At 41.7% G+C, this 112,265-nt stretch overlaps 2 protein-coding genes and 1 non-coding gene across 10 annotated transcripts; 2 read left to right on the forward strand and 1 right to left on the reverse strand.

Annotated features, from left to right (window-relative positions):
- Nucleotides 1–4,948: 4,948 nt before the first annotated feature.
- On the forward strand, nt 4,949–91,467 carry FANCI (FA complementation group I). 7 transcript variants are annotated; one of them, XM_059056581.2, is made up of 38 exons: nt 4,949–5,037; nt 7,823–7,925; nt 15,568–15,640; nt 33,890–34,020; nt 34,465–34,621; nt 34,701–34,758; nt 36,639–36,680; nt 37,007–37,130; nt 37,573–37,658; nt 39,247–39,373; nt 43,302–43,394; nt 44,040–44,176; nt 47,587–47,767; nt 49,166–49,253; nt 58,433–58,563; nt 59,025–59,095; nt 59,940–60,054; nt 61,600–61,722; nt 65,487–65,555; nt 69,355–69,456; nt 70,379–70,552; nt 70,625–70,746; nt 71,308–71,472; nt 72,488–72,667; nt 77,666–77,832; nt 78,165–78,241; nt 79,626–79,742; nt 81,904–81,955; nt 82,793–82,920; nt 83,020–83,088; nt 83,267–83,360; nt 83,639–83,826; nt 84,903–84,956; nt 85,040–85,099; nt 88,007–88,081; nt 89,995–90,090; nt 90,340–90,444; nt 91,387–91,467. In XM_059056581.2, exons 2-38 carry the CDS (start codon nt 7,842–7,844, stop codon nt 91,447–91,449), a joined length of 3,978 nt encoding a protein of 1,325 aa, XP_058912564.1. In that variant the 5' UTR covers nt 4,949–5,037; nt 7,823–7,841; the 3' UTR covers nt 91,450–91,467. The 7 variants fall into 7 exon arrangements, with proteins under 7 accessions (XP_058912564.1, XP_058912565.1, XP_066885980.1 ...); XM_059056582.2 differs by having other exon boundaries at nt 83,642–83,826; XM_067029877.1 differs by lacking the exon at nt 7,823–7,925 and having other exon boundaries at nt 4,965–5,037.
- On the reverse strand, nt 91,300–109,526 carry POLG (DNA polymerase gamma, catalytic subunit). Of its 2 annotated transcripts, XM_059056595.2 has the most exons (23): nt 109,303–109,526; nt 107,767–108,537; nt 104,688–104,883; nt 103,595–103,759; nt 103,356–103,502; nt 103,127–103,206; nt 102,127–102,309; nt 101,867–102,021; nt 101,573–101,699; nt 100,395–100,631; nt 99,332–99,452; nt 99,038–99,124; nt 98,620–98,727; nt 97,546–97,706; nt 96,773–96,826; nt 96,565–96,682; nt 95,997–96,132; nt 95,649–95,895; nt 94,148–94,270; nt 93,849–94,017; nt 93,513–93,721; nt 92,377–92,537; nt 91,300–91,803 (listed from the first exon to the last, which is right to left on the reverse strand). In XM_059056595.2, exons 2-23 carry the CDS (start codon nt 108,375–108,377, stop codon nt 91,745–91,747), a joined length of 3,654 nt encoding a protein of 1,217 aa, XP_058912578.1. In that variant the 5' UTR covers nt 108,378–108,537; nt 109,303–109,526; the 3' UTR covers nt 91,300–91,744. The 2 variants fall into 2 exon arrangements, with proteins under 2 accessions (XP_058912578.1, XP_066885984.1); XM_067029883.1 differs by lacking the exon at nt 98,620–98,727 and having other exon boundaries at nt 109,303–109,484.
- Nucleotides 109,527–109,700: 174 nt separating this feature from the next.
- TRNAR-UCG (transfer RNA arginine (anticodon UCG)) lies at nt 109,701–109,773 on the forward strand. The gene has a single exon. It is a non-coding gene; the product is annotated as a tRNA-Arg (tRNA).
- Nucleotides 109,774–112,265: the final 2,492 nt, after the last annotated feature.

Below are 112,265 nucleotides of genomic sequence, written 5' to 3' on the forward strand. Positions count from 1 at the left end.
ACCACCAGTGAAGTCCCCAAGGGGCCAGTTTTTAAGGATTACTTTCCACCCTGCTTCCCCTTTCCCAAGTCCTCTTCCTGTCTTCTAGGCAGGCCTCTGAGAACAAGAGACCAAGCAGGGTAATGGAACTAAATTTGTGTTTGTTTGTTTGTTGTTTTTAACTTTTTTTTTTTTGGAACGCGGGCCTCTCACTGCTGTGGCCTCTCGCGTTGCGGAGCACAGGCTCCGGATGCGCAGGCTCAGCGGCCATGGCTCACAGGCCCAGCCGCTCCGCGGCATGTGGGATCCTCCCGGACCAGGTCATGAACCCGTATCCCGTGCATCAGCAAGCGGACTCTCAACCACTGCGCCACTAGGGAAGCCCCTGTTTCGAACTTTTAATCTTCAAATGATTACCGATTCACAGGAAGCTTCAAAAGCACTAATGTATTAAGTCAAAATTTTCATTATGAAATTTAACATTTCATTGAAATAATTTAAAAACCTATTTTTCTAAGGATGTGTTCATAATTTTGCACCCATTTAACAAATATCTGAAGCACCCACTGTGTGCCACTTTTCCAGACCCTGGGATTACAAACGGTGAGCTGTTAAACCTCTACCTTAAACCCTACTAAATCGGAATTTCTTCAGGATGGAGTCAGATGGTTCTTCTTAACAATCCTGTGACCTGCCCAGGTAGTAGTGTCTTTTTTTAATCTTAACCATTTCTAAGTATACACTTCAGTAGCGTTAAGTACATTCACATCGTTGAGAAACAGATATACAGAACTTTTTCATCTTACAAAACTGAATCTCTATACCTATTAAACAAGAGCTCCCCAATTCACCTTCTCCCCAGCCCCTGGCAACCACCATTCTACTTTTTGTTTCCTGGAGTTTGAATCCTTTAGATACCTCATGTGAGTGGAATCATACAGTATTTGTCTTCTTGTGACTGGCTAATTTCACTAAACATAATGTCCTTTGGTATCATCTATGTTGTAGCATATGATGGGATTTCATTCCTTTTTGAGGCTGAATAGTATTACACTGCATGGATACACCACATTCTGTTTATCCATTCATCTGCCCATGGATGTTTGGGTTGTCTCCACCTTTTCACTATTATGAATAATGCTTCCCTGAATATGGGTGTACAGATATCTGATTAAGATCCTGATTTCAATTCTTTTGTATACACACTCTGAAGTGGGATTGCCGGAGGGAACTGACACTATTTTTTTTTAATTAAAAAAATACTTTATTGGTAAAAAATGCTAAACATCTGAAACTTCAGTGACTTGTAATCTTTTTTGCAATAGTAACATCAACACAGATCACCAGAACTACACTATTAAGTGCTCCTAAACACTAGGCTCCTTATACATGCTACCTTGATTATTCTCTCAAGCAATGCCGTCCTTAAACCCAGGCAACTGGAGTGCTTGGACTGGGTGGGTGCCTCAATAGCTCCCTTCCTAGATGATGAGGAGTCCAAGAAACTTGGAGTGTGTATGCACTGAAGCCCATGTGCCCTCCTTTAGACCATGCTCAGGGTACCTTCCCAAATATCCCCAAGCTCAGTTCCTCGGCCTATACAGGGTCCTTCCTAAGTCCACCCTCCCCAGAGTGGACCTGCTAGTGTGCACAGCCCTAGGCACAAAGGTAGTCAAGGGTAGCCAAGGGCAGCTTTAGAGGAGAGACATGGTGTGAATTTTCAGGCTGGGTGTCCACATGCAGGCATATGAAGCCCCTCACACTGCAGGATGGAGTGGGGAATGATAGGGGGCCTCCATTTGTACTTTTCTCTGGACTCCTGCAAATACCAGTAGCTATAATATTATTACCCAAACATGAGCTACTGACAAGGTCTGAAGAACCTTTGGTTCCAGTGTTACAAACCTGTTTTTAACTGGCTGTGTTTTCTAGAATCAGTGTATCACTAGCTGACCAGTGTATGGAGTCTAGTCGGTTGAAGCAGATTGGTAAGATTTGCTGCTTAGTAAGGAAGCCTGCACCAGGGTGAAAAACATTGTTATGAATCTAAGTCTGTTCTCTTCCTTTGCATATGTAACACCCATTAGCACTAATGGAAAATACAGATGATACATTCGTGCAACAAGGGGAGGCAAGACCCCCTGCCACAATTGTCAATGCCAGGGGATAGATGCTCACACAGGCAATGCAATAAGTGCACCTGGGATGCAAAAAAGGAAGTTCAAAAAGGCAAATGAGCCCGTTTGAGCTACACAGACAAGTTTATGGCTGCCTGGCCCAGTTCCAGAAGCAGCCTGGAAGGGTGGTTTTGTGGGGAGAAAGATGGGGTAAAGTTATCTGATTCCTTGGCAAGCTAAAGGATTCCTCTCAGGAATAATCTTCTAACCCAGCTGCTGTGTTTTAGCCAAATATCACAGCTTAATATTGGGCCAGAATTGTGGTAGAAGTAAAAAGTACTTAAGAAGTATCATAGGCTTCCCTGGTGGCACAGTGGTTGGGAGTCGGCCTGCCAGTGCAGGGAACGTGGGTTCAAAGTCCTGGTCCGGGAGCATCCCTCATGCAGTGGAGCAGCTGGGCCCGTGTGCCACAACTACTGAGCCTGCGCTCTAGAGCCTGCGAGCCACAACTACTGAGCCTGCGTGCCACAGCTGCTGAAGCCTGCATACCTAGAGCCTGTGCTCTGCAGGGAATGCGGGTTCAAGTCCTGGTCCGGGAGGATCCCTCATGCAGTGGAGCAGCTGGGCCCGTGTGCCACAACTACTGAGCCTGCGCTCTAGAGCCTGCGAGCCACAACTACTGAGCATGCGTGCCACAGCTGCTGAAGCCCGCATACCTAGAGCCTGTGCTCTGTGACGAGGGAAGCCACCACAGTGAGAGGCCTGCACATTGCGGCGAGGAGTGGCCTCCACCTGCTGCAGCTGGAGAGGCCTGTGTGCAGCAAGGAAGACCCAGCACAACCCAAAATAAATAAATAAATAAATAAATAAATAAATTTTTTTTTTTAAAAAAAGAAGTGTCATAAACAAGTAGCAGACCTCGGCAGCTGAGAGGCATCATTCTCTTCCAGCAGCTATGTTTCTTCCAGATCTGGCCAAATAGATCCATCCTACCCCTGGGAACTGTGAGACAGGCTCCAGACTGAATTCCCCTTGATCTTAGCATTCCTTCACATGCCATCCCATGGTCTCACATTTGGCAAGTCCAAATCTGAAGGCTTCACCATCAACTCAAACTTTCATCCTTCCCTGTGTGTCAGTCAACTGGCAGTATCACCAGGGTGCACCTCCATCCCAGTCACTCAAGCCTGAATATTCCTCAAACCCCTCCCACCTCTCCCCAAGGTTGGGCCACCACCATCTATGTCCAGGACAACTTAGAGCCTCCTAAGGGGTCTTGCCTTCAATTCTCCTCACCTCACCTCCATCATCTTTTTTTTTTTTTTTTTTTTTTGGCTGCATTGGGTCTTCGTTGCTGCGCATAGGCTTTCTCCTAGTTGCAGAGAGCGGGGGCTACTCTTTGTTGTGGTGGCCTCTCTTATTGTGGAGCACAGGCTCTAGGTGCACGGGCTTCAGTAGCTGCAGCACATGGGCTCAATAGTTGTGGCATGGGGCTCTAGGGCACAAGGGCTTCAGTATTTGTGGCTTGCAGGGTCTAGAGCGCAGGGTCAGTAGCTGTGGCGCATGAGTTTAGTTTCTCCGCAGCATGTGGGATCTTCCTGCACAAGGGATCGAACCTGTGTCCCCTGCATTGTCAGGCGGATTCTTAACCACTGCACCACCAGGGAAATCCCCATCATCTCTTTTAAATAACCTCTGCAGCACTCACCTGCAAGAAATATTTTTCTACAAAGTGAATACAATCACGCCCTTCCACTTCAGCTGTTCCCCACTTGCTCCTGATATGAAAAAGATTAACAAGCCCCTGCTTTTCCACCCCCACCCAAAGCACCTGCACCTCCCGAACCAGCCAGACGCTGTTTTGCTTGTTGCTGTCAGGCCCTTTGCACAAGCTGCCCCTTCAACGTAGTACAGGTTCTCGAACCTCCCCTCCATTGCTCTTTGCTCTACTATCAGTTGTTCATTTAACAAATATTTACTGAGCATTTACTGCTTTGCCAGGCTTTGTGCTAAATGCTGAGATTTTGTATGCAATAAGCCCCCTGGACACAGAAGGCTTACATTTTAGGGCTGGAGACTGAAAGAAAAATGCATAACCTAAAAGTTGTGAGTTAAGTTTTATCCAGGTACCTTACTGAGGACTATAGCCCAGGAGACAGCCTCTGAGATAACTTTGAGGACCTGCTCTGAAGAGTTAAGGGAGGAGCCAGGATATGTATGAGTTTTCGGGGGTTTTTTGGGGGGTGGGGGGGGGAGATCCATGTAATCAAAGATCAAGATTACTGATCACAAAAAACAGATATTTCAAGTTAATGACTTAAAGTGCTTTCCTATGTATGGGAAGATGCAAGAATCTGGGTTCACTGAAACTTTTCCTTAGATATGCATCTTAACTATCCAAGGATCCCTTACATCCAAAGCATAGAATGTCTGTTTTTCTCCATCCTGAGCTCCCCCTCAGTCACACTGAGGCCAACGACTGCGGTTGCTACAGACTTGATCCCTACAGAAATGGAATGGCAGGCAACACTTTTTTCCTTTACAGGAGTTACTGACACTTCCACTGGCACAAAGGAGTAGGACACCTTCCTCCGCCTTCCAGGCACTTCCAATGCGAAGACCTCTACAGCCATCCCTAGATTCATCCCCTCTCTCACTGACCCTTTCCCCAATAGTACACAAGAAGGCCTTAACTGGTCAAGGCACCATGGTGGCCACACCCAGGCCACACTGCCCTGGCTCACTCTGCGGTTCCGAATCCCCCCGATGAGTGGGATATTCCGTCCCAGGAGTTCCCCCCTCCCTTCTGCCTTAATGGTACGCCCCATGCGCGTGCTCCCGGGCGGCGGAAGTGAGCTGCGGGAGGCGGGACCTGCTGCTCCCGGTAACGGAAGTGCGGCCGCGTTGGGTTGAGCGGACTTTTTGGAAGCTTGAGGAGGAGGTGAGGCTGAGGTGACCGTCCGGAGTGGCTTCGCGCGTTGCAGGGGCGGTGGGATTCAGCCCCGGGGAGATAGCGGGTCTGGGAGGACAGGAGGACCCCACTTCCATTGTGACGTTCTGGCGTTTTCCTTGGCGTGGAAGCGTCGATGTGCCCCTCCGTCTCCCTCCGCGTCGGTTGGCTCTCCCTGCTCCCCGGGCGTGCTGCACTCTCTGCCCTCTTGTTAAATTCTTCCTCTTCGTCAGCGTTTAGCTCCTACGTCTGAGAAATTTCTCTAAACTTGTTTCGCCTTTGTAGCTCGGTCACAGCGCACATCACCAGCTGCCTCATTTTATAGTTTCTCTGTGTTTACTTCTTGCTCTCTGAGGAGCCCCGGCGCAAGACCCGCGGCGTTTCACTTCTGTGGTGCGTCACTAACCTCAGGGCCTCTTGAGAAAGAATCTGAAGCCACCTATGTGTTACTTATCTCTGGTTTTAGGAAGAATTTAGCAAATGTACTTGCTGATATAGAAAGAGTTCAGCATCTTCCCCTTAGGGCTGGACGTCTCTTTTAGTCGGTATGCCTTGTTTGCATCCTCTACTGCCACCCAGCCCCTAACAGAGGGTAGCAGGTAAAAAAGCATGGGATTTGGGATTTGGAGCTGGACAGATTTGGATTTCAGTTCTGCTTCTACCCTTACTAGCCTTCTATCTTTGGGGATTTGGGGAAATTCCTTAATCTCTCTGAATCCCAAAAGATCCTTATCTAAATTGGGAGTAATAACACAAACCTCATAGGGTTGGTGTGAGGATCAAATTAATGAGTGTAAAATGCTGGGCCCAGGGTCTTGCCCATTGTAGGGGTTCAGTCATTCATTTGTTCAACAGATATTTATTGGGCACCTTTTATGAGGTAGATACTGTGCTAAGTACTGGAGGTTCAGTGATAAACAAAACCAGACAGGTCCCCCTGCACTCCTGGAGTTTGTAGTGGAGTGGGAGGTGTAGCTCTTAATCTAATAATTATAAGTGTAATGTTAAAAGTGTGGTGATGGTGAGAGAGATTACAGTTGCCTTGAAAGGATGTAAAGGGGAGTGTTTAATCTAGACTGAGCTTCTAAGGAGGTGTGGATTGAGCTGAGATCTGAAGAATTTGTAGGAATTAACAATAAAAGATTGGCAAGCAGCAGATGAAAGGAGGGGTATTTGTATAAGTTCCAGACAGAAAATCATGTGTAAGGGTCTGTGGCGAGAAGAACTTGGGGGTTTGAAGGACTGAAAACAGTTCAGTGTGCCTGGAGAATAGAGTGAGGGAGGGACGTTAGCATGAACCAGACCTTTTTATCCTGAATTCAGGATTTTGGACTGATACGAGAGTAATGGAAAGCCATTTTAAGTTGAGGATGGAGATTGAGGGAGGATAAGTCACATAATCTGGTTTGTGTTTCAAAAACATTATTTTAGCTTTTGTGTGGGGGACAAGTTAGGAAACTATGCAGTAGTTCAGGTGAGAGATGATGGTGGCTTTAGAGTAATGTGGAGGTAGTGGATCTCAGAGAGAAGTAGACTTGAGAGATGTTTAGGGGGTTAACATCATCAGGACTTGGTAGTGGATGTGGAGGATAAAGGTGAAGTGGTTAAGAATGTTGTCCAGGTTTTTGGTTTCAGCAGCTGAGTGGATGATGGTACAATTTATGGAGATTGGAAACAGGCAGAAATGCAGGAGGAGGAGCCGGTCTTCTTTCCATCAGTCTGCATTTCCCCCTACCCATAATACTCCATAGCTACACACTAACTCCTATCTGTCTAATGTGCTTCCATTTCACCCTTTCCTTTCTACTCCGCAGAGTCACCACCCTAAGACAGGCCTTTGTCACTACCACTAAAATAGCTCCCAGTAGCCTCTTAGCCTCTGTTCTTCCTCCTTTCTGCCTCCCTACTTTGATCTGCACATTGATGCCAGATTCAGTTTCCACAAACACTGTTTCAATCTTGTCAGATTATCTTTTACTCCAGAGATTTTTGTTGCTATTTATTATTTACAGAATAAAATCTGAATTCCTTAACTTGGCTTTTAAGAGCTTGCACAGTTTAGTCCCACCCTTTCTTTCTAGCCTTCCTACTCAGTACTCCCCTACTTGAACTCTCTACTACTCATTTTCCCCAAATAAATTTTTCAGATTCTCTTATGAATGCCTTTGTTCATGATACTCTCCTTCCCAATAATGTATACTATGTGGTTATCTTGACTGTCTAAATTTAATCTTTAAGTTCCAGTTTAAGCTTTCCTCTGCTGGGAATCCTTCTTGATGTTTGAGCACACATTTATTTCTTAGCCTTGTTAACTTCTCATTTGTTTTTACACCATTTAATTGGTATAAATGCATTTACAGTGCTGTTGATTTATTCATTTATCAAGTGTTACTTTATTATATGTTATAATATTCTTGTGTATGTGTCAATAATAATTTATTATATATTTGCTATACTGTTAAATGTTAGCTTTGTTCTGGGCAGCAAACTGGGTAGATGCTTAAAAAAATGATAAAAATGTGACCTGGAATTAGGAAACCACTTGATTAGACTACAGCTTTCTAATAAGGAAATTCCAGGGAGTTCTCAAGATTATTTTGGTTTGGATAAGAATCACCTACTCATACTAGTTGGTAGTCCTTAGCCTGTTGAGTACCCACTGTATGTATTCTATAATATGTATGAAATACTCAGTTAACAGGTAGAGAAGGGAAAAAAAAATCAAACTTGTTTACTTCTGGAAGTTTCATCCAGCTCTGACATTTTCCCTTTCCAGTTCCTTGATATGTGCAACAATGGACCAGAAAATTTTATCTCTAGCAGCAGAAAAAACAGCAGACAGACTGCAAAAATTTCTTCAGACCCTGAAAGAAGATGATGTGAGTATTAGGAAGGATGTTCTGCCAAAAGCAAATGTCAAGCATGATAACATTCAAGGGACATGTTAGAAAAATTAATTCTGCCACTTCATCTATCCCCCACTCTCCTTAGGAGACAAGGATTTATTTGATAACAACTCATAGATACAAAGAAATGGGAGAGAGGAAGAGATATGGACAACTTAAGGGCATTTGTGTACATTTATACAACTGTATTTATTTGTTTGTTTATTGATTGATTGCTGCAATGTGCGTCATGCAGGATCTTAGTTCCCTGACCAGGGATCAAACCGATGTCCCCTGAAGTGGATGCGTGAAGTCTTAACTGCTGGACCACCAGGGAAATCCCTACAACTGTATAATATTTAAATGACATATATGCAACCGTATAAGCAAATTAGTACACTTTTTAGTTCTTAGAACAATCCTATTTGAAAGCAATATCCAGACTGTAGTTATTGATGTGAGACACTAGCTTTGCCTGTTGATGCTTCACTTCTGTTTTTCCCTAAAGAAGATAAGTTCATAAGTAGTAAGATATTTTGAAATTATTAGTAAAAGCGAAAGCCAACCAATTTACATTGTGTCTTCACTATAAGTATATGATTATAAAATGGGACAATAATTACCTTCTATGTTAGGCTTTCTTTGTAATCTTTCTCTCCTGATATACTTCTCCTTATTCCATTATAAATGATCTCAGCTTATTCAGATCCCTATGTGGAAAATAATCCCTCCTTAAAATTAACCTTAAACATTAGTATATATGTATAGACAAATTAAGACTTTGAGTATTATTTTTAAAAATTTCTTTAATGTTATATCTATTTTATTTATTTGTGGCTGCATTGAGTCTTTATTGCTGCGTTTGGGCTTTCTCTAGTTGTGGTGAGCAGGGGCTACTCTTTGTTGTGGTGCACAGGCTTCTCATTGCAGTGACTTCTCTTGTTGCGGAGCACGGGCTTTAGGCGCGTGGGCTCAGTAGCTGTGGCTCATGGCCTCTAGAGCACAGGCTCAGTAGTTGTGGCGCATGGATTTAGTTGCTCCACAGCATGTGGGATCTTCCCAGACCAGGGGTCAAACCCGTGTCCCCTGCATTGGCAGGCGGATTCTTAACCACCGCGCCACCAGGGAAGCCCCGAGTGTTATGTTTTTAAGGAACTTTTTATGTGCTAGCTTTTGTGGTCATTGAAGCTAGGTGCATCTTAATCTTTGTTATCTTATGCTAACTGGGAATTGATACAGGGATGTGCTTTGATTTTTGTTTTCTTTGAAATTATCCAGAAATTGCTTTTTGTGGCACTTTTTAAGACAGCCTTTGCATGAGTTGAGAGTTGAATCATCCTATAGACAGTTTAAAATTTGGTTGAAACCTGCTTTCTATTTATTTATTTACTTAGAATTTATATTTTACCTGCTTCCAAAAGGAATTTGAGGAGGCTTTAACATTACACTATTAAAAAAGTAAAAAATAAGAACTAGAGCAAAACCCATGATAGATGCTATGAATTACTTCTCTGATTCATGCTTATCACAAAAAGAATTCCTATCTTGGTTTTTGTGAGGATGAAATGAGATACTGTATGCATCTAACATCTAATAGACCCTCAATAGGCATCCAGTAGACGCTGAATAAATATTAGAAACGGTCCTTCAGCTCTTCCTGTTTTAAGTTCCTTTGCCAACATGAATACAGTCCTCTGAACATTTCTGTTTTGTTAACATTACGTTTAAAAATTTTGTACCTCAAATTGAACACAGGGCTCCACATGTGTTCTACCACTAGAGTAGAGGGGCACTAATATTTCCCTAATTCTTCCATTAATGCAGAGTCAACTTTTTTGGCAGCAATATCGTATTATTGTCTCATTGCTCTTACAAGCAGCTAAAAACCCTAAGTCATTTTTGCATATGGGTTAAATTTCCTTCATCTCTGAACTTCTATAGTTAGTTCTTAGAACCCACATTAAAATTTTTACTTTAAATCTGTTACTTATCTTTTTAGATTAATTTGATTTCACTCCATCAAGATCTTCTTGTTGTATCCTGATTCTGTTGACCATTGTATTAATCATTTTATATCCTCTATAAATTTGATAACACATTCCAGCAATATATGCTTTCAGTCCATTTGATAAAAATGTCCATAGAAGATGTGCTTAAGAGTAAAAAAATTATAAAACACATAAGCAAGTCCATGACAAGGAAGACTGACATATCCAGCTGTGGGAAAATTTACATTCAAAGATTTAGAATAGAGGAATCTAAAAGGGACTGCTAGAATAAAAGTGGAAGTTAATAAAGTAGAGAGCAGGAGATCAAATTAATACATAAAAATCCTGGTTCTTTGAAAAAATAGACAAAACTATTAACTAATCAAGAAAACAATGGAGTAAGCACAGATATACTAAATAAGCAATGACAGGGAGGAAATAACTATTCATATAGAGAAAAATCTCAAAAAATACTAAGAGACTACTCTGTATATATCTACTACAAATAAATTTGAAAATGTAGATGCAATGGATAATTTCTTAGGAACATACAGTTTAATTAAATTGACCCAATTTGAGATGGAAAGCTTAACCAGATCAATTTCTATAAAAGAAAAAAAGAGTTATCAAGCAATTACTTGACACAAAAATATCAGGCCCAGAAGTTTCATAGGAAACGTCTACCATATCTTTAGAGATCAGAGGTAAGAGATAGTCTTGATGCCACATAAATTGTTTTAGAGCATATATAATACATAAGGAAAAATGTGCATATATAAGGAAAACTTCCAAATGCTATTTATAAAGTATAACATTGATACCCCAAACCTGATAAAGACAGCTTGAAAGGGCTTCCGTTGGTCAAATTTGAACATTGAAATAATCAAGTTCAGTTATGAATTACAAACCACTGAAAAATATAGAAATTTGTGAGTCCATATTGATAATAAATGATGAGAAGGGCTCCTGCTTACCACAGAGTTAGAAAATCATCATTTGGCAGACATCATGATAAAGATTGGATCAGGCAGGAAGCATCAGTGTATGCTAAATCCAGGAAGAATTTTTTAACTCTTTATTTTGAACTGATTTTAGACTTACAGAAAAGTTGTAAAAATAATAGAGTTTCCATCTATCCCTCTTCCAAATGTTAGTATCATACATAATAACTTTAGTAAAAATTTAAGAACCAGGAAATTAACATTGGTACAATGCCATTAGTGAAAGTAAAGACCCTATTTGAACTCTACCTAGTAGTTTTTTTACTGATGTCCTTTTTTTATGTTCCAGAATCCCACTCAGGATCCTACACTGCACTTAATTGTTAGTTTTCCTTGATTTTCTGCAATCTGCAACCATTCCTTAGTCTTTCTTTGTCTCTTATGATCTTGATAACCCCTGAAGAGTACTAATCCGTTACTTTGCTGAATGTCTGGTGTGTGTCATGATTGGACTCAGGACATACATCCTTGGCAGAAGGACCACAGAAATGGTGCCATGCCCTTTTCACTGTGTGTCATATCATTGAGCTCATGATGTGAGTGTCATTTCTGGGGATACTGACTTTTGAGAACCTGATACCAGAGATTGCTGCTGGGCATTTTCATTATATGAGGGGAAAATTAGATGAGGAGCTAGATGCCTGCATGGTCTTAAAGTTTCTTCCTACGAACTGCATACTGGTTGCAAAGGGAGGGGAAAGAAGGAATCACAGAGTGGGAAAATCAGGCAACATATTTGGGTGATCAGACTCATACTACCAGTGAGTGATAGATGGATATCACATACCTGCATGTGTGATACTCCAAGAAGGACACAGTATCACCTGTGTCCTGGCCAAGAATGCCTAAACTCAATCTAATCATGAGGAAACATCAGCACAAAATGAGGAATGTTCTTTTTTAAAAAACAATCTGTATTTGGACTGTGCCATTAACTTGGTAGTTCCAGTCTGTCAATTAAAAGAAAAAATTTTAAGCCTTCCAAAATAACAAGGATAGGGCTTCCCTGGTGGTGCAGTCGTTGAAAGTCCACCTGCTGATGCAGGGGACGCGGGTTCGGGACGCGGGTTCGTGCCCCGGTCCAGGAGGATCCCACATGCCGTGGAGCGGCTGGACCCGTGAGCCATGGCCGCTGAGCCTGCGCGTCCGGAGCCTGTGCTCCGCAATGGGAGGGGCCACAGCGGTGAGAGGCCCACGTACCGCAAAAAAAAACCAAATTAACAAGGATACTTAATCTTACTTGGTTTACTTCTGCATTTTAAAATGCAGTATAAAGCATAACTGAATAAGGTCAAAAAAATAAAACCAAAGATCATGTAAGTAGGGGGAGTAGAGGACAGAGGGAGTGGAAGAGAACTAAATTTTGTTGAGTACCTGTTGTGTGCTAGGCCCTGTGCAAGGTCCTCTACCTGTCATCTAATTTAATCCTCATAACAGTCCTTTGAGGTAGGGAATAGACACCCATAACAGAGATTAAGTAACTTGAGGTTATAAAGCTAATAAATGGCAAAGCGAGGATTCATACCCAGCTCATCTGATTCTGGGTCCCATTTTTCTCTCCTATGCCACATTGCCTTCTGTTGAAACTGAATTTTTTTGAGAAGAGTTGGGGTTTCTCAGTCTTGGCACTGTGTGTATTTTGGACTGGATAATTCTTTGTTGAGGGATGTCTTCCTGTGTATTGTAGGTTGTTTAACAGCATCCCTGGCCTGTACCCATTAGGTGACAGCACCCTTCCAGTTATGACAACTAAAAATGTCTCCAGACATTGCCCTGTGTACCCTACCGGGGGTGGGGTGCAGATCACCCCTGGTTGAGAACCACTGCTCTAATGATTATGTCAAAGGCTGTTGGAGGTTCCAGGCAGAGCAATCAGGTACTTCCTTGTTATGTATTTAAGAAGGTAGAGATGGACTCCAGTTGGAAAGACCAGGCACGTGTAGAAGAGATCAAATTCACTGTTTTATTAGTTTTGGCCTCTGTGACAGCCCTTTGGATATTACCACCTCACCTTCTCCATTGTTTTTGCTGGCTCCTGCTTTTTTAATCGCTGAATGTTGGTGTCTCTTTTCTCTTTACATTTTCTCCCTGGATGATCTTACATGTTATCACTGAGCTCCACTTTGGCATATTCAGTTATTGATTTGACATCTCCACTTGGATATCTTAAGAGTAACAGTTCTGAGCGCCACATCAAATCTGCTGAATCAAAAACTGCAGGTGGAGTTCTCTGTTTTAACAGTCTGTTTTAACAAGCCCTCTGGATGCTTTAGATGCTTACTTAATCCGAAATTTTCACCATGTCTGTAAATGGTGCTACCATTTACCCAGTTAGTTGCTTAAGCCAGAAATTTGAGTCCTCCTTGATTTCTTCTTTTGCTTCATCACCACACCCATTTCACGTCTAAAGCATGAGGAAGTCTGTCTTAGTCCATTCAGGCTCCTATAACAAAATACGGTAGACTGGGTGACTTACAACAACAAACATTTATTTCTCATAGTTCTGGAGACTGGAAGTCCTAGATGATGGTGCCGGTGTGGTCGAGTGAGGGCTCTCTTCTGGGTTGCAGACCACATTATACCCTCATGTGGTAGAAGCAGCCTGGGGGCTCCATGGGATCTCTTATAAGAGCACTAATCCCATTCATGGGAGTTCCACCCTCATACCTAATCACCTCCCAAAGGCCCCACCTCCAAATACCATAACACCTGGGTATGAGGATTCTAACACCTGAATTTTGGGGGGACAAACATTCAGACCATAGCGAAGTGCTACTGATCAAGCTCTCAAATATATCTTCAGTCTACGGATCTTCCCCAAATTTTGATGGGGTTACATCCCAATAAACCCATTTTAAGTTGAAAATATTCTAAGTCGGAAATGCATTTAATACACCTAACCTACCAAACATCCTAGCTTAGCCTAGCCTTACCTTAAACATGCCAAGAATGCTTACATTAGCCTACAGTTGGGCAAAATCATCTAACACAAAGCCCATTTTCTAATAAAGTGTTGAATATCTCATGTAATTTATTGAATACTGTAGTGAAAGTGAAAAACAGAATGGTTGCGTGGGTACAGAATGATGTATTGGTTGTTTATCCTTGTGATCCTGCAGCTGATTGCTAGCCCAGGAAAAGATAAAAATTTGAAATACAGTATCTACTGAATGCCTATCACTTTCTCCCCATTGTAAAGTTGAAAAATCATAAGTTGAACTTTTATAAGTTCAGGGCCATCTGTACTTTTCTGCATCTTACAAAGTACTACAAACTGAGTACCTTAAACAATAGAAAGTTATTTTTAAAGTTCTAGGAACTAGAAGTCCAGGATCATGGTGTTGGCATTGTTGGTTCCTGCTGAGGGCTGTGATCATCTGTTCCTTGCCTCTTGCCTAGCTTCTGGTGGTTTGCTGACAATCTTTAGCATTCCTTGCCTTGTGTCACCCATGGTCTCTGCCGTCACTTTCACATGGCATTCTCGCTGTGTATGTGTCTCTGTCCCAACGTCCCCTTTTTCTAAGGACGTTAGTCATACTGGATTAGGGCCTACCCATATGACCTCAGCTTAACTAATTACACCTACAAAGATCCTATCTCCAAATAAGATGACATTCTGAGATGCTGGGGGTTAGAGCTTAAACATGATTTTTGGAGGGGGACACAGTTCAGCTTAGGACATCTCCCCTGCTATTACCTTGCTGTAGGCCACTGTCATCTCTCATTTGATCACTGATAACAGTCTCCTAACAGATGTCCCTATTTCACTCTTAAACCCTCCCACAACCTATTTTCTACAAAAGGAATAAGACTGATTTTAAAAAAAAAACTATCATATCACTCTCCTCTTTTCTCGTTAGTTACTTCTGTTGCACTTAGAGAAAATCTAAGCTTCCTATCATGGCCTACAAGATTCTTATTATCTGGTTCTTGCCCATCTCTCCAAATTCATCTTGTGCCACTCTTTTCTTACTACTCTTCAGCCAAATTGGTCTTTTTTTTTTTTTTTTTCAGGCCATCCAATATGCCAAACTCTTTGCTCCCACAGGGCCTTTGCACATAACAATACCTTTATCTGAAATGTTCTTCTTTCCTCCCTTTGCATAACTAGCTTTTTCTCATCCTCCAGGTCTCTATAGAAATGTCACCTACCTCAGAGAAGCTTTCTCCCTGACTGCTCTAGCTAAAGTTGCTTCCCTTTCCTCAATTATTGTCTTAGTCTTTTGTTTCTTTTACAAATTTTTTTTCTGATTTTTTTTTCTTGTCATCCTTTTCCCTCCTGCTCTACTGTAAACTGAGTCAGATTATCATGTTCATCCTTGTGTCCCTAATGCCTAGGAAGAAGAACATGTTCAAAGAGTATTCGCTGAATGAATGTGTATCCCCAAGAACATAGCTTGATACCTAGTGCTGATTAAATACTTAATAAACGTTTGTGGAATGAATGTATGAACAAATTTCAGTCTTGACAGCCCAGCATCATGTTAAGATCTACCCTGCTATATGTAAATAAATATGTTATTTGTGATACCTGGAGTCTCTGAAGGATATGAACTTGACAGATGTGTGTTTTTCATACCAGGAGTTCAGGTCATTCAGGTAGGGAAATTGTTGCCAGGGACTTGTAGTTTTTTCTTTTCTTTGCAGCTGGCTAATCTCCTTAAGAATCAGGCAGTGAAAGGAAAAGCTGCTGGAGCACTCCTGAGAGCCATCTTCAAAGGTAATAATAATGCCACTTCTATCTTTCTGGATTCATTGGTATGTTTGTTTAGTTTGGGCGCATATTGCTACTTTTCATACTCTTTGAAGCCCCACTGAGACTTTTCTGTTTTGGGGATTTTACAGAATCAACTAAAGCAGCAGTCTCTGGTCTTGTGGACTTAAATAACTTTGCTAAAGGGGGTTGAAGTGGCTAGTTGAGATTGTATTGCTGGTTTTGGAGCCTGTAAGGGATGCACATCATAAAATCCGCTTTGATTTATTTGTGCTTTTAAAATTGTGGAGAAGAGGACTTCCCTGGCGGTCCAGTGGTTAAGACTCTGTGCTTCCACTGCAGGGGGCATGGGTTCTATCCCTGGTCAGGGAAGTTCTGCATGCCCTGCAGCAACCAAAAAAAAAATTGTGGAGAAGAGAGCAGCAATGTTTAATAGTTAATCTGTGCTTAACAGAAGAGGCTGGGGTGCTCTGAGTTTTAATGAAATGGAGTATCTTAGGTGACTTATGTAGAGATTCTTAATTCCCAGTGGGACATATTTTTATTCCATATCTTGAACAAGGGCCAGTTCTACATTGTTGCTGGTTGTGACTCATAGTTGTTTTGTAAATTGTAGTAGAATAAAATTCTATAAGCAAAAATTAAAAGTCGCTTTATACTCTTAGCAGGTTATTTTAACTTGGTTTATTTTTCTTACCCCTTGGAGTAAATTGTGTCTCTCCTTGCAAGGGTTCAAACACACATCTTCCTATGCATGAAAAAAATTTTTTTAATTGGTTAAAAATTGGAAACTTGCTAAATGACTGTTTTGTAGAAATATCAGAGAAAGGGAAATAATGAAAGATCAAAAGCAGCTGTCTATACATGCTAAGTGACAGTAATAAGAATAAGTGAAAGAAATAAGAGTAATTTCTTTCTTGGGTAGACAAACCTGGAACAGATTATCATGGCTCCCACTTCTGTAAATAACCTTATTTTTACCTTATTTAAAAACATAGATTTGGAAATCCTAGTTTAAAAGTAGCGTGAATTACCAAGTGTATATGGAAACTACCTCAACCATTTTAATCTGTTAAATCAATGGTGTAAACAAATAGTTAGCTAATGATGACATTTTAGAAAATTGAGATATAATCCACATACTAAAAAATTCACCCTTTTAAAGTGTACTTTTTTTTTTTTTTTTTTTTTTTGTGGTACACGGGCCTCTCACTGTTGTAGCCTCTCCCCCGTTGCGGGAGCACAGGCACCGGGCGCACAGGCTCAGCGGCCATGGGTCACAGGCCCAGCCGCTCCGCATCATGTGGGATCCTCCTGGACCGGGGCATGAACCTGTGTCCCCTGCATCGGCAGGCGGATTCTCAACCACTGCGCCACTAGGGAAGCCCTAAAGTGTACATTTTTTGTTGAGATATAATTGACATCATACAATTCACCACTTAAAATAGTGCATTTCAGTGGCTTTTAGTATATTCACAGAGTTGCACACCTATCACCACAATTTTCAAGTATTTTTATTACCCCTAAAAGAAACTTTGCATCCCTTAGCTGTTGCTTCCCTAAACTTCGGATCCACGCCAGCCCTAAGAAACCATCTACTTCCTGTCTATAGGTGTGCCTATTCTGGTTATTTCATATAAGTGGAGTCATACAATATGTGGTCCTTTGTGACTGGCTTTCACTTACCATAAGGTTACTAAGATTCATCCATGTTGTAGCCTGTATCAGTATTTCATTCCTTTTTATTGGTGAATAATATTCCATTATATGAATATATCATACTTGTCCATTCATGAGTTGGTGGACAATTAGGTTGTCTACACTTTTTAGCAATTATGAATACTGCTACAAGTTTTTGTGTAGACATATTTTCATTTCTCTTTAGTAAATAAGAGTAGAATTGCTGGTTCATTTGGTAACTCCATGTTTAACTGTTTGGGGACTGCCAAACTGTTTTCCAAAGCTGCTACATCATTTTACATTCCTACCAGTACTGAAATAAGGATGCCCATTTCCCACATCCTCTGTCAACAGTTGTTATTGTCTTTTTCATTCTAGCCATTCTAGTGAGTGTGAAGTGGTGTCTCACTGTGGGTTTGATATTCATTTCCCTGATGGCTAATGATGTTGCATATCTTTTCTTGTGCTTACTGGCCATTTGTATATCTTCTTTGGAGAAATGTCGATTCAAATCCTTTGACCTTTTAAAAATTGGGTTGTCTTTTTATTACTGAGTTCTAATATTTCTTTAAATATTCTGGATACAAGTCCCTTATTAGATATATGATTCACAAAATTTTTCTCCCATTCTGGTTGTCTTTGCACTTTTTTTTTTTTTTTGGTGGTACGCGGGCCTCTCACTGTTGTGGCCTCTCCCGTTGCGGAGCACAGGCTCCAGACAAGCTGGCTCAGCGGCCATGGCTCACGGGCCCAGCCGCTCCGCAGCATGTGGGATCTTCCTGGACCAGGGCACGAACCTGTGTCCCCTGCATCAGCAGGCAGACTCTCAACCACTGCGCCACCAGGGAAGCCCTCTTTGCACTTTTTTGATGGTATCCTTTGATGCACAAAATTTAAATTTTGATGCCTACTTAATTTTTTTGAAGCTTGCACTTTTAGTTTTATATCTAAGAAGTCATTGCTTAATCCAAAGTCACAAAGATTTATACCTGTATTTTCTTTTCAAAGTTTTATAGCTTTAGCTTTTAAATTTAATTTTTGTTCCATTTTGAGTTAATTTTTGTATATGGTGTGAGGTAGGAGTCCAGCTTCATCTTTTCCCCATTTTCAGTAGCACCCTTATTGAAAATCAATTGCCCGTAAATGAATGTGACGGTTTGTTTTTGGACTCACAGTTGTATTCCCTTGATCTATGTGTCTCTCCTTATGTCAGTACTGCACTGTCCTGATTAGAATAGCTTTGTAGTAAGCTTTAAAATTGGGAAGTGTGAGTCCTCTTTTTTTTTTTTTTTTTTTTTTTTTAGGATTAGTTTGGATATTCTGGGTTCCTTGAGTTTCCATATGACAAGATTAGCTTGTCAATTTCTGCAAAAATGGAAGCTGGGGTTTTGGTAGTGATTGTGTTGTATCTGTATATGAATTTGAAAAGTATTGCTATTTTAATATGTCTTCCATTAATGAACATGGAATATCTTTCCATTTACTTAGGTCCTCTTTCATTTCTTTCGACAGTATTTTGTACTTTTCAGAGTACAAGTCTTGCACTACTTTTATTAATTTATTCCTGAGTATTTTATTCTTTTTGGTGTGATTGTAAATGGGATTGTTTTCCTTTTTTTTTTTCTTTTTTTTCTTTTTTTTTTTTTAGAGAGAGAGGGAGATAATGAGGAGAGAGAGGGAGATAATGAGGAGAGAGAGGGAGATAATGAGAGAGAGAAATTATGAGGAGAGAGAGAGATTATGAGGAGAGAGAGAAATAATGAGGAGAGAGAGAGATTATGAGGAGAGAGAGAGAGATAATGAGGAGAGAGATAAAGAGGAGAGAGAGAGATTATGAGGAAAGAGAGAGACTATGAGGAGAGAGAGAGATTATGAGGAGAGAGGGATTATGAGGAGAGAGAGATTATGAGGAGAGAGAGATTGTGAGGAGAGAGAGATTGTGAGGAGAGAGAGAGATTATGAAGAGAGAGAGAGATAATGAGGAGAGAGAGGGAGATAATGAGAGAGAGAAATTATGAGGAGAGAGAGAGATTATGAGGAGAGAGAGAAATAATGAGGAGAGAGAGAGATTATGAGGAGAGAGAGAGATAATGAGGAGAGAGATAAAGAGGAGAGAGAGAGATCATGAGGAGAGAGAGAGATTATGAGGAGAGAGAGAGTTTATGAAGAGAGAGATTATGAGGAGAGAGAGTTTATGAGGAGAGAGAGATTATGAGGAGAGAGAGATTATGAGGAGAGAGAGAGAGTTTATGAGGAGAGAGAGATTATGAGGAGAGAGATTATGAGGAGAGAGAGAGATTATGAGGAGAGAGAGAGAGATTATGAGGAGAGAGAGAGAGATTATGAGGAGAGAGAGAGATTATGAGGAGAGAGAGAAATTATGAGGAGAGAGATTATGAGGAGAAAGAGAGAGATTATGAGGAGAGAGACAGATTATGAGGAGAGAGAGGGAGATAATGAGGAGAGAGAGAGAGATTATGAGGAGAGAGACAGATTATGAGGAGAGAGAGGGAGATAATGAGGAGAGAGAGAGAGATTATGAGGAGAGAGAGAGAGATTATGAGGAGAGAGAGAGAGATTATGAGGAGAGAGAGAGAGATTGTGAGGAGAGTGAGAGAAATTATGAGGGGAGAGAGAGAAATTATGAGGAGAGAGATTATGAGGAGAGAGAGACTATGAGGAGAGAGATAATGAGGAGAGAGAGAGAAATTATGAGCAGAGAGAGAGATAATGAGGAGAGAGAGAAATAATGAGGAGAGAGATAAAGAGGAGAGAGAGAGATTATGAGGAGAGAGAGAGATTATGAGGAGAGAGAGAGTTTATGAGGAGAGAGAGAGATTATGAAGAGAGAGAGAGATTATGAGGAGAGAGAGAGATTATGAAGAGAGAGAGATGAGGAGAGAGAGAGATTATGAGGAGAGAGAGAGAAATTATGAGGAGAGAGAGAGATTATGAGGAAAGAGAGGGAGACAATGAGGAGAGAGAGAGAAATTATGAGGAGAGAGAGAGATTATGAGGAGAGAGAGAGAGATTATGAGGAGAGAGAGAGATTATGAGGAGAGAGAGAGAAATTATGAGGAGAGAGAGATTATGAGGAGAGAGATTATGAGGAGAAAGAGAGAGATTATGAGGAGAGAGACAGATTATGAGGAGAGAGAGGGAGATAATGAGGAGAGAGAGAGAGATTATGAGGAGAGAGAGAGATTGTGAGGAGAGTGAGAGAAATTATGAGGGGAGAGAGAGAGATTATGAGGCGAGAGATTATGAGGAGAGAGAGACTATGAGGAGAGAGATAATGAGGAGAGAGAGAGAAATTATGAGCAGAGAGAGAAATAATGAGGAGAGAGAGAAATAATGAGGAGAGAGATAATGAGGAGAGAGATAAAGAGGAGAGAGAGATTATGAGGAGAGAGAGATTATGAGGAGAGAGAGAGAGTTTATGAGGAGAGAGAGAGATTATGAGGAGAGAGAGGGAGATAATGAGGAGAGAGAGAGATTATGAGGAGAGAGAGATTATGAGGAGAGAGAGAGATTTTGAGGAGAGAGAGATTATGAGGAGAGAGAGAGACTGTGAGGAGAGAGAGAGATTATGAGGAGAGAGAGATTATGAGGAGAGAGAGATTATGAGGAGAGAGAGATTGTGAGGAGAGAGATTATGAGGAGAGAGATTATGAGGAGAGAGAGAGATTATGAGGAGAGAGAGAGAGAAATTATGAGGAGAGAGAGAGATGAGGAGAGAGAGGGAGACAATGAGGAGAGAGAGAGAAATTATGAGGAGAGAGAGAGATTATGAGGAGAGAGAGGGAGACAATGAGGAGAGAGAGATTATGAGGGGAGAGAGAGATTTTGAGGAGAGAGAGAGATTATGAGGAGAGAGAGAGATTATGAGGAGAGAGAGAGAGATTGTGAGGAGAGTGAGAGATTATGAGGGGAGAGAGAGAGATTATGAGGGGAGAGAGAGAGATTATGAGGAAAGAGAGAGACTATGAGGAGAGAGAGAGATTATGAGGAGAGAGGGATTATGAGGAGAGAGAGATTGTGAGGAGAGAGAGATTGTGAGGAGAGAGAGATTATGAAGAGAGAGAGAGATTATGAGGAGAGAGAGATTATGAGGAGAGAGAGATTATGAGGAGAGAGAGAGATTATGAGGAGAGAGAGAGAAATTATGAGGAGAGAGAGATTATGAGGAGAGAGAGAGATTATGAGGAGAGAGAGATTATGAGGAGAGAGAGAGATTATGAGGAGAGAGAGAGAGATTATGAGGAGAGAGAGAGAAATTATGAGGAGAGAGAGAGATTATGAGGAGAGAGAGAGATTATGAGGAGAGAGAGAGAGATTATGAGGAGAGAGAGAGAGATTATGAGGAGAGAGAGAGAGATTGTGAGGAGAGTGAGGGAAATTATGAGGGGAGAGAGAGATTATGAGGAGAGACTATGAGGAGAGAGATAATGAGGAGAGAGAGAGAAATTATGAGCAGAGAGAGAGATAATGAGGAGAGAGAGAAATAATGAGGAGAGAGATAAAGAGGAGAGAGAGAGATTATGAGGAGAGAGAGAGATTATGAGGAGAGAGAGAGAGTTTATGAGGAGAGAGAGATTATGAAGAGAGAGAGATTATGAGGAGAGAGAGAGAAATTATGAGGAGAGAGAGAGATTATGAGGAGAGAGAGGGAGACAATGAGGAGAGAGAGAGAAATTATGAGGAGAGAGAGAGATTATGAGGAGAGAGAGAGAGATTATGAGGAGAGAGAGAGAGAGATAATGAGGAGAGAGATAAAGAGGAGAGAGAGAGATCATGAGGAGAGAGAGATCATGAGGAGAGAGAGAGTTTATGAGGAGAGAGATTATGAGGAGAGAGAGTTTATGAGGAGAGAGAGATTATGAGGAGAGAGAGATTATGAGGAGAGAGAGAGAGTTTATGAGGAGAGAGAGATTATGAGGAGAGAGATTATGAGGAGAGAGAGAGATTATGAGGAGAGAGAGAGATTATGAGGAGAGAGAGAGAGATTATGAGGAGAGAGAGAGATTATGAGGAGAGAGAGATTATGAGGAGAGAGAGTGTTTATGAGGAGAAAGAGAGATTTTGAGGAGAGAGATTATGAGGAGAGAGAGATTATGAGGAGAGAGAGATTATGAGGAGAAAGAGAGATTTTGAGGAGAGAGATTATGAGGAGAGAGAGATTATGAGGAGAGAGAGATTTTGAGGAGAGAGAGAGATTATGAGTAGAGAGAGATTATGAGGAGAGAGAGAGAGATTTTGAGGAGAGAGAGAGATTATGAGGAGAGAGAGAAATTATGAGGAGAGAGAGAGAGATGAGGAGAGAGGGATTATGAGGAGAGAGATTGTGAGGAGAGAGAGATTGTGAGGAGAGAGAGATTGTGAGGAGAGAGAGATTATGAAGAGAGAGAGAGATTATGAGGAGAGAGAGATTATGAGGAGAGAGAGAGAAATTATGAGGAGAGAGAGAGATTATGAGGAGAGAGAGGGAGACAATGAGGAGAGAGAGAGAAATTATGAGGAGAGAGAGAGATGAGGAGAGAGAGAGATTATGAGGAGAGAGAGAAATTATGAGGAGAGAGAGAGATTATGAGGAGAGAGATTATGAGGAGAAAGAGAGATTATGAAGAGAGAGACAGATTATGAGGAGAGAGAGGGAGATAATGAGGAGAGAGAGAGATTATGAGGAGAGAGAGAGTTTATGAGGAGAGAGAGAGATTATGAGGAGAGAGAGGGAGATAATGAGGAGAGGGAGAGATTATGAGGAGAGAGAGATTATGAGTAGAGAGAGATTATGAGGAGAGAGAGAGAGATTTTGAGGAGAGAGAGATTATGAGGAGAGAGAGAGACTATGAGGAGAGAGAGAGAGATTATGAGGAGAGAGGGATTATGAGGAGAGAGATTATGAGGAGAGAGAGATTGTGAGGAGAGAGATTATGAAGAGAGAGAGAGATTATGAGGAGAGAGAGAGATTATGAGGAGAGAGAGAGAGAAATTATGAGGAGAGAGAGAGATTATGAGGAGAGAGAGGGAGACAATGAGGAGAGAGAGAAATTATGAGGAGAGAGAGAGATTATGAGGAGAGAGAGGGAGACAATGAGGAGAGAGAGAGAAATTATGAGGAGAGAGAGATTATGAGGGGAGAGAGAGATTATGAGGAGAGAGATTATGAGGAGAGAGAGAGAGATTATGAGGAGAGAGAGAGATTATGAGGAGAGAGAGAGATTATGAGGAGAGTGAGAGAGATTATGAGGAGAGAGGGATTATGAGGAGAGAGAGAGATTATGAGGAGAGAGAGAAATTGAGGAGAGAGAGAGATTATGAGGGGAGAGAGTGAGACAATGAGGAGAGAGAGAGAAATTATGAGGAGAGAGAGAGATTATGAGGAGAGAGAGATTATGAGGGGAGAGAGATTATGAGGAGAGAGAGAGATTATGAGGAGAGAGAGAGAAATTATGAGGAGAGAGATTATGAGGAGAGAGAGGGAGACAATGAGGAGAGAGAGAGAAATTATGAGGAGAGAGAGAGATTATGAGGAGAGAGAGATTATGAGGAGAGAGAGAGAGATTATGAGGAGAGAGAGAAATTATGAGGAGAGAGATTATGAGGAGAGAGAGAGATTATGAGGAGAGAGAGATTATGAGGAGAGAGAGAGATTATGAGGAGAGAGAGAGAGATTGTGAGGAGAGTGAGAGAGATTATGAGGGGAGAGAGACATTATGAGGAGAGAGGTTATGAGGAGAGACTATGAGGAGAGATAATGAGGAGAGAGAAATTATGAGGAGAGAGAGATTATGAGGAGAGAGAGAGATTATGAGGAGAGAGAGAGAGATTATGAGGAGAGAGAGAGATTATGAGGAGAGAGATAATGAGGAGAGAGATAATGAGGAGAGAGAGAGATTATGAGGAGAGAGAGAGATTATGAGGAGAGAGAGAGAGTTTATGAGGAGAGAGAGAGATTATGAGGAGAGAGAGATTATGAGGAGAGAGAGATTATGAGGAGAGAAAGAGAGTTTATGAGGAGAGAGAGAGATTATGAGGAGAGAGAGATTATGAGGAGAGAGAGATTATGAGGAGAGAGAGAGAGTTTATGAGGAGAAAGAGAGATTTTGAGCAGAGAGATTATGAGGAGAGAGAGATTATGAGGAGAGAGAGATTTTGAGGAGAGAGAGAGATTATGAGTAGAGAGAGATTATGAGGAGAGAGAGAGAGATTTTGAGGAGAGAGAGATTATGAGGAGAGAGAGAAATTATGAGGAGAGAGAGAGAGATGAGGAGAGAGGGATTATGAGGAGAGAGATTATGAGGAGAGAGATTGTGAGGAGAGAGAGATTATGAAGAGAGAGAGAGATTATGAGGAGAGAGAGATTATGAGGAGAGAGAGAGAAATTATGAGGAGAGAGAGAGATTATGAGGAGAGAGAGGGAGACAATGAGGAGAGAGAGAGAAATTATGAGGAGAGAGAGAGATGAGGAGAGAGAAATTATGAGGAGAGAGAGAGATTATGAGGAGAGAGATTATGAGGAGAAAGAGAGATTATGAGGAGAGAGACAGATTATGAGGAGAGAGAGGGAGATAATGAGGAGAGAGAGAGATTATGAGGAGAGTGAGAGAGATTATGAGGGGAGAGAGAGAGATTATGAGGAGAGAGATTATGAGGAGAGAGAGACTGAGGAGAGAGAGAGAAATTATGAGGAGAGAGATAATGAGGATAGAGAGATTATGAGGAGAGAGATAATGAGGAGAGATAAAGAGGAGAGAGAGAGAGATTATGAGGAGAGAGAGAGATTATGAGGAGAGAGAGAGTTTATGAGGAGAGAGAGAGATTATGAGGAGAGAGAGGGAGATAATGAGGAGAGGGAGAGATTATGAGGAGAGAGAGATTATGAGTAGAGAGAGATTATGAGGAGAGAGATTATGAGGAGAGAGAGAGAGATTATGAGGAGAGAGAGAGATTATGAGGAGAGAGAGATTATGAGGAGAGTGAGAGAGATTATGAGGAGAGAGGGATTATGAGGAGAGAGAGAGATTATGAGGAGAGAGAGAAATTGAGGAGAGAGAGAGATTATGAGGGGAGAGAGTGAGACAATGAGGAGAGAGAGAAATTATGAGGAGAGAGAGAGATTATGAGGAGAGAGAGATTATGAGGGGAGAGAGATTATGAGGAGAGAGAGAGATTATGAGGAGAGAGAGAGAAATTATGAGGAGAGAGATTATGAGGAGAGAGAGGGAGACAATGAGGAGAGAGAGAGAAATTATGAGGAGAGAGAGAGATTATGAGGAGAGAGAGATTATGAGGAGAGAGAGAAATTATGAGGAGAGAGATTATGAGGAGAGAGAGAGATTATGAGGAGAGAGAGATTATGAGGAGAGAGAGAGATTATGAGGAGAGAGAGAGAGATTGTGAGGAGAGTGAGAGAGATTATGAGGGGAGAGAGACATTATGAGGAGAGAGGTTATGAGGAGAGACTATGAGGAGAGATAATGAGGAGAGAGAAATTATGAGGAGAGAGAGATTATGAGGAGAGAGAGAGATTATGAGGAGAGAGAGAGAGATTATGAGGAGAGAGAGAGATTATGAGGAGAGAGATAATGAGGAGAGAGATAATGAGGAGAGAGAGAGATTATGAGGAGAGAGAGAGATTATGAGGAGAGAGAGAGAGTTTATGAGGAGAGAGAGAGATTATGAGGAGAGAGAGATTATGAGGAGAGAGAGATTATGAGGAGAGAAAGAGAGTTTATGAGGAGAGAGAGAGATTATGAGGAGAGAGAGATTATGAGGAGAGAGAGATTATGAGGAGAGAGAGAGAGTTTATGAGGAGAAAGAGAGATTTTGAGCAGAGAGATTATGAGGAGAGAGAGATTATGAGGAGAGAGAGATTTTGAGGAGAGAGAGAGATTATGAGTAGAGAGAGATTATGAGGAGAGAGAGAGAGATTTTGAGGAGAGAGAGAGATTATGAGGAGAGAGAGAAATTATGAGGAGAGAGAGAGAGATGAGGAGAGAGGGATTATGAGGAGAGAGATTATGAGGAGAGAGATTGTGAGGAGAGAGAGATTATGAAGAGAGAGAGAGATTATGAGGAGAGAGAGATTATGAGGAGAGAGAGAGAAATTATGAGGAGAGAGAGAGATTATGAGGAGAGAGAGGGAGACAATGAGGAGAGAGAGAGAAATTATGAGGAGAGAGAGAGATGAGGAGAGAGAAATTATGAGGAGAGAGAGAGATTATGAGGAGAGAGATTATGAGGAGAAAGAGAGATTATGAGGAGAGAGACAGATTATGAGGAGAGAGAGGGAGATAATGAGGAGAGAGAGAGATTATGAGGAGAGTGAGAGAGATTATGAGGGGAGAGAGAGAGATTATGAGGAGAGAGATTATGAGGAGAGAGAGACTGAGGAGAGAGAGAGAAATTATGAGGAGAGAGATAATGAGGATAGAGAGATTATGAGGAGAGAGATAATGAGGAGAGATAAAGAGGAGAGAGAGAGAGATTATGAGGAGAGAGAGAGATTATGAGGAGAGAGAGAGTTTATGAGGAGAGAGAGAGATTATGAGGAGAGAGAGGGAGATAATGAGGAGAGGGAGAGATTATGAGGAGAGAGAGATTATGAGTAGAGAGAGATTATGAGGAGAGAGAGAGATTTTGAGGAGAGAGAGATTATGAGGAGAGAGAGAGACTATGAGGAGAGAGAGAGATTATGAGGAGAGAGGGATTATGAGGAGAGAGATTATGAGGAGAGAGAGATTGTGAGGAGAGAGATTATGAAGAGAGAGAGATTATGAGGAGAGAGAGAGATTATGAGGAGAGAGAGAGAGAAATTATGAGGAGAGAGAGAGATTATGAGGAGAGAGAGGGAGACAATGAGGAGAGAGAGAAATTATGAGGAGAGAGAGAGATTATGAGGAGAGAGAGGGAGACAATGAGGAGAGAGAGAGAAATTATGAGGAGAGAGAGATTATGAGGGGAGAGAGAAATTATGAGGAGAGAGATTATGAGGAGAGAGAGAGAGATTATGAGGAGAGAGAGAGATTATGAGGAGAGAGATAATGAGGAAAGAGATTATGAGGAGAGAGAGAGAGATTATGAGGAGAGAGAGAGATTATGAGGAGAGAGAGAGATTATGAGGAGAGAGAGAGATTATGAGGAGAGAGAGAGAGATTGTGAGGAGAGTGAGAGAGATTATGAGGAGAGAGAGAGAGATTATGAGGAGAGAGAGAGAGAGATTATCGGGATTGTTTTCTTAATTTAATGTTCTCAGTGTTCATTGCTAGTGTATAGAAATGCAATAGACTTTTGTATATTTATCTCATATCTTGCTACCTTCCTGTACTTGTTTATTAGCTCTAGTAGTTTCTTCTTGGTGGATTCCTTGTAAACAAGATTATGTCATCTGTGAATAGGTACAACTTTATTTCTGTTTCAATCTAGATGCCTTTTGTTATTTTTCTTAACTAATTACCCCAGTTGGAACCTCCAGTAGAATAGAATTGGTGAGAGTAAACATTCTTCTCTTGTTCCTGATCTCAGGGAAATCTTTCAGTTTTTTATTATTGAGTGTGATGTTAGCTGTGGGTTTTTCATGGATGTCCTTTATCAGGTTAAGGAAGTTCCCTTCCAATCTTAGTTTGTTGAGTGTTTTTTTATCATGAAAAGAGTATTGGAATTTTCAAATGCTTTTTCTGTGTCTACTGAGGTGATCATGTGGTTTTTATCCTTTATTTCTATGGTATATTACATTGATTTTCATACATTGAACCACTCTTGTATTCTTGGGTTAAATCCAATTTGGTTATAGAGTATACTCCTTTTAAAAATGTTGCTGGATTCAGTTTGCTAGTATTTTGTTGAGGATTTTTGCATCTGTAGTCACAAGGGATACCGTTCATAGTTTTCTTAGGATGTCTGTGTCTGGTTTAGGTATGAAGATAAAAGTGGCCTTGTAGAACGAGTTGGGGAATGTTTCCTCCTCTTCTTTTTTTTGGAAGAGTTTGTGAAGGGTTGCAGTTAATTCTTTAAATGTTTCGTGAATTCACCAGGGAAGCCATCTGGTTCTGGGCTTTTCTTTGTAGAAGAGTTTTGATTGCTAATTCACTTTCTTTATTTATAGGTCTGTTGTGGTTTTCTATTATCTTTTTTAGTCAGTTTTGATACTTTGTGTCTTTATAACAACTTATCCGTTTCATGTAAGTTTCGTAATTTATTGGTATACAGTTATTCATTGTATTACCTTGTTTTTGTTTCTGCAAGATTGGTAGTAATTCCCCTCTTTCATTCCTGATTTTAGTAATTTGATTCTTCTCCCTTTATTTTCTTTGTCAGTCTGAAGGTTTTTCAATTTTGTTGATCTTTTCAAAGAATAAGCTTTGGTTTTCTTGATTTTTCTCTATTCTTCTATTCTCTGTTTCATTTATGTCTGATTTTACTTTTATATTCTTTCACTTGCTTTGAGTTTAGTTTCCTCTTTTTATAATTTCTTATGGTGGAAGATTGTGTTATTGATTTGAGATCTTTTTTAATATAGGTATTTACAACTGTAGATTTCGTTCTAAGCACTACTTTAGCTGTATCCAATAACTTTTGGAATGTTGTGTTTTTGTTTTCATTCATCTCAAGGTATTTTTCTAATTTCTCTGTGCTTTCCTCTTTGACCCATTGGTATCTAAGATTATGTTAATTTCCACATGTTTGTGAATTTTCCAGATTTCCATCTGTTATTGATTTCTAGTTTCATTCCACTGTGGTTACAGAACATAAATGATATGATTATAATCCTTTTAAATTTATTGAGACTTTTTTTATGGCCTAATGTGTGGTTTATCCTGGAGAATGCTCCATGTGTACTTGTGAAGAATGTCTTCTGTTGTTGTGTGTAGTGTTCTATATAGATGTTTGTTAGACCTGGTGTGTTCAAGTCTGTTTCCTTGTTGATCTTCTAATTGTTGTTCTATTGATTATTGAAAGTGGCCTGTTGAAGTCTCCAACTATTGTTGAATTGTCTGTTTCACCCTTCAGTTCTGTTAGTTTTTGCTTTGTGTATTTTGTTAGGTGCTTATATGTTTATAATTGTTATACCTTGATTCTTTTATCATTATAAAGTGCCCTTTTTTGTCTTTTATAGTAATTTTTGTCTTAAAGTCTACTTTTTTCTGTTATTTTTAGAGCTACTTCAGCCCTCTTTGGTTACTGTTTTCATGGTATATCTTTTCTAAACAATTTGTATCTTTGAATCTAAATTGTGTCTCTGATTGACAGCACATATTGGATTATTAAAAATCTGTTCTGCCAATCTTTGCCCTTTTTTTAATCTATTTTATTTTATTTATTTTTGGCTGTGTTGGGTCTTCGTTGCTGTGCACGGGCTTTCTCTAGTTGCAGTGAGCAGGGGCTACTCTTAGTTTTGTGCGAGTTTCTCATTGTGGTGGCTTCTCTTGTTGCGGAGCATGGGCCTTAGGCTCACGGGCTTCAGTAGTTGTGGCTCATGGGCTCTAGAGCACAGGCTCAGTAGTTGTGGCACACGGGCTTGGTTGCTCTGCAGCATGTGGGATCTTCCCGGACCGGGGATTGAACCCGTGTCCCCTGCACTGGCAAGCAGATTCTTAACCACTGCTCCACCAGAGAAGTCCCAATCTTTGCCTTTTGATTGGAGTATCTAATCCCTTTACATTTACCATAATTGCTAAGAAAAAGTAAGATTGATATCTGCCGTTTTGCTGTTTGTTTTCTTTACGTCGTGTCTTTTTGTTCCTCTGTTACTACCTTATGTGTTATATGTTAAGTAGGTGTTTTCTAGTGTACCATTTTAATTCCTTTGTAATCTTTTTCACTATTTTTTTTCAGTTACTTTCTTAGTGCTTGCCTTGGCAATTAGAACTGACATCTTAACACATTATTGACCAGAGACATATCAATACATTTTTAGAGAGTGCTACAATTAACATCACCATGAGAAGTTATTAGAGCTTGAAATTGATCAGGGGTTCATTATACAACTTATGATTGTCATTATCATTCACATTTTGCTCCTTTTGGTTTTTGCTTCAATCTTGTGTATATTATAAATGTAAAATTTTTTAAAATGACACATCGTAAAATTTTGAGTGAAAAATTTTTTGGTGAATTTTATGCAGATACTTTCTCTGATTGTCCAAGTGACATATATACTAGTGTCTCAGAAGATGATAGTTCTTCAAAATATAATTCTGATTCAGACGATGTGAATATTAGACCAACAAAAAGACAAAAAACCTTAGTGATTGATTCCAATACAGAAAGTAAAAATGAAATGCATGGTGCAGGAGAATGCTCCTTTGCTTCTACAGAAGAGTGGCTTGAAGACAACATTTTACAAAAATTAGAAGACTTTATAGGTGTGTCAGGTCTAACTATTGAATGTAATAATCCACAAAGTGTTAGTAAAATAACATAATTAATTTTTTGGCCAGCCAAAATAAAAATCGCTGGCCACAGGCATTAGTTTCTGAAAAAATTCCCCCAGGCCATAATGAGTTAATTTATAACAATTTAGTTCAGATTAATACCAGCTTAGATTTAATAGTTATAAAACTTTGCTCTACATATAGCTTCATTCTTCTCCTTCCTCCTTTGTGTTATTATTGTCCTGTAATTACATCTTCACACATTTATTCCCACCAGTGCAGATTAATAATTGTTGTTTTATGCAGGTGTCTTATAAATCAGATAGGAGAAGAAATAATTACAAAGTACATTTATACTGTCTTTCATATTTTCCTATGTAGTTACCTTTACTGATATTCTGTATTTCATGTAGATTCAAATTACTGTCTGGTGTCCTTTCATTCCAGCCTGAAAGACTCCCTTTAGCATTAGGGCAGGTCTTCTGGCAGCAAATTATTTTTTGTTTATCTGGGAATGTCTTAATTTCTCCATTTTTGGAGGGATAGTTTTTCTGGCTATAGAGTTCTTGGTTGACAGTTTTGGAGGGATAGTTTTTCTGTCTGTTGAGTTCTTTCAGTACTTTGACTATGTTATTCCCATTTCCTTCTGCCCTTCAATGAGTTTTTTAAATGAGAAATCAGCTGTTAATTGTATTGAGTACTCCTTTTACCAGATGAGTTGCTTCTCTCTTGTTGCTTTCAGTATTCTCTTCTTGTCTTTAACTTTTTTATTTAACTGTACAGTTCAGTGGCACTAAATGCAATAATTGCTCTATCTAGAACTTCCGGTATTATGTTGAATAGAAATGGCAAAAGTGGGCATCCTTGTATTTTTCCTATCTTACGGAAAAGTTTTCAATCTTTACTTATTGAGTATGATGTTAAGTGTGGGTTTTTCACATTTTTTTTATGATGAGGCATCTTTGATTTTGATAGTTTGCTATGTGGTATGTCTAAATGTGGATCTCTTGGGTTTATCCTGTTTGGAGTTCTTTGAGCTTCTTGAATGTGGGTTTTGTTTGTTTGCTTTGTTTTTTGTTTTTTTGGCTGCACTGTGCAGCTTGTGGGATATTAGTTCCCCAACCAGGGATTGAACCTGGGCCCTTGGCAGTGAAAGCACAGAGTCCTAACCTCTGGACTGCCAGGGAATTCACTGAATGTTTAGATTAGTGTTCTCATTAAAATTGGGAAGTTTTTGGCCATTACTTCTTTTTTTACTTTTCTCTCTTTCCTTGCCTTCTCGGACTTTCATTATGTCTATGTTGGTATATATGACGGGATCCCGCAGGTCTATGAAGCTCTGATCATTTTTCTTCTTTTTCTTTCTTTCCCTGAGACTGGATAATCTCAATTGCTCTCTCTTCAAGTTCTCTGATTCTTTCTTCTACCAGATCAGATCTCCTGTTGCGTCCCTCTAGTGGATTCTTCAGTTCAATAATTGCACTTTTTAATTCCAGAATTTTTATTTGGTTCTTTTTTATAATTTCTATCTCTTTATTGATATTCCCTATTTGGTGAGACATCATTCTTATATGTTCCTTTAGTTCTTTAGACATGGTTTCCTTTTGTTCTTTGAACATATTTAAAATAGCTGATTTCTGTCTTTGTCTAGTAAATCTAATATCTGGGTGCTCTCAGGGACAGTTTCTATTGATTCCTTTTTTTCCTGTGTATGGACCATACTCTTGTTTCCCTGTATGTTTTTTATTTTTTGTTGCTGAAAACTGACATTTTAAATGATATTTTGTGGGAATTCTGGAAATCAGATACCACCCCCCTCCCCCAGATCTGTTGTTGCTGTTGTGGTGTTGCTTTTGTTTTTATAGTTGTTCTTCTGAACTAATTTTGTAAAATATGTATTTGTTGTCTATGGGCACTGTTCCATGTGGCCACTGAAGTCTCTGTTTGGTTAGCTTTGTGGTCAGCTAATGATTTGGCATAGATTTCCTTTAAAATGCCTGGAACCAGTGAGTTTCCCAGCCTTTGCTGAGGGATCCTGTGCATGTCAGGTGCACACCTTCAGTTCTCAGGCAGGTAGCTTATAACTCCTCCTTAGCCCTTCTGCTTGTACAGAGCCTCAGGATCAGCCAGAGGTGAGAGATTAGGGTCCTCTTGGGTGTTGCCTGGCCATACACACAGCCCTTGCCATGTGCACAACCCTAAGTATTTTCATGGTTTTCTAGGTTCCCAGGAATATGTCAGAATGTTTCAAAGTCCCCAATGCACCTTTCTCCAGCTTATATTTTAAGTTCTTTGGTCAGCTTGTTGTGTGCCCAACTGTTATTGCTCATCCAGGCAGCTGAAAAAGTAATCACTTGCAACTGGTTTAGACAAATGCCCCTGGTAAAAGATTGCACTGGGTGAGTTCTAAGTCAGGTCAAGTAAAGACAAGTCTTGCGAGTGAAAATTTCTAGGGAATAGCCAGACAGATCAGATAATGACAGTTATCTGGGAATTGGGCTTTGGTGGAGCTCCAATCATATTCTGTCCCCTCCAGAGGCTGCTAGACTTATGGCTTGTACCATGAGTGTGAACTGTTGGTTTTAAAGACTACTGGACTGGTGGGGGTAGGGGTTAGGAGGTTGAATGAGGGCATGTTGAAACACAACAGAACTTGTAATTCTCACTTAGATTCAGCTGTTTATCTTAAATAAACTCTCCCTGGATTGTTGCAAGTCTGGTTAATTTCCAGAATTCTGAACAAGTTGGTTTTCACTATTTTGGGTAGTGTTATAGTTGCTTTTATGGAGGAGAGCATTTTCCAAGGTCTTTATTACTCTACATTCCTGCTGACACCCATCAGTGATGATGTTTTGAAGTGAAGTATGTTAAAGGCACTTAAAATTTGGGTTACTGGATCCCAGAAAAGCTCTAAAGTATATTAGAAGGTGTTCCCTCTTCTGAACTATAAAATTATTTTTAAAATTAATGACATAGGTGGAAGTAGAAAAGGTAATGTTTCAGTTTTCTGTCTAAATTAAATACTTTTTCAAAGCTCCTAAATATTGCTGTTCTAAACACCGTAGTAATAAGTAGTTTGATAATTCTGTTTCTGTATTCAACTACAAAGCTGTTGGTTTTTCCTGTTTACCCTTCAACCTTGTAAGAATTCTGCCCTTTTTCTTTCTTTGTTTCTGTACCACCTGTTTAAAACAATAAGGTTCCCCCTGCTCTGAGGAAGCTGGAGCTCTTAGGAGACTTAAGATATACAGTTGTTGTGTCCAATTGTTGGAATCAGGGGATTTGCAGAAAGAAGTAGCATCTGAAATCATAGGATTCCTAATGCTGGAGGTGAGATGGAAAACAAAAACTTTTTTGGTTTTGGGTGGATTTTGGGGGGTTTGTAATTTGTTGAGGGAGGGAAAACTTAAGTGTGCCAAACCTACCATAGCTCCTATTTGTGAATAAGAACTACTGTTATAAAACAAAATAGTTGATGGATGAGCCATAAACCATTTAGATGTTTACGTTACATTTCTGGTATCATGGACATGTATCTCTTTGAAGAGTTGGCATATTTGAAAACATCAGGGAACTTGGTGGAAGATCCTGATCTATGAAATCCTTTACAATTATAAGTTTATACCAAAGCAGAATGATTCCCTGAATCACTTACAGGACCGGTTCTAGGTTTCAATGCCAGTTCTATTAATTCAGCAAAAGAGTATTTCTTAGAAAGAGATAGCAAACATGTAGATTTCTGCTTAACATTTTTTTAATCCCATGAACTTTTAGGTTCACAATTTTCCAGGAGCATTATTGGTTGAATTAGCCAATGAGTTTGTTGATGCTATCAAAGAGGGCAACCTAATGAATGGAAAATCTTTGGAGCTATTACCCATCATTTTCACTGCGCTTGCTACCAAAAAGGAAAATCTAGCTTATGGAAAAGGTAATTTTCTTCCAATCTTAGTGGCTTTTACTCTCTTCACTGAATTAAATTTATTCCTCAGTGTATTTTGCATTTCTAGGTGAACTAAGTGGAGAAGAATATAAGAAGCAGTTGATTAACACCCTCTGTTCTGGCAGGTGAGTCTTCCTTATTAATATGTAGAACTTTCTCAGGACTACAAGTGACCAAAAAAAGAATTATCATTTATTTTAGGAATTTATACCACTCAAGTTTTTAGTCCATTTTGGTTTATGGTCTACCACTATAAAACCATTTAGTCTGTGATGAATTTTTGAGAGAGGTTATTTACTGTATTCTCTATTCTAAGACTATACATACAGTTTCTACTTACTTGACTCTCCATCTTTTTTTTTCCTCTTGGTACGCGGGCCTCTCACTGTTGTGGCCTCTTCTGTTGCGGAGCACAGGCTCCAGACGCGCAGGCTCAGTGGCCATGGCTCACGGGCCTAGCCGCCCCACGGCATGTGGGATCTTCCTGGACTGGGGCACGAACCCGTGTCCCCTGCATCGGCAGGTGGACTCTCAACTACTGCACCACCAGGGAAGCCTGACTCTCCATCTTAACACAGCAGTTTATCCCTATAGCAATATTTGGAGTCCCAAGGTCCTTAAGGCTGGAAAGTCACCCTATCACTATCTTTTATATTTTTTTGAGGGAGTGAGATGTATAAGTGATGTTTGTATCTTTAAACCAGAAATATGAGAATCTACCCTAAGGAGAAATTGCAACATATAAGAAAATCTTCATACATGAACATTTCAACACAGAAATTTGTGACCAACTTAAGCATACAATAATAGAGATATGTTAGTTATGGTATGTAAGCTGTGTATCAATAAGTTAAGGTAGAGCCGCTCCATGTAACTTATACCCATTAAAATTAAGTATTTAAAGACATACATCAAAGATGAAAAATTCTTACACTATATATAATATATATATCTGTGTGTATATATTTATAGTAAGAAATCCTTAATATATATTTTTTTTAATTAATTATTTTTGGCTACATTGGGTCTTTGTTGCTGTGTGTGGGCTTTCTCTAGTTGCGGTGAGCAGGGGCTACTCTTTGTTGTGGTGTGCAGACTTCTCGTTGTGGTGGCTTCTCTTGTTGCGGAGCAAGGGCTCTAGGCACCCAGGCTTCAGTAGTTGTGGCTCGTGGGCTCTAGAGCACAGGCTCAGGAGTTGTGGCACACGGGCTTAGTTGCTCTGCAGCATGTGGGATCTTCCCGGACCAGGGCTCGAACCCATATCCCCTGCATTGGCGAGCAGATTCCTAACCTCTACCCCACCAGGGAAGTCCCTTACAGAAATTATTTTAGGCATGAATCAGCACATGTATATTTATCCATTTATTTGTTTGTTTTTAATTATACAAAAGAGTTTATTCATTACATTGTAACATACCTTTCATTTTTCATTTAACACATCTGTTCATGTCAGCATATACTTTACATCATTCTTTTTAACAGTTCCATAGTATTCTGTTATATTTGGCTAGTGTCCAGTTGTTAGATTATTTGTTTTTTGCTGATAAATAATATTTGGCTATTTCGTTTTTTGCTATTATGAAAAGTGTTGGAATTAATATCCTTATATGTCTAGGTGACCTTTTATAAGCATGTACATGGGATATATTTCTAATAGTAAGTTGGGTGGGTCTTTGGTTATGTACATTTTTAAAGTTGATAAGTAGTATTGCCAACTTGTCTTCCCAGAAGGATTATATCAGTGTACATCCCCTAAAGCAGTATGTGAAGTACTTGTTTCCCAAAATCTCACCAGCACTGAATGTCATCAGTTTGATTTTGCCAGTCTGATAGGTTAAAAGCTGTTATTTCATTGTTTTAAATGTCATTTCTTTGATCTTATTTCCCAGTGGTACCAAGTCACACTTGAAATGGCTCTAATTGTTTCCTCCTTACTAATTTTACAAAGTAATATGTAAATAAGTTTAAATGACATAAACTTTCTTTGTCTAATTTCTTTAATCAGATGGGATCATCAATTTGTAATCCAACTTACCTCCATGTTCAAGTAAGCATCATCATTACCTTTTCTTTTTATATCCTGCTATGAGAACTTACCTACCAGAAACAAATGTAGCAAGCTCAAATACCACTGTTCCCCAAATAAGAGTATCGGTACCTCTGTTTTCTGTTACAGAATTTCCCCTCACTCTTTTTTGCTTTGATTTCTTATTTAAAGTATAACTTTATGATTTTTTTTTCCAAGATAACTTTGCTTAATTAAGGTTATTGGTCCCCTTTAAGGTTCTGCATTAGAGAAAAATCAAAAGAGGTAGTTATAGTATTCTAATACTTCCAAATTAGGCTCTGATCTTTAGAATCTTTGATCCACAGGGATGTCCCTCTGACTGCAGAAGAGGTGGAAATTGTGGTGGAAAAAGTGTTGACGATGTTCTCCAAATTGAATCTTCAAGAAATACCACCCTTGGTCTGTCAGCTTCTGGTTCTCTCCTCAAAGGTATAAATGAAAAATTTGCTTTTTTTTTTTTAACTCTGGTGAAATGACCAGTTAATACCATTCAGCTTGTTCATACTCTTGTTTTATATACTAGGGCATAGATGCTTTTATTTCATGTATGATGATTTGGTCTAGTAAAAAGGTCATGGTCCTCAGCCAAAGTAAACATACATTATCTCTTGTAGTACCACATTTTGTGTGTGTGTGGTAGTAAAACAGATAAAGATCTCAGAAAGGGTGGACTATAGGCCCCTTAAAATCTGATATTAAGATGTATTTCAAACTCAATTTCAACATGAAAGTGTTCTATAAATTCTTAGTGTGACTCTAGGTTATAATTTATCTATTTAAATTCATACTTGAAAATCCTTCAAGCTGAAAAGAACTTTAAGTTCAACTTGCCTTTTATGGGGAGACGTTACTTATTTTGTATTTTTTTCAGGGAAGCCGGAAGAGGGTTTTGGAAGGAATCATAGCTTTCTTCAACAAGCTGGATAAGCAACACAGTGAGGAACAGAGTGGTGATGAGTGAGTAATACAGTATAGAATAAAATCATTTTTCCAAATTCATCTTATTGTTATCTGACTGTTCAGTCCATACCTTCACCTCAGCACAGAATTTCCCTAGTCCCCTTAGCTGCTCAGTAATAAAATTAAAAGAATAATGCAGTCTCTTCAACTCTTTCATTTTAATCTTTCCAGGAAAACAGCAATAATTGTTCTGTAAGTTTCCAGCTTAAAAGCTATTAAATGTTTACTCTATGCCAGAAACTATTTGGCCCTAGGACTACAGTGATGAACCAGTCAGACAAGGTTCCTGCTCTCATGGAGATATTTCAACAAGAAGAGAAAATAAAATAAATTAAATAAATAACAAAAATATTAGAGTGAAAAGTGTTATGCATATATTTCAAATGGATGATGTGCTAGTGACAGTGTAGCTACTTTAGGTTGAGTGGTCAGGGAAAACTTCTCTGAGAAGGTGCTATTTTAACTGAAGCCTAAATGATAAGAACCACAATATATAGATCAGGAAAAAGCACATTCTCAGCTGGTGGAACAGTTAGTGCAAAGGCAGAACACAGCATGATGTGACTGAAAAAGAGGATTTTTTTTTAAACATATTTACAGAGTGCTTGCTCTGTGCCAAGTGCTGTTCTAAGCACTTTAAACCTTACAGCAACTCTATTTTGCCTCTGTTTTATGCATGTAGAAACCAAGGCACGGAGATATTGAGGAATTTCCAAGGGTTATGTAGCCATAACTTGGTGGACCTGGGATTTGAATTCAAGCAGTTTGGCTGCAGAATTCGTGCTTTTAATCCTGTTGCAGCCTACTGCTTCTAATCTGGAATAACTTTTAGTTATTTGGCTTGAGAAATTGATTAGAAGGTGGTCTTGTATACTGAGTTAGGAAAGACTGACAAAAAGCGGGTTTAGGGGGAAATAAACGCAGTTTTGACCATGTAAGTTTGAGATGTGTATTAGTATCCCATATGGAGGTGTTGTGCAGGCAGTCTGGGGTTTTAGGGAGAGGTCAGGACAGGAAATACAGATTGGAAAGGACTAAAGCCTTCAGACTGGATAGGGTCACCTAGGGAAATCGTAAAGAGAAGAGAAAGAAACCCAAGAATTGAGCTCAGAGGCATTCACCATTTAAAGGGAGGATGAGCCAGCACAAATAATTAAGAGGCCAGTGACAATGCCCCAGAAGCTAAGAGAAGAAAATGTTTCAAGAAAGAAGGGGTCAACTGTGTCAGATCTGCTGAGGCTTTAATTAAGATGAGACTTGGTTATTGGTTTTGACAGTGTAGAGGTCAGTTGCTTGTTCTTGCAAGGGCTACAAATAGCATTGGAAGGGAGGTTAGGGAGGGGACAGAAGCCTAATTGAATTGAATTGAACTGGGAAGAGGTAAAGAAGTGGAAATAATGACTATAGACAGTTCTTTTAAGAAGTTTTGTATAAAGCAGAGAATGAGACAGTAGATTTTGTACTTTGTGCCTGCCTCCAGTGATCATATTAGTTCCGCTTGAGTTTTTCTGTTTGTTCATATGAGCATATGCACTGTTGTCTCTTTCCCAAACTATAGCTCATACCATTTTGTTGAATCTTTTAGGCTGTTGGATTTTGTTACTGTACCATCAGGTGAACTTCGTCATGTGGAAGGCACTATTATTCTACACATGGTGTTTGCCATCAAGTTGGACTGTGAACTAGGCAGAGAACTACTGAAACTCTTAAAGGTAGCCCCACACTCTTAAGGAGATCCAGGATCTCTTTATGAAACAGGGATGTTTGAACTCAAGCCTCTTTTATGCTGGTTAATGACAGGAAACAAATACATAGAAATATTGTAGAACGACCCTGGGTCTAGAGGATCTCTTTTTTTTTTTTTACTTTGAAAGTAGAAGATACATGATATCACTACATTCTTAAGCAAGTTCCATTTTAAAACCATACCTTTAGTGTTTTAGTGTTTAAAAAGAAAAAAAAGGTGAAGACTGTTCAGCAGGAAACTCAAAATTTAACCTTAACTCCATTATTCTGTGAGCTTCAGTCTTGACCTCTATTTCCGTATTTGTGAATTGGGGAAATTGCCTATTTCTAGTAATATATTGTGGGGCTTTGTGAAGCTAAGTCATTCATCATTAAATATTTGTGAAGTAGTAAGATAAAAATTAGAAATGTTTTTAACTCTTTTTAAGTATTTTGCTACATTTACCTTATCTCACTTTCTCACAAGTATAGATTTTTTTCTGAACCATTTAAAAGAAGAAATCATGACACTTCAATGCCTGAATACTTCCACAGATGTCTCCTAAGAATAAGGATTAATACCTTTTCACTGAGGTTTTTGAAGCATCCAGCCCAGTTTTCTTGTGTCTCTCATTGTCAGATTTGTCTGTTTCCTTATGATTAGATTCAAGTTAAACATTTTTGGCAAGAATATGTCATAAGGGATGTTGTATACTTTCTCTTGTTGGGGTCAGCATACTTCCTCTAAAGGGACAGACACTAACTATTTTAGGCTTTACAGGTGATACGGTCTCTGTCAGTGCTACTCAGCCCTACTGTTGTAGCAAGAAGGCAGCCAGAAACAACACATAAATGAATGACTGGCTGTGTGCCAATGAAACTACGTGGGCACTGCAAGTTGACTTTTATTTAATTTTCATGCGTCACAGAATATTATTCTTCCTTTGATGTTTTTTTCTCCTCAACAGTTAAAAAAGTGAAAATCAGTCTTAGCTCATGGGCTGTACAAGAATAGGTGATGGGCTAGATTTGTCCCACAGGCTGTAGTTTGCCAACCACTATTCTGTTGCATTATGTCAAAAGGCTCATAGTATCAGGCAGTCTTAGCCAAATCATTTGATCAAGACAGTGACCATCAGTTTTCTTCATTTGCAAAGATATATGTTTCCCTTTGTAATTAGAAAGTAATCCATGGGATCATAATTCAAGGCATGCAAAAATTCTTTTCCTCAGCAACCTTTCACACAGTGGATTTTGTTTTCCTGTCTACTGATGATTCTTGGCCTAAATCACTAATTATACTGGGAGTTGCAAAATGGTAGAATTAAGATTAGAAATTTTTAATTCTGTCATTCCTTTTACATTATTAGCTGGTTTTCTTCTGTGAAAAGAGCCACCCCCCCCCCATTTTGGGGGATATTGTTTTGCAGCCATGAACCTTTTAAAATTCAATCTCATATGCAGTACCCAAAGTGACCCATATTTGGCTAATTGGATCCTTGAGGTAGGTTTATGTGTCCTTCTGACATGGCCCCATTAGTCTTTGAGCACTTCTGTGGCATAAGCTGTACAAGACACACTTGTGCTTTCCTTACCCCATCCTGATTTCTCTAAGGAGCCTTGGGTCCCTTTTGTAGGAAAGGATATTTAAAGACCATGATGTGGAAACTAGCCTTTAAACCTCCTTTGTCTTCTCTGTATCTGTTCACTCTTCTTTTTATTTAGGTTTACAGTAACTATATTATTGATCTTTTCAAAGAACCAGCTTTGTTTATCGACTGTTTTATATTTGTTTGTTGGTTTTCTGTTTATTCATCTTTGATTTTATATTTTTTCCTTTTTTTTCTTTTTTTAAAATTAATTTATTTGTTTTTATTTTTGGCTGTGTTGGGTCTTCGTTGCTATGCACAGGCTTTCTCTAGTCGGCGAGCCAAGGCCACTCTTCATAGCAGCGCATGGGCTTCCCATTGTCCTGGCTTCTCTTGCTGTGGAGCACAGGCTCTAGGCCCGCGAGCTTCAGTATTTGTGGCACGCAGACTCAGTAGTTGTGGTGCACGGGTTTAGTTGCTCTGCAGCATGTGGGATCTTCCCGGGCCAGGGATCAAACCCATGTCCCCTGCATTGGCAGGAGGATTCTTAACCACTGCTCCACCAGGGAACCTGTATTCCTTTTTTTCTTTTGTTTCTTGTCTATCATTTCTTTCAGGACTCGAAGACCTATTTTTTAAGCTTTATTGAGGTACAATTTACATAACATAAAATACACCCATTTGGGGCTTCCCTGGTGGCACAGTGGTTAAGAATCTGCCTGCCAATGCAAGGGACACGGGTTCGAGCCCTGGCCCAGGAAGATCCCACATGCCATGGAGCAACTAAGCCCGTGCGCCACAACTACTGAGCCAGAGCTCTAGAGCCCGCAAGCCACAACTACTGAGCCCACGTGCCACAACTACTGATGTCTTTGCGCTTAGAGCCCGTGCTCCACAACAAGAGAAGCCAGGACAGTGAGAAGCCCATGCACCACAACGAAGAGTAGCCCCCACTCACTGCAACTAGAGAAAGCCCACACACAGCAACGAAGACCCAACACAGCCAAAAAAAAAAAAAAAAAAAAAAAAAAAGAAAAAATACACCCATTTTAAGTGTGTAATTCATTGATTTTTCATAAGTTTATCCAGTTGTGCAACCATCATCATAATTCAGTTTTAGAACATTTTCATCACCTCGTAAGATCCTTCATGCCTGTTTCTATAGATTTACCTTTCCTGATTTCATATAAATAGAATCATACAGTATGTAATCTTTTGTGTATGGCTTCTTTCATTTAGCATAATTTTCGAGGCTTATCCATGTTGTAGCACTTACAAGTATTTCATTCCTTTTTATTGTTGAATAGTATTCTATTGTATAGACATATCCATTGTTTAGCTGTTCACCAGTTGATGGACATTCGAGTTTTTACTTTTTGGCTATTATGAATAATGCTGTTGTGAACATTCACATGCATGTCTTTGTGTGGACATATGTTTTCATTTCTCTTGGGTAGATACTACAAGTGGAATTTCTGGGTTATGCAGTACATTTCCCTCTCCCTCTCTTTCCCTCTCCCTCTCTCTCTTTATATATAATGTTTTTCTTGGCCATGCCATGTGGCATGTGGGATCATAGTTCCCCAACCAGGGATCGAACCTGTGCCCCCTGCAGTGGAAGCATGGAGTCTTAATCACTGGACCACCGGGGAAGTCCCATATGTTTATAATTTAAAGAAACTACCAAATTGTTCTCCAAAGTGGCTACATCATTTTACATATCTATCAGCACTATATGAGGGCTCCTGTTTATCCACATCCTGGCCAACATTTGTTATGTCTTTTTTTTTTTTTTAATATACCTATTCTAATAGCTGTGAAACAGTATCTCATACAGGTTTTACTTTGCAGTTCCTTATGATAACGGAACATCTTTTCATGTGCTTATTTAGCTGTTCTAATATCTTTGATGAAATGTCTATTCAGATCTTTTGCCCATTTTTTGATTGTGACTTAAAGAGTTTTAAGAATACTTTGTGTATCATGGGTACAAGTCCTTTATCATGTATGTAATTAGCAAATATTTTTTTCAGTCTGTGGCTTGTTTCATTTTCTTAATGGTGTCTTTTGAAGCGCAAAAGTTTTGATTTTTAATGAGATCCAATTTATCAGTTTTTTTCTTACATAAATTTTGTTTTTGTTATTTGTATCTAAGAAATCTTTAATCCAAAGTCTTGAAGATTTCCTGCTGTTTCCTTTTAAAAGTTTTATAGTTTTAGCTCTTGTATTTAGGTTTCTGATCCATCTAAGGACTTGTTTTTAAGTAGGATATGTTATACTTTTTAAGATGTTAAGTTATGACTCCTTTTTGGTTTATCTGTTCTAGGCAGGACAGCAAGGAGATTTCAGTAGTAATATATGTCCTTTCAGCATTGCCCTCTTCCTCTCTGTAACAAGAATACAAAGATTTGAGGAACAGGTATTTATGAATGACTTTTTGGTTCTTTCTGTAGTTGATAAAGTGTACAATAGCCTATTTTTTAAATTATCTTTTCCTAAACAATTCCACTCCCACCCTGCCAGCAGCATATTCCCCTATAAGAATGTAGGCCCACACTGTTCTCTGCAGGCTGCTTGAAGACTTCTTCAGATACTTGGTTTATACCTCCATTTCCTATTGTGTGGTAAGCCAGGTGGTGAGATGGGAATAAGAGTGGAAACATCACACAGTCCAAGTAGCAAGAATGGGAAGTTTAGCTGGGTATTCATTGCAGTTGTATTATGTTGTAGCTTTCTAAGAAACTGTCCCTGATCAACTTGAAATTAATGAGAATCTGTTATTTGAAAGAATGAAAATATAAAATCCTTTACCCTTTTTTCTCATATGTGTTTCTCTGGCTGTGGGTAATACTGATTTTTAGCCCTTTTTCTCTCAAGGAAGGCCTGTCTTCAGCTCTTTTAAGTTCCCACTGGAAGTCATAAGTTTTGTATCATACTCATCAGTGAAACAGTTGTCATAGGGGTATGAGTGTATGGCAACAAGTAGGAAGAGTTACAGGGTTAAGATTCTATAGTATGGGCTATCATTTTTTGCTTCATTTTCCTATTTCTTTCATTATATTAGGTATTTGACCTTTTAAAGTCTTTGGTTATAAAAAGCTTTAAGGATCTTCAGCTTCTCCAAGGCTCAAAATTTCTTCAGAATCTAGTTCCTCATAGATGTTGTGTTTCAACCATGATCTTGGAAGTGGTAAAGAATAGGTAAGTTCATGAACCATAAGGTTCTTAGGGTATTTAGTATTAAGATCAGAAGATCCTTGAATCCCAAGGGCTGAGTTCTTGGCTACCTTGATAGCAAGGATACAAAACAGAAGTGTAGGTACCTTTGCTTCTTTCATGCTATTACTACTCTGTTGGCCTGAGTCTTCATTGGCTTTTTAGGTGAGTAGAAAACCGAGTTTTATTTACTTTAACTTTTGGAGTTTGGGACTGATGGATGGAATTGAATTAGCAGTTTTAGACAATTAAATTAGCAGTTTTAGGCAAATCCATTTTAAATCAAATTGAAAAAACTGGTAACCATCCTGGTTGTTATTTTCATGTTTAATGTTGTATTTCAGAGTATGCATTAGCTGTTACAACAGTCTTTACTGTGTCATGCTTTGTCTGTGGTTTGTCTCCATGGTTTGCTATATTTAGCTCTATTGATACTGTGTTTACCTGCAGATACTTAGAGGTGCAGAACATTAATGTACTAGGAAAAAAAACCACCTATGAACCAATACAACTTCCAGATTATACTTACTCCCCTATTTACCAATCATGTATGAGCTCTTACATGTTACAGATAAACATTTTGTAGCAAACCAACTACAACTGTCTCCTCCCTCCAAGATGGGAACTTTAGCCCATAGCACACACTATTTCTCCACTTCATTCTTGTTAAGATTATTAACAGACTATACTTATTTAGACTTCATAATTTTACTGGTTTCTTTGTTTACATCTATCTTTTGAACTTCATACTTTTCACTTGGAAATATGCCATAACATGGCATAATATGCCAAATATGCCATATATATTTTTTGCAGTAATCCTTTCTGATATGGTTTGTGGATAGTAAACTTTTCATATCTGAAAATGTCTTTATTTTGCTCTTCCACTTGAACAGTAATAGTTGGACGAGGTTTAAAATTCTGAGTTTATAATCAGTTTTACAGTCTTTTTGCATCTAGAATTGCTGATGAAAAGTCTGATGGTTATCTGATTCTTGTATTATTTTAGATAATCTGTTATTTTTCTTCATGGGAACTTTTAAGACTTTATTTTTATCCTTGATCTTCTGAAATTTAACACAGTTTGTGTTTATGTAAGTTCCTTTTTAATTCATTTCTGCTTGGTAATTGGTGTGCCCTCTCATTCTAAGGAGTCATGTCTTTCCTAAACTCTGTGATGATTTTCTTTGAGTACTGTCTCCCCTTTTTCTTTCTGTTGTCTCCTATTTTTTTTTTTTGCGGTATGCGGGCCTCTCACTGCTGTGGCCTCTCCCTCTGCGGAGCACAGGCTCCGGACGCACAGGCTCAGTGGCCATGGCTCATGGGCCTACCCGCTCCGTGGCATGTGGGATCCTCCCAGACCAGGGCACAAACCCGTATCCCGCACATCGGCAGGTGGACTCTCGACCACTGCGCCACCAGGGAAGCCCTCGTTGATTTTTTTGTTTGTTTTTGTTGGAATTTCTTGATCTCTGTGCTGTCTCTTAATTTTTCTTTCACGCTTTTCATATTTTTGTTTTTTTGTGTCAAGTTCAACAAAAATTCCTTAGCTCACTCTTCAAAATAATTATTTCTTCAGCTCTGCCCATTTTATTCTTAGGTCCATTTATTGAATTTTTCACTCTTTCCATCATGTTTTTTATTTCCAAAATTTCTAATTGCTTCTTTTTTCATAAGTTCATTTTTTGTTTCATGCTATAATGTTCTTTCTTATTTCTCTGAAGATATTCATTAGACTTTTAAAATCTTCTGTTTGTTCCATTAACCTTTTCCCTTAGCGATTAGTTCTCTTTGTTGAGTTTGGTGCTTCTCTTTCATGATGATAGTGTTTTCTTGTATTTGGTGGTTATTACTTATCTCCTTATTATTGTTTTTGATATTCCCCATTAGTTTGTCTGAGAGTGCTGTATCTTTTAACACATTCTACCTTTGTGACTTGAGGATAGTGGTAGGATGTACCAAGGGCTAATCTTCTAGGTGTGGCATCGCCCTAATCCTCCAGCATGTTGTCATCCTCTCAGAGTGCTGCTCTGCCTCTCAGGCCCAAGCTCCTCTAGGCACAGATCCCATCTAAGGACAGGCCTCATGGTTGCTTATTTCTTGGCATAAACTGTGGGTGCAGTGGGGTCTTGGAGAAAAAGGTAGAGAAGGCTGCTGTGTACCAAACTGTTCATGCACAAAAATTGCTTCAGGGTTCCTTCCATTTCCCAGTATATCTGCCTTTGGTATCTGCTTTTGGAGGCACCCCTTCATTTCACACTGTGTGTTCTGTGGCTTCCTTCTTATATTATGTTCACTTTTTAAGGATTCTTCATAATTTCTAGAGAGTCAAAAACACCTCTTATTTTTCCACATTATTATGGATTGTATATATACACCACATACAGACATTCGCACACAGGTATATGTATCTTTTCTGTCATTTGTAGGTATTTGAGGTCGGAAGAATGGAGCATGTGCTCAGTCTATTATCTTGATCCCAGATCTCCAGAGTGTGACTATTATTAAAATCTGTCAAAATGTTATGAGAATCTGTTCACAACTATCTTCTTTATTCTTTAATGCTGCGTTATAATTTGTTGCTGTTTAGCAGGTAGATATAATGATACAAAGGTTATTATAAACATACCATTTCCACTATAGTGGGTAACATTAAGTGGTATAAAATCACCAAGGATTCTGCTGCTTTACAAAGGCTATTTGTAGTTTCAGCTCATGCTTTTGAAACCCAGTCATTCATCAATTCATACTGTAGATATGAATGATATAAATATGAATATAAATATTCCTACTGTAATTATTTACTTAGTGCCTTCTATATGCCAGCCTTTTTGCTAGGCTATATAGGTAAAAATATGACTACAGTGTACTCCCCATTGTAGAGAGTCTCAGTTTAGAGAGGGAGGCAAACTTGTAAGCATGTGTATAGTGTAAGTGTTGTTATTGGCATGAGGGGAATAGAAGAAGCAACAGTTAACTTCTAGTTATGAAATCTTGAATAGAAATCTCTAATGGTCAGTACGTTGAGTTATTCCAGTTTCTTCCATATGTTTTTTTTTTTTTTTACATCTTTATTGGAGTATAATTGCTTTACAATGGTGTGTTAGTTTCTGCTTTACAACAAAGTGAATCAGTTATACATATACATATGTTCACATATTTCTTCCTCTTCCATATGTTTTTTAATGTTCTGTAGTTTTTGGATTTTTTCGGTGTTCTGTCGGTAGAGATTGCTCGCCTACCATTCCCATTACTGTTCATTAAGAAATTCAGAAATCATGTGGAGTGTTGGTTATCCAGGTCAAGTTTGGGAAATATGTAACATGGCAAAGAATATAGAGGTGTAAGGTATTTTACTAAGTTTTTCTTCTTAACTAAACTTTGTTTTCTTGCAGTGTTCATAGTTGGGATCATGTTACTCAGGGCCTGGTAGAACTTGGCTTCATTTTAATGGATTCCTATGGGCCAAAGAAGATTCCTGATGGAAAGACTAATGAAGCCAGCTCAGGTCTTTCTAGAATGCCAAACCAGCATGCATGTAAGCTGGGAGCTAATATCCTGTTGGAAACTTTCAAGGTGAGAGTCTAGTTTAGCAACCATTCCCTAATTTTGTTAAATTATATTATAAATAGGGCATTAACTTGGGAGTTTGGGGGACAGGGCAATTTGAGTATGTAGCAGTTTCCCAGAACAGAGATTGGGATAGTAATTGAAACATTATAGACCCAGTTTGATGGAATACTTACTTTCTCACTCTTTATTTATATGAGGTTTTCATTTATTCTAATTTCTGTTCTTCCTGACCATTTCTTAGAAGTTTGAATATAAGTTAACCTCCTCATGATTTCCTCTTCTTCCTCTAGCAATAAATCATTTCTGGGTTTTTTTAATTCCCTTATACAAAAAATAATCTTTTAGGTTGCTGTAGAACATCAAGCTTGAAGAATCATGCTTATTGGTTCATTGTTTTTGAAGAACCAAAAATGGGGAATTTATACTCTTAAATTCATTACCATATTATGACTATCATCTCAATCTTAATTTCTGAAATAGCTTTCAAAAATTCAAATTTAAAAAAAATATCTGAGACTAAACAAATTTGCTTTGCTAGTGATTTCTCTAAGACATCTTCTTTACATTCAATTGTTCATTGTATCTACACACCAAAAGTATCTGCTGAAAATGTTATTTGGAAGGCAATTTAAATGTAAATCTGATGTTCTGATCCAGAACTATGAAGTGAATGCCATATAATAGTCCTTGAGAGTTGTGTATTAGATACATATGACTCTCCTTAACCAGAATCTGATTAAAAACATTCTTAGAATAAAAAAATGGTTTTTTTTAAATTAATCTTTTTTAAAACTAAGAAGGTTCCACTTGATTTCACACAGATGTTGGCTTTGTCAAGGTATCTATAGAACATAGAATTTACTAATAATCAAATTATTAGTCCAAGGTCTGAAAGAAATTAGTCTGTACCCCAAAGTTAACAAGTTCAGGTATGAAATTTAACTAAAATTCAAGTAAAAATTCAAAACAGGTCATTTTTTAGGCAATTGCTCTCCTTGTAGAAACTGAGGAAGGGCGTGGTGAAGATTTTCTGGGTTTTCAGAAATTTTCGTGGGCTTTTAAATTTTAAAATAAAAGTTGTGCATACTGTGAGGAATACGTTGGCATGTAAACCTAGGCAGAATTATTCCTGTTTGATGTTGGACGTTATATGTAGCAGTACTTTCATATGATCTCTCTTTTAGGCTAATAAAAGTTTGCTGTGCTAGTGAATTGTTTGAGCACAGAATGAGGGTAGAATTGAGTGATTCTTTCCAGATGATTCACATCATATTTGTCTTTAGAATACAGTCCAGTTTTACCCATATGCAAACTGTTCTTTAATCTGCTTAACATGCATTGATACAGTTGTAAGCTGAAGGTCACCAAGGAATATTTTATTGGTTCTTCTGTTCTTTTTAGATCCATGAGATGATCAGACAAGAAATTCTGGAACAAGTCCTCAACAGGGTTGTTACCAGAGGATCCTCCCCCATCACTCATTTCATAGGTATTGAACTTTGGAAGGGTGGATAAAGTTGTCAGGAACATTTTAATTTAAATGTCATAATGCTTTTGGTCCTGGAAAAAAAAAAATTAATGATACAGTAGATTGACATCTTTAATGAAATCTTTGATTATGATGCCAGTAAAACATAAATGCATTTATCTTGTCTATGGTTGTCAAGAAGGAAAGGAGCATATAACTAATGAGTGAAACCTCTGTCTTGCATCAACTTTCTCTCTTTTTTGTTTGAATACGTCTCAGGTGAGTGCTGTCCTTCTGCTATCACTCATTGACCTCCCGTTCTTAACTCTGGACATTCTGACTTCAGTACTAGTCTCTTTGGTGACCTCTGAATGTTTTGCTCTTTTAATACATATATCCTAATGCCTAAATCCACTGGTCTTATCCTAATCACCAACTTTCGTAATTTCTCTATCATTCTACAGTTTACAACTCCCCTGAAGTTGATAACTGTAATAATTTGCATCTTATCCTGCCTATGATCAGTTTTTCTTTCTTTAGTGATTCCTTTTCTTTCTTCTATCCTTAAATGTCAGGGTTCTCCAAAGCTCTGTACTAGACACTTCGTTCTACTTTTTTTTCTTTCTTTACAGCTTTATTGAAGTATAATTGAGGTACAACAATGTCCACATATTTAAAGTATAACAGTTTGATAACTTTTGACATATGTATACACCTGTGAAACAGTATCACCACAGTCAAGATGAACATAACTATCACCCACAAATGTTTCCTGGTGCCTCTTTGTAATTTGTTCCTGCATCCCTCTCCCTTCCCACCTCTGATCTCTAGTTTGGTCTGCTTTCTGTCACTATAAATTTAAAAAATTTTATGTAAATGGAATCCAACAGTGTGTACTCCTTTTTTCTTTCCTTTCTTTTTGGTCTGGCTTCTTTCACTTAGCATAATTCTTTTGAGATTTTTCTGTAGTTGTCACATGTATCAATAATTGATTCCTTTTTATTGTTAGTAGTATTCCCTGATATGGATACAACCACAATTTATTTATCCATTCACCTGTGTGCAGGTTTTAGGTTGTTTCTGGTTTGGGGCTATCACGAATAAAGCTGCTATGAACATTAATGTATAAGTCTTTCTGAGGATGTATGCTTTCATTTCTGTATGGAAACATGTTATAGTGGAATTGGGTACACCGTATGGTAGGTGTAGGCTTTATAGTTTAAGAAACTGCCAGACGATTTTCCACAGTCGTTGTACCATTTTACATTCCTATAAGCAGTGTTTCTAGTTGCTCCACATTGTGACCAACTCTTGGTATGATCAGTCTTTTTAATTTTACTCATTCTAATAGCTATGTAATAGCATCTGATTGTGTTTTTGTTTGCATTTCCTCAATGCCTAATGATATGTTGAACATTTGCCATGCTTATTTGTCATTTCTGTATTTTCTTTGGTTAAATGTCTGTTCAAGTCTTTTGTCCATTGTTAAAAAATTGAGTTGTTTCCCTTTTTATTACTGAGTTGTAGGAGTTGTTTATATATTCTAAATACAAGTCCTTTGTCTGATATATGTTTTTTTGTTGTTTTGTTTTGTTTTTGCGGTATGCGGGCCTCCCACTGCCGTGGCCTCTCCTGCTGCGGAGCACAGGCTCCAGACGCGCAGGATCAGCGGCCATGGCTCACGGGCCCAGCCACTCCGCGGCATGTGGGATCCTTCCGGACCAGGGCACGAACCTGCGTCCCCCGCATCGACAGGTGGTCTCCCAACCACTGCGCCACCAGGGAAACCCCAGATATATGTTTTGCTGCAGATATTTTCTCCTGGTCTGTGGTTTGACTTTTAATTTTTGTAACAGTGTCATTTGAAGGACCAACATTTTTAATTTTATCAGTTACCAGTTCATCAGTGTCTTTGTATAGTTCCTGCTTTTTATGTCATGTATTAAAAAAAATCTTTGCCAAACCCAAGGTCACTAAGATTTTCTCCTATATTTTCTACTAGAAGCTTTATAGTTTTAGCTCTTATACTTAGATCTATGATCCATTTTTGTTAAATTTTGTATAGGGTGTGACATAACAGTGTTCATCTTTTTGCTTAAGGCTATCCAGTTGTTTCAACACAATGTTTTGAAAAGTTTATCTTTTCTTCATTGAGGTACCTTGACATCTTTATTGAAATCAACTAACCATACATGTGTGGGTCTATTTTAGGAATCTGTTCTATTCCAGTGAGCTATGTGTGTGTTACATCTTAATTGCTGTAGTGTCATAATGTGTCTTAAAAGCAATAGTGTAAGTCTTCTAACTTTGTTCTTTTTCAAAATGATTTTGTCTATTCTAGGTCCTTTGCATTTCCAAATAAATATTCTAATCAGTTTGTCAATTTTTATAAAAGGTCTGCTCATGTTATGATGGAGATTGCCTCAAATATATGGATTAATGGGGGAGAGAATTGGCATCTTAACAATATTGAGTCTTCTAACACATGAACAGTGTATCTCTCCATTTATTTAGGTCTTCAGTTTCTTTCGGCAATGTTTTGTAGTTTTCAATGCATGGATCTTGCATATCTTTTGTCAATTGATCCCTATTTCATTTTTTTGACACTGTTGTAAATAGTATCTTTTAAATTTTCAATTTCTGATTGTTTATTGCTGTTGTGTAGAAATAGTTGCTTTTTTAATATTGACCTTATATCCTGCAACCATGCTAAATCCCCTCATTAGTTCTAGTCGGTTTTTGGCAATTCCTTAGGATTTTCTACATAGAAATCACGTCATCTCCAAATCTAGACATTCTTGATATCAGTGATACGTCTTTTTTCTTTTTTTCTTTATCAGTCTGGCTTAGAAGCTTGCCAGTTTTACTAATCTTTGAAAGAATGAGATTTTAGTTTTAATTTTCTCTGTTTTTTTTTGTTTTGTTTTCAATTTCACCAAATTCTGCTTTTTATTATTTCCTTCCTTTTGCTTGCTTTGGGTTAATTTTGCTCTTTTAAGTTATTGAAAAACATCAAAAGAAGAATATATCATGGTACATGAAAATTTTAGACTTCAGAGTTCATAAAATATAGTATTATTGGAATACAGACATGCTCAATCATTTTATGTATTGTCTATCTTGCTTTTATACTTTACCAGCAGAGTTGAGTTGGTGTGTGTGTGTGTGTGTATATATATATATATATATATATATATATATATATATATACACACACACACACACACACACACACACACACCATCTAGTGATATATATATATATATATATATATATATATATATATATATATATATCACATGACCCATTAAGCCTAAAATAGTTATTGTCTGGCCCTTTACAGAAAAAGTGTGCCAACTTCTGGTCTGTTATATTTACCTAGATATTGATATTGCTATTTTTTCCTTCCTGATGATTGAAGTTTCCTTTTGTTTGTGTGAAAGGTTTTAACTACAAAATCCATTCTTTTAATAGAAGTAGGGCTAGTCAGGTTATCTAAATCTTCTGGGTGAACTTTGGTAGTTTGTGTCTTTCAAGGAATTTGACCATTTCATCTTAAGTTATCAAATTTATTGTCATGAAGTTGTTCCACATATTCCATTTAATGTCTGTAGGATCTATATTGATTTGCCCTTTCTTACTCCTGAAAGCCATAATTTGCATCTTTTCTCTTTTTCCTGATTAGTCTAGCAAGAGATTTATCAATTTTATTGATTTTTCTCCAAGAACCAGCTTTTGGTTTCATTGAGTTTCTCTGTTTTCAGTTTTATTCATATGTGCTCTTTTTTGTTTTGTTTCTACTGCTACTTTGGGTTAGTCTGTGCATCTTTTGATTAAAAGCTTATGTCATTAATTTGAGACCTTTCTCTTTTTTTTCAATATAAGCATTAAACTATAAATTTCCTTCTAAACGTTGCTTTAGCTGCATCCCATAAATTTTGATTTTTATTTTCATTCTGTTCCAAATACTTTTAATTTCTTTGTGATTTGTTCTTTAACCTGTGGGTTATTCAGAAGTGTGTTGTTTAGTTTTCAAGTATTTGTCGATTTCTTTGATGCAAATTTTAAAAAAATTATTGAGACTTGTTTTATTCTCAGAATATGGTCCATTTTGATAAATGTTCTGCATGCTATTGAAAATAATATGTATTCTGTTATTAGATAGTTTTCTATAAATCACTGAAGTCAGATTATTCAAGTCTCCTGTGTCCTTACTGATTTTCTATCTACTTATTCTGTTAACTATTAAGAGAGGGGTGTTGAAATCTCTGACTTTGTATTTATAGAAATGACTGTGCCTTTCAGTTCTATCAGTTTTTGCTTCAGGAATTTTAAAACTCTATTATAGGGCATAAACATTGAGGATTGTTATGTCCTCTTGGTTAATGGATCCATTAATTGTTATGAAATGACCTTTTTGTTCCTGGCAATATTATTTACTCAGAAGTCTACTTTGATATTAATATAACCTCTGCAGCTTTCTTTTTATCAGTGTTAACATGGTATATTTTTTCCATCTTTTTAGATTTAACTTATTTTTGTCTTTATAGTTAACTTGGGTTTTATTATAGACAACATACAATTGTGTTTTACTTTTTTAATCCAATTTGACAATCTCTTGACTTTTTTTTTTTTTTTTTTTTTTGCGGTACGCGGGCCTCTCACTGTTGTGGCCTCTCCTCTTGCGGAGCACAGGCTCCGGATGCGCAGGCTCAGCGGCCATGGCTCACGGGCCTAGCTGCTCCGCGGCATGTGGGATCTTCCCAGACCGGGGCACAAACCCGTGTCCCCCTGCATCAGCAGGAGGACTCTCAACCACTGCGCCACCACGGAAGCCTGACAATCTCTGACTTTTAATCAGGGCAGGCCATCTACATTTAATGTGATTATCATGCAGCTATTGGTTTTCTACTTTGTCTGTCTGGTTTTTGTTCCCTTTTTTCTCTTCTCCCTTCTCTTGAATTGAGTTTTTTTGGTTTTTAATGATTGTTTTATCTTGCTAATTTGATTAGTTATATCTCTTGTTTTATTTTCTTTTGGATTGCTTTAGGGTTTATGATTTCCATCGTTAACTTATTATAGTCTACCTTCAAGTAGTAGCATACCTCTTTACATGTAGTATAAGAGCATTACAACAGTATACTTCCATTTTTTTACCCCTACTCCAGTAGCTTTTGTGCATTCTCATGCATTTTACTTCTGTCAGAATATTGAATTATATCTACATTGTTGTTAATTTAGCTTGTTTTTATCTTTGGCTGCGTTGAGTCTTCGTTGCTGCGCACAGGCTTTCTCTAGTTGCGGCGAGTGGGGGCTACTCGCACTTGTGGTGCTTGGGCTTATTGCGGTGGCTTCTCATTGCAGAGCATGGGCTCTAGGGCTTGCGGGCTTCAGTTGTTGTGGCACACGGGCTCAGTAGTTACGGCTCACAGGCTCTAGAGTGCAGGCTCTGTAGTTGTGGTACGTGGGCTTACTTGCTCTGCAGCATGGGGGATCTTCCTGGACCAGGGCTCGAACCCATGTACCCTGCATGGGCAGGCAGATTCTTAACCACTATGCCACCAGGGAAGCCCCAGTTTAGCTTTAAACATTTATCTTTTTAAGAAATTTTAAAAATAAGTCTTTTAATTTTTACCCATGTGTTTACCATTTCTGGTGCTTTTTCCTTTGTGTAAATCCAGATTTCTATCTAGTATCAACTTTCTTTCTGTCTGAAGGACTGCCTTTAAATTTTCTTATACTGCTCATCTGCTGACGATGAATTCTTTTGTGTATCAGAAAGTCTTCATTTCACGTTACTTCTTAAAAGACATTTTCATTGGGTATAAAATTCTAGATTGACTTTTTTTCTTTTAGTGCTTCAAAGATATTGCTCTAATGCGTTTGGGCTTTCATCATTTCCAGTGAAAAGTCTGCTTTCATTCTTCTCTTTTTTCTTCTCTTTATAATGTCTTTTTTCTTTTTAGATTTCTTCTTTATCGGTGGCTTTAAGCGATTTAATTATGATGTGCTTTAGTGTTGTTTCCTTCATGTTTCTTGTGGTTGAGGTTTATTAAGCTTACTTAGATCTGTAAGATTATGGTTTTCATCAAGTTTGAAAGCTCTTCAGGTATTATCTCTTCAAAAAATTTTTTCTGTCATCTTCTTCCTCACTGGTGCATGCGCGCGCATGCACAGACACACACACACAGACACACACACACATGGTCTTCTGCGACTCCAGTTACACATATGTTAAGTGGCTTTAAGTTGTTACACAGCTCACGGTTATCCTTTCTTTAGTCTTTTTTACTTTGTGTTTCATTTTAGATAGTTTTTATTGCTGTTAATTCAAATTCCCATATCTTCTGCAGTGATCTTATCCTTTAAAATTTTCATTTTTAGACATTTGATTTATGTCTTCCTTATCTTCGCTGTCTTTTTTTTTTAAACATGCTTCCCTTACCTATTTTTTTTTTGCTGTGCCACATCTTGCAGGATCTTAGTTCCCCAACCAGGGATTGAACCTGTGCCCCTGGCAGTGAGAGCACCAAGTCCTAACCACTCGACCACCAGGGAATTCCCTTCCCTTACCTTCTTGAACATATATTTATTTTAGTTCTTTTAATGTCCTTGTCTACTAACTCTATCATGGTGTAATTTCTGATCTGTTTTTATTGATTTATTTCCTCTTCGTCATGAGTTGTGTTTTCCTGCTTCTTTGCATGATGAATAATTTTTTTTTTTTTTTTTTTGCGGTACACGGGCCTCTCACTGTTGTGGCCTCTCCCATTGCGGAACACAGGTTCCAGATGTGCAGGCCCAGCGGCCATGGCTCACGGGCCCAGCCGCTCCACGGCATGTGGGATCTTCCTGGACCGGGGCATGAACCCATGTCCCCTGCATTGGCAGGCGGACTCTCAACCACTGGGCCACCAGGGAAGCCCGATTAATAATTTTGATTGGATGGTAGACACTGTGAATTTCACATTGTTAATTTGCTGGATTTTTTTTCCTTCAAATATTATTGAGCTTTAAGTTTCTTGGAAAGCATTTAATCCTTTTTATGATTATTTTTATGTTGTGTTATGTAAGACCAGACAGCCTTTAATTTAGGGTCAACTTGGTGCTACAATTAAAGCAATGCTCCTTGTGTATTATGAGGTGTCTCCACTGTGGATGTTGTGAATATAAACTATTTCCTGTCCTTTATGACCTCTGAGAATGGATTTGCCTACTGCTTGCCTGTGATTTTTTCCCTGACTTCAGGTTGTTTTTTCATACAGATGCACTGACTAGCATGCAGCTAACATACAAGGGGGGCTACCTGCACATCTCCAGGGCTCTCTTTCCATGCAGCTCTTTCCTTTCTGGTACTCTGCCCTATGAATGCTAGCTGCCTTGGCTTTCCTGAATTGTCAACTCTGTCTCTCTAACTCAGGAAGACCACTGGATTCTGAGTTTCCCCTCTCTGTGCTACTGCCTAGAAACTCTCCAAGCAGTAAGATGGGGCAATTATAAGCCTCTCCTCATTTATTTCCCTTCTCTCAGGGATCATTGTCTGTACTGCTTCTTGTCTGGTGTCTGAAATTTGTTGTTTCATGTAATTTGGCTTATTTTGTTGTAGATGTTTAAAGTGGGAAGATAAATCTGGTTACTCTTACTCCATCCTGGTGGGCAGTGTCTGCCCCTCTTTTTACACATTCCCTTACTTGCAGATATCATACCCCTTCTCATGATTTCAGTTATTTTGGTGGGGTCTTTTGTGGGCATGCCTCCCAAATCTTTATGTCAAGACTCTCCTCTTTCCTTAGTTCACTGTTTCACTGACTTCATTCCTGCTGGATATTTCCATTTAGTATTTTTTTTCCTTTTATTTCAAATGCAATACTGTTTCCTTCAAACAAATTCCCCTTTCCGTTGTCCCTATTTCTGTTATCTGAAACACGACTCTGAGTCTCAGAGACTAGAATTCCTTTTAATCTTCTCAAATACACCTGGTACCTAAGTTCTTTCATTCTTTCCCTCATACCGTTACCTCTTTCTTCTTTTTTATACCCTCCCCCCACAGACAGACACCCATTGCCTAATTCCCAGTTTTAACAACCTTGCATTTAGACTACTACCACAGCTTCCTAACTGGTTTCCCTGCTTCTGCAGCGATTCTCCCTGCAAATTGCCGCCAGATCAGTATTCCTAAAATACCACTGTCATTCAAAACTCACCAATACCTTTTTTCATAAATTACCAGCTCTTTATTCTGGTATTTAAAGTCCTTGATGGAATTCCCTGGCGTCCAGTGGTTAGCACTCAGTGCTTTCACTGCCATGGGCCTGGGTTTGATCCCTGGTCGCAGAACTAAGATCCCAGAAACCACGTGCCATGACCAAAAAAAAAAAAGTCCATGACAATTTGATCCAATCTACCTTTCTAACATTAACTTCCATTATTTACTTTTCTGAACGCTTCACCCTATCTCCACAGATTTCCCCACCATCCTCTGAATATGTCTTACACTTGATTTTCCTGTACTTTTACTCGTACTTTTCCCTTTAAATATAATAGTTCTTTCCAGTTCTTTGTGCATCTAAATGTTACCCATCTTTTAGAATCCAGCTTAAATTCCTCCTTCTCTTTGCTCTCCTAAAGCACACCATCTCATAATCTCTTCCTTTGCGCTCCTGTTTAAACTCTTCTTTATCATTTGCTAGACGATAAGCAATGTTTGGAATTATTAAATTTTTGATATCATTCTATTACTTCTTTCATTCTTATAAAATATTTTTTTCGTGACTTCCAGCTAAATTAACATTCTTGAAGGAAGAGAGACCAGGTTTTGTGCTTTTGAATATTCCGTATAGGACCATATGATTAAGGTTGCACATAATAGAAATTCATAAATATTTATTGATTTATTTCAGTTTGGAAATATGAAGACAGAGTGTGCTACTTATTCAGGCAGTATAATGGGTTTCTTCCTTTCTTTTAGACAGTTTAATTTTTGTAGTCTTACACTATCACCAGAAGAAATTTTACAAGTATCCTGGTTACATTTTAAAGTATTAATATATAGAATCAGTAGAAATCTATGTTGCAGTGTACTTGACTTATTTGAGAAAGAAACAAAAAACTTTTTACCATTTCTTTCTCCATTTTATGTTCCTTTTATTTGAAACGTTTTTAGTTATGTGAGGCAACTGATTATAGATTCTGTTTTTCAGACCTGCTTTCAGATATCATCATGTATTCACCCTTAGTTCTTCAAAGTTGCTCTTCTAAAGTCACAGAAACTTTTGACTATTTGTCCTTTCTGCCCCTTCAAACCGTACAAGGGCTGCTGAAGGCAGTGCAGGTAAGTCTTGACTCCTAAGGAGCTTACCACAACTGAGGTTGAACTGCCGAGTAGAGGTCTGATGTATTTCTTACACATATGTACGTGTAAGAAATACTGTTTCCCTTGATTCTAGAACATAAAGCTTTCTATTAAAATAGAGTCTATTTCCCAAGTTTACCCCCTCTTCATAGTGCTAGTCTCTCTCCTTTGATTCAGTTTCAAGTTAGTGAAGTAATTGAAAGGCTCTTAGGAAATTATTAATTGAGGACAGTAGGTTTAAAGGTATTCACAACTAGTTTCAATTCAGCATTTCAAAATATAAAATTGTCCTTATTACTAAGTGTAATAAACAATGCAACTTGTTTATAAAACAGAGCCAAACTTTCTTATAAAAGCCAAATGGTAACAGTATTGAGTAGAAGTGTGCTAAGGCAAATAAACAAATTGCTGTTTTTACCTACTGATTCTTCCTTTTTCAGCCCCTTCTAAAAGTCAGCTTGTCAGTAAGAGACTCCTTGATACTTGTCCTTCGGAAAGCTATGTTTGCCAGGTATGTAGCCTCCCTTGAGATCTGAGAAAGTGATGCTTTCTAATGTTAACTTAGAGTCCTCTCTGCAGTCATCTCTAGTACAGCCTGTTCACAGCAGTCATGCAAATTCCTAACCCAAGCTAGAGATGATAATACCATCTCCTAAAGATATTATGAGATGGGTAATATGTGGGAAGCATTTGTTACTTTAAGGATAAGATACCAAATTAATATCACATTGGCCATATTATAAACTCATGGATATTCAGAGGAGCAACTAGTAAGTAGCCATATGCTGTTTATCCCTATTCTAGAATTGACAGTTTGTTGTTACTCCTTACCCAAAAGCATGTCTGATAGGCCAAGGTTGTATACTGTAGCATCTATAACATGAATTAATCATTGAGCCTCAGTAAGATGAGTGTATCATTTTTCTGGATGGAGGGTTTATAAGGCACCAAGCACTGCACTCCTCTATGAAGAAAGGAAGTGCTCCTTTAAACTCAGAGAAAATTAATGATTTCCTTTGCTATATTTAGTACTTATATTTGAGTTATCAACGCATTGTACAGCCTTTCAGCACTCTTGTTCTCATAGACTTGTCAGCAGGATAGAGGAGAGTATAGATAGTGTCATGAGGTTAAGTAGATAATGCAAAATTCAGCCAAATTCTTATACTACTAATTGCTGTGAACAGCCGATGCCTTATTTTGAGTATATAAATTCAGCTTATTTTGCTCTGTGCTTCATTGTTTATACATATTCCTTTCCTGTACAGAACTAACTGAATTTTTCTGACCCAGAAGCCTATTCCTGTGAAATCAGTACTGTTTGGTAACTTCTTCTCTGTCTATTCCTGAGCTAGCCAGCTTGATGCCCGAAAATCTGCAGTTGCTGGATTTTTGCTGCTCCTGAAGAACTTTAAAGTTTTAGGCAGCTTGTCATCTTCTCAGTGCAGTCAGTCTATTGGTATTAGCCAGGTAAGGATTTTTTTTTCACACCAGCTTATAGTGTGTGCACTGATGCAGGAGCTGATGATGTGCAGACTCTTTTCTTTTACTCCTGTTCTGGTTGTACAAATGATCCTGAAACTGAGAGTCTGATGATGATGATAATATCAGCCAACACTTTTTGATGGAAAATGGAAAATTTGCTGTGTGTTAACTGTGCTTTTCAATATGGTAGTCCCTAGCCTCAAGGTGGCTGTTGAACTGAATACTGATTGAAATGTAGCTAGTTCAAATTGAGTGTTGCTCTATGTGTAAAACACAAACTGGATTTTGAAGACTCTGTGTGAGATAAAAGAATGTAAACTATCTCAATAATTTTTTATTTTGATTATGTGTTGAGATAATATTTTGGCTGTGTTGGGTTAAATAAAATATTAAAATTAATTTCACCAGTTTCTTTTTACTTTTTTGATTTGGCTACTAGAAAATTTAATATATATGTGGCTTGCATTTGTGATTTGTATTGTGTTTCTACTGGACAGCACTGTGCTACACTCTAGGCTAAGTGCTTTACATTTATTTTCTCATTTAATCTTCACGGCAATTCTCTGAGGCTAAATACTGTTATTGTCCCCAATTTTAATAGTGTATTTACTTTGTACATCTGTTAAAACCTGTAACCTGAGAAAAGCAAAACTTTTTACAGTAATTTTGATAATCTAGGTTTTGCAGCAATAAAATTGTCTTTGTCATTTAAATTCAGTAATATACGACTTGTAAATAAGGGACGTATCTGTTTACCAGTTTCATTAAGAATCCTTTATTGCTCTGGTGTAACTATATAAAACTTTTGTTTATAACATGGCATAGATTAAATATTAGGAACACTGGGTATCATTTATGTATTGTTATTATCCCCAATTTAAGGGTAAGAAAACTGAGACAGAGAGGTTAAATAACTTGCCCAAGGTGATATGGCCAGTAATGGGTAGAACTGGGATTTGACCTCAGTCAGTATTAACTTCCTCACTAAGATGGCTGAAGTAAGGATTAGGAGTTCTTGGTCTATAATGGCTGAATTTATTATGTGAATCAAACAAGCAGTATTATTCTTTGTCAAGTCCATATCTAAACAAAACAACTACCTACCTCTAAACCTCTCAGGAGTTCACGGAACCAAAAAGTTCTCAATTCTACTAGCTATTGAAGATGTTTAAGGAAGTCTTTTAGACCTTTTATGTAAAATCAAGTTTATTATGACTACTGAATTCTACACGCATAAAATAATCTGTGTGCCTTCCTAAGCAGGTGACATTGCCAAGGAAAATCTTAAGGAATAAGGAAGAGTTAATTTTTTTTAAGTGTTTGAAAATTCTCTTAGTCCAAGCTAGAATAAGAGTGATAACTTATCATGGCCTAATAATGATTATAATGACTGCTTCAGTCCTGGGTTTTGGCATATGGGGAAAGCTAAATGTAAGGTTCTTTGACCAAGTACATCAGCTCATTTTACCCCCTTAATAGAAACTACTTACTCTGGTAAGATAGACATGAACTGGCCTCTCTTCTTTTCAGGTCCATGTGGATGTCCATAGCCGTTACAATTCTGTCGCCAATGAAACCTTTTGCCTTGAGATCATGGACAGTTTGAGGAGATGCTTAGGCCAGCAGGCTGATGTTCGACTCATGCTTTATGAGGTAAATCAGCAGAGTGAAGAAATGTAGTACTTTCCTCCCCAACTCCACTAATAATCCTTTTAATTTTAATCATTTTTTTCTGATTATCAAGGTACAGTAGATAACGCTTTTATTTAATGCAGTTAGGACCACTAGTTAGGTGATGCTTAGCCAAAAAGTCGTTTAAGGTGAGGAATCATAAAGAATATTTTAAATATCTTAAATGTTTTATTTTAATTTGAAATATTTAAATGTACTGTTAATTTACCAGTCTTTTTTTTTTTTTTTTTTTCGGTACACGGGCTTCTCACTGTCGTGGCATCTCCCGTTGTGGAGCACAGGCTCCGGACGAGCAGGCTCAGTGGCCATGGCTCACGGGCCTAGCCGCTCCGCGGCATGTGGGATCTTCCCAGACAGGGGCATGAACCCATGTCCCCTGCATCGGCAGGCGGACTCTCAACCACTGCGCCACCAGGGAAGCCCTCCAGTCTTTTGTTTTAAGGCCGAGTTCTTTCGGTTTTGAGTATGAGTCTGCCATTTGGAACTTCCTGTCTCTCAGACAAAACATAACTTTAAGGTATTGCCTGTAATTGCAAGTTTTTGCTTACGTAAAGTAGGATAAAAACTTTAAGACACTTCAGATACAGTCTTAGTATAGAAATCTTCTAGATATGTTCAGTTTTTCCCCTAAGTTTTTAGAATTGTCTTACCCCTAATTCATCAGAAGTTGGTTTTAGAGATTTACTTTTTATTTAGTCTTTCCAGAACATTCAACTTAGTTTTTATGAAAACAACTTCTCGTTTTTTGTTGTTGTTGTTTTTGGCCATGCCACATGGCTTTTGGGATCTTAGTTCCCCAACCAGGGGTTGAACCTGTGCCCTCGGCAGTGGAAGTGCAGAGTCCCAACCACTGAACAGCCAGGGAATTCCCAGAAACAACTTCTTTTTCGTTTTGCACTTGGTTTCCAACAGTTTACAGAATGTCTGATTAGATCACATAATTAACAATGATGGTACAATTAGCAAAAACTGAGTGGAACAAATATTACTACTGACTTGTGATTAGGATATAATTCAGCCAGTGGGAATAAAAGTTTGCAGTCATGAGGGATTGCACTACGATTGCTAGCATTTAGTATGATGTGTACTTCAGCATACATATTTCATAGGATGGAGAGCATTAGATAATCTAGCAAGTAGATTTAAGTGGAAGTCATTTCAGAGAACAGCTATTGTAATACTTTTATTTGCCCTTTAAAAAATAACATTTATGGGCTTCTCTGGTGGCGCAGTGGTTGAGAGTCTGCCTGCCGACGCAAGGAACGCGGGTTCATGCCCCGGTCCAAGAAGATCCCACATGCTGCGGAGCGGCTGGACCTGTGAGCCATGGCCGCTGAGGCTGCGCGTCCGGAGCCTGTGCTCCGCAACGGGAGAGGCCACAACAGTGAGAGGCCCGCGTACTGCAAAAAACATTTATTGAGCTACAGTGGTTGCCAGGCACTGTACCAGACGTCGGATTTTTCAGGTTTATTGTAGAAAATATAGAAAATACAGGAAAATGTTTTTTAAAATATTATTATTAATCCCAGCACTCATATATGTATATTTATACAAAATTGAAATCATCAGTTTTATCTAGCTTTTATCTCTTAATATTATGTTGTAAGTATTTTCCCATTTCATTAAATGTTCTTTGACACATAATTTTTAATGTTAAAAAGTGTTCTTTATGTATACAGTAATTTATTTAACTGTTTTGGGGCATTTCTGTTGTTTCCAGTTTTTCACCATGAATGTTGTTGTACCTGAATATTTGACCACATTGCTGGGTTAAAGATTAGAACATTTTAAAGTCTACTGGCATACTCTGGCAAGCATTGAATTTTTTTTAATAATTAAAAATATCTTTGTTCAACATTCATTTGTGGTAAAACTCTCATACGCTCTTAGCAAACTAAGATTAGAGGGGAATTCCTCAACCTGATAAAGGGTGTCTATGAATCCTATGTCTAGTATAAATAGTGAGAGATTTAATGCGTTTCCCCTTTGATCAGGAACAAGGATATTCTCAAAATTTTTATTCTGCATTAAAGTGAAGGTCTGATCCAATGCAGCAAGGCAAGAAAAAGAAATAAAGGCACACAGATTTGAAAGGATGAAGTAAAGCTGTGTTGTTCACTTAGTGTACATAGACAATACCAAAATGTCTGCGAAAAATGAGTTTAGTAAGGTTGTAGAATAGAAGATCAATAACTTTGCAAAAATCAATTATAGTTCTATTTTCTAGCAATGAACAGTTTGAAATTGAAAGAAAAGCAGTATTTATAGTAGATAGAAAAATACTTAAGGATAGATTCAACAAAATATGCACAAGATATGTACACTTGAAGACCTCAGAATAGCTGAGAGACATTAAAGAAGAATTAAATGAATGGAGAGATATGCAGTGTTCACAGATGAGAATGCTTAATATTGTTAATGTTTTTAAGTCTCAGAAATATCTGTAGATTCAATGAAATCCTAGGCTTTTTTTGTAGAAATTAAGAAGTTGATTGTAAAATTTATGTGGGGCTTCCCTGGTGGCACAGTGGTTAAGAATCCTCCTGCCAATGCAGGGGACACAGGTTCGAGCCCTGGTCTGGGAAGATCCCACATGCCGTGGAGCAACTAAGCCCGTGAGCCACAACTACCGAGCCTGCACATGTAGAGCCTGTGCTCCACAACAAGAGAAGCCAGGACAGTGAGAAGCCCGCACACCGCAATGAAGAGTAGCCCCGGCTCGCCGCAACTAGAGAAAGCCTGCACACAGAAATGAAGACCCAACACAGCCAAAAATAAATAAATAAATATTTTTTTAAAAAAGCTATTTCAGTCAGACACCAATGCAATGCTGGGAAAAAAGACAGTGGTTTCAGAGTTCTATTATGAAATGATATTTCAAGACCCAACAGCAGTGATGCTATAATTATTAACAACATCTCGTCAGCTTACCTTAGGAGCCTATAAAGCATGAAACAATTTGCAGAACTTGAAGTGAAAACCAGAGAAAAATTAGAAGCTGTGGGAAAAAAAACAAACTTTGAAATTGCAGAGCTTAAAGAGAGATTAAAAGCAAGTCGTGAAACTATAAATTGTTTAAAAAATGAAATCAGGAAACTCAAGATCAGACAAAAGAAATATAAACGGTTCTGAAGAGAACTCGTTAGTAGGTGAAACTAAAAATAAGGTGGAGTTTAAAGGAGAGATGGACTACAAATACTGCAATGTTTCTTAGAGGAACTGCACATATAGTTGTCAGCCATAGATTTCTCAGCAATGGGGGTCAAAGTATTTGTACTTTACAAGCAATCTTTAATGTGAAATATATCTGTATAATGCTGTATAGACATTTTATCAACCCATTTCGGGGTAGTTCTGTGATACTAAGCACAATTTTAAAACATTTTTACTGCATTATATGTATAACTTATCCTTTTGACAGACATCAAAATTTCATTATAAAGTATAACTTGTGCAAATTTTGTACTTCCCTAGTAGTTAAATTCGTGGTAAAATTAATGTGTATATTTAATTTCTTAAGTTCTTACCTGCCCCCGTCCCAACTCTTTTGTATCTGATGTGCCCAGTAAGCACTCAATAAATGTAGTTTACAGATGCTGGGAAAAAAAAAAAAGAACATTACCTTGTAATGGAGCATAGACCTAAATCTGTTAGGTCTATGAACAACAATAGTTGTTCATTTATTCATCAAAGAGCTTATTTGTCCTCTGTTTGATTCCTTTTAGGGGTTCTATGATGTCCTTCGAAGAAATTCTCAGCTGGCTAATTCAATCATGCAAACTCTGCTCTCACAGGTAAAATGTATTTTTATGGATATAAGGGAACAGATACTAAGGCATTAAGAGGCGATTGACATTCTTCATAATTTTCAAAATATGAAATAGTTCCCAACTAGTGCAGTGGTACATTGTGACCATGCCTGAGGTATGTGATGCTATTTCATGTTGTTTTATTTTAATCACCACTTATTGCCATTATCTGACAGTTACCATCTCAGTTAACAGTCTACATCCTAAGTTAGAAGGGCGTTCTGAAGAACCATTTGTACAGAGGCCATCAGTAGCTTTATTTGTTATGTTTATTTCTGAAAGAAGAAAAAGATTTGGAGACAGTATAGCACAATATTGACATTTGTTAAATCTGAGTGACATATTCATGAGTGTCTATTAGGTTATTTTCTGTATTTCTCAGTTTTAAAAAAAGCTTTAAATTATGAAATATTTCAGAGGATTATCAAGATGAGAAGAATTCAGCTGGAGAATATCTGCTGTAAATAAGACCTTTTACTCAACGTTTATTCATTAAGCATTTCTTTGAATGTTTTTTTAATAACAGTTTTGTGGTGATATAATTCACATACCGTGCAATTCATCCATTTAAAAAAATATAACTCATATATTTGCAGAGTTGTGCAACCATCACCATAATCAATTTGAGAACATTTTATCACCTCAGGAAAAAAAACCCTATGCCATTTAGCTACCACCCTCTAATTCTCCCATCCTTCCCCTATCCTCCTACCCCTAAGCAATCACTTATCTTCTTTCTGTCTCAATAGATTTGCCTATTCTGGACATTTCACGTAAATGGAATCATACAGTGTGTGGTCTTTTGTGACTGACTTCTTTCACTTAACATGATGTTTTCAGGGGTCATCCATGTTGTAGCATGTATCAGTGCTTCATTCCTTTTATGGCTAAATAATGTTTCATTACATGAATCTTTTTATATATTGAGAAGAGTTCAAATACTATTATGTACTAATAGTAATAACAACAGTACCTAATGTTTAGCACTTATAGAAGGCCAAGCAATTTATGAAGCACTATATGGTGGATGATGTCATTTAGTCCTCACAAAACCCTGTGTAATAAGAACTGTTATCTCCATTTTACAGATTTATATTTTAAGGGTCTGAGAGGTTAAGTAATTTAATTTGCCCAAGGTCACACAGTTAATTAGTGGCAGAGCTGGGATTTGAACTCAGATCATCTAGCTCAAGAGTCCAAGCATGTTTTTCTCCTATTTAGAGTTGATTAAGCTTTTTGGATCTCTAAGCTGATGCTTGTCACCCAAATTTGAGAAATGTCCACTGATTATTTCATCAAATATTTTTTTCTATCCCCCTTTTCTCTCCTTTCCTTCTGGGACTTCATTGGTATGTATGTTGGAATGCCTGATATTGTTCCACAGATCTCTGAGTCTTGGCTCATTTTTCCTCAATATTTTTACACTATTTTCTTCAGATTTGATATTTTCTCATAATCTGTCTTCAAGTTTACTTTCTCCTCTGCCATTTCAGATCTGTTGTTTTACTCTTGAATGTATGTTGAATTTTATCAAGTACATTTTTGTATCTATTGAGATGACCGTTATGATTTTACTCCTTTAACCTATTACTGTGATGAAGTATATTATTTAATCTTTTAAAGCAACATGGTGGGGGGACTTCCCTGGCGGTCCAGTGGTTAAGACTCCGCACTTCCAACTGCAGGGGGCGTGGATTCCATCCCTGGTCATCAGGGAGCTAAGATCCTGCCTGCTGTGTGGCACAGCCACAAAAAAAAAAAAAAAAAAAAATTGCATTCCTGGGATGAACTCAAATTGATGATGATATATTACCTTTTTTATACACTACTGGGTTTGGTATTCATTTAGGACTTTTACATATATGTTTATAAGAGGGAATGGCCTGTAATTTTCATTTCTCATACTGAACTTACTTGGTTTAATATGAGCTTAATAAAATGATTAGGGATGTTCCCTCTTTTTCTAGTTTATGTAAAATTTGAAATTGTCTCTGTTTCCTTTTTTCCCTTAACTTTTTTCAAAGTTATATGTTATCTTTATTTAAACTTTCAGCTAAATTTTTGGCTTTTGATTTTTCGGACTACACAAGTAGTGTGAATTCTAGCCCTATCTACGTTTGGAGACTAGCTTGTGGTTAGGATTCCCAGGAGAGACATTTTTCCCCCTTCACCTAGGCAGGTACATATCCCTCTACCATCTTCCTCCATGTGGTGGATTTATTTTTTAGGTTTATCCACTAAGAATATCTCCTTCTGAGAATTCGAGCTTTATGTGAAGGTTTCTGATACAACCTCCACCCCATGAGGGCCCTAGGCTTTGTCTTTAATTTCATGATTCCTTTTTACTTTCCTTTTCCTTTTCTCTTAGCTACCTATTCAATAAATATGTCTGTATAAAATTTTTAATGCAATATTATTTACTGTTCTTTACCGTGAGGATTTCTCTAAACCCTAGTCCACCATTTTGCTATAAATGGAACTGCTTTTTCTCTCCCTCTCCCTCCTTTTTATGGCATTGCTTTGTGATAATTCTGCTAAAGAAGCTCCACTTGAAAGTAAGGTTTCAGATGTGGAGAAATTATTGGAAGGTCCTATACTGTTCATCAAAAGCTTTACAGCGGGCCTTGGACCTGATCCTATATAAAATTTGTATCCTGTTATATTGTATCTATCAAACTAATGATCAGTCCATCTACATTTGCACATTTAACATCGCAAATTATGACTAAAGGCATAGACCAGTGCCTCCCAACTTAGGTTAGTATGTAGACCTGTAAAATTCTGCAGACTCCAAAAGTTAAAAAAGAGAAAAATGATAACTAACTTTTTTTTAATGGAAGTATAGTTGATTTACAATGTTGTATTAGTTTCTGGTATACAGCAGAGTGATTCAGTTATATATATATATTCTTTTTCATATTCTTTTCCATTATGATTTATTACAGGATATTCAGTATAGTTCCTCATACTATACAGTAGGATCTTGATGTTTGTTTATCTTATATACAGTAGTTGGTATTTGCTAATCCCAAAGTTGTAATTTGTACCCCCTCTTTCCCCATTGGTAGCCATAAGTTTGTTTTCTGTGTCTGTGAGTCTGTTTGTTTTGTAGGTAAGTTCATTTGTATCATATTTTAGATTCCACATATAAGTGATATCATATAATATTTGTCTTTCTCAGTCTGACCTACTTCACTTAGTATGATAATCTCTGGGTCCATCTTTGTTGCTGTAAATGGCATTATTTCATGCTTTTTTATGGCTGAGTTAACTAACAGTTTTTTGAGCTCTGTTATGTGCCAAGTATTTGAAGCTCCTTACGTGTGTTAGCATGTTTAATCTTTATACGAATTTATATATTTATATTAATAATATCCTCATTTTACAGATGAGGAACCAAGACATGGATACCTTTATTGAATTAATAAGTGGTGGTACTGGGATTTTAGACTCAGCCAGTCTGACTCTAGAGCCTATATTCTTAACCTTCAAGCTATACTGAAAATGCCATGATTGCCTGTACAAATTTAGGAATTGGTGTGAGAGAGTATGATGTTTTATAGGAGAGGTTGTGAAGTGGAAATAGGAAAGAAGATCTCAGTATGGTGCCTAAAGCAAGGGCAAAGGATATGGTTGAGCCAGAGCAACACAAATTTTGCTGCAGTGTTCTTTGGACAGTTGGGAAGTAATGTCTTAGAAAGCATTAAAGGTGCCATTAGCTTGACCCGCTAAAAAAGTGAAAAACATTCATGAGCCATGGTATCTTTTTCCTTACCATACACAGTTAAAACAATTCTATGAGCCAGAACCTGATATGCTGCCACCTCTGAAATTAGAAGCTTGTATTCTGACCCAAGGAGATCAGATCTCTCTACAGGAACCACTGGTGAGACTTTTTTCCCTCCTCCCAGAACTATTATTTTTACTAAAACTATCAGCCCTGTTGATACGGTTGATCTTCAGAAACAGTTAACCTTCCCCTGTGAAGTGCTCTTCCTGGTACTCCCAATGAATTTTTACTCTTAACTCTTACTGCTTATCTTTTCTGACCCATCTTCACCGTGGTTTTCTTGGTAAGATATCTGCGTGTCAGCACTTTACTAAATCAAGGCATCCATTGTTTCTCCCAAGGAGCATTTTATCTCCCGTTTATGGCTCTTTGGTTACATATATTAAATAAATATACTTTAGAATGAAGAGAAGGAGGTCACCCAGAAGCAGATGAACCCAGGGGACCTGCTTCATTAGTCTGGGGTATATGATTTAGGCTGAGCTAGAATTGGCATTCTGTCGAACCTTCAGAGCAACTAGGACAGGTTGGTTTTCTATTCTAGTTGTCTAGCCTCAGAAAGAGAAGAAAAGATAAAAACTGAAACTCTGTCATCCCAAGTGACTTATAACTGAGATGTCCTCAGCCTGGATCAGAGATGCTAAAGATGGTCTCCCAAAGATTCCCTCAACATAAACCCCTATCTTTAGAATAGCCTCTGGGACTCAAAGGAGCTAGAGAGGATTTAATTTCACAACCAGGCTCCATTGTGTTTGTACCAGATCAGAGGCAGCACATCTGATGTTGCATTCTTAGGTGTCAGCTACTTATGAAGCCCGTGCCTTTGGGAAAGGCCAGAAAACAATGCCTCTGTTAGTTCAGTTATTTTTTTTCTGGTTTTGTTTATTCAGATTGACTTAACTTGTGATGCTAATGAATAATTTACTTTAGCCTTATAGATAAGGATTATTTGTTGATTATCAACAGCTTCATAGGTTATCCTTTAACAAGAATATTCAATTATTATTTTCTTCTGCAGGATTGTCTGCTGTGTTGTATTCAACACTGTTTGGCCTGGTATAAGAGTAGAGTGGTGCCCCTACAGCAGAAAGAAGAGGAGGAGGAAGAAGAGGGATTCTACCAAGACTTAGATGATATGTTGGAGTCTATTACTAGTAGAATGATTAAGAGTGAACTAGAGGACTTTGAACTGGTAATTGCTAAGTCTCAGCTGTGTTGAATGGAGGGTTTTAGTAGTTTATTAATTTTATCTTCTGTTTTTTAGGACAAATCAGCAGATTTTTCTCAGAACACTGGTATTGGCATTAAAAACAATATCTGCGCTTTTCTTGTTATGGGAGTTTGTGAAGTTCTAATAGAATATAATTTCTCCATAAGTAATTTCAGGTAAGGTATTGCTGTGACTCTACTTGTAGTTTGTTTTGTGTGTGTGTGTGTGTGTGTGTGTGTGTGTGTGTGTGTGTGTGTGCGCGCGTTTTTTTTTTTTTTTAACACAATATGCTAGGTATGAACAGACCACAGACCATACACTATCCATTAATGGACATGTAGCCTAAGACCAAACTATCTATGTTCTTTCTATCAGGGAACACCAAAGCATATGCCAAAGAGGCTGGTGAATTTTGTCCCTCCAGCACGCTTTAATGTATTCAAAATTCCCCAGACCCTGAACATAAGAACTCCTGATCTTAACAGAGAAATTTTGATTGGTGGTAGTATTGAACTTTCATTCTCTGCAGTAACTGGTATAAATAAGGGAAGAAAAGAAATAACCCAGATTGGTATGACCTGGGAATGCTATGTTAATGAAGATCCATTCATTTGTAATGGTTGGGTCTAAAATATGACATCTAAAGAAGCATTGTGATTTCTTTATTACTGTATGTGAAAGTAAACCACAATATTCTGATGCTTGTCCTTGGTGGTCTCTTTTTCTTTTTTACACAGTAAGAATAAGTTTGAGGAGGTTCTGAGCTTATTTATGTGTTACAAGGAACTCTCTGACATCCTTAATGAAAAAGCTGGTAAAAGCAAAACTAAAATGGCCAACAAAACAAATGATAGTTTTTTGTCCATGAAATTTGTGTCTGATCTTCTCACTGCTCTTTTCAGGTAAGGTTCTAACAGAGCACTTAAAGACAGCAGTGTGGTGAAGATAAAAATACCTACCCAGGCTCACTGATATTACCTAGCTTGGATTCACAATTCTTAGCACATATGCAGTAAGAAGTAAGGTAGGAGGTTTGTAATTTTCTTGAAATGAAGGCAGAACAATCCTACCTAGGCATTAAAAAGATACTTTGAATTATTAAAGGAAAAATCAGAAACAGTGGACTAGTGAATGAAAAAATAGGATGAATTCCAACAATGTGTTCTAACAGATAAAAAAAGAAAGAAAAATCTGAATTAAAAAAACAAAGGGGCTTCCCTGGTGGCGCAGTGGTTGAGAGTCCGCCTGCTGATGCAGGAGACACGGGTTCGTGCCCCGGTCCGGGAAGATCCCACGTGCCGTGGAGCGGCTGGGCCCGTGAGCCATGGCCGCTGAGCCTGCGCGTCCGGAGCCTGTGCTCTGCAACGGGAGAGGCCACAACAGTGAGAGGCCCACGTACCACAAAAATTAAAAAAAAAAAAAAACAAAGGAGGGCTTCCCTGGTGGCGCAGTGGTTGAGAATCCGCCTGCCGATGCAGGGGACACGGGTTCGTGCCCCGGTCCGGGAAGATCCCACATGCCGCTGAGCGGCTGGGCCCGTGAGCCATGGCCGCTGAGCCTGCGCGTCCGGAGCCTGTGCTCCGCAACGGGAGAGGCCACAACAGTGAGAGGCCCGCAAAAAAAATAAATAAATAAAAAAAAAAAAAAAACAAAGGAACAACAACAACAAAAAACCACTAAAGAAAACTAAGACTGACATTTAAATTTCATCAGAGTTAAAAGAGTCGGGGAGGGGGGGAAAGTGATGTAACACTGAGAATGATATTTGTAGGACAGCCATGGCAGTGACTCTGGCATGGGCTGCCTAGAGTCTATCATTTAGAGCTTGCTGGGTACTATTATCCTGAACAGTCCCTAGAAAACCTAATTCCAGGTCCCAGTAGTCGTAGAGGAATCTTTCTCTTTTTCTCTCTCTAGGGACAGTACCCAAAGTCATGAAGAGAGCCTGTCTGTTCTAAGGTCCAGCAGTGATTTTATGCGCTATGCAGTGAGTGTGGCTCTGCAGAAGGTACAGCAGCTAAAGGAAACGGGGCATGTGAGTGGCCCTGATGGCCAAAACCCAGAGAAGGTCTTTCAGAACCTCTGTGACATAACTCGGTAAGCCCCACTCACCCTTAGAAACTGTTTCCACTTGCTGTGGAATCTCCAAGAGAAGAAATTAGGCGTGGGGATGAAGGTGGGTTTGAGGTTGGGCATTGCCCTAAAAGTGAAAATGCAGTCACTATATTGGGTTTTCTTTACTAGTCATGTTTTGGTGTGGATTGTTAGTCACATATAAAATGTTATTCTATTACTAGGAATAAAGAGGGATATTACATAATGACGAAATAATTTATCAACTAGACATAACAATTTTAAATGTATATGTACCTAACAACAGAACTTCGAAATACTTGAAACAAAAATGGATAGAACAGGCTTCCCTGGTGGCGCAGTGGTTGAGAGTCCGCCTGCTGATGCAGGGGACATGGGTTTGTGCCCCGGTCTGGGAAGATCCCACATGCTGTGGAGCGGCTGGGCCCGTGAGCCATGGCTGCTGAGCTTGTGCGTCCGGAGCCTGTGCTCCATGACAGGAGAGGCCACAACAGAGAGAGGCCCGCGTACTGCAAAAAAAAAAAAAAAAAAAAGGATAGAACTGAAGGAGAAATACACAAATAATAATCTATCTCTCTTGGTAATCAGTAGATATAGATAGAAAATCAGGGAGGACATAGAAGACTTGAACAAGACTATCATCCAGCTTGATTTAATTGACATTTATAGAACATTAAATAAGTTTCAAAATACACATTCCTTTTATGTGCATACGGTACATTCATCAAGATGGACCATATTTTGGGCCATAAAACTAACAATTTTTTTTTTTGCGGTATGTGGGCCTCTCACTGTTGTGGCCTCTCCCCGTTGCGGAGCGCAGGCTCAGCGGCCATGGTTCACGGACCCAGCTGCTCTGCAGCATGTGGGATCCTCCCAGACCGGGGCACAGACCTGTGTCCCCTGCATCGGCAGGCGGACTCTCAACCACTGCACCACTAGGGAAGCCCACAAATTTTTAAAATAGAAATCAGCATGTTCTCTGACCACAACAGAATTGAACAAGAAAGCAGTAACAAAAATATGTGGATAATCCCTGTAATATTTGGAAATTAAATGCATTTCTAAATAACCCATAGTCAAAGAGAAAGTCAGAAATTTTAAAATATTTTAATAGAATGAAAATGAACATTTGAGTGTGTCAAATTTTGTATGGTCCAGCTAAAGCAGTGTCTAGGTAGAAATTTAGAACAATCCATGTTTATATTAGAAAGAAATCTGAAATCTCTGATGCAGGCTTTTACATTAAGAAAATAGAAGAGCAGGTTAAAATGAAAGTGAGCAGAAGGAAGGAAATAATAAAGACAAAAGTAGAATCATTGAAAATAAAAACAGGGGACTTCCCTAGTTGTCCAGTGGTTAAGAATCTGTCTTCCAATGCGGGGGACACAGGTTTGATCCCTGGTTGGGGAACTAAGATCCCACATGCCTCAGGACAACAACTAAGCCTGCGCCATAACTACCGAGCCCACGCACCACAACTAGCGAGAAGCCCATGTGCTGCAATGAAAGATTCCACATGCTGCAACAAAGATCCCGTGTGCCGTAACTAAGACCCAACACAGCCAAATAAATATATATTTTTTAAAAAGGAAAGGAAAAACAGCATAAACAGTAGAGAAAATGAAACCAAAATCTAGTTGAGATCAATAAATTCAATAAACTTCAGCCAGACTGACCAGGAAAAAAGAGAAGACACAAATTACAAATATCAGGTATATGAGGAAGAGGAGACATCACTACTGATTCTACACATATTAAAAATTCATAACAGGGCTTCCCTGGTGGCGCAGTGGTTGAGAATCCGCCTGCCGATGCAGGAGACACGGGTTCATGCCCTGGTCCGGGAAGATCCCACATGCCGCGGAGCACCTAAGCCCGTGAGCCATGGCCACTAGGCCTGCGCGTCCGGAGCCTGTGCTCTGCAACGGGAGAGGCCACAACAGTGAGAGGCCCGCATACCGCAAAAAAAAAAAAAAAAAAAAAAAAAAATTCATAACAGAATGTTAACTTTATGCCAATAAACTTCATAACTTAAATGCACAAATTTCTTTAAAGCTCACTCAAGAAGAAATAGGTAACATGAGTAATTCTATCTCTATTAAAGAAATTGCATTTGTGACTCAAAATTTTCCCTCAACAAAAACTCCAGACCTACATGTCTCCACTGTTGAATTCTACCAAACATTTTAGCAAGTAATACCAATTTATGCAGACGCTTCCAGAAAATGGAGGAGGGAACATGTCCCAACTCGTTTTATAAGGCCAGTGTAAACTACCCTGATACCAAATCCAGCCAAAGACATTAATAAGAAAAGTACAGACCAAATTCTCTCATGGATATAGATGTAAAAAAATTAGCAAATTCATCCCAACGGTTTTTAAGAAGAATAACCTATCATTTAAGTGGAATTTTTCCCAGGATGCAAGGTTGGCTCAAAATTTGTAAATCAATCAGTGTAATTCACCATGTCAGCAGACTAAAGAAAAAAGCATATGTTCATCCCAATAGATGCAGGCAATCAGAATTCAACATAAACCATGATACAATCTCTTGGCAAGGGCTTCCCTGGTGGCGTAGTGGTTGAGAATCTGCCTGTTAATGCAGGGGATACGGGTTTGAGCCCTGGTCTGGGAGGATCTCACATGCCATGGAGCAACTAGGCCCGTGAGCCACAACTACTGAACCTGCGCGACTGGAGCCTGTGCTCCGCAACGAGAGAGGCCACGACAGTGAGAGGCCCACGCACCGCGATGAAGAGTGGCCCCCACTTGCCACAACTAGAGAAAGCCCTCGCACAGAAACGAAGATGCAACACAGCAAAAATAAATAAATTAATTAATAAACTCCTACCCCCAACATCTAAAAAAAATCTCTTGGCAAACCAGGAATGAAAGAGAATTTTCTCCGTCTAATAAAGGATATCCACAAAAACCCTGTAGTTAACAGCATACTTAATGAAGAAAGACTCAATGCTTTCTCCCATGTGATTTTATCACTACTATTCAAAATCATACTGGAGATCCTAGTCAGTGCAGTAAGACAGGAAAAAGAAATAAAAGACATCAGATTGAAAAGGAAAGAATAACATTGTCTTTATAGACATAATTGTCTACATAAAAATTTCCAAAGAATTTTTTTTAAAGCCACTAGATTAAGTTTAATGAGGTTGCAGGATTCAAGGTCAGTTTTTTTGAAAACTATTTTTATGTACATACTAGTGGTGAACAACTGGAAATTGAAATTTTAAAAACAGTACCATTTACTGTAGTGTCACAAAATGAAAACTACTTAGTGATAAATCTCACAAACATGCAAGATTGATGTGATGAAAACTATAAAACATTAATGAGAGAAATCAAGGAAGTCCCAAGTAAATGGAAAGATATACAGTGTCCAGGGATTGGAAGATTCAGTGTATCAAGGTGTGAATTCTTCCCAAATTAATCCATAGATTCAACACAATACCAATCAATCCTATCAAGCTTTATTGTAGGAATTGACAAGATTATTCTAAAACTTACATGGAAAAGTAAAGGACCTAAAGTAACTAAAACAAATGTGAAATAAAACAACAAAGTTAGAGGACTCCCACTATGTGATTTCAAGTCTTACTGTAAAGTTGCTGTGTTTAAGGTAGTGTGGTATTGCTACAATCAATGGAACAGAAATAGATGGTTCAGAATTGATCCACACAACTATGATCTTGACTTGACAAAGGTGCCAAGGTAATGCAATGGAGAAAGAAAAGTCTTTTCAACAAGTAGTTTTGGAACAGTTGGACATGACTATGTGAAAAAATGAATCTTTTATCCATTCCTCATGTTATATACAAAAAGTTGACTTGAAATGGATCAGAGACATAAATGTAAACCCAAATATTGTAAAACATCTAGAAGAAGACAGAAAAGACTTTGCAACCTTGTTTTAGGTAAAAATTTCTAAGATGAAATACCAGAAGCACAGTCCATATTTTTTAAAAAATGTAACTCTCTTCTTTGAAAAACACTTTTAAGGAAATGAAAAGAGAAGCCACGGATGAGGAGAAAATATTTGCAAAACACATGTCTGATGATGGACTGGTAACCAGAGTATATAAAGAACTCTTAAACTTGTTAAGAAAACAATCAAATTGCAAAATGGGTAAAATATTTGAACAGACACTTTACCAAAGAAGATGTATAGATGGCAAATAAGAACCCAAAAGGATGGTCAACATAATTAAACACTAGGTAAATACAAATTAAAATCACAATGAGATATCAGTAAACACCTATTAGAATGCCTAAAAGTTTAGATTGACTATACTAGAGTGTTGTCATGGATGTGGAAGAATTTGAACTCTTATACACTGTTGACAGAAATGTAAAATGGTGCAGCCACTTTGGAAAATAGTTTGGCGATTTCTTAAAAAGTTAAGCACACACCTACCATGTGATATTCCCACCCCACTCTTAGGTATTACCCAAAAGAAATGAAAGTAGATGTTCATATAAAGGTTTGTATATGGCAGCTTTATCTGTAACAGCAAAATCTGGAAACAATCTAAAAGTCTGTCAATAGATGGATGGATAAATTAGTGAATGGACAAGCTGTGGTACATCCATACCCTGGAGTACTACTCAGCAATAAAATGGGACAAACTACCAATACATGCAGCAACATAGGTGAATCTCAAAAGCATATGCTGTTAGCAAAGCCAGATTCTAAAGGCTGCATAATGAATGATACCATTTTTATATGATAGTTTGTAAACAGTAAAACCACTGGGACAGGAAACAGACCAGTGGTTGCTTGCAAATCGAGGAGAAATAATTGATTACAAAGGAGCACATGGGAACTTTTGGGGTAATGGAAATACCTTGATTGTGGGGCTGAGTACACAACCGTGTAAGTTAGTCAAAATTCATAGGTTTATACGTCTATAGGATGGGAATTTTACTGTATGTAAATTGTACCTTAGTGAACCTGACTTTGAAAATAAAATCACTTTTCCCCAGGGTCTTGCTTTGGAGATACACTTCAATTCCTACTTCAGTGGAAGAGTCAGGAAAGAAAGAGAAAGGAAAGAGCATCTCTCTGCTGTGCTTGGAGGGTTTGCAGAAAATATTCAGTGCCGTGCAACTGTTCTACCAGCCCAAGATTCATCAGTTTCTCAGGGCTCTGGGTGGGCATTTCAGTTTTGATAAATTGGCTCTATCTGAGTTTGTCTTTCTTATCTAAACCTCTTGATTCTAGTTGTTAACCTACCAGAGGACACCTGAGAAGTCCTAATGTTGCTAAGGAGTGACATCTAGTGGATTCAGAATTGGCACTTACTGGATTACATTTATCCACAAACAGTGACTGGAAAATGGAATATAGTATTAAGAAATTGCAGAATGTTAGGAATATAATTAAATCTGCCTCCAGACTTTTTTGGCTTCCTAAAATTTTAGTATGAAAAAGCAAAAGCCCAAGCCCATTTCAAAGAAGATAAGAGTTCTTTTCCTTTCCTAGATGCCACAGATAAGGAGGAAGAAGAGGTGGAAGTCAGCGTCACTCAAAGAGCAGCATTCCAGATCCGGCAGTTTCAGGTGAGAAGCCTGGGAAACTGCAGTACTTTGTGAGGGTCCTTGGAAAGGGACTGTTAGCAGGGCCAGCTGGTGAGAATGGGCAGACAGTGAGCAAGTAGAACAGGAATTTCTTCTGGGTCATCATTCAAGCAACAAGACAAAGCTCTTAGCATGAGAGAGAATGCATTTAAAAGGATTCTAGGAAGGATGTGTATTTAAGCCACTCCAACCTGCAGGAGTCACTGCCTCTAAGAATCACTGTTTGAGCTGATAAAAAGAGATAGCCAGGAGCCCATTAATGCATGCAAATGTAATTTGGCTTTGTCTGTCAGATTGCATGAAGACTGGACAGTGAAGCCTATTAGTTTCTTTTTTAAAAAAATTTATTTATTTATTTATTTATGGCTGTGTTGGGTCTTCTTTGCTGCCCACGGGCTTTCTCTAGTTGTGGAGCACGGGGGCTACTCTTCGTCACGGTGCACAGGCCTCTCATTGTGGTGGCTTCTCTTTGCTGCGGAGCGTGGGCTCTAGGTGTGCGGGCTTCAGCAGTTATGGCTTTCAGGGTCTAGAGCACAGGCTCAGTAGTTGTGGCTCATGGGCCTAGCTGCTCCGCGGCATGTGGGATCTTCCTGGACCAGGGCTCGAACCCGTGTGCCCTGCGTTGGCAGGCGGACTCCTAACCACTGCGCCACCAGGGAAGTCCCTCCTATTAGATCTTTTATCACAGAGGATTTCTTTAATAAATAATTTTAAAGTTCCTATTATACGCCAAGGACTGTTCCAGGTGCTGAAGATATAGCAAGGGATAAAAGAGACAAAACCCTACACAGAGCTTACATTGTAGTGGGCAGAGACTAACAGACAAAATACAGTGTTTCAGGTGGTGAGAGAGAAACAGAGAAAAGGAAAACAGGGAAGGTGTATAGGGAATACCAGCATTGGGGCGTGGTCTAGCCCTGAGGTCAGTGGATGGGCCTCAGGGAGTTGCGAACCACCCAAAACTGGGTGCACGAGAATTCCCTGGTGGTGCAATGGATAAGACTCAGTGCTTGCACTGCCATGGGCCCGGGTTCAATCCCTGGTCAAAGAACTAAGATCCCGCAAGTTGTGTGGTGTGGCCAAAACAGAGAAAAAAAAACTGGGTGCACAATTCATTCCTGATGTACATTAGGCAGGGGGTTGGAGAAAGAGTCCATAGTTCTCAAGAGAACACTTAGACTTACAATCAGAAACAGGGTAGGAAACCACCTATTCAATCCAGGTTTATTTTCAGCTTTATCCTCTTGGATTTTTGGTGTTTTTGAATCCTTTCTTGTCCCAGCCTTAGGAATCTCCGGGTAGATGTCTCTTCTCCCTGCTAGTAACATGTCTGCTAATGTTTCTGTGTATACTTTTCCTTTCTCAGAGGTCCTTGTTGAATATACTTAGCAGCCAAGAAGAAGAGTTTAATAGCAAAGAAGCCCTCCTACTCGTCACTGTTCTCTCCAACTTGTCCAAGCTACTGGAGCCCTCCTCCACTCAGGTATGAGTACCACTCATTCACTCCCACTTAGCATCCCTCAGAAGGCAAGGAGTATTACGTCTTAAAGTATATATCTAAATGTCTGCTTGAAATCTGGCTTATTTAAAATAATCAATTATGCTTCTGAATTAATATAAGATCTATAAGATGTACCTTTCACTACATAGTGTTTCTACCATGTTATAATTATAATTACTGCTTTTGTTTGTTTGGCCACTGTCAAGGGTAAACAGTAAGCACTACAGAAAAAAATACTGTTTATCTGTGGAGTTCAGCCTTCTTAACGTGAGTTTTTCCCCACTCTTGGTGTTTTCTCTTCTTTTCTAAAATGAAAGTATGTTAATTATCAAGAAGGTAGCTGACATTCAGCAGTTAACTTTGTCATCAAGGTTAGCTGGTACTGAGTTCAGGGGAGATTCAACAAAAGGTGATAAGTCAGAAAGCATGATCATAGTCCTAAAACAGAATCAGTTCTGCCGAGATAGGTTTTAGGTATATGTGTATGGGTCTGCACACATACATGAAGAATGTATGTACCCACACGAGCATTCTCACATATAGAATAAGAGAAGTGTCACATGTTGTGGGTCTGTTCCATTCAGGAGTGATTTCCCTAGAGGATGATAAAGAGAGTCCTTGAGAGCCTAGGGCTGTGTGATTCTACCACAACTCCTTCCTGATCTGTGAGGAGACAAGTTGGAGTGCTGAGATGCAAGCCTCCTTGTGTAAGGCCTTGCTTTAGGAAGAGCTAGCCAGACCATAGCCCTGTGTGTTATGGTGTTTGAGCACTGAAAAGCAGACTTGATTTTCCTGTTGTCCTAGTTCCAGGTAGCCCAAAGAAAATCCCTTTTGTTACTTATGTCATCCTAGATCAAAACAATGCATCTGCACTTTACTTTCAGCTTCATTCTTTCATATTGCTATTTTTGGTGCAAGGAGCCCAGGATTAGGAAAGAAACACAGACAGAGAATTGGAACATGGTGACATCTGAGGGAAAATAAATAGATTTGGAAAAGCTAATATAAACAGGAAATTTTTTAAATTTAATTTTCATCACGCACCCCCTCGTAACTTCAGGCAGTCTGTTTAAAATTTGTTAATTTAGTTTTGAATGGGTAATAAAGTTCTATGATTTGAAAACCAGAAATTATAAAAAGATTTACAGGAAATGGTCTCCTTTCTATCCGTGTCCTCCATCTGTTCAGTTCTTCTTCTCCCCTGATAAGTAAATATCTTTTTAGTTTCTTATGTAAAGAGTTTTTTATTCCTGTACAGCAATATGAATATAGATTCTTATTCCTGACCCTACCCTCTTCACACAAAAGCTTGTTCAGCATCCTGCTATATTTATTTGTTGCATTTAATACTGTATTCTGGAAATCAGTATTCTACAGTAATCACTGTATTCTGGAAACTCTTTTTATTTCAGTTCGCAGAGAACTTTCAATTAGCCTCTAAATTGATCTTTTTTCCCCAACAGATCAAAAACTAGATTCTTAATCATCATTTTACTCTTAGGTATCACTGCATTTCAGTGCCTTTGTGGTTGAAAGCCTATCCTAAACAACTGCTGAAGCAGAAAGCTGAGTGTGTATCTAGCAGTAGGATCTACTATCCCAAGACCTTAAGCTTCCCCGAACTCTGTTTTCTTCCCTCTTTCCTTTTTCTTTCTTCTTTTTTTTTTTTTAATCCCTCCTCCCTTTTAACCTTCTGTGGCCTCTTGGCTCCTAATAGCTAATTCGACTCTCACTATGGCCAGGATCTTACTCTCCTGCACCTCTGTTAGCTTACTATCCTTAAAGATGTCTCAAATGCAGAGAGTGTGGGGCATGGGAAGAGGGAAAAGGGTACTTTAGCCCTAGCCCGTGGTGGTAGGGGCAGAGGAAGCTCAAAGGGTAAGAGCCCAGACCCCAGGACCTTTGGCCCTTAATGAGGGCATTGAGAATTGAGTCATATGCTATATTTGAGAAAAGTATCAATAAGTCTTCTCATAACTTTGGACTTATTTTTATGCTATTTTTAGTAGATTACCACTTTAGTTCCAGGCACTTGTTTTAGCAGGTGATTTGTTTAGACTTGGAAAGGTCTAGGGCTCTTTTAGTCTGACAACACCTAGGTCTGTCTTTTGGCATGTTTCTGTAATATCTGAATGATCTCTAGTTTGTGCAGATGTTATCCTGGACAACTGAGATTTGCAAGGAAAACAGCTGGGGTAAGTTTCCTAACATGTTTCCTTTTAGGCTTTATATAAAATCATCACCACCAAACAACATTTTAAAAATTACACATTCACCAGAGTGGCCAAAATGAAAAAACCACACACAATACCAGTACCAAGTGTTGGTAAAAATATAGAGCAGTTGAAACTCATTCGCTGCTGCTGGAGCTGTAAGTTGGTATAACCACTCTGGAAGACTGTTTAGCAGTGTCTGACTACTAAAATTAAATATATGCTTATGATCCCAGCAGTTCCACTCCCAGCAAAAATAGGTGGAAGAATTCTCACAGCAGCACTATTCTGATAGGCAAAATCAAACCCAAACATTCATCAGCAGTAGAATGGATCAAGGGATTGTGCTGTATACACGCAGTGGAATACTGTAATGAGAATGAACAAACTCCACTGATACACAACATGGAGGAATCTCACATAACATTTAACAAAAGACAACAGACACAAAAAAGAGTACTTACTGTACAATTCCATTTAGATAAAGTTCAAAATCAGACAAAACTGGATTACAGTTACAAGGCAGAATAACAGTTTCCTTGGTGGGGGGAGGGGGCGGTTCTGGGGTGCTGGTAGTGTTCTATTTCTTGACCTGTGTGCTAGTTATGCAGTGATAGTGACTAATAATGGGAAACATCTCCCTTGTTTGGACTCGTGGATAGAAGTGCACCTTTGTGGGAGAGCTGCCTTGATTGGAGTGTGTGCAGCACAGGGATATTGTGCCTGAAACATGACGAGAGCTACATGTTCCAGTTAGGCATCCCACACCCCCCAAAGGACTGACTTGGATTATAACTTTTCTTTCCTTCCTACTCCTAGAGGATGCCTCATTTTGCAAGGGCTTGATGAATTTGCTCTTCAGCCTCCATGTTTTGTGTAAGAGTCCTGTGACCCTGCTGCGTGACTTGTCCCAGGATATCCATGGACATCTTGGAGACATAGACCAGGTACCGTAGTGAGCCTTTAATACAACACCCTGAGTTGGGGATAGAGGCCAGGGGAACAACCTTACTGTCATTATATCTCACGTCTCTTTCCTTCCCCAGGATGTAGAAGTGGAGAAAACAAACCACTTTGCAATGGTGAATTTGAGAACAGCTGCCCCTACTGTCTGTGTAAGTGTTGATCCCCGACCCTTTGGAAATAGCCTTGTCGTACCTTCCATTTTATTCCCTGTGAAGAGTGAATTATAGTGTCCTGGGGCCTGCAACCCACCCGCAGGTGGCCATGGTTATCATATTACACCAGCAGCTATGTGCAATGAGCCATGCCAGGCATTCTTTTCTTTCACAGTTACTTCTTCTGAGTCAGGCTGAGAAGGTCCTAGAAGAAGTGGACTGGCTAATCACCAAGCTTAAGGGACAAGTGAGCCAAGAAATCATACCAGGTAAGTTAACTAAAATCTGAATTGGAGGACTGCATAAAAGCAGATGCCCTGAGCTCTTTTGGTTTGTGCTAGATTTCCAAAGTAATGAAGGAAGTAGAAGGTAGTGTGCCTTATGACATCATGATTATTAATGTATTCTGCATGATGAATTAAATACATGCTCATTTTCCCTACAGACTTCCTAGTTAATGATGTTTCGTCGGTTTCTAAATCTCCTTCACTTGAACTAGAAAATAAGGCCAGTTGGGTTTGAATATGCCAGTTTCCTTTCCTTTCAGAAGAAGCCTCTTCTCAGCCAACCCTACCAAATCAGCCCATTGAGAAAGCCATCATCATACAATTGGGAACTCTGCTTACATTTTTCCACGAGCTGGTGCAGACAGCCCTGCCGTCAGGCAGCTGTGTGGACACCTTATTAAAGGACCTTTGCAAAATGTATACCATTCTTACAGCGCTTGTCAGATATGTGAGTATTGGAGAGACAATCACTACTCTCATTCTGTCCCACCCAGCCAGGACATTACCCCCTGCCTGCAGAATGCCCCTGTGCAGAGAGCTCTTGCCTACATCTTTGCAAGTGATGGTTTGATCAGTAGGTGGCAGCCATCTCCACAGGCCTGGAAATAACAGTTGAGGCATAATTCTAAATCTGTTTTTAGAGGCCCTTGTTTCTTTAGCATATGAGTATGTAGCACCTGATGGAGAGTAAATGCCTCTTCAAACACCTTCTAAGACTCAGTCTAAACTATAACTATAGATCTTAATCTGATTCCAATTGTACAAAAAAGTAGACTATTTCAGACCAGTCTGGGCACTGAAAAGGTGTTTGTTCCTTTAACAAGTGGGTGTTAAATGCCTCACAGGTCAGGTACTAGGGCAGGGAATAAGTTTATTTTTAAAAAATAAAAGACATAACTTGCCCTGGGTTTAAGTTAATGCTCCTTATTATCTGTTAACAAGAAACTCTTTCTGTACTTGAAATATTTTGATTCTTAGCAGACATTCAGAGAGTGATAAGAACTAGGTAATTTAGTTCTGATTCTAGCAACGACCCACATTAAATACTTAGAAAGGCACAGACAACCCAAGAAGGATGGTAGACCACCTCACACCATGTACCCAAACAGCAGTGTGGCCATTTCTGAGAAGGTGCAGCTCTGGCTACAAGGTATAGCCACTAAGCTTCTATGGTAGAAATACTGAGAACCTCTAATCTTTATTGGCTTTTTCTAAAGCAAAAACAGCAAAGTCATTGGTTTTCTAGATGCAGGGACTACCAGCCTGAAGGATTTTTAAAGCAATAAACGGAACAAGTCAGAAACAGAATTGTATTGCCTGCTGTCTGGGAAGCTTTGGAGCTTAGAGGAGGGGAAAAAGGAAGCCTTGAGTCTAGGATTCTCCATGAATATGGTAGCTTATTTTTTTTTTTCCCTCTCCAGTCAGAGCAATAAGTCATACTCCATTTGCTCACTGAGTCACTACCTGTAGTTTCATGGGACATTTATATAGGAGGGCATGCTAAATCTTGGAATCTTTTGTTAGTATCTCCAGGTGTGTCAGCACTCCAGAGGAATTCCAAAAAATATGGAAAAGCTGGTGAGTTGAGAATGCCTTTCCTAGGAATGGGGAAAGCATCTTATTCCTACAGTTAACATTGATTTCCTTCTCCTTTGCTGCAGGTGAAGCTGTCAGGTTCGCATCTGACCCCGCTATGCTATTCTTTCATTTCTTACATACAGGTAAGTGATTCAGAGTCTGTACCAAAATGCATCTTCAAGTAAGAAAGGACTCCTTATATTCTCAGGGGACCGCTAGGTCACCTGAGCTAAGCGTATATAAAGTTGCTTCCCTACTTACAGTAAGCCAAAGGTGCCCATATGAGAACAAGCCAAGGTTTGAAGTCTTTACAGCAAGGAAATCTTTATATTAAAAGAAAAAGTTTGATTTAGAGAGAGAAGGCATTTGATATGTGTGCACTTGGAGCAGGGAAGAAACAAACATGCTTGGGCTCAGTGACTTGGCTTATTTCTGGGTGATTCCAAATCCATGCCTTTGGGCATCCTTTGGGAATGTAAGTAAAGTAGCGGCATAGTGAGAATGAATGAGGTGTTGCATGGAAAGTGCTTAACACAACACCAGGCAAGTGTTCTCTAATGTTAGCTGTTCTAATAAACTGAACATGGCCTTACCGCATCATTTCCCAAGCTGAACTCTACAGAACGTTCTGCCAAATAGTAATATTAGATATTAAAAACACCAAGAACAGGACTTCCCCGGTAGCGCAGTGGTTAAGAATCTGCCTGCCAATGCAGGGGACATGGGTTCGAGCCCTGGTCCGGGAAGATCCCACATGCCACGGAGCAACTAAGCCCGTGTACCACAACTACTGAGCTTGCACTCTGGATCTCACGAGCCACAACTAACTACTGAAGCCCGCATGCCTAGAGCTAGTGCTCTACAAGAGAAGCCACTGCAATGAGAAGCCCGCGCACTGCAACAAGGAGTAGCCCCCACTCACTGCAAATAGAGAAAGCTCGTGTGCAGCAACAAAGACCCAACGCAGCCAAATAAATAAATAGGTGAATAAATAATTAATTTTTTGGCTTCCCTGGTGGCGCAGTGGTTGAGAATCCGCCTGCCGTTGCAGGGGTCACGGGTTCGTGCCCTGGTCCGGGAAGGTCCCACATGCCGCGGAGCAACTAAGCCCGTGAGCCATGGCCACTAGGCCTGCACGTCCGGAGCCTGTGCTCCGCGACGGGAGAGGCCACAGCAGTGAGAGGCCCGCATACCACAAAAAAAAAAAAAAAAAAAAAAAAAAAAAAAAAAAAAAATTAATTTTTAAAAAAATTTAAAAAACGAACAGCTAGTTAAGAGGCCAAGCTGAGACTTGAACCCAAGTACTTTGACTCTACAACAGGGGTCAGCAAACATTTTCTGCAAAAGGCCAGATGGTAAATGCTTTTAGGTTTTGAAGACCATACAGTCACTGTCACAACTAAACTGCCGTTGTAGCATAAAAGCAGCCATAATCAATACACAAATGAATGAGCTTGGCTGTTATTTTGGAAAACAAGCAGTGGGCATCTGGGTTGTAGTTGGTTACCCCATGCTCTAGAATCATACTTGGTACTCACTGACATGTAAAATGTTGGGAGGTTTTGGGGTTTTGTGTTTGACCCCATTCTCAAGCTCTTCTGCTTATCACCAGGCACCTTCTAGACTATCTTTTTTTCTACATTACACAAAAACCAGTTTATGTATTCCCTGATTGTTTCCTCCCTTCTCAATTCATACTTGACTTAAAGCCTTACTTGACAAGTCAGCTGATCCACAGGCAAACATTTTTCTCTTTGTGAGATGTGCTTAATGAGTGGCCTTGGGCAAGAGCCCATGGTTCCACTAACTCCATCTTCTATCTAGAAATCTGGATTGCATTTGCCACATCTTTCAGAGAGCTGTTTATTCTCTTATAGCCCCTTTCTTTTTCTCATAGCCTTGGATCTCAATGGGAAGAAAGCAGTGAAAGCCATTGCTCCAAAACCCTTAGCATCCTGCTTGGAACTGTATACCTTTAAAAGATGCTTCTCTTCCAGCTACAATTTTATTCCTACCTGAATCAGCAGAAATGGGCAGTAGATGGGGTTTATTTAGGGAGTTCCAGCAAGGTCCCATGTTGGGTACAACTTTTAGGAAGATGGCTCACTTTCCATTTGGTCCACATGAGTTCTATCTATGGCTGCTACTCTGCCCCTCCCTTAAAAAGTCTTCACCCTCTACCTTGCCTCGCAGGGCCAAAAGCAAGTTCTTCATACCAGCATCTCTGGGATCCCTACATTTTCTTATTTTCCAGAACATGCCGGGTGGACCCCGCCTCCTGCCTTTTACATAGCTCCAGTAGTATAATTTGTCTCCATTTCCAGATCTCTGTTTTTAATTCTTTTTCTTGTCACATGGAACTTGGTAATGTTCCATTCCTAGAGGGCACAGAACTCCCCTTCAGGTAAAAGGTTCCTGTTTGTGTACCTCACACTCGGGTGGTCTCTCCTGACTCATGTCTCAATTCTCTTCTGCCTTATCAGAATCCTGTTCTTCTTGGTTCTCTTTCTTATTGGTTCTTCCTTTTTCCAGGAGCTCTTTATTCTCTGATTATGTACAACATAGGGAAATAAGTGTTCCTGTGACCTTTAAACCCTTCTGGAGCATGTAACCACTTGTCATGTAAGATACATTGCTCTGGGAACAGCTTCTCCAGCTTCCTCTTCTTTATGCAACCCTTTTAGCTAACTTTCCAGTTGGGAAACACCTATTCCTCCTTAACCATGACAGTCCTTTTGTGCCTCACTAGTCCCTTGTCTGCCCTGCTATAGTAGTGGTTGGTCCTGCCCTCACTTCCATGTGCTAGATGCATCCAAGAGCAAGATGGTAAACCTCCCAACAAAAAATAGAAAAATATCTGAGGATTATAAAGCATCCCAGAATGCTTCCCACCTTCCGGCATCTGCTGCAGGATAATCTCTTCACCCAGACTTTGTCCCCCTAAGAGTTCCCCCATACTCCACTGTAATCATCATACTAGAAATTTACCACTGGCCTGCTAGCTCTACAGAATAATCTTCAGGAATGACAATTTGTTTCTATTTCTTTAGAACAAGATGAGTAAGAGCCCAAAACATACAGGAGAAAAGAAAAAGGAGAAAACCGCTGCTGGGCCCACAGCCATGGTAAGCTGCTGACAGTGATCAAGATGTGGTTGCTGGGACTTCCCTGGGGGTTCAGTGGTTAGGACTCCGAGCTTCCACTGCAGGGGGCACGGGTTTGATCCCTGGTCAGGGAGCTGGAATCCTGCATGCCATGCAGCACGGCCAAAAAAAAAAAGGTTGCTCATGAACCTTGAAAATATTAAGTGAAAGAAGCCGTCAGAAAAAGACTACATAATATGAGTCCATTTATATGAAATGTCCAGAAAAGGCAAATCTAAAAAGACAGATTAGTGGTTGCCTAGAACTGGGGAGAGGGGGGAAGGGGGTGATGGAGAAACTGGGAAGGTGCCTGCTAAAATGGGTGTAGGATTTCGGGGTGGTGGTGAAAATGTTCTAAAAATTGATTATGGTGATGGTTATACAACTCTGTGAATATACAAAAACACACTGAACTGTACAATGTAAATGGGTAAATTGTATGGTATATGAACTATATCTCAGTAAAGCTGGGGGGGGGGGGGATGTTTGTGTATGGCTCCTTCTCAGCTCATGGACTTTATGTTCAGATGGAACATCTTTTTCCTCTGAACCAAAAAACATACTTTATTCAGGAAGTACCAGAAAATCTTGAGCTCTTTCTTTAAAAATAGAAATAGCTTAGGATAACCATTGCGAAGGAATTGGTTTTAGGAAAAGTTAGTGAGTGCAGAGGGTGCTCCCTAAAGGATGTGAAAGAGTTGGAGAGGGTGCAGGGAAAGGGTTCTCTAGTGAACTGCTGGCAAAGGTGAGAATTCAGTACTCTCTCACGGGGGCAGTGTGGCAGTAACTGCTCAGTTTTAGACCTATACATTCTCACACACACACTTTACTGCAACAGTTCCATTTTTAGGATATAGAAATTGTAAAGGCCTATGTGTAGAATAGTCCTAGCAATGTTGTAAAGTAAAAGTGAAATATTGGGAAAACTAAGATACCCACTAATAAAGGACTGGCTAAATGGGTTTATAGTACATTTATACTGTAGAATACTATGCAGACATGAAAAAAATACAAATCTAAATGTTCAGATATAGGATTCTCTCCCAAGATAATGTTAAAAAGAAAAAAAAAAGATGAGAACAATGTCTTCATTTGTAGTTTAAAAATATATATATAGAAACATGTCTATATACATAAGAAACATATGGAAGGATCTACAAATTACAATTCACGTTGAAGAGAAAGAGATATATTAATACCAGCAATGAAAACTCATATGTAGACTAGAGAGAGGAAATAGAGGTAGTGTAGAGTGGGCTCTTTGTTACAAGAATATCAAGTCAGGCAACCAAGCATCTACAAATGGTCCATCCCTCAGCCAGTTTCTAGATAAGAAATATTTAGGAATTACAAATAGGAGGATTCATTGCAATCTCCATTAGCATTTAGGTACTTTGCTGAGAGTGAACTGTTAAAAAAAATCTTAATTACTGGTATATAAGTTAACACTGCATTTGATTGGAAGACTGACTAGCTTTCTCCCAAAGCCATGAGCAGTTCTACTACAGACAGCTTCAGAGGACTTCAAGACCCTTAAAGGGACTTCCCGGGTGGCACAGTGGTTAAGAATCCACCTGCCAACGCAGGGGACATAGGTTTGAGCCCTGGTCCAGGAAGATCCCACATGCCGTGGACCAACTAAGCCCGTGCGCCACAATTACTGAGCCTGTGCTCTAGAGCCCATGGGCCACAACTACTGAAGCCTGCATGCTACAACTCCTGAAGCCCGCACGCCTAGAGCCCATGCTCTACAACGAGTAGCCCCCGCTTGCCACAACTAGACAAAGCCTGCATGCAGCAACGAAGACCCAATGCAGCCATAAATAAATAAATTTATGTAAAAAAAAAAACCACCTTGAACCCAAAATTTAGGTCTTCTTTTCTTTGCCCCGTAGGCCAGAGCTCTTCGGGAAACCAAGCCAATCCCTAATCTCATCTTTGCCATTGAACAGTATGAAAAATTTCTCATCCACCTTTCTAAGAGGTCCAAGGTAAACATACTCTGTTTTCTACCAATTCCATTAACCCTGTGAAGGGACTGAAGCAACACAACTACAGTGGGGGAAAAATCTACAGTTCTTTTCTGTTTCTGATCTGATGGCCTGAATCCAAACATTCACGGATTCAGGTGAGTGTGTGCCTTCCTAGAGGAACTGAAGGGTTTGTCAGAGATGGTTTAGGCTGTCCTGGGCAGGACCTATCAGTAGGAAAATGTGCCCATGTTTACAATCCTGTCACAGGTGAACCTGATGCAGCATATAAAGCTCAGCACCTCACGAGACTTCAAGATCAAAGGGAACATCCTGGACATGGTTCTTCAAGAGGATGAGGATGAAGATGAAGAGGTCAGTGCTTGCTTCTGACTGAAGTGCAGCAAGCCCTAGCCACCCTTTCTAACTGGGGTTAGCAGCCTGTCTGGGGGCAGCCACGGATTAGTGTGGAGGGGCAACAACCACAGAGAACGGGCCAAAAGGTGGAAGATGAAACAGGCTCAAGAGAGGTGTTGTACCCAGTTGCCCAGGCTTGTATACATTTTGCGTAGACATTTCCAGAAAGGGGGTGATGAAAACAAGGCCTTCCTTTGGGTCTTCCCCTCTGACCTTTTGAACCATTGGAAAATCACGAGCCCAAGTATTCTGGCTCAGAAAACAGTTTACTTCCTCTTTTATCATGCCCTCATTCGAAGGAGGGCCACTCTATGATCAGCTCAGGTAGTCATGCCAGTTTCTTATCCTTTTTGCCCTCTGATAAGACTAAAGGGAGAGGAACAGACCAGTTACAGTAGCACACCATGAGCCCTATAGCATCTCTGAAGCAGAACTCAATGTTTCCTTACCTCTAGTGCCTAAAATTTCTGTCACCTCAGGTTTGTCTAACATAAACTGGGAGTTTACATAAAACACCCTGGATTTCTAGCTTCTCAAACATTTTTAACTTACATTCTTGTTTAGCACACTCTAAGCCATAATGCACCTGGCCCCATCCACTCCCTTTGCCTACTAGGCATTTGAGTTCAGGGGAGTTATGTAGCATCTTGATGCCCCTTCTCTGTCATCTTGTCCCTCGCATGTCCACAGGTATAACAAAAGCCAAAAAAAAAAAAGTTAGCATCCACCTTACTCTACTGTAGAACTCTCCCCATCTCCAACATAATTACCTCCCAGGAGTGGGAAAGGAGAGAAAGCATGACTATCACAGGCTTTGATGAGAAGATAAAGGATCTTTGTTTTTATTTCCACTGCCTCCGAGCAGGCTTATCACATTTAGAGCATACTTCTCTCCCCTAGGGCACTGCATCAGAGCTTGAGGGACAGAACAAAGAACCAGCCAAGAAGAAAAGGAAAAAATAAATGCCTGAGTTACGTGAACTTTGGGGCTTCTGCTTTTTTTACCCAACAAGCAACAATGCCCCCTTGTCCTACAGCCTGCACCAGTGTTGGCATCTTGGTTCTGAACTCAATTGCACCGTCAGGTAGAGGCAATCATTCTTGGCAGGTCCTGCTACTGAAAAATGGCTGGCCTTAGGCAAGCCCTTTTGCAAAAAGCACAGCTGAAAGCCTGAGTTTAGGAGCCTGCACTGCCCCGGTGAAGCTCCACGGGAGCAAATACAGAGCCCTCCAGGCAGAGCTACAGTCCAGGCTGGCTTCATTTTTCCAGGGAGCCTTTGGTGAGTTCAATTATCTGGTAAATATCCAGTGCTTCACCTGAAAAATAGTGCAAATTGGTTAGGATGCTTCCTCAAGAATTGTTAACTCATAGGTCTGAAGTGAGAAAAGGAGCTTAATTAATGTTAAGGTCAAAAAGTACTGAAGGGTTCAGAGTAATTGCCAGGAATGGTAATGTTACATTTGGGGAGGATCTGTTTTCTTTTTTGTATAAAATAAGTTTATCTTAGACACATAGAAAATAAGCTTTCTGATTTACTTGTTTGGCACTCAAAGCACAGTTTTTTCACTTAAGAATGTACTTTGACTTTATACAGTAAACCTTCAAACGTTTCTGTTGTGGTTCAAAAGGGAAGGGAACAGATGGAAGAAACCAGAGTTTCAAACATTCCTTCATTTACTATGAACAGCTTTCTAGAAACACATGCCTTTGTGATTTGAGCATCATGCTCACTTTGGAGCCAGGGCACATTATAAACTGAAATGGCCCAGTACACAGCACAAGAAGTAGACTTCTTATCCTCTGGTGCCCCAAGCTTCGTGTTGTCCAAGACCACTTTCTAGTCTGTCTCATGTCCTACGAGTAACGAGGAACAAAGGTGTTGTGCTCACCCTCCGGAATCCCGTATCTCCTTTCCATCCCAGTTGGGTTGGAAGGGGTTTTACAATCCATGGTCACTTCCTTCCTGAGGCACTGGTCGATATCGACTGTACTGAAAAAGGCGACTGACTGGGGCAAGTCATTCAGACCCAGCTTGTAGGCAAACATGCACCTGAAAGAGACCCGACCTCCTCTCACAGTCATGTTCCTGCTGTGAATCCAGGAGAGATGATGACCTGGTATCTGTACAGCAGATCCTCCCCCCAACCAGCTCTATTCACTTAGCAAAGAAAGCTGAAGGGCCAGCACTACCCACTATCCAGCAGCCCAACACCTCCCGCTGAGACACTCAATTATGGACTCAAAACACACCTTTTTTTTCCCAGTTTGGTACACTTTATTTGATGTCAAAATTTCAACTATTGGGCCAGAATTTGAATATACGAGGACTTGCATTAGCTTTGTTAAACATAACCCCCCCCCCCACCCAGGAAATGATTATGAGGGCAGCGGAGACAGTGTTGAGTATTGTAAACATTCATTATTTACCCATTAATCAGGATAGATCATGGTTCCCAAACTGGTTCTGAGGGGGCAGATCAACATGAAACTGTAACATCATTTAATGTAACCATATAAACTAGGAATGTTACTACAAAAAAATACAACTCAATATATAAAAAAATATGTTTTTAAAGTCACATTTGAGTTTCTCCATTAACAATGTTTTCTGTCAGTATTCAGAATAACAAACTTCTGGCACTTAAGAATTAACATTTACAAATGGAAGAAAAATATCTCAGTTTTCTGCGGGTTGAGAATAGCCTCTGTCATTTGATTTTCAAAACAGAAAGGTGTGTTCTGAGGGGAGCACAATTTGAGAACTACTCTTCGGAACAACTGCCCTGGCTTCTACCTTCTCACCTCAGTGATCTAGTCTTGGTATATGACACTTTGAACCCCCCCCAAAATTTTTTCTAAAGGTTGAGGCCAGTCTTTTTTAAGACTGCTACAAGTTTTAAAAATCAGAAATAAAAGTGGGAACATTTATTTCTGGGGGGATGAAAATTCAGATCATGCTCAGCCCGATCCGAGCCCCACATATCTGGTATATGGTCAGGCCACAGAGGCCACGGGCCTTGCCTACCTGGTCAAGAGGTTGGTGATCTGCAGGGCGAGGGCAGCGCGGTAGCGGTCCTCCTCCCTCACCAGGTAGCGAACCTCATCATGGATGCTGATGCAGAAGCGCCCATCAATGGCAAACTCCTCAAACAGCCACTTCATGGCCACAAGCATGAGGTGTAAGTAGTCCACAGCAGAGCTCTGCACCACCCAATTCACACGGCTGGTCATAAACTGGGGAGGGAAGGTAGGCACAGGCGAGAAGGGTTAAACCACATACCAGTTCACTAGAGTACAAGGTAGTACAGGAGCCCTGCCCTCCCTGCGACCCTCTCCCCATGTTCCAAGGGTAGTAGGATACCTCCCCCTGGACAGCAGAGGGCTCCAGGGCTCGGGTGATGCGGCAGCCCAGCACCGGGGTACATGGTGTGTCAGACATCGCAATGCTCTCCAGCTTATTGAACATTTCTGACTCTGTGCCCCCCATCCAGGCTCGTTCAGCAACCACCTCCCACTTCTTCCATTGTGATCTGGGGGGCGAGGAACAAAGAGAGGGCAAGCTTTGTCTTTTAGCATCTTAGAGCTAAAAACAAAGCATCCCAGGTTTCCCCGGGCCAGCCCAGACCCGCCCCCTCCATCCTTAACACACAGAGTTCTCACTTCCTAGAAGCTTCTCTCTGGATCTTGCGTAGATCCTGCAGGGAAACCCAGCCATCCTCGGTCTTGTTCACAGGGAGGTCCAACTCCCTCAGCAGCCACTCGCCCTCATCTGACAGCCGATATCTGGGGGTGGGGGGGTGCAGTGTCACAACTGTCATTCCCATGGAACGCCTCTTCTATGCCAAACCCTGGGCTAGGAGTGTTCAATCCCCTCACTCCACTTACACAACCACCCTGGGGTCGTGCCTTTCCCCTACAAGCTCCACTTCAGAGGGGGAAAAGGCTCAGAGATACTAAGTGACTTTGTGGGATCACACAGCAAGGAAGAGGTAGAACCTAGACAGGAACCCAGGATTTTGGGGACTACATGAGGGTAGCCCAATAAAGGACAGACTCCAACACAAGAACTACTACTGTTACTACTGTCCTAATGCCTTAGACACTGCACTGCCCCATAACCAACAGGTGGCATGTAGTAGTCCAAGAGGCAGCAAGAGCTATCACCCCACATTGGGGTGTGTGGGGGGGTGCACGTAGGGGGGATAGAACAGACTACTCCCTGAAAGGGAGAGGACAGAAGACAACCTACAGCCAGGCCCGACTGACCCTTCTCAGTCCCCACTGCCCCAGACGCCCAGCTTCAGTGCAACTTCAGACATTACCAGGCTCGGCCCCCGATGGCTCCAGAGCCACACCACTCACCTGCTCAAAGGTGCACCAGGGTTTCCCCACCAGCCCTCAGTCCAGACTCCTCTGAGGCCAGCAAACGTTTCCACAACTAAGGCCCAACCTATTCTGTCGTCACTGCCTTGCCTCTGCCAGCACACGCCACCCACGGTGCATGCCACCCCCAACCCCATGTCCTCCTCTCACTTCCCTGGACAATACTCGGCTCCCCTTTTCTGCCTTTATGCAGTTACTACTGAACTGTTATCACTTAACTTTTAGTCTTTCCATGAGGAGGTCAGCTAATTAAACGCGGATACCGTATATTATACCCACGCAAGTCATAAAGGCACCTCTCCTCCCTCACACTCGATCCAGGAACCCTCCTAGGAGGCTGCTGAGGCCCTAAGCAAACAATAGGTACTATGGGCAGAAGCACACTGGAAGCCTGGGAAGGCTTTCTCCTCTGCCAAAACCAGTTTAAATCTCTGGTTTTCCACAGGCCCTCTCTTCAGCTGTCTTCTACTAAACTTGCTCTCACTCCCTGTAGGCACATGAGGTTGCAAGCCCACCTTACTGTTTACTCTGCATGACCAGAGCTCTGACAGCATAACAAAAGCACCGCTTTAACTCTGAGGAAAACTGACCATTAAGCAAGCAAATGTCACAACCCAATAACAAACCACCCTAGAACTAGGTAGGGGTCTGGAGGGAGAGGGGCCAGGTGAGGACTCAGGTAATGGGAAGAGGTAGAAAAGAAGGGGGCAGTAAAGGTAGTAAAGCAAGCCTGAGGCCCTGGGGTAACGTGGCTGTGGATGGGAGAGGCCCCCCTCACCTGCGGAGGCCCTTGGTGACCGCATACATCTGTCGGGCCTTCTCAGCTGCCTCCTGCCGCGTGAGCCGGTGGTTGAACTGCATGAGCAGGCGCTCAGCGAAGGGCTGCCCGGCTCCATAGATGCGGCCATAGTTGAAGACCTTGGCGTGCTCACGGCTGATACCCACTGTGGCAGCTGTCTTACTGTGTAGATCGGTGCCCCTGCTCTTCCTGCCCTGCAGTGTCATCCACCCAAAGGCTGTGCAGCCTGGGGGGCGAGGCAGGAGTGAGAAAACAGGCTTCAGAAATATTCTTCGTGGCGAGGCATCAGGCTGCCACTGCTTTGCTCCAGCCCTGGCTCCTGCTTACCATGCATGCCGGCAAAGTGGGCATCTCCAAGCACAGCTGCAATCCACAGCTCCTGTGAGTCCACATCAGCACCCACGAGAACGTAGCCGGGTGGAGCCTGCACCATTGCCTTCAACTCACTGCCTACTCGGTCAGCCTGCAGGAAGAGTGAGGTCAGACCCGACCCAGATACCCCAGTAGACTCCTCCCACCCATCCCTGGAGCCTGACTAGATTGAGAATGCTGGAGCCCTTCCTGAGGGGATGGTTTTAAGGAATGCCAGCCAGCAGTGCCCCAAACTCCACAGTTCCAGGTAAAGAATCCCTGCTCCATGCCTGGCTCTATACCCGGCCCCATCTAGACTCCACAATAGCTGTGCCTAGCATACCTTGTCAATGTCTGGCCAGGAGCAGGTGCCCAGAACATATCTGAAAAGCTGGATGAGCTGTGAAGCTAGATTTGAACTTGAGTTCTGCCTGACCCAGATCTCAGGTTCTTTTTCATGCTCCTCAGCAAAGTCCCTCTGCAACCCCAGCTTCTAGACACACAGGAGAGGAAGGGCAGAACCAGAGGTGCAGAGGACACATACCCGGGCATTGCTGGCAGTGAGCCACGTGGGCTCTACAGCCCGTCGAGTAATGGTGCCAGCAGTCACGACCTGGGGCAGGATGGCCCCATAGCGGCCTTCCTCATCATAGTGTGGGTGCCTGGGGGGAGGACATGAGGCTCAGCAGCTTGCCTGGGTCCTAGGACCCGCCCCCATTTTCCCGTTCCCACAACCACTTGCCAGGACATACCTGGTTACAGCACGGGGCAGAGCAGACCTGGGCAGCCACACCACCATCTGGGAGCTGCGGGGACAGACGGGTTGCTCAGCACAGCCATAGAGAGCACACTCCATCCCCCATCACAACACGGCCCTCATGTGCCCAGCTTTGGGGGCTGCTGTGCCTCCTCCTTGCCCAGCCTCAACCCTCTTCCCACTGACTTGTCTCAGGGTGGGCCTAGCATCTACCATCTAGGAGCATAAGCCACCGGGAACTGTCCAGGCATCTGAGGCAGCTTTGGCCCCCATCCTGGAGTATCCATGAGGCACTCAGCACCAGCCCTGCCACCACTGCCTTTTCCAGGCTCAGGGCAGACTTTACCAGCCCATCACAGCACCCTTCTCACAAGAGTGTGCCGCTGGCAGCCACAAACCCCTCAGAACCAGCCTTCGATCCATTTGCCATTCCCAGTCTACAGGACCCACTCCCAGCCCCCAACAGAGCTTACAGGCTACTAGCCCTCCATGGAAGGGGCCGCAGAGCTGGGAGGGGCCGCCAAGGTCCTACAGTACCACTCTTTACATAACAGGGAAACTGCAGCTGGAGAGGGAATGAGCCTTGCCCACGGTCCCATGGCACCAGGACCACAAGCAGCCAGGCCTCTAGACCAGGCTCTCCCTCCACTGCAGCACAGGCTGTCAGGGGCCCCTGGGTGGGAATCAGGGGAAGGGATCCCAAGACTGCAATAACCCAGCCAGAGACATGGACAGACAGCATGTCTCTGCCCTCCCACGGCGACCCACCTGATACGTTTATGGGCGTTCCTCCAAAAAGAAATCATTTTGTTGATTTCCAAGGCACGGGGCCCACTGGCACCTCCTGGGCCAGCCTGCAGGGTGCCGTCCTCCATCTTGGGCAGGAAGTCTTTGGCAAAGGGACTGCCCACATTGCAGCTGTTACCATCCTGAAGAGAGCAAAGGAAGCAGGGGCTGGAGGCACATGGCAGACCCCTAGCTGGGGAACTGATGCCCTGTGTGCCTGGGCTCTGCCCAACACTGAGCCCAGAACCTCAAGCAGAGCGGTCTGGGGTGAATCCGTGATTGCAGCGCGCGCGCGCGCGCGCGCACACGCACACACACACACACACACACACACACACACACACACACACACACACACACCCCTCCCCTCACAGTAACAGCCATCAGTCAACAGATCTATCATGTACACACACACACACACACACACACACACACACACACACACACCCCTCCCCTCACAGTAACAGCCATCAGTCAACAGATCTATCATGTACACACACACACACACACACACACACACACACACACACACACCCCTCCCCTCACAGTAACAGCCATCAGTCAACAGATCCTATCATGTACACACACACACACCCCTCCCCTCACAGTAACAGCCATCAGTCAACAGATCCTATCATGTACACACACACACACACACACACACACACACCTCCCCTCACAGTAACAGCCATCAGTCAACAGATCCTATCATGTACACGCACACACGCGCACACACACACACACACACACACACACACCCCTCCCCTCACAGTAACAGCCATCAGTCAACAGATCCTATCATGTACCAGATGTGGCACCAGACACCTGACATGCCCTGTGTCATTTAATTCCACCACCATGCCCCTCACCACCCAATCTTCAGAAGGAAGACAAAACCTCAGAGAGATGGCAACATTTGTCTGAGATCATATACTGTGCCACTACTACCAGCATTCCTGCAAAAAGGGAGTCTCCCTGTTTGAGTCACTCTGGAGACCTACTGTGCGCCCTGGGCACAGCGAGGACACCACAGAACAGGCATGAACCAGGACACACCTTGTGAGGCAGCTTGAAGAACCAGCAGCCAGGGATATCCACATCATTATAGGGTCCGTTGCCATGGTGATAAGCTGGCTGGCTGGCTTTTGGGCCGCCAGCAGCAGTCTGTGGGGGCCACACACCTAGATCAGGCCCTGCTCCAGCACCTGCATTCAGCGAGGGCCATGGGGTAGGGGGTGGGAAAAGGGCCTGAAATGGCAAGCAGGTAAGCTGGGAAATGACAGGATAGCTATGAGGTCTCAGGCTTCCTCCTTGGCCTCCAACAAGTATGGGGCCACCCAAAGGCAGGGCAGCCATCTCCCAGCTCCCCAAGACCCTGGGAATTCTCTGGGGGGAAAGAGCTACTTGGGCACAAGAGGAGGGCCCTGCCACCCAACACCCACCCAGACAACCCATGAGCAGGTGCCCAGCTCACCAGAGCTGGGAGTTGACCTGGAACTGCCACTCGCAAGTTCTCCATCCTGGCCTCGGCCTCCACTTCTAAGCAGCCCATTTCTTCCACCTGGATGGGCCCAGGTACCAAGGAAGTGAAGCAGGGGGCTGGTTTGGCCCAAATCCACCACCCCTCCCTGCGACACGCAGACAGCCCAGGACAGCCTGAGGTGGGCAACTGAGTGCATCCGGCACCCCGCCCCCACCCAAAAGGCCACCCCTTCCTTGAGGGAACAGAGCCCCCTCCCCAGAGCTCAGGCTCAGAGCCCGCCCTCACCGTCTGCCACATGGCACTGCTGTCGGTGAGCAGGAACTCCTCAGCCAGGTCTGCCTCCTGTGGCTCCAGCTGCTGCTTCCCCTGTTCAAGACAGTGCTTCCTGTACAGGGACTCGATGGCTCTGTGCAGAGAACAGCAGCAGCAGCCTCTGATTACCGGGTGCCCCCTCCAGGCCAGGCAGCTCGCTGGGGGCCTTCCACGATTCCCTCTGTATAGCCTCAGAATCAGCTCTGAGGCGTAAGTGGACAGCACTTCCCCTGGTTCATAGACAGGGAGTGACAAATTGAAAACGACAGCACAATGGTGGCAGGCTGGGTTTCGAGGCCTGGGCTGACTCAAATCTAAGCGCTTCTCCCCAGGGCCACCACCTCCCCGGGAAAAGGTCTGGGAGCTGAGCAGTCGAGGCCTGAGAAGTCAGGGCCAGGCTCTGCCCCAGGCTGGCTCCTGCCCGCTCATCCATCCTGCAGCTCCAAAGGAGCAGGCTGATCCCTGCCCTTCTGTCCTAAGGCCCCGCGGGTGGTTCAGGCTGCCCCGCAGAGCCAGGACTCTCAATTCTGGGCCACTTCAAGTGCTATGGCTTCTCCCCAACATCTGCCTGTCAAAAGCTCAAGGGTTTGTGAGCTCAGACAAGAAACTGACTTCCCTAGGCCTTTGTTTTGCCAACTCTAAAATGAAGATGACCATGGGACTGCCTAGGGAACAGACGAGGGAAGCACTGTAAAACGTTTATTAACACAGAATATAATCAGTGCTCAATCAATTATACTAAAAAAAGGGGGACAAAGCTCAACCCCCCTGTCACTTCCAACAGCCCTCCCTCTGCACACTCCTGTGAGCTGCCGGGCCCAGGAGCAAGGCCTCAGTCCCACCCACTCCAAGCACCACGCCCTCAGCCCCACAGGGCTCTGAGGCCCACACCGAAAAGGCAGCCACCAAACAAAGAACTAGAACCCAGACTCTCAGACCTGAGCTCTTTCCACTAGCCTGAGCTGGGTCTGGTCTCTCCAGCAAGGGGAAGGGGTACCCAGCCTCCAGCCCCTTCCTCCCTGAGCCAGAGCCTTACGTGTAGGGGCAGGCCACCCCAGCCGACGTTAGGCCGCTGCCTGGTGGCACCTTAGCCAGGTTGTCCCGCCGCCCGGGCACCAGGTATCCCCAGCCATGCCGCTCCGAGTAGTGCAGAGGGAAGCCGTCCCAGGTCAGCGCCATGAGTTTAGGTGTGACCCGCATCTGGAGACTGAGAAGACTAGGGCCTGGGGTCCACGCAGGGTCATCTAGCCGGGGACAGAGCTTCCGATACCACCTATGCCCCGCCAGAAGAGAGCAGCGTCATGGTAGTCAGCGGAGGACAGTGTGTGACGGCAAGGGCCCCACCCACTCTCCAAGACCCCAAGGCTTTCTGGTGACTTCAGCCTACGGTCACCATCCCTTCCCTCTGGGATACAGCCAGGACCCCCACGGAGTCCCCTAGAATAATTTGAATATCCCAGAAGGAAAGATCCTATGTCAGACCCCCTGTACTACTCAGAAGCCAGGACCCACGTGCAGAGCCTAGGGCTGGACTCCTTCCCCAGCTCCATTTCATGCAGGGAAACTGCCCAGAGGAGCAAGTAGATCTGCCCTCCCACCGCTGCTCTAGAGGCACACAAGGGCCCTTCAGAGCTCCATCCCTCATGTGCTGTTCACCGGAGCCAACACAAGGGTGAGGCAAGTGAGGCACTCAGGGCACAAAATTTAAGGCGGCCTCATCTCAGGCAAATGTAAAGTTGGCACTCTGCTGTTCACCCTGGCTGCCCCTATTTTCTCATCTCTGCCACTCTATGGGGTGTGAATGAAGGGTCACCTCCTCAAGGAAGCCTTACTTGATTTCCCCAGAGTCAGGCATTGCCTCAACACTGATGACTCTTCTGTCTCACCAGCTGTGCTGGCTGGTCTGCACAACTGGCTCCTCCCAGGGAGAAGCTACTAGAAAGGAGGAGTTATGTTCCTATTTGTACTCTCAGAGGCTACTGTGAGGCCCAGCACACAGCAGGTGCTTAATGCACTTGTACTGCTTAAGTCCAGTGACCCCGGGGTCAGAGCAAACTAGTGAGCAGGACTGGAAGACGGCAGGAACAAATGGCAGCAGGTTAGTAAGGGCCCATATGCACACCACCCCCTGTGCTGGGGCCCAGAATAGGGGTGTCCCAGGGTGGAGGGAGGGGTAAGGATGGCCGCTGGACATGTTAGGGAGACAGGGCTCACCCTGGGTGCCCAGGAAGGTGCTGGGGCCGCTTGGGCAGGAGCTCTGTGGTCCCCCTCAGCTGCTCCAAGCAGGCACGGGCCATGACATCTCGCTGAAACTCCTCCTCCTCACTGGGGGGGCCAGGGTCTGCACAGGGTCGGGGAGGACAATCAGGACCAGAGAAGGGTCTCTAACAAAGACCTGCCCAGCCTACTCATCTCCGCAAGGCTGGAGCAACCCCTTCCAAGGGACCCCCCAATCCCAGGACCTTCCCAGGGTCTATCCCTGCCCCACCTCCCGCCCATGTTCCCCACCTTCCTGATCCTTGGGATCCCCAGGGGCCTCGGGCCCCTCGACAGGCAACTTGCTGGCTGTGGCCGGCTCCTTCGTCTTCACCTTCTTTGCCTTCTTCTGCTTAAATTCCTGTAGGTCCCACTCTAGGTCCCAGAGCCAGGGATCTTCTTTGTACCTGCACAGCCAGTCCACCAGGGCAGGGCTAAGGCCAAGCCGAAGGCCAGCCCTCCCACCTGCCCATCCCCTGCAGTGGGATCCAGCCCGCCCAAGGCCTGGCTACCTCTCTCCTGAGAGCAGCTGGCAGGCATCGTTGGCCAGGTCCATCAGCGACTTCTTCATCTCCCACTGGAGCTCCTCATAGGTGCTCTGTGCCTCCGCCAGGTAACGCTCCCAGTTCTGGTTGACGGGCAGGTAGGAGACACCCATCTCCAACATGCCAGCCAGAGTCACCGGGTGGGGACACCTTGAGAATAAACACCAGGGCTGCCATAAATGACCACAGGAGGCAAGGCTTTGGCCCAATCCCTGGGCCAGCCTGGCGATCCTCAACCCAACCACCCATGTCAGAGAGACGGGTTTAAACCCCAGCTCTACCGTCTCCCAGCCATGAGACCCTGGGTAAGTCACTTCATCTCTCTGAGCCTAAGTTCCTTCATCTATAAAATGGGAATATCATCCCATCCTCAGGGGTAATGGGGGAATGACAGATCACAAAAATGAAAATGGCTGCCATTTGCTGAGTAATGACTAAGCACCAAGCACTGTGCTACAACCCCATACACACAAAAGATCACACAAGAACCTCACAACTGAAGTCAAATATATTTGTGTATGTTTCACAGATAAGAGCATTGAGGCTCAGAGAAACCAAGTAACTTGCCCAAGGCCAAATGAGTTGGATAGGATAATCAAGATTAGAACCAGGTCTGGCTGACGCTTATGACTCTGACCATATCATAAAACTGACTCACTAGCAAACATAACCAAGATGGATGTGAGGTCCTTGGCTCAGGATCTGGGTTCAGAGACGGTGCTTAGCAAACCAGGACCACGCACATGAAACAAGCACAGCCTCAGCGCCCCCCTCCAGGGCCTCTGTAGAAACCCCAGAGTCCAAGGCCCAGGTGGCCACCACTGGACAGAGTGGCTCCATGCTCTCAGCCCAGAAAGGCTAAATAAGGCCCCCAGCCTGAGAAAGGCCCAGCACCACCTGGTTACGGTGGGCCCGGGTACCAGGAACCCACTGACCCCCATGGGTTCCCAGAGGGGCTCTCCCTCACCTCTCCAAGAAGAGCGGTAGCTGCTGCTGGAAAACCTCATAGGTGGCCCACACGTCCTGGGCACAGTACTGCATCAGGTCCTGGCACAGGCGACAGGAAGGCGCTGGGTGGGCAGCCATCCCACTACCACCACCGGGCCTCTCAGGGTCAGGTCTGGCAGCTACACTCCCCAGGGTCGCTAGGGGTCTGCCACAGCCCATGTCCCCAGAGCCCCTCTCCACCACCATACCTGGAAGTTCTCACGGATGTCCTTCATGCTACCCTTGACAAACAGCTCACGGGGCTCCTTCTCTAAGCGAGGCCCCCCCACGTAGAGGCTGTGCACGTCTGCCAGATTATTGACACTGCTGATGTCCAGCCAGTCCCAGGATGACATCTGGAGGCCAGAGCAAGGGACACGGCAGATCAGCTCGGTCTCAAGCCAGACAGGCCGGCCAGGGAGGGGGGGTCCCCCAAGTGTGCTCTTACCGCTGGGCCGTTGGCTTTGCCCTGGGATTTCTGGCCTCGCTGTGTGGGGTGCCGGGCCTTGCGCTTGCCCTGCTTGGCTGCCATCCACAGACTGCGCTGGAAGCTGCTTAGCCCTGAGATGGCCATGTGCATGCTCATGGTGTCCAGGAAGCGCATGAGGGAGCCCTGAGGAGCAGAGGCTGCAGCTGAGGGGCCAGCCTACCCCTGCTTCGGCACTTCAGCCCACCAACCCCACCTCAGCCTCCCCTCCCAGCCCACAGCCTCCCAGCGCTAAAGAGTGTCTTCATGCTTGCTCACGCTTGCCCCTCCACCTGGGAAGGGCCTGCCTTCTCAAACCCTAGCCACCCTTGAAAGCGCAGGCCTGGTTCCTGGTTGAATCCCAACACACAGGCCTTCCCAGCATCCAGCAACAGCTCCAGGGACACCTTGGGAACAGAGTGACAAAAAGGAGGCCTTCTAAGCTATCAGGCTCGGCCCCCAGCCCTGCCGCTCAGAAGTTCTGTGGCCCTGGGCAAGTCAACAAGGCTGTCTGAGCCTCAACACCCTCAGCTAGAGGCTAAGTCTACTCTCACCTGCCCTGTCTTTCTCCTAGGGCACTTTTCATAGAATTAAGAATTGCCACAACTACAGTTCTGAGTGTTTGATGTGTGCAACTGTTCAAACCCTCTCAACAATCCTATGAGGTAGCTTCTGCCAACTCCCTCTCTTTACAAATAAGGAAACTGAGGCTCAGTTTCCTCAGTTGTAAAGGGATGTTAAGAGGCCCATGCTGCTCACCAGTGGCCGAGGCAGGATGGGAGCCCAGGCCATGGGGCCCACAGCCTCCAAAGACCCAAACTAAGCTCTAAAATGCCGCACAGAGATAAGGGCCATTAGTACCCTGTGACAACTCAGGTCCTGTGCCAGGCAGACCCTAGGGACAGAACAGCTGGGTACAGGGACCATGGGCAGGGCTGGTCAACAGGAGGCCCTGTAGCTTCTACAAAGGCGATGGAGGCACTGGCCAGGAAAAGCAATGCCTTCCCTAGCCACTGAGAGCAGGGCTCTTAGCCCACCCGGTGCCAGAGCCTGCATTTGGCCCCACGAACCATACCCGGATCAGGTACTGCTCCCTGATATGAGCCCGGTCGAAGCACACGTTGTGCCCCACCACTAACTGCTCCTGCCAGTCTCGCTGGGTGGGGCCGCCGGCACTGGCAGGGACCTCCAGGGGAATGAGGTCAGCCGGCGACAGCTGGCTGGTCCAAGAGTAACGCTCTTCCACCAGCCGCCGGCTGCACCAGGAATACCTGAGGGAGGTGAGAGGCAGGCAGGTTCAGCACGGAGGCATTCAAGTTCCGCTCCACAATCCCCACTGCACACCTACCACCACATGCCAGGTGCTACGCTAGCAGCTGGGGGTACAAGGGAGACCACGGGGTGCTCCTAGCCCTCACAGAGCTAGAGGTCGGGTGGGGTGCTGTCCAGGTATGTGTTCGGAGTGCGGAGGAGTTACAAAAGCTTCTTTACTTTTCAACCTCCACAGAGAGAAAGGGAGCTAAGTGTCACAGTCCCGGGTGTCCCGGATGGGCATTCAGCCTGGGCCATCAAGGTGTTTGTTACACCCAGGGCTCACCAAGTCTGTGCTTGGCTCTGAGGTGTCTTAATGACTGTTATCAACCCCTCACGTCTATAAGCACAAAATGGCTAATGTTCAAAGTGCTAGTAAAGAAGAGAAACAATTATAATAAAACCCAAAGTGGAATTTTTGTTTAATTGAAAGTGGCAAAAAAAAAAGACAAATGCTGTACATGTGTACAGGATGAATCATCTGACGGCTGGAAAGATTCTGAAGGACAAAGAGCGAATCATGCACCTCGTAGAAGGTGCTGTGTCTCTGAGCAAACACCCTCAGTGAGAGACCAGGGAAAGTGCCAGAATGGAGGAAATGTATGCACATGTGCTAGGAAATATGTGCTAGGGTTGGGGTGGGAGGGGCAGGGGATGAGTGCTGCCTGCTGGGGGCCGGACACTGATTCAGGAAAAGGCTGGAGTTTGCTCAAGATCCACAAGACTAAGTGTGGGGAAATGGCCGCTGAGCAAAAGCCTTTTGTGAACCACAGATTACGCCAAAGGGTCAAGGCCACTCAGCATCAAAGTGAGTGACGAGGCCACATGTGTGGCCACCACAGCTGCGAACAAGCTGCCTGTTTCCTTTACGGTGGAGAGGAGGGGTTATCTGCTGCAACAGTTACAACAAACATAAAACTAGTTTCTCTGGGGGAAGGGGTTACCAGCAAAAAGAGGTTCCTAGTGTTAAACCTGGTAAAATCTAACTCACACTCCAAATGATGGGATAATGCTCAGGGACTCAAGTTGAAACCTCCTCCCCTTTCAATTCAACATGTCAAAGCCCTCAAACACAACACAGAAAAAAAGGCTGAAGGATGTCAAATATTTGAGGCTGTGGTGATGACAGGGACTTTAGTTGCAATAAAAAGCCAGACTGGTGTCAATATCCAGGTCTGTAGCTGTACATGAGAACCATCTTGTTAAATTTATTTGTGATAAAAAAAGAAGAACGCCAAAATGCAAACACCTCTGGCAAATTTAAGATGAGTCAGGACCAATGCCGTTAACACTACACTTTTCCTGTGAATCTTAGATCGGTGTTGACAGCCTGTGTAACGTCCCTCTGGTCCGATGACCAAAGCCCTTACCAGCAGCCTTCGGGAAGCTGCCCTCTGGGCCATCCAAGGCTTTTCCCTCCTACTGGAAACTGTGGGCTGCTCAGGAACCTGATGTTACGCAGCCACGCGGCAGGGATGTGCTCAGGTTAAAAGTGGACTGCTGTCAGGGCCCCATCTGGCACCTCCCACCCCCATCATAGTCAGGTTCCCAGAAGGAAGGCCCCAGCACGATCCCAGTCCTCCTCAGCAATGACTTCTGCCGCCAGGCAAACTGCACAGTGCCCCCAGTACCACCGGCAAGAATGGAATGAGAATGAGAGGAGGATGGGAAGGACAGGAAGAGAAAGAGATGAAAAATTAGGAGAGGAAGGAGGAAAGGAAAAGGGGGCCTTCGGGGCAATTGGCCAAGAATGACCAAAAGATCAAAAAACAAGTCCTTCTTGTCACTGGTTTTCTTATTTCCTTTCAGCCACCACAGTCTACTTTACTTTCTCAAATGATGGACAGTATTCCCTCTATTTTGACCATCAAGTTACACAGTAAGCACTGAGATTCTCATCTTAACTGGAACTAAATCAATGAGGAATCATCTAGTTTTGCTCTTTTCAGCCGTTAATGCCTACCTTATCTATTTAGCCATGTTTTCACCATTTTCAACTGCATATTTAACATTTCGCAGCTTTCTTTACAAAGATGTAGCTTCCAATAGGAATAAAGAAACTGCCAACTTTTTTGCTGGCCATGCCTGAAAGCATTAAGGTTGTAAATAGTATTTTAATCCTGGAATGAAGAATAAAAAAGGGGAGAAACAGTACTGCCATCATTGTTTGAAAAGAAACTTGGGTAGCACTTAGAAAGTTATTTAAAAAGAAAAGAGAGATTGGATATACCTTTTAGGGACAAAAATGCCTGCAAGCCTGCTTAGAAGACTGGGGGAAGGAAGCAGTTTCTCAGCTTGGTGGGGGGGTTTGTTGTTACCTGAGGGGAGTGGGTATTTGGAAACACTGAAATGGGTCGGGGCAGTGGGGGGGGGGGGTTTGGTCTGGCATTTAAGGGAGCAGCTGGGGATGCTGAGTGTCCTAAACTGCCTGGGACATTCCCACAAAAGGGAGGTTTCTCCTGCCCAAAAATACCAATAGCATCCCCAAATGGAAACACTGTTCAAATGTCTTGGACTCACTTCTCAGGAAGCTACTAGGAGAAGAGGGAAGGCACCAAATCAAGGTGATCTCAAGTGGTCTCCCAGTCAGTCTCAAGTTCAACACATGTGATTCTCTGCACAGCCCCTATCACCACGTGACATTTGCTTGGGTGTTGTTTACTACCCATACCTTCCTACCAGAAAGTAAGGTCTGTAAAAGCTGGGGTCAAGGCTTGTTTTAGTTCACCACTGAGTCCACTGTCCCTGGAAATCCACCCACCAAACACATAGTAGGAGCTCACCAAACTATTAAGCTGGGCCCCCCACGTGTGCTCAAGTCCCCTGACCCCGCCCGTACTCACCAGGCCGAGGGGGATATGGCCACCGCCAATGTGGGGCAAGTTCCCTCTGCCAAGCAGACCTCCACGTCGAACACCAGGGCCCGCTCCTCGGGGATGGCCACGGGTTCGGCCTCCCCCGCGGGGCCGTACCGGGTCCAGCCCTCCGCCCAGGCCCAGCTCGGGGGCCGGGGGGCCAGCTGGGCCTGCAATAACAAGTTGGCCGCCTCCAGGTAGGGCAGGCTCTGCTTCTGGGCCAGGAGGCGGAAGTGCTGGTCCAGGCTGCCCCCGTAGAGGGGCGGCAGGCGCAGCTCCACGTCGGGCAAGGGCGCGGCCGGCTGCCCCCAGAGCCCGTGCTTCTGCAGGTGCTCGACGCTGCGGCGCACCGCGGCCTCGCCGGGCATCTCCCCGCCGTGCCCGAAGATTTGCTCGTGAAGCCCTCTCGAGAGCATCTGGATGTGCAATGGGTTGTGCCGCAGCTGCCCGCCCTCCGAGGACGGCACTGGCGGCGGCTGCGGCTGTCCGTCGCTGGGGACGGGGACGGAGGCGGAGCTGGAGACCCAACGCCCCGGAGCTGGAACCGGCCCTGGCCCGACGGTGGCGCTGGCCACCTTCCTCCAGAGCAGGCGGCTCATGGTTGGTGCAGGGAGCTCCCCGCTGGGAGTCAGCACACCTGGCTTTGGGCTCCAGCTTGACAGCTTCTACTGGCTGAGAGACGTGGAGAGAGACACGTCCTGTCTCTGTTTTCCTGTCAGTGAAATGGTTCTGACCATGCCTGCCTTCCACCCACAAATCCTAAAGGAGACAGATGATATACAGTGTTACTAATGACACATGTACCGTGTGATATTAACAGCCACCATTCCTTGAGCATTTTCTGCGGTCCAGGCAGTGTGCCAGGCGCCTTCAGGTACATTTTCTCAGTGAATCATCAAACAACCTTGGGAAATAGCAATACCCCTCCTGAGGAAAACTGAGGTTCACGTAAGTTCATCAGGGAAAGTGACGGCCGTGGTTAAGAGGGCAGACTCTGGATAGGAGAACGCGGGTTTGAATGCCGGCTCTGGATCTTACGAGACGTGTGACCTTGGGCAAGCTCCTTAGGCCCCAATTTCCTACTCTGTAAAATGGGGTTACGGATTCTGTCATACAGGACTGCTGTTTGGGTGACACAGGGCGAACACGCCGCGCGGCCCGGCCCTCAGCAAGTCCTCGGCAAATGGTGGCTGCCGTTATCGCGACCGGCGCAGCCCGAGGGCCTAGCGCCTTTAGGAGACAGCGCCCGGATTCGAACCCGTCAGGTGGGCCGCCGTCCCGCGGGGCCCCCACCCACACCTGAGCCCGGGCCCAGCGGGCCGAGGGCGCCCTGCAGGGGGCGTCGGCAGCGACCCCAGCGCGCCCGCCCGCCCGCCCGCTAGCCTGAGCCCGGCGGCCGCGGCCGCGGTGCGCCCTGGGACCAGCCTCCGCCCAGCTCAGGGCCTCGCTCCCTGACTGAAAAGGGAGGGGCCGCGCCGCCGCTCAGGGACCCGGCCTCCCCCCAACGCCGAACCCGCCGGAAACCTCAGTCCGCCCGGTGCTTCCTGGTCTGCGGCTCCCGACCCCACACCAGCGACGCGGCGTCTCCCTCCGCGCGGCCTATGCAGCCTCGGGGTGGCGTGTGGCCCGCACCGGAGCAGTACGCCTCGCTGGCAGCCGCAACTTCCCGTCTGCGCCCCGCTCACTCCCGCGGCTACCCGAGAGGCAAGAGGGAGACTCCCAGCGTGACCAATAGGAGAGCCAAAAGTGGACCGGTCCGCCTGCGGGGTGAAGAGGAAGGACTTCCGGTGGGTCTTCCCTGTGGAACTCTGGGAACCAAGGTCCAACCTCCCCTGCTCAAGAAGCAGGTGGATTGGTCCAGGGCAAGCTGGTGGGCGGTAATAATAGTTTTTACACTGTCCAAAGAGCCCCAACTATCAGGCGGCCGCGTGGCCTAATGGATAAGGCGTCTGACTTCGGATCAGAAGATTGCAGGTTCGAGTCCTGCCGCGGTCGTAAAGGGGGTTATTTACAATTTTTGGTTCATTCCTTCTTGGGAATTAAGTACCGGAACACTACGAAACGCTGTCGCCGATTACTACCCCACGTGGAAGTCTGGGAACACCAAGATCTGCCGAAGTAACTACCCCCACCCTCCACACCCAGTATGTCCCACTAAAATTATTCCCTTACTTGCCCCGGGGGCGGGAGTGGTGGTACTTTTCTAAAATGTACCTTCTGGGCTCATACACCCACGCTGGTGGGGGGGGGGGGGGCATCCTACGCGGAAACCCCGATTTTAAATCAACTGATAAGTGGGAATAACAGAGATTCACGTTTGAAGGGAACCCCTCCTTCCCTTCATCCTGGGCAATTCTGATGGGTAAAAATACTGCCTTTCGTTTAACCCGAATCTGCCGCCCGGTAGATTAAGCCCTCGCCCCGGCGCGTCCGGCTCCTCCCCGCCTGAGGAGCTACCTGAGGTTGCCTTCCAGTCTTTGCGGGTTCCTGTCTCTGCATCCACCTCCTGTTGCTCCAGGTGCCTCTGATAAACTGCAAAGCGCCGCAGAAGAAGGCCCACGTGGATAACGAGAGCCTGGGAGTTGGATCCTGGAGACCCAGGAAAGCGAGGCTCAGAGAGATTTGAGACAGACCTGAGGACACACAGCTGACTAGGGACAAAACTCAGGCCTCACAGAAAGTGGGCGCCCACCTCCCAGGCCGTGCGTGTGCCAGGACACCGTGAACTGACTTGAGAAACCGACTTCGGTATTTTTCAGGGGTGTGGTTTGGGGATACCCAGGGAAACACACTCCTCCGCCTGTCCTGCGGACTGATCCCGCCCAGAAAGGCGGAGAGAAGCCCCAGACCAAGGCTTGTGAAGGTTGTACTGGCATTGAACCTAGATCCTTCCATACATTTCCCTTTTCTTTATTTTTAAGTATGAAATATTGTTTATACATTGTTCTAGATGTATTTAATATACACACAAATGTATTTTTGTTTCTTTCTTTTGGCAAAAAATACAAGCAAATGAAAATTCAGCGTCTTAGAATCTGGGCTTTTTCAGGTAACCTGTACCACTGATATTTAACAAAATGCCGAGAGAAGAGGTTCTCAGCTTAAATCAGGGACTCCCTAAATGGGGAAAACATTTTCATTATTTCTTCTACTCTCCTACTGCAATTTAGCATTTCCTTCAATTATGAGGTTAAGCTACCAGCCACAGTAGTATCAGCAGCACCTGGGGCTTTGTCCCCAGTAGCAATCACAGATATGTCCATGACACGTTACAGTTGCTGCAGATTTTTCAAAATATTGTTTACACTCATCTGTACTTCATTTCTTCTTTTTTTTAAATTGGGGTATAGTTGTTTTACAATGTTGTGTTAGTTTCTACTGTACAGCGATAAGTATCCCCTCTTTTTTGGATTTCCTTCCCATTTAGGTCACTACAAAGCACTAAGTAGAGTTCCCTGTGCTATACAGCAGGTTCTCATTAGTTATCTATTTTATACATGTTAGTGTATATTTGTCAATCCCAATCTCCCAATTCATCCCACCCCCGCCATTTCCCCCCTTGGTGTCCATACGTTTTTTCTCTACATCTGTGTCTCTATTTCTGCCTTGCAGACAGGTTCATCTGTACCATTTTTCTAGATTCCACATATATGCGTTAATATACAGTATTTGTTTTTCTCTTTCTGACTTACTTCACTTTGTATGACAGTCTCTAGGTCCATCCATGTCTCTACAAATAACCCAATTTCATTCCTTTTTATGGCCAATATACACTCATCTGTACTTCAAAATAACAGTGTGGTAGGCCACTGCCCTGATCTTTTTCATGAGTTAACCAAAAAATTACATATTATATCACCTATTTGTTTTTTCTAATATTTCATTATCTTTGTTTTCCTTTGTAATCCTATGTGTTTTATGCATTTAAAAAACATTATTCTTAGAAGGTGTCTATGGTACAAGAAAGCTAAGCTCTCTTGCCCTAGCTGAATGTCACTTCCGGGGATGGTGTTGCTGGACCTGCCTGATATCCGTTAAGAGAACAGCCCTCCCCATAGGTTCAGTGTCAGGATCCCCACAGGTTCAGTGTCAGGAAATGTCCAGCAGGATGCCTGCCCCTCCCAGAAGGTACTTCAGGCCAGTCTGGTACCCTGGCCCTGGAATTAGAATCTTCAGCAAGGGTAAAACTGATTGACACTGATTCCTGCTGAGGGAGGGTACCCGGAGGCATGAGCCAGCCCTTCCTGCCCAGCTGCACTATTTCCAGGGTTCTGAGCCCAGCTCCCCAACCTTCCCTCCCATCTTTTCTGGGAGTTCCTGCGAGAGTGTGTCCTTCTAGAAAAGTCTATTTTTGCTAGTAATACCTGAGAAGCCATGTACATTTCCCTACAATTCCCTGGACCTCTCCTCCCACATAGCAAGAGACAAATTTATTAGGAACCCCCTGTCCAAATTGAAACACTGTACTTTTTTGGAAAGCATGTACC

This window comes from Kogia breviceps, chromosome 3, assembly GCF_026419965.1.
Source record: "Kogia breviceps isolate mKogBre1 chromosome 3, mKogBre1 haplotype 1, whole genome shotgun sequence".
Classification (NCBI taxonomy): Eukaryota; Metazoa; Chordata; class Mammalia; order Artiodactyla; family Physeteridae; genus Kogia; species Kogia breviceps.

Excerpts from the sequence above, each read along its gene's own strand:
- FANCI (XM_059056581.2), top strand. The coding sequence starts at position 7,842 with ATGGACCAGAAAATTTTATCTCTAGCAGCAGAAAAAACAGCAGACAGA. Across the intron at positions 7,926-15,567 it reads AGACCCTGAAAGAAGATGAT|CTGGCTAATCTCCTTAAGAA; the intron begins GTGAGTATTAGG and ends TTTTCTTTGCAG. Across the intron at positions 84,957-85,039 it reads CAAAAAATATGGAAAAGCTG|GTGAAGCTGTCAGGTTCGCA; the intron begins GTGAGTTGAGAA and ends CCTTTGCTGCAG.
- POLG (XM_059056595.2), bottom strand. The coding sequence starts at position 108,377 with ATGAGCCGCCTGCTCTGGAGGAAGGTGGCCAGCGCCACCGTCGGGCCA. Across the intron at positions 102,310-103,126 it reads CTACCGCTCTTCTTGGAGAG|GTGTCCCCACCCGGTGACTC; the intron begins GTGAGGGAGAGC and ends TTTATTCTCAAG. Across the intron at positions 96,827-97,545 it reads AACGCCCATAAACGTATCAG|CTCCCAGATGGTGGTGTGGC; the intron begins GTGGGTCGCCGT and ends CTGTCCCCGCAG.